This window comes from Phacochoerus africanus, chromosome 7, assembly GCF_016906955.1.
Source record: "Phacochoerus africanus isolate WHEZ1 chromosome 7, ROS_Pafr_v1, whole genome shotgun sequence".
Taxonomy (NCBI): domain Eukaryota; kingdom Metazoa; phylum Chordata; class Mammalia; order Artiodactyla; family Suidae; genus Phacochoerus; species Phacochoerus africanus.
This window is the reverse complement of record NC_062550.1, coordinates 24843116-24980443: the sequence shown is the minus strand read 5'-3', so window position 1 is coordinate 24980443 and position 137328 is coordinate 24843116. Positions and strand designations below refer to the sequence as shown.

General features: G+C 44.9%; 7 protein-coding genes across 12 annotated transcripts; 4 read left to right on the top strand and 3 right to left on the bottom strand.

Annotated features, from left to right (window-relative positions):
* Window positions 1–651: 651 nt before the first annotated feature.
* PYM1 (PYM homolog 1, exon junction complex associated factor) lies at window positions 652–20724 on the top strand. 3 transcript variants are annotated; one of them, XM_047786871.1, is made up of 3 exons: window positions 652–776; window positions 19288–19381; window positions 19771–20724. In XM_047786871.1, the coding sequence occupies exons 1-3, from the start codon at window positions 698–700 to the stop codon at window positions 20252–20254; spliced, it is 657 nt and encodes a 218-aa protein (XP_047642827.1). In that variant the 5' UTR covers window positions 652–697; the 3' UTR covers window positions 20255–20724. The 3 variants fall into 3 exon arrangements, with proteins under 3 accessions (XP_047642827.1, XP_047642825.1, XP_047642826.1); XM_047786869.1 differs by lacking the exon at window positions 652–776 and adding an exon at window positions 865–1016; XM_047786870.1 differs by lacking the exon at window positions 652–776 and adding an exon at window positions 16449–16678.
* A 22699-nt stretch (window positions 20725–43423) lies between these two features.
* Window positions 43424–49903, top strand: MMP19 (matrix metallopeptidase 19). Its single transcript, XM_047786860.1, has 9 exons — window positions 43424–43682; window positions 44007–44092; window positions 45576–45706; window positions 45951–46166; window positions 46619–46864; window positions 47309–47434; window positions 48124–48288; window positions 48639–48766; window positions 48955–49903. Exons 1-9 carry the CDS (start codon window positions 43593–43595, stop codon window positions 49387–49389), a joined length of 1623 nt encoding a protein of 540 aa, XP_047642816.1. The 5' UTR covers window positions 43424–43592; the 3' UTR covers window positions 49390–49903.
* A 690-nt stretch (window positions 49904–50593) lies between these two features.
* On the bottom strand, window positions 50594–54948 carry LOC125130923 (transmembrane protein 198-like). Of its 3 annotated transcripts, XM_047786853.1 has the most exons (5): window positions 54729–54948; window positions 53197–53456; window positions 52035–52616; window positions 51443–51600; window positions 50594–51340 (listed from the first exon to the last, which is right to left on the bottom strand). In XM_047786853.1, the coding sequence occupies exons 2-5, from the start codon at window positions 53369–53371 to the stop codon at window positions 51206–51208; spliced, it is 1050 nt and encodes a 349-aa protein (XP_047642809.1). In that variant the 5' UTR covers window positions 53372–53456; window positions 54729–54948; the 3' UTR covers window positions 50594–51205. The 3 variants fall into 3 exon arrangements, with proteins under 3 accessions (XP_047642809.1, XP_047642811.1, XP_047642812.1); XM_047786855.1 differs by lacking the exon at window positions 53197–53456; XM_047786856.1 differs by lacking the exon at window positions 54729–54948 and having other exon boundaries at window positions 53243–53305.
* Window positions 54949–55488: 540 nt separating this feature from the next.
* DNAJC14 (DnaJ heat shock protein family (Hsp40) member C14) lies at window positions 55489–64484 on the top strand. Its single transcript, XM_047786852.1, has 7 exons — window positions 55489–56323; window positions 56728–58196; window positions 61628–61734; window positions 61948–62067; window positions 62674–62834; window positions 62918–63020; window positions 63532–64484. Exons 2-7 carry the CDS (start codon window positions 56784–56786, stop codon window positions 63740–63742), a joined length of 2115 nt encoding a protein of 704 aa, XP_047642808.1. The 5' UTR covers window positions 55489–56323; window positions 56728–56783; the 3' UTR covers window positions 63743–64484.
* Window positions 64485–64718: 234 nt separating this feature from the next.
* Window positions 64719–67266, bottom strand: ORMDL2 (ORMDL sphingolipid biosynthesis regulator 2). Of its 2 annotated transcripts, none has more exons than XM_047786858.1 (4): window positions 67122–67266; window positions 66055–66308; window positions 65740–65891; window positions 64719–65203 (listed from the first exon to the last, which is right to left on the bottom strand). In XM_047786858.1, the coding sequence occupies exons 2-4, from the start codon at window positions 66226–66228 to the stop codon at window positions 65068–65070; spliced, it is 462 nt and encodes a 153-aa protein (XP_047642814.1). In that variant the 5' UTR covers window positions 66229–66308; window positions 67122–67266; the 3' UTR covers window positions 64719–65067. The 2 variants fall into 2 exon arrangements, with proteins under 2 accessions (XP_047642814.1, XP_047642815.1); XM_047786859.1 differs by having other exon boundaries at window positions 66055–66229; window positions 67122–67193.
* Window positions 67267–67425: 159 nt separating this feature from the next.
* On the top strand, window positions 67426–121614 carry SARNP (SAP domain containing ribonucleoprotein). The gene is made up of 11 exons (XM_047786857.1): window positions 67426–67574; window positions 76201–76300; window positions 78296–78342; window positions 78570–78637; window positions 82540–82591; window positions 83584–83657; window positions 84065–84093; window positions 88005–88030; window positions 89603–89671; window positions 118400–118489; window positions 121325–121614. The coding sequence occupies exons 1-11, from the start codon at window positions 67539–67541 to the stop codon at window positions 121364–121366; spliced, it is 633 nt and encodes a 210-aa protein (XP_047642813.1). The 5' UTR covers window positions 67426–67538; the 3' UTR covers window positions 121367–121614.
* A 4466-nt stretch (window positions 121615–126080) lies between these two features.
* Window positions 126081–136296, bottom strand: GDF11 (growth differentiation factor 11). The gene is made up of 3 exons (XM_047786851.1): window positions 135829–136296; window positions 129982–130379; window positions 126081–129477 (listed from the first exon to the last, which is right to left on the bottom strand). Exons 1-3 carry the CDS (start codon window positions 136262–136264, stop codon window positions 129097–129099), a joined length of 1215 nt encoding a protein of 404 aa, XP_047642807.1. The 5' UTR covers window positions 136265–136296; the 3' UTR covers window positions 126081–129096.
* Between the last annotated feature and the right edge of the window lie 1032 nt (window positions 136297–137328).

Here is a 137328-nt window from a genome sequence, read left to right as displayed (position 1 = left end):
TTGTCTAAAGAATTGGGAGGCACGGGGCAGGGCAGGGCTGCAGAGGGAGTGACCGCATGGCCCAGATTATTGGCGCATTGCCCTGCTTTGGATCCCCAGTCACAGTGCCTCGGACGAGGTTAATTAGAATACTAACTGGGTCCGCCCAGAAGCCTTCACCTTGCCCTCCTGACCCTGGGGCCAAGCCCGAGAAGGGTCCCGAGTCGAAGGCCAGAGCAAACTGGGGCCGTAGTCACTTCGTCGCCCGAGTCTCCGGGACCGCTCCAGGGGCAGAGCCAGGCCAGGGCTGCCCGCCCAGCCTGGCCCGCCGCCTCCAAAGCCGTAGAAGCCGCGGGCAACTCTGAGGCTGCGGGGACAGGTGACTGACCGGCAGCGTCCTCCGCCATGCACGCCCCTCTCGCGGTTCTCGGTTCGAAGGGTCGAGCTGAGCGGCCAAGGGCAATTAGCACGCGCTTTCGACCTCCCCACCTTCTAAGAGAGGGTCAGTTGGGGTCTTCGCCCCCAACATGGAGCGTCCCAGTGCGTTCCCAGAGCTACGCTGCCCCGCCCCAGGTCCCCCAGATGCTCTGGGACCTGGGTTCAGGCTCGGGCCTGAATATTCTTCCTTTTCTCACTTATTAGCCCCTCCTCCCTTCCTGGGTGCAGGTGGGCCTTGCCCCCTTTTCTCTCGCAGGTCCTAGACGGACGAAGAGTGTCTATGAGGAAAGGAGCTGTGCCTCGGAACTTTTCTCGGCATCCAGAGAACTGCTATATACGCAGCAGGCGCTCACTTAACGGTATCAGTGGCAGTAAAAGAGCCCACGGGCTCTTAGATTAAAGTCTTCCGCTTCTACTCGCTTCCTCCTCCTCCACTTCAGTCTATGAAATGGTGTACTCTCCCTTTAAGACTAAAATGGTGGCTTGCTGCGATCCACTCCACTTCCGGTGGGGAGGGGGGCGGGACCCCAGCCCGCTCACGCCGGAAGTGGTTTGCGTTTTCAAGATGGCGACTCCCTATGTAACTGACGAGACCGGCGGTGAGTGCGGGAGACGCGGAGCCGCTTCTCCCCGGGCTCTCGGGGCAGGGGTTCGGACTTGGAAAGGGGTCTGTGCCCCGCCCATCCCGGGGCCCCTCCTTTGCCCCGCCCTCCGGACCGCCTTCCCCATTCATTCTCTCCTACGGGGTGTCACCTGCGCCCCCTTCTGGTCTCGTGTTTGGGGGTCTCCGCTTCCGGTCATCCAAACCCAGGGGTCCTTCAGTGCTGGTCTTTGCTCCGGGACCCTCGTGGACCCTTAGCTTTTCTCCAGCAGTTGGAGTCTCTATATCTGCTTTGGGTTCTTCAGCCTTGGGGGGGCTCCTCCACTCTCAGTTCCCTCCAATTCCTGCTCTTCCCCTCTTCCCCTCCCCCATCTCAGTATGCCTGCTTTTTGCCCTATCCCAGTCCCGTTTTAATTCTTTTTCTGAAAGCTATGTCTATTGGAGCCCTCCTCATTGCTGCATAGTGCTTTTTCCACTCCCTCATCTTCATCGTTGGGTCATTCAAGTTCAGAGGTGTGAAGGGAAGTGGAACATATTAAAACTTTCAGCTAGAGTTTTCTCCTTGATGGCACCACCCTTCTGTACCTTCTCTGGTGATGGTGACTGGAGTTGAGGGATCTAAGGAGGAAGAAGGCAAACAAGAAAGTGTTTAGTGGCCTTTAGCAAGCCCTCGGACAAGTTTATAGAACCCACTATTCCTTATGCATAGAAAAGAATTTCCAGCCTGTCTGATTGAGATGCTTGTGTCTCCTGTGTATGTGAGGTTTACGTGTTGAAAACTGAGAATCAAGATTTTCATTTTGGTTGTGTCCCATCCTAATTTCCTCATCTTTAGAAAAATGTGCATAGTAATATTTACTCAGTGATGATCAGATAAGATAGTGTATGTGAAAGCGATTTATAAACTGCTGTATAAGGCAAGGTGTTAACTGGTTTTTGTCACCCTCATTGTGTATGTGTATTCTGTAGAAGTGATGGTGTGTGTGTGTGCTTTGGTACATGCAGTCTGTTTTAAAATGTACCTTTTATGCTTCTTGCTTTGATGTTTTCCATGTTACATCTCACCCACCTCTCCTATTGTATTTAATGACGACCCAAGTCTCTGCTATTTCTCTGCAACCTCACATTTCATAGTGATACGATCTCTTCTGCTCTCTACATAGTAGGTCCTTCTTCAACTAATTCCTTTCAATGTGTACTTTGAAGACATTACTCATTTTCTATTTTTTTGGCGGCACGCATGATACTAAGAAATTCCCAGGCCAAGGATTGAACCCGTGGGATGGTAGTGCCCCAAGCTGCTGCAGTGATAATGCCATATCCTCAACTTGCTTTGATGTGATAATCCCCCACTGCGTTTTTTTTTTTTTTTTGGTCTTTTTTGGCCACCTCGGGGCATACGTAGTACCCTCCTAGGCTAGGGATCTGATCCGAACCACAGTTGCTACCTGTGCCGAAGCAATGGTAACACTGGATCGTTTAACCCACTGTGCCTGGCCGGGGATTGAACCTGTGTCCTGGCACTGCAGAGACATCACCCATTTTGTTGCACCACATTGGGAACTCCATAACTCCCTTTTCTTTCTGATTTAATGAAAATCCAGATATCACATCTTGCCCTACCCTCCCACCAAGAGGTATCTTCTGTTATCTCTATGTGGAAAAGGAGAAGGAATCACACTGCTTTTTTATTTCCCTAATTCCAGCCCATTGATCTACCACTGTCACTGTAATTCTCATAGGTATTGCAATGCAGCTAGAGCATTTTCTCTAAAACCTCAGGGCCATCATCCACTGCCCACAAGGACCCAAAGGTGTTGTATCATATTTTTTTCTCCATTCTGTTTCTCAGTGTCACCACTTATTCTCAGTAACTGCAACATCTTTGGAATACTCTTATCTTTTTAGTTCCTCCGAATGAGACCATTGACTTTCCTTTGAATTTTCAAACCAGTTACACATCACAGTCACTACAATCTGGACCTACTACATAGGACCTCACCTACGACACTGCCTCCCCCTTCAGGTGCTCCTCCATCACTTATTTTAGCTTCTTTACCCAATCACCTTTATTACTTATACACCCACAGAATCGGCTTTTTTCCCCTCCTTAGGTTCTCTGGTGCTTGACATTTCCCATTTTGGTGAGTCCACCAGTATGTTCATGACGACTTTTTTTTTTTTTAATTTTATGGCCACACTTTTGATCTGTGGAAGTTCTCTGGCCAGGGATTGAAGCCGAATCACAGCTGCGACCTACACTGTGGTTGTTGGATCCTTTAACCCACTGTACCAGGCCAAGGCTCAAACCCACAGTGACCTGAGCCACTGTAGTGGTATTCTTAACCCACTGTGCCATGGCAGGAACTTCATGACTACTTTTGATGCTGCCCTGCTAGACCTATGTGACAAGTCACTATATCATCATTGCTTTCTTCATTCATTTTGATCTTCTGTACTAAGTCAGCACTTCTGTTACCTTGATCATCCTATCACCTGTTTTCTTGGCTTCTGCTTCTAGGCCCTAGTACATGGCTAGAGAAAAGACACAGATAGTACACCTTCAGTATAATATAACTTAATGTTAACTTCAGCCAAGATCACAGCTTCAATTCTTTCTCGATTTGCTTACATTCTGCCATGGCTATTTCCCCTGCTTTTCCCAGAATTCTGTTACCATCCCTTTTAATGCTTCTTGTGGCAAATGGCCTCACTTTCTATTTCATTGAGAAATCAAGGTGGTTTGTTATTTTTCTTTTTCTTTCTTCTTCTTCTTTTTTTTTTTTTTTTTGGCCACACTTGCGACATGTGGAAGTTCCCAGGCCAGTTATTGAATCCAAGAAGCAGCTGTGACCTATGCCATAGCTGTGGCAATGCTGGATCCTTAACCCACCGTGCTGGTCCAGGGATCAAACCCACTCCACTGCAAAGACAATGCTGGATACTTAATCTACTGCACCGTGGGAGCTCTGTTTCTGCTTCTTATCCTGTTCATAGCCTGGTTTCTTGAATGTCAGGTCTACACATAACTACTTCTATTTCCTCACTGTTTTTTTATTCCTTAGCGCTTTACAATGGTTTATTTCTAGCACCAGCCTCTCTCCTGAGTTGCCAATTCCCTTTTCTAATTGTTGGTGAGTAGCTTTCATTCTTGGATATACTGTTACACCTTAAATCCAGTCTGACCATAATCAGTATCAGTTTTTCCTCCCTTATTTCTGTTAAAGGCACCATTGTTCTAGCCAACCCAGGATCAATATATTGCACCATTTTTCTCTCTTTCTTTTTAAAAAATTTTTAATAGATTTTTTTAGAAGGATTTTAGATTTATAGAAAAATTGAGAAAATGATAACAGACAATTCCCATATATCTTACACTCAGTTTCCGCTATTAACATCTTACATTATATGGTGTCTTTATTGCAATTGATGAAACAATATTCATACATTGTTACTAACTAAGGTCCCTACATTATTCAGATTTTCTTAGTTTTACCTGATTTTTTTCTCTGTTCCAAGAGCCCATCCAGGATACCATATTACATTTAGTTCTCATATCTCCTTAAGCTCCTATCAGCTGTGAGTTTCTCAGACTTTATTTTTGATGATCTTGAGGGTTTTGAGAAGTATCGATCAAGCATTTTTACAGGATACCCCTCTATTGGAATTTGATGTATTCCTCATGGGCCTACATGAGTGTTGGCTTCTCATGGGGACAACCATAGAAGTTAAAGTGGGGAGTTCCTGTCGTGGCGCAGTGGTTAAGAATCCGACTAGGAACCATGAGGTTGCGGGTTTGGTCCCTGGCCTTGCTCAGTGGGTTAACGATCCCGCGTTGCCGTGAGCTGTGGTGTAGGTTGCAGACGCGGCTTGGATCCCGAGTTGGTGTGACTCTGACGTAGGCCGGTGGCTACAGCTCCAATTTGACTCCTAGCCTGGGAACCTCCATATGCTGCGGGAGCGGCCCAAGAAATACCAAAAAAAAAAAAAAAGAAGAAGAAGTTAAAGTGACATTTTCATCATATTAAATCAAGGATAATATTACAAAGTTTTTTTTTACTTTTGGTATTTACCATGATCTCCTTGTTGCGTTTGGTAGTGTTTAGAAGATTTCTCCACTGAAAAGTTACTCCCCTACCCCCTCCCAATCCTTTCTATTTTGTACTCTTCAGAAGAAAGTCACTATTCACAGCCCACACTTAAAGAGTGGGGAGTTATGGGAGTTCCCGTTGTGGCACAGTGGAAATGAACCTGATTAGTATCCATGAGGATTTGGGTTCGATCCCTGGCCTTGCTTAGTGTGGTGTAGGTCACAGACACGGCTCGGATCCTGGATCCTGAGTTGCTGTTGCTGCAGCTGTGGCTGCGATTCTACCCCTAGCCTGGGAACTTCCATATGCCGAGGGTGTGGCCCTAAAAAACAGAAAAAAAAAAAATAGTGGGGAGTTATGCTCCCCTCCCTAAGGATGAAGTATTTATATGTATCACTTGGAATTCTTTGCAAGAGATTTGTCTCTTCGACCCCATTTATTTATTCAGTCATTTATATCAGTATGAACTTTGGGTTATTTTATTTATTGTGTTGCTCAAGTGTTCCAGCTTTGGACACTGGGAGCTCTTTTAGTTGGCCCCATGTCCTGTTGACATACTTCCTTCAGTGTTAAGTTTGTTGTTGTTTTAGTTCTTACTTTCTGACATTACAGGATGGTCCAGGCTTACCTTATATATTTCCTGCCCCAGTCCTAGAATCAGCCATTTCTCCAAGGAGCCCTTGTTCCTTTTACTGAAGAATGATATGGGATCATCTAGATCATAGCACTAGGTATTTTGTTGCTATTAACAAAATTAACTAGAGTGTTGTTTTTGCATTGTTTTTTACCCACTCCATTTGTCCAAATATCATTCTTCTCTTCCTACTGCCATTACCTTTATCCCATCTTCAATACTTGTTAGTAATATGGCCTGGGAATTTTTTATTTTTTATGGCTGCACTCATGACACATGGAAGTTCCCAGGCCAGGGATCAAATCCAAGCCACAGCGCAGCCTATGCTGTAGTACAGCAATGCTGGATCCTTAACCCACTGCACCACAGCAGAAACTCCTAGCCTGGGGATTTTAAGCATAGGGAATCCAAACTATAGTTTCTTTATGAATGAAACAGGAATAGTGAATTCTGCAATGTAGTAATAGTGACTCCTACAACAATAATGTGAGAATTAAAATTTAAATGAAATAATGTACATACATGCCTGGGAGTTCCCTAGTGGTTCATTGTGTTAAGGATCTGGCATTGTCACTGCTGTGGCACAGGTTTGATCCCAGGCCCTGCAACTTCTGCATGCCTGCAGCCAAAAAAAAAAAAAAAAGTACCCGTCTGGCACATAAAAAGAAATGGTTCTCTGTATGTGCAAAATATCAAACAGAATACTTGGGTAAATCTTGGTGCCTGACAAAATTCTAGTTTCCTTTATTGTGCAAATATTGCTGTGACCTCCTAAATAGCTGTCCTGCCTCTATCTCTCTGTTCCAGTTCATTTGACACACTGTTACCAGATAACTACTCCTTAAGTACAATTTTAATTATGTAATTTTTGTTAAGTATAATTCATCCACCCAGAGCCCACTGTTAAATTTGGCATTTACCTTTCTGTGCATTTTAGAAATATTTTTGGGAGTTCCCATCGTGGCATATCGGAAACGAATCTGACTAGGAACCGTGAGGTAGTGGCCCTAGAAAAGGCAAAAAGACAAAAAAAAAATTTTAATTTTTTGAATCAGATGGTATATATAGTTTTATATGTTGCTTTTTTTTTTTTTTTTTTTTTTTTTTTTTTTTTTTTTGCTCTTTAGGGCTGCACCCACAGCACATGGAAGTTCCCAGGCTAGGGGTTGAATGGGAACTGTAGCCGCTGGCCTACAGCATAGCCACAGCAGTGCTGGATCCCAGCCGAGTCTCTGACTTATACCACAGCTCACAGCAACGCTGGATCCTTAACCCATTGGAATGAGGCCAGGAATTGAACCCACATCCTCATGGATACTAGTTGGATTCGTTTCCACTGAGCCACAAGGGGAACTCCCTGTGTGTTGCCTTTTCGTTTAACCTCATGACATAAATATTTTTCCTTGCTCTGAAAACTCTTTGTAAACATTTTTTAAAATACTATCAGAGTGTTTTATTGTTTGAGCATAGACCCTCTCTTACCTTTCTTCTGTTATTGGACTTGTAGATTATTTCCAGAATTTTTATTATAAGAACTCTATGAATATTTTTTGCACAAATTTTTGGGAGTTCCTGTTGTGTGGCTCAGCAGGTTAAGGACCTGTCATCTCTGTGAGAATGCTGGTTTGATCCCTGGCCTCACTCAGTGCATTAAGGATCTGGTGCTTGCAAGCTGTGGTGTGGGTTGCAGATGTGGCTTGGAGCTAGTGTTGCCATGGCTGTGGCACAGGCCGCAGCTGTAGCTCCACTTTGACTCCTGACCCAAGAATTTCCGTGTGCTGCAGGTACGACCATAAAAAGAAAAAAATTTTTTTGGTGTGCGTTTAGGGTTATTTTCTTAGGATAGATTTCCCATAAGTACAATTACAAGATTGGGGAGTACAGACTTTTATTTATTTGTAATTAATTATAAAATTAATTCATATTAACTGTAGACAACTTAGAAAATATTTTCCTAACTAGTATAAAAGTCACATGCATATTTGGTAATTCTAGAACTCAAAGGCAGCTACAGTTACATTTCCTTTTAGTTTTTATTTTTATGCACATATATAGCATATCTGTTTAACATAACTTGGGGAGTTCCCGTCATGGCTCAGTAGTAAGGAACCTGATTAGGATCCATGAAGATGGGAGTTCGATCCCTTGCCTTGCTCAGTGGGTTAAGGATCTGGTGTTGCCTTGGGCTGTGGTGTAGTCACAGATGCGGCTTGGATCTGATGTTGTGGAGGCTATCGTGTGGGCTGGCAGCTGTAGCTCTGATTGGACCCCTAGCCTGGGAACCTCCATATGCTGTGGATGCAGCCCTAAAAAAACAAAATAATAAATAAATAAGTAAATAAATAGAATAAGAAAACCCATAACTTGGATCATCCCAAATGGCTGTACTTCCCAAAATTTGTCCTCAGAACATTTAATTGTCCCGTGAAATGTGCTATAACATAAAAAGCTGAAATGAAAACAAGATTCCATGGAGTTCCCTTGTGGTCAAGAGGGTTAAGTATCTGGTGTCACTGCAGTGGCTGTTGTCACTGCTGTGGCGAGAGATCCCCAGCCTGGGAACTTCTGCATGTCGTGGGTGTGGTAAAAAAAAAATTAGGTTCCTGTGGTCAAATAACCACTGTAAACCACATTCTCATCTTAATATTCATGTGAGGAGTTCCCTTCATGGCTCAGTGGTTAATGAACCCAACTAGGAACCATGAGGATGTGGGTTTGATCCCTGGCCTCGCTCAGTGGGTTAGGGATGCAGCATTGCCGTGAGCTGGGATGTAAGTCACAGACACAGCTTGGATCTGGCATTGCTGTGGCTGTGTTGTAGGCCAGCAGCTGCAGCAGCCATTCAACCCCTAGCCTGGAAACTTCCACTTGCTGTGGGTGCGGCCCTAAAGAGAAAAGAAAAAAAAAATCATGTGAATAAGAACATAAGTCATTTTAGTCTTAATGTTTAACCCAGAATTTCCTAAACTTAATTAATAATTTTTTGGGGTAATCCTTTTTAATAGCTTATGGAAGTAATGTTTCATATAACTAAACCTTTGGGAAATGTTGCTAAGTGATAGGACTCCTTATACTTTCTTGCTGAGTTAGCCAGATTGCTTTCTAAATGGTTTTACCACTGACAATATATGAATATACTGGTTTCATCATTTCTTTGACTGCATTGGCATTCCCATCTTTAAAAATTCTGTTGTTTTGATAGGTGAAAATGATATTTTATTGTTTTAATTTGTATTTCCTTTGATTATTAGTGAGGTTGAAGTTTTTGGTATTTTTTTTTTTCGTTATCACGTAGTATACAACAGTGTAAAGAGCACGGCCTTTGAAATCCATAGCTTGCCTTCAAATTCTGTTGCAGTTTACTGACATTGTAACTTTGGGCAAGTTATTAAATTTCTCATTATCTGTGAAATGAATAATCCTTCATGGAATTGTGAAAATGAAGTAAGAAATGTATGTAAGCACTTGGCATGAAGCAAGCACTCAATAGCTGCTGTTATCATTTTGGAATTGACTATCCAATTTACATATGGACCATTTGCTCCTCTCTAATATCAGCACAAACTACTTTTCAGTACAGTATCATTACATACTATGTCTCTGCCCAAACCCTCCAGTGAAACTAGTCTGTATAGTATAAAACTGATGGAACAGCAGTGTGCTGATATGTAAGCTTCAGCATAAAAACTGAGTTAGGAGTTCCCTGGTGGCTCAGTGGGTTAAGGACCTGGTGTTGTCACTGCTGTGGCTCTGGTTACAGCTGTGGTGAGAATTCATCCCTGGCCCAGGAATTTTCACATGCTGTGTGTGGCCAGAAACAAAAATAAACAAAACAACCCCCCCACCAAAAAAGAGAACTCAGCTATATGTTGCCTTTATGATCTTGGGACATATCTTTAACCTCTTGAAGACTCTTGTTTCCTCAGCTGTAGATGATAATAGTGTGCTCTTGTCTTGATCCATTGAGGTAGTGTATGTAAAGTTCCTAGTATAATGTAGTCACTTATTAATAAATGTTCTTTCCTAATTGTTCTTAACATACTGTGTTTCACACTGGCATCACTTTGCTTCTTATTCCTCTTGGAATGCCCTTTTCCTTCCTTTCTCTGCAAAAATATGAGCCATAGATTTATTATTATTACTACTACTACTACTAGCTAGTCTTTAACGTCAAGTCCCTGAGATTTTCCTAATTTCCTGGCACTTCCCCTATCAAATGGGGTCTCATTAGTTACATATTTATTCTCTTGAAATCTCTTATATGTATGTTTCAAGGTCTCTTAGGGATACCCAAGACATATATATGAATATTGCAATGTTTATTTTAGGTTCTCTCTCTCTTTTTTCTTTTTTGCCATACCTGCAGCATGTGGAAGGTCCTGGGCCAGGGATTGAACCTGTGCCACAGCAGCCACCAGAGCCACAGTGGTGAAAACACAGGAGCCTTAACCCACTAAGCCATCAGTGAACTTCCTACATTTATATTTTTGTCTTATTCTGTATTTGCCTAACTTGCCCACCCTCCTCCTTACTTAAACTGTAAATTTTTTTAAAGTAGGGGACATTTTCCTGATCTTGATAATCCCTATAATCCTTGGTATAGTATTTTCTCATAGGAGGCTTTCAATAAATATTTATTGCATTTAATTAATTTGTAGTCTAGTTTCTGACCACTCTTTTCTGAGGCTGTATTCTTGAACATAATTAGGGATTTCCAAATTGCCAAAATCATTAACCTTTTTTCTACTCAGTTCTCCTTTTCCTTAATCTCTCTGTGGTATTTCTTGAAGTTTTATTGAAGTATAGTTAATTTACAAGTCGGTGATAATTTCTGCTATATCTCTGCAGTATTTAATACTGCTAATCACCTGCCCTTTACTTCAAACTTTTGGTTTCCATGGAATTGGACTGTCCAGGTCTGTCTTTTCTAGGATCATTTCCTGCTGTTGCTGACGCTTTTTCCTCCTTGACAAAAATAATCATGACTTTTTTCAGGGTCATTCCTCCAAATTGTATCCTTCCTTCTTATATTTCCTCTGTTTCTATGTTAGAAACCACATCTCAGTCTTAGAGTCATTGGCCCTAAGGTCATCCTCAGGCTCAGATCTGTGACGCAGATCTCCTTTCTTAACTTTGAACAGGTTGACAGTTACTTCCACCTAACCCCTTGGAGTTCTTTCAAGCCTTGCTGTGCTGTCTCTTCACCGTCTTCCTGCCACCCCTGAAAACAAGACCCTTTTCAGTTTAAAGAAACAGATTGAGGATTACACAACAGCAGATGGGAAACAATGAGGCTTAGAAAGTCCTTACAGTACCAGTCTCTAACCTCTGGTTTCTGACTCTCTGGAAGATGCAACGTGGAAATCGTAATATTTTGCCCGTGGTTTTTATTTTAGGGTTAGGAATCGGCAAACCTCTCCCTTCTTTTTGACTTGACTTTTGGGTATCATCAAGGCCAGAGAACACCACCAAGATAACATGCAGTAGATGCTCCACAAACAATGATAATGGGCCATTTGTATCTCTGAGGGCTTCCATTTAGGCTGGTCATTCAAGAAGTTTTTGCCCTATCTTTTCTCAGGTTCCATCTTTACTAGTGTTAAACCTTCAACTATAATCTCTGCAGTTTGCTTCAATGTATGTTTCTAGCATTGTCCTTTTTTCCTTAATTCCATAGAAAACACTGCCTACCTAGAATTGAATTATTTTCACAAAGTTTTCTTCTCCTTTGAACTTTGTTTATATCAGTAGTTTTTATTCTCCTCCAAATTGTCCACATTCAAAAGTGATATTGTAATTTATTTATTTGTATTCTTATTTATTACCTTTCCTCCTCATTAGAATGCATGCTCTAAGAAGGCAAGACCCTTGCTTGCTTTATTTAGTCGTTATTGTACCTCTAGCTCCTGTCACAGTGCCTGCCACAACAATAAGTACCCAATAAACATTTAAAATCCATGTGTGAACCATGTTACTACTATATACCTTACGTACCCACAGGTATGTTGTGAAAAATAAGAGAAAACATGTGAATGAAAAGCACCAGATTAAATCCACTGTAGCACTTTCAGGGATTTCCTCTCATTCAAATCTTGAAAGTCTTCAGATCCTGTTTGCTTATTTTTCATAATGAATTTCATTTTCTTTTCAACACCCATAGAGACCATTTAAATCAAGTCTTCTTACATTGTAGCTATTGCTTTTTTTTTTTTTTTTTTTTTTGCTTTTTAGGGCTGCACCCTCAGCATATGGAGGTTCCCAGCCTAGGGGTCCCATTGGAGCTACAGCTGCCAAGCCACATGCTAGATCTGAGCGTCTGCAACCTACACCACAGCTCACGGCAATGCCAGATCCTTAACCCGCTGAGTGAGGCCAGGGATTGAACCCACAACCTCATAGTTCCTCGTTGGATTCGTTTCTGCTGTGCCACAACGGGAACTCCACAGTTCTTGCTTTCTTATTTTTCCTACCTTTTAGTTTATGTTACACATTTTCAGGTTAATCTTCTTAAAGCAATGCTTTGAGCAGATCATCTGTACTCCCTTAATGGCCTTCACTGTTCACCCACATTCTGAAGTTTGAGTCCAAACTCAAGAGGAGATTGGATATCTTTCATATTCTGGACTAATTTACTAGTCTCTTTTCCCATTACATATGCCTTTTGCCCAAAATATACTGGATTCTTCCTATTCCCTAGTATGGTACTTAAATGTGTTTATTCATTAATTTGAATTAATTACAGTCTTCTATGGGCCAGGCCCTTTGCTTCAAAGATCAAAGTCCCTGCTCTCAGGCAAGCAATTATGTTAAACATTAAATCATGATAAAAGGCCAAAACAGGTGCTATGGATGCACAAAGGGCAACTTCTCAACTGGTTTGGGGTGCGGAGGTCAGAAGAGGCTTCATTGAGTTTATACTTGAACTTGACCTTTAAAGACCAGTAGGAATTAGGTAACAATCAAGAAAAGTTAATTCCACGCCAAAGGAAAGAAAAACAAAAGGCATAGAGAATAAAGACACAGGTGAGATTTGTGAATATTTCAGTGGCTGGAGCATTGAGGGTGTGAGTGACTGGGTGCTAGGGCCAGAGACTAGCAAGAGCTGAGTCTAGAAGGCCTTTGTGTGTGGTTCTATCTTCCTTGCAAATACTCTTGAGGGCAACAGGAATCCAGGAAGAATTTTAAATACCTCTACCCAACTAGTCTGATTTGTCCTTTTGTTTATGGTATCCTTTGAGCCTGAAATATTTCCCTTTTTCCTCTTTCCTCATAAGCACACTCATCCACCTCCACCTGTCTAAATCTTGCTCATCTTCCAAAGATTACAAAGATGTTCTGTCCTCCATAAAAATATTTATAAGTTACCTGGTCAAAAGTAATTTCACGCTCCTTTGTGTACCCATTCTCCAAGCCATTGATTCAAACTTAGGTTTGAACCCAAAATAAGATTTTGATTTGTCTTTTTTTTTTTTTTTTTTTTTTTTAGGGCCGCACCTGCAGCATATGGAGGTTCCCAGGCTAGGGTGGCTGTCAGGGTAGCTACCAGCCTACACCACAGCCACAGCAACGCAGGATCTGAGCTGCATCTGCGACCTACACCACAGCTTTTGGGCAATGCTGGATCCTTAACCCACTGAGCAAGGCCAGGAATTGAACCTGCATCCTCCTGGGTTCTTTAACCACTGAGCCACGACGGGAACTCCCAAAATAAGATTTTTAAAAACCTCCACTATAACAACATTAGTGGGAATTTTGTTTTTCTTTTTATGGCCACACCTGTGGCATATGGAAGTTCCAGGCTAGGAGTCAATTTGGAACTGCAGTTGCTGGCTACACCATAGTCAGAGCAACACCAAATCCGAGCTTCATCTGTGACCTATACCGCAGCTTGCAGCAATGCCGGATCCTTAACCTATTGAGCAAGGCCAGGGATCGAACCCACATCCTCATGGTCACTAGCTGGTTTCTTAACCTGCTGAGCTACAACAGGAACTCCTAATGGAATTTTTTTTTTTTTTTTTGGTCTTTTTAGGCCTGCACCTGTGGCATATGGAGATTCTCAGGCTAGGGGTCGAATCAGAGCTTCAGGTGCTGGCCTACACCACAGACACAGCCACAGCAACTCAGGATCCAAGCCACATCTTTGAGCTACACCACAGCTCACGGCAACACCGGACCCTTAACCCACTGAGCAAGGCCAGGGATTGAACCTGCATCCTCATGGACGCTAGTGAGATTCGTTTCCGTTGAGCCACGACGGGAACTCCCCTAATGGGAATTTTTTAAAGGAAAAATTATTTACAATCTAAATCACCAAACATAACATTTAATAACTGAAGTCTTGATGCATATATGATTTTTTATTATGTTTTACATTCTACTATATCATATTAATGATTCTAATTTATCAAAATAAGATAAATTTTGGCCATCCTGTGGCATATGGAGTTCCTGGGCCAGGGATCAGACCTGAGCTGCAGTTGCAACCAGGCTGCAGCTGTGGCAACACTGGATCTCCAACCTATCTTGCCGGGCTGGGGATCGAACCCACATCCTAGCGCTCCCAAGATGCTGCTAATCCTCTTGCACCACAATGGGAATTCCTGTCATTATTATTTTTAATGGCTATATTATAAACCATTCCTATATAACTGGATGTGAAGTTTGTTTTAATTTTTATCTATAGATAATACCATAATTTTCACACGATTAATCCCCCTTCTTTTTTCTGGTTTTGTTTTTTCCAATTGAACTATTTTCTTATGCTGAATTCTCAAGATTAGGATGACTAAAACATAGTGTTTTGAATTGTCTTTGACTTTAACCTCTTTACCCCTCCCCCAGTCAGTGAATTACCAAGCGTTGAATAATGTATATGGCATCATTCTCTTCCTTTCCATTCCCAGCCAGTACTGTCTCTCATGCCAGGATTATTGCAGTCTTTTTTTCCCTGACTGATTTACCCGGTCTCCACTGTTTTCCCTTAACAATTCATCTTTTCATCATGCCGGATTAATTGCCCTAAAACTCTGCTTTGGATAAAAGATTCTTTCATTTGATATTCATTGAATACTTGCAGTGTGCCAGATAGTAAACTCCTTAACTGGCATTTCAAGGTCTGAACATTCTCCCATTTACTTTATTATTATCATTATTATTGTTGTTTTGCTGGCCTATGCCACAGCCACATGGGATCTGAGCCTCGTCTGTGACCCATACCGCAACTTGCAGCAACACCGGACCCTTAACCCACTGAGCGAGGCCAGGAATCAAACCCGCATCCTCATGGATACTAGTTGGGTTACTGCTGAGCCACCACAGGAACTCCCTCCCATTTACTTTGCATCAGCCCTGATTCAGCCAGATTGGTTTAGTCACCATCTCCTGAACATTCCCTTCCCTGAAATTTTGTTTGACTATGATTCTGTTTAGACCCCAATCTGCTTCCCTTTTCATTTACCTTAGTTTGACTCTTCACAGCCTGGCTCTAGGCTCAGGCCTTCCAGAGCTTCCATGGAGCCTCTGTTTTTAATTCTTGACTTTTTATTCTTTGTCTTTAAACTGTCACAGCTTAGTAAACAGTATCCTCAGTGGCCCTCTTTTATTTATTTATTTATTTTTAATTTTTTGTCTTTTTAGGGCCACACCCATGCCATATGAAGGTTCCCAGATAAGGGGTCCAATCAGAACTGTAGCCACTGGCCTACACCACAACCACAGCAACACGGGATCTGAGCCGCGTCTGTGACCTACACCACAGCTCATGGCAACGGCAGATCCTTAACCCACTGAGTGAGACCAGGGATCAAACCTGCATCCCCTTGGATGCTAGTTGGGTTTTTTAACTGCTGAGCCGTTATGGGAATTCCAGTATCCCTCTTTTATTCACTAGATAAACTCCAAATTCCTTGACCTTGTTTTTAAGGCTTTCTAAGACCTGGGGCCATTTTTAATTTTCATCCTAGCTTCATGTTATTCCCCAACATGAGCTGTCTGATTCTCCTGGACTCCTCTGCTGTCTGTTTTCTACATACTCCAGGCCATCCCCACATCCAAACCTTTCTTGGCTTATGTTTGTTCTTTCCCACATCCCCTCAACCTGTCAAATCATATCCCTTTTTAAGTTTTAATTTATTAATGATTTTGCATTTTGAATAAAAGCCCAATTCATGTAATGATGTATAATCCATGTGGGAGGCTCTAGACTTTACTTTTTTTTGGCCACTCCCATGGTATACAGAAATTTCTGGGCCAGGGATTGAACCCTCACCAAAGCTATGATGACACTGAATCCTTAACTGCTAGGCTACCAGGGAGCTCCCGTTGATTTCTTTCCCTTTTTTTTTTTGGCCGCACCTGCGGCATGTAGAATTCCATGGCCAGGGATTGAACCCTGGCTTCAGTTGTGGCCTGTGCTACAGCTGCAACAATGTTGGATCCTTAATCTGCTGTGCCACAAGAGAACTTCCTAACTTCTTATTTTTAAAATATTTTTTACTTTATTTTTTCTTTCCTTTTTTTTGTTTTTGTTTTTTTTACAAAAGTGATACTTAAAAAAAGGAGAAGAAAAATAAGAATAGCACAAGATATAAATATATGTGTTTAAAAATATATATTGTTACATAGTTAATAAAATTATATATTATTGTTAATAAAAATATATATTATTAATAGTTAATAGGTTAGTAGTTTCTACTACCTCTTCTTCCCTGTTATTCCTCTTAAAGTAACCAGCATTAAAGTCTTTGTATCTTGGTGTGTGTCCTTCCACACTTTTCTTTGTTCCCATGCACGAACTGTATGGACCTCTAAGTGCTGCTTCTTGCCCAACAAGAATGGAAGCATACTGTACACCAGTGCCCCTCAAAATGTTGTCCAGGACCCTTGGGAATTCTCTAAGATCCTTTCCAGACGTCTGCCAGCATAGCTATTTTGGTAATATACTAAGACGTTATTTGCCTGTCTTACTGGGTTGACATTTGCATTGAGGGTACAAAGACAATGGTGGGTCAAACTGCTGGCCCCTTAGCACTACTCAAGGTGACTGGCACCAAACCGTACTAGTCATTGTGTCTTTCACTGCCACTTGCTTGCAGTAAATAATGCCACTTTCACAATATCCTTGATGATGCAATAAAAATGGTTAATAAAATCCTGGCCCTTTAATAACATCTTTTTATTTATCTATTATTTTCCCCAGCTTTATTGAAATGTGATTGACTTATAACTTTCTGTAAATTTAAGACGTACAATGTGATTATTTGATACACATATATTGCAAAAGGTTTACCACATAAAGTTAGTTAACACATCTTTTACCTCACATAATTACCGCTTCGTTGATTTACGGTGAGATCATTAAAACTCTACTCTCAAGAGTTTCCCGGTGGCTCAATGGGTTAAGGATCCAGTGTTGTCACTGCTGTGGCTCAGGTTGGATCCACATGCCGTGGGTGCGGCAGAAAAGAAAACAAACTAGCAAAAAACTCTAGTCTCATAGCAACTTTCAAATACACATTCCATTTTACTGACTATAATCACCACGTTATACCTTAAATCCCCAGAATTTGTTCATCTTATAACTAAAAATTACATTTTAGTGTTCTCTGTGAAATAAATGGGAAGTAAGCATAAAACACTGCTGTGCACTGAAGGGAGACGGTGTCTCAAGGAAAAGCGCTGGTGCAGTTGTCTGAATTGCAAGCTGAACAAGCTTCCTTTACCCCAAGTACCCCATTTTCACTTGAAAGAATCACTGACAAACTCTTCAGACCTGAGTATGTGATCGGCATTTTCCTAAAAACCAAAGACATGAGCCTGTCATTTCAAGGAAAACAACCAACAGTGTTTGTTGCCAATGATAAAATTCAGGCTTCAAGTGAAAATTTAAATTTTGAAAAACTTCTATCTGCTGCTATAAATGTGACAGCTTCACTGTGAAGACTTTTCTGGAATTCCATTGTGACCCAGCAGTAATGAACCCGACTAATATCCATGAGGACGTGGGTTTGATCCCTGGCTTTGCTCAGTGGGTTAAGGATCTGGTGTTGCTGTGAGCTGTGGTGTACGTCACAGACACGGCTCAGATCTCGAATTGCTGTGGCTGTGGCGTAGTCTGGCAGCTGCAGTCCGATTTGACCCTGGGAACTTCCATATACTGCAGGTGTGGCCAGGCTTGTCACTGCAGCAGCTGCGTGTCACTTCCACATGCTACAGGTGTGGCAAACAGCAACAACAACACACTTTTCTGATGAGATTAACAGACATGATTTTTAAAAAATACTGCATATTGAAATGCATAAGATTGCAAAATAAGAGTGTATGGGGGATTCCAAAATTACAAAGTTTGAGGATCTATACACATTATCCTGCAACTTGCTTTTTCACTTAGTATGTCATGAATACCATTCAAGGTCAGTGCATTTATATCTAACTTTTTTTTTTATCTTTTTTTGCCATTTCTTGGGCCACTCCTATGGCATATGGAGGTTCCCAGGCTAGAGGCTGAATCGGAGCTGTAGTCCCTGGCCTATGCCAGAGCCATAGCAATGCTGGATCCGAGCTGTGTGTAACCTACACCACAGCTCACAGTAACACCGGATCCTTAACCCACTGAGCAAGGCCAGGGATCGAACCCACAACCTCATCGTTCCTAGTCGGATTCGTTAACCACTGAGCCACGATGGGAACTCCCTTTTTTTGCCTTTTTTTTTTTTTTTTTTAAAGGGCTGCATCTGCAGCATGTGGAGGTTCCCAGGCTAGGGGTTGAATCAGAGCTACAGCTGCTGGCCTACCTCACAGTCACAGCAACTTGGGATCTGAGTCTGCAGTCTACACCACAGCTCATGGCAATGCTGGATACTTAACCCACTGAGCAAGGTCAGGGATCGATCCCACAGCCTCATGGTTCCTAGTCTGATTCATTTCCACTGCGCCACACAGAGGGACCTTCTGTATCTGACATTCTTTTTCATACCAGCTTGGTGTTCCAGGATGTAGATGACCCACATCTATTGATGGCTGTTCAAGTTGTCAGCTTTTTATTAATTTAAATAATGCAGCAACCTATTATAATTCAAACATCCTTTACACATAGCCTTGTGTGCTGGTACTTTTATATCTACAGTATAGATTCCCGGAACTTTGTTTTTCACCATCCACCTTAATAAAACTTCCCCTTCTCTACAACATCTCAGGTCAGTTTTCCTTCCTGTGATTCTTTTTTTTCATCCTTTTTAGCCTCTTAGTCATGTACTGTCTTTTTATGTCCCCATGCTGTTCTTGTGTTTTTTTAAACTTCCTCTGTGCCTGCCCTGTCTTGCCAACTAGATTATAAAAGTAGAAACTCCCGGAGGGCGGGGATAGTGTATTACACAGTGGATAGGCACTCAGTAAATAATGATGAGAGAGAGATAGAGGGTTGTTATGAGAAAAGAATGCTTTAATGGTTGCATTTAGTGGAAGGATGGTGCTGGGTGCATTCTTTCATCCTGGGATCTCTTTGAAAATTAGAGTAACTCTCCAACTTAATTCTCCCATTTCAGGCAAGTACATCGCCTCAACACAGCGACCTGACGGGACCTGGCGAAAGCAACGGAGGGTGAAAGAAGGCTATGTGCCCCAGGAGGAGGTCCCAGTGTGCGTGGTTAGGCGTGAGGAGGGGGTATTTAATGGGGTCCCAATAGCAAGAAAGAACATGTGTGCCTGCTTATGAGTTCAGGGAAGAATTTCCTAATCCCAGGATCCTAGGAAATGGAAGGAGGGGGCCGGGATTCAGGGATGAGTAAGGGATGAGTAACCAGGTGACTAGTCCTGTTCCTGTGGCCTCTGTTCAGCAGAACCTGTAAATAACATTGAGAAATCCAGAGCTTTTGGACCTAGGGATCCTGCAACCTGCAAAACAGAAGGAAGTTGGGGAGGGAACCGTAGGTAGAGGAAGGAAGCAAGAAGGAGAAAAGGCTAAAGTAATATGTAAAGGTTAAGAAAAAGCCTGGAAAAGTCTGATTCTTTGACACTGTTCTCCGCAGGTATGAGAACAAATATGTGAAATTTTTCAAGAGTAAACCAGAACTGCCCCCCGGGCTGAGCCCTGAGGCCACTGCTCCAGTCACCCCATCCAGGCCTGAAGGTGGTGAGCCAGGCCTCTCCAAGACAGCCAAACGCAACCTGAAGCGGAAGGAGAAGAGGCGGCAGCAGCAAGAGAAAGGGGAGGCGGAGACCTTGAGCCGGACTCTCGAGAAGGTGACCCTGGGAGAGACAGCCCAAGCCCCCAGTGCTCCACAGGCCTCCCGAGCAGTGCCTACAGCTGCCTCAGACCAGCCCGACTCAGCTGCCACCACCGAGAAGGCCAAGAAGATAAAGAACCTGAAGAAGAAGCTTCGGCAAGTGGAAGAGTTGCAGCAGCGGATCCAGGCTGGGGAAATCAGCCAGCCCAGCAAAGAGCAGCTGGAGAAGCTGGCTAGGAGGAGGGCGTTGGAGGAGGAGCTAGAGGACTTGGAGCTGGGCCTGTGAGGCCCTTGGGGAATAGGGGATGGACTGCAGAACAAACCATGGGGCTCTCTGGGGTCCTGGGGAAGGTGGGCAGCAGCAGTCAGGAGGGGGAGCGCCGTACTGGCTCACTTCCACCTCTCATGGCCCAACTCCGTCCTCCAGAGCCTAGCATCTCCCTCATTCCTTCCCTTTTCTTCCCAACTCCTATTTTTTTGGACTTTTCCCTCTCCTATTCCCAGTGTTTAAAATCTCAGTGACTACCCCAGGTACCTTTGCTGCTGATTTGGGTGTCTTGTTTAAAAGAAAATTGGGCGGGTGGGAATCTCTTGGAGAACGGAGGTTGAGGGTAGGGGGAGTACGCCCAAGTCTTGGAGTCTTGGTTCCTGTTCACAGTGTTTATGGGATATTTCCCCCTCCATCCCTCACCTCTTTTTTTCTCTTTTTTCTTTCTTTTTTTTTTAAAGAACAGAATAAACTCAAGTAGACATGTCTTGCTTTGCCTCTTCTTTTCACCTTCTTGTAGGTGTCTTATCCCCTTCAGTTTGGCACAGGAAGATAAGTTTCGGGAGTAACACTCCCTTTTTTTTTTGGCTACATGCACAGCACATGGAAGTTCCTGGGCCAGGGATCGAACCCTTGCCTCAGCAGTAACCAGAGTCACTGCAGAGACAATATAGGATTCTTAACCCACTGCACCACAGCAGGGAACTCCTTCCCCGTGATTTTAATTTTTTTATTTTTTTGTCTTTTTTCTTTTTTGTTGTTGTTGTTGTTGTTGCTATTTCTTGGGCCGCTCCCGCGGCATATGGAGGTTCCCAGGCTAGGGGTTGAATCGGAGCTGTAGCCACCGGCCTACGCCAGAGCCACAGCAACGCGGGATCCGAGCCGCGTCTGCAACCTACACCACAGCTCACGGCAACGCCGGATCGTCAACCCACTGAGCGAGGGCAGGGACCGAACCCGCAACCTCATGGTTCCTAGTCGGATTCGTTAACCACTGCGCCACGACGGGAACTCCCCCCGTGATTTTTAAAAATGATACGTATCACCAAATTAGCAACACTTTGACTTCTGTATGTTTGCTCAGACTTCAGTGAACAGAAATTAGTGTCATAGGAGTTCCCATTGTGGCTCAGTAGTAATGAACCTGACTAGTAGCCATGACTTGGGTTTGATCCTGAGCCTCGATCAGTGGGTTAAAGGAAACAGTGTTGACTTGAATTGCAGTGTAGATTGAAGATGCAGCTTAGATCCGGTGTTGCTGTGGCTATAGCATGGGCTGGCAGCTGCAGCTCTGATTCTACCCCTAGCCTGGAACTTCCATGCTGTAGGCGTGGCCCTGAAAAAAAAAAGAAAGGAATTATCCTGCCGTATAGCACTGGGAACTATATCTAGTCACTTACGATGGAGCATGGTAATGTGAGAAAAAAGAATGTATACATGTATGTGTAACTGAGTCACCATGCTGTCCAGTAGAATATTGACAGAACACTGTAAACCTATAATGGAAAAAATAAAAATCATTATTAAATAAAAATAATAAAATGAAAAAGAACAAATGTAATTTGACATTAATTTATATGTTATCAATTTGCTGCATAGCGATGGGGACTTATTATCCCCCTTACTGTTTTTATTTTATTTTATTTTATTCCATTTTATTTTTTAGGCATGCCTGTGGCATGCAAAAGTTCTTAGGCCAGGGATCAAACCTATGCCACAGGAGTTCCCGTGGTGGCTCAGCAGCTTACGAACCCAACTAGTATCCATGAGGATTTGGGTTTGATCCAGTATTGTTTCTTAAAAAAATGGAGTAGAAAAGAGCAGAGAGTGATGCTTGATAAGTGTAAATATTTCTCAGAGTTCCCTGGTGGCTCAGTGAGTTAAGGATCTGGCATTGTCACTGCTGTAGCTCTGGTTACAGCTGTGGTGCGGGTTCAATCCCTGGCCCAGGAATTTATACACGCCACAGGTGTGGCCAAAAGAAAAAGAGTAAATATGTCTCATTAAAACTAAAAATAGAGGAGTTCCTGTTGTGGTGCAGTGGAAACAAATCCAACTAGGAACCATGAGGTTGAGGGTTTCATCCCTGGCCTCACTCAGTGGGTTAAGGATCTGCCATTGCCGTGACCTGTGGTGTAGGTCACAGACGTGGCTCAGATCTGGTGTTACTGTGGCGGTGGCTGTGGCTGTGGCTTAGGCCGGCAGCTGTATCTCCGATTAGACCCCCTAGCCTGGGAACCTCTATATGCCACAGGTGTGGCCCTAAAAAGCAAAAACAAAAAACAAAAAAACCTAAAAATAGAGAGGGAGTTGCCTATGTGGCACAGCGGAAATGAATCCGACTAGAAACCAAGAGGTTTCAGGTTTGATCCCTGACCTCGCTCAGTGGGTCCAGGATACGGCATTGCCGTGAGCTGTGGTGTAGGTCACAGATGCAGCTTGGATCCTGAGTTGCTGTGGCTGTGGCTCTGATTAGACCCCTAGCCTGGGAACTTCCCTGCGCCATGGGGTGCAGCCCTAAAAAAAAAAAAAAAAGTCATTTGCAGCAACATGGATTCAACTAGAGATTATCATACTAAGTGAAGTAAGTCAGAAAGAGAAAGATAAATATCATGTGATATCACTTCTATGTAGAATCTAAAATATGGCGCAAATGAACCTATCTACAAAACAGAAACAGACTCAGAAATAAAGAACAGACTTGTGGTTGCTAAAGGAGAGGGGGAGGGAGTGGGATGGAGTTTGGGGTTAGTAGATGCAAACTATTACATTTAGAATAGATAAACAAGGAGTTCCTGTCGTGGCTCAGTGGAAATGAATCTGACTAGCATCCATGAGGATGCAGGTTCAACCCCTGGCCTTGATCAATGGGTTAAGGATCTGGTGTTGCCCTGAGCTCTGGTGTAGATCGCAGATGCGGCTTGGATCTGGCGTGGCTGTGGCTGTGGCGTGGGCCAGCAGCTACAACTCTGATTCGACCCCTAGCCTGGGAATTTCCATATGGCATGGGTGCAGCCATAAAAAGAAAAAGAAAAAGATAAACAAAAACAATAGAATAGATAAACAATAAAGTCCTACTGTATAGCACAGGGAACTATATCCAATATCCTGGGATAGACCATGGTGGAAAATAATATAAAAAAAATAGTGTGTAGGGGTTCCTGATGTGGCACAGTGGGTTAAGAATCTGACTGTAGTGGCTTGGGTCGCTGTGGAGGCATGGGTTTGATCTCTGGCCAGGTGAAGTGGGTTAAAGGATCTGGCATTGCCTCACCTGTGGCACAATTGCAGGTGTGGCCTGAATCTGATACCTGGCCTGGGAACACCATGTGCTGTGAGTGGAGCCATTAAAAAAAAAAAAAAAAGAATGTGTATATATACATATGACTGAGTCATTTTGCAGTACAGTAGAAATTGTTACAACATTGTACATCGACTATAATCTAATAAAAAAATCTTATTCCATATGCCTCAGGTACAGCCATTTGAGAATTTTTTTAAAAAAAGTCTCATGATAATTTTGTTCCAAGATATTTAAGAGTATTGGTTTAGAATGTAAGATATTTACCTTACCTTGGTTTGCAGGAAATTTCAAAGGAGCTGGGGCATCACACACTCTCCTTCTGGTCTTTATATTTGTAATGGGTGGGGTAGAAGGATTTTAGTTTAATTATTTCCCCAAGGACCATAGAGGCTTATGGCAAAGTACATTAGTACCTGGCTTTCTTTTTACTTCTGAGACTATATTACTATTTATTTAGCATTTCTTTCCTTCTTGCAGATGAATCCTCTCTCCCAATGTGTAAATACCAAAGATTCTAGGGATCTAGAGGTGAGTTATTTTAGGATTGGCCTTTTACCTTCACAGGCTCAGAACCCATGTCTGTCTGTCTTTTTTTCTTCCTTTCTTTCTTTCTTTCTTTCTTTCTTTCTTTCTTTCTTTCTTTCTTTCTTTCTTTCTTTCATTCATTCTTTCTTTCTTTCTTTCTTTTTCTCTGTTTCTTTCTTTCCCACACTTGCAGCATCAGGATCAAACCTGAGCCATAGGAGCAACCCAAGCCGCTGCAGTGACAACACCTGAACCTTAACCTGCTGAGCACAAGAGAATTCCCTTGTGTTAATTTCTTATTGTCCACTAGGTGGTACTGTGAGAGGCCAGTGTTTGCAGGTTATCTTGTCCCTAAACTCCAGCTTTTTTTGAAATTAGCAGCTAGGTTTACTTAGGTAGAAAGGAAGAGAACAGGAATGCTTTCCATTCTCCCTTGGAGATCAAAGAAGATGCTGAATTGCCATGAAGGAATGAAGGTTATACTCAAAAAAGAATATTTGGCTACATGGGGGTAGTAGAATTGGCTGAGAGCAGGGGAGAGAGATATTTTTCTTTCTTTCTAGGGCCTCGTATGGAGGTTCCCAGGCTAGGGGTCAAACTGGAGCCGCAGCCACAGCAACTCAGGATCTGAGCTGCGTCTGCCACCTACACCACAGGTCACAGTAACGCCGGATCCCTGAGTGAGGCCAGGGATCAAACCCACGGCTTCAGGGATACTAGCCACATTTGTTTCTGCTGAGCCACGATGGACACTCCTGAGAGAAATGTTAAAAGACCTCTTCCTCAGGAAAGCAACAAGATATGGAATTTGATTAAATGCAGCAAACATTTTTCAAGAGGCTTCCATAGGCCAGGAGAACACAAAGTTGGATATATCTTGGTACCTCCCTTCTAGAACCTCAAGAAAAACAAAGGGGCAAACACTAAACAATAATAAAATGTAAAGATACTCTATTAGGAGTTCCCCTAGTGGCTCAGTGGTTGACGAATCCGACTAGGAACCATGAGGTTGCAGGTTCGATCCCCGGCCTTGCTCAGTGGGTTAAGGATCCGGTGTTGCCATGAGCTGTGGTGTAGGTCGTAGACGAGGCTTGGAACCTGCATTGCTGTGGCTCTGGTGTAGGACGGCGGCTACAGCTCTGATTGGACCCCTAGCCTGGGAACCTCCATACGCCACGGGAGTGGCCCTAGAAAAGGCAAAAAAAAAAAAAAGATACTCTGTTAGAGGCATACACAGGGTATGCCTGAGAAGGGACTCCTAAGTCAGCCGAGGAGCAGAGGTGATGAGGGGATCCTCCCCAGAGGAGATGCTATCTAGTCTAAAGCTTAGTCTGGAAGGATGAATAGGAGCCCTTCAACATTCTAGAAATCCACAAGGTTCTGCTGTACTCAGGTCTTCCCTGGTGACGTTGTTTCCATTTGTGATTTCAATCAGGACCTCTTTGTTAATAACTCCCAATCTTTCTCCAGTCCAGTCATGTCTAAAACCTGCCTTTCCAGTATCTCCTATCTGGATGTTGGTGCTTCTGATTCAATTTGTCTAAAACTAAACACTGGAAGAAGCCTGAGGCTATTGGTTTTTAGAGTAATCATATAATTTTTATCCTTATCCATTATCTACGTGGGTGTCTTAATCTCTTTTGAATGACTGCAAAAGGACACCAACTGGTCTCCAACTTAGATCCCTCTCCACTACCCGCTTCCCCAGTAGGTGCCACACACTTTGATCTTAAACAAGATTTACTTCCCTTAAGCCCAGTGTTGATGGTATCATTTCATCAATGTTTAGTGGATTCCCTTTGGCCTACCCAATGGAGACCAAGCCCCTTTATCGAATAATCAGGGCAGATGCCATGGTCTGAATGTTTATGTCTCCCCAAATTCATATACTGAAATCCTAATCCCCAAAAGGTAGGAGGAGGAGTCTTTGAGAGGTGATTAGGTCATGAAGGTGGAGCCCTCAGGAGTGAGACTCATGCTTTTTTAAAAGAGACCTCAGAACTCCTGAATTCCTTCCACTATGTGAGGATACAAGAAGTCTGAGACCTGGAGTTCCCGATGAGGCTCAGTGGTAATGAACCTGACTAGTATCCATGAGGATGAGCGTTTGATTCGCGGCCTCACTCAGTGGGTTAAGGATCCTGGTGTTGCCGTGAGCTGTGGTATAGGTTGCAGATGTTGCTTGGATCCCAAGCTATGGCTATAGAGTAGGTCAGCAGCTGCAGCTCCGATTCGACTCCTAGACTGGGAACTTCCGTATGTCTCAGGTGAGGCCCTAAAAAAAAAAGTCCAAGACCTGGAAAAGGGTATTCACCTTACCATGTTGGCATCCTGATCCCAGACTTACAGCCTAATTGCAAGCAACTTTTTTTTTTCATTTTTCCCCCTCAGCATGTGTAAGTTCCTGGGCCAGTGATTGAACTGTACACCACAGCAGCCACCCTAGCTGCTGCAGTGACAATGCTGGATCCTTAACTCACTGCAACGAGAACTCCAACTTTTTTTTATTGAGGTATAGTTGATTTGCAATATTATATGTTTCAGGAGTACAACATAGTGATTCAGGTCTTTAAAGGTTATATTCCAGGAGTTCCCGTCGTGGCGCAGTGGTTAACGAAACCGACTAGGAACCATGAAGTTGCGGGTTCGGTCCCTGCCCTTGCTCAGTGGGTTGACGATCCGGCGTTGCCGTGAGCTGTAGTGTAGGTTGCAGACGCGGCTCGGATCCCGCGTTGCTGTGGCTCTGGTGTAGGCCGGTGGCTACAGCTCCGATTCAACCCCTAGCCTGGGAACCTCCATATGCCGTGAGAGCGGCCCAAGAAATAGCAACAACAACAAAAAAGACAAAAGACAAAAAAAAGGTTATATTCCATTTACAATTATTATAAAATATTGGCTAGGAGTTCCCTGGTGGCCAAGTGGGTTAAGGACCCAGCATTGTCATTGCTGTGACTTGGGTTTAATCTTTGGCCTGAAAACTTCCACATGCCTCAGGCACTGCCAAAAAAAAAATGCTGGTTGTATTCCTTGTGCTATACAATATATCCTTGTAGTTTATTTATTTCACACATAGTGGTTTGTAGGTCTTAATCACCTACCACTATCTTGTCCCTCCCCATAGTGAGCAGTAAATTTCTGTTGTTTATAAGCTACCTGGTATGGTATTTTTCTTCCATTCTCTCTTCCTTCTTTTTTTTAATATGTAATGATTTTTTTTTCATTACCGTATGGTATTTTATTCTAGCAGCCTGAATAGACCAAGATAGCACTCAATGTTTTGGTCCTGAATTACCTTTGCAACTTATAGCCTGTGATTTCCTTGAGTGCTTTTTATAGCCAAACTCACCAACTCAATATTTATTTCCTAAATATAGCTTATGCTTTTCTATCTCAGTGTTTAAGTTTATATCGTTCTTGGAGTACCCTGGTGGCACAGCAGGTTAGGATCTGGCATTGTCACTGCTGTGGCTCAGGTTGTTGCTGTGGCACAGGTTCATTACCTGGCCTGGGAACTTCCATATGCCATGGGTGCAGCCAAAAAAAGAGTTTCAACTATTGTCATCTTCCTTATCAAAATGCTATCTGTTGGGGGAAGGGAAAGTTTTCCTGACCATAACATCAAAGGCAGAAAGCATCTAGAACAAAGGATTTATATTTTATTATGTAAAGAGCTCTTGCAAAGCAGCAAGAAAAGACAAGCTTTCAAATAGAAAAATAAGCCAAGTCCATAAACAGACAATTCCAATTGACATGGATGACTTTAAGTCACAACCACTAAGCAGTTTGTTTTCTTTCTTTCTTTTTTTTTTTTTTGTCTTTTTGCCATTTCTTGGCTGCTCCTGCAGCATATGGAGGTTCCCAGGCCAGGGGTCTAATCGGAGCTGTAGCTGCCAGCCTACGCCAGAGCCACAGCAACGCGGGATCCGAGCCGCGTCTGCAACCTACACCACAGCTCACGGCAATGCCGGATCGTTAACCTATGGAGCAAGGGCAGGGATCGAACCCGAAACCTCATGGTTCCTAGTCGGATTCGTTAACCACTGCGCCACGAGGGGAACTCCATTTTTTTTTTTTTGGTTTGTTTTCTACTTGTCCTGTCTCCTTTCACTTCTCTTTTCCTGCTGACCTTGGAGTGAGTATTTTTAGTATTTCATTTTCTCTTCTATTAATTGTATTTCTTTATTTTTTTCAGTAGTTGCTCTAGGGTTTACTATATGAACCTTTAACTTATCACAGTCTACCTTCAAATAATATGGCTTCCACCCCCTTTTTTTTTTTTTGCTATTGTTGTCATGCAATTTACTTCTACATATATCCCAGTATATATTATTACTATTTTTGTCTTAATGAGTTCATAATCTTTAAAAATTTTTGTCTTTTTGTCTTTTTTTTTTCTAGGGCTACACCCGTGGCACATGGAGGTTCCCAGGCTAGGGGTCTAATTGGAGCTGTTGCTGCCACCTACGCCAGAGCCACAGCAATGCAGGATCCGAGCCGCGTCTGTGGCCTACACCACAGCTCACGGCAATGCCGGATCCCCAACCCACTGAGCAAGGCCAGGGATCAAACCCAAAACCTCATGGTTCCTAGTCAGATTCGTGTAACCTCAGTGGTTACACTGAGACACGACGGGGACTCCTAAAACAATTTTTAAATGTGTTTTATATTTTCTCATATGTTTACTATTTCCATGACTTTAATTCTTTTGTGTAGATGTTAGTTCTCACTTGGTATCATCTTTCCTCAATCTGAAGAACCTTCTTTAATGTTTCTTGTAAGGCAAGTGATAAATTTTTTCAGCTTTTGTTTGCCTTAAAATGTCTTTTTGTCGGAGTTCCTGTCGTGGCTCAGTGGTTAACGAATCCGACTAGGAACCATGAGGTTTTCGGGTTCGATCCCTGGCCTTGCTCAGGGGGTTAAGGATCCGGCGTTGCCGTGAGTTGTGGTATAGGTCACAGATGCGGCTCGGATCTTGAGTTGCTGTGGCTTTGGTGTAGGCCGGCAGCTACAGCTCCGATGTGACCCCTAGCCTGGGAACCTCCATATGCCATGGGAGCAGCGCCAGAAAAGGCAAAAAGACAAGAAAAAAAAAGTCTTTTTGTCTTCTTCTTCTTCTTTTTTTTTTTTTTGGTCTTTTTAGGGCCACAGCCATGGCATATGGAGATTCCCAGGCTAGGGGTTAAATCAGAGCTGTAGCCACTGGCCTACGCCACAGCCACAGCAACACCACATCCCAGCTGCGTCTGTGACCTAGACCATAGCTCACGGCAATGCCAGATCCTTAACCCACTGAGCGAGGCCAGGGATCGAACCTGAATCCTCATGTATACTAGTCAGGTTCGTAAAGACTGAGCCACAGCGGGAACTCCAACACTTTTTTGATTTAGTACTTTAAAGGTGTCATTCCATTGTTTTTTGTCTTGTCTCATTTTTGATGAGAAGTTAATGGTTATTCCTGTCTTTTCTTCCACATGTAATGATCTTTTTCTCCGGCTTCTTCTTTTTTTTGGCTGCAGTGTGCAGCAGCTCGATGTGGGACCTCAGTTCCCAGACAAGGGATTGAACCTAGGCCGCAGTGGTGAAAGCATTAAATTCCTAATCTCTAGGCCACCAGTGAACTCCCTCTGGCTTCGTTTCAAATGTCCTTTGTATCACTGGTTTTCAACAATTTGATTAATACTATGTCTTGGTATAGTTTCCTTTGTGCTTATCCTGCTTGTGGTTCATCAAACTTTTTGGTTCTGGTGTATTGATATTTTAACAATTAAATCTGGTGATTTTTTTGCTATCATTTCTTCAAATATTCTTTTCTGTTCCTCTTGTTTTCCAGTATTCCAAATTACATGTATGGTAGAGTACTTGATATTGTCTGACAGGTCACTGAGGCTGTGTTCATTCCCCCCCCCCCCAGCTTTCCCTTCTGTGATTAACTTTAGATGGTTTTTATTTCTATGTTCTTAAGTTCACTGATTTTTGAACTGCATTGTCTAATTTGCTGTTAAGGCCATACAATGGTATTTTTTATTTCTTTTTGTAGTCCTGATTTCTTTCTGCATTTTACTTATGATTTTCCTTTCTCTTGAAATTTTAATAGGTGTTTAAAAATTCATGTCTACTAACTCCATGATTTCTTTCATTTCTGGGTGTGGTTTTTCTTGCTTTTGTTTTTTGTTTTTTTTTCATCTTTTTTCTAGGGCTGCAACTGTGGCATATGAAGGTTGCCAGGTTAGGGGTCAGATCGGAGCTACAGCTGCTGCCTATGCCACAGCCACAGCAACACAGAATCTGAGCCGTGTCTGCAACCTACACCACAGCTCATGGCAACACCGGATCCTTAACCCACTGAGCAAGGCCAGGGATCAAACCCACAACCTCATGGTTCTTAGACAGATTCATTAACCAGTGAGCCACGATGGGAACTCCATGTTTTCATTTTTGTTTTTCTTTTTGACTGCACCTGTGGCATATTGGAGATTCCCAGAGCAAGGACTGAACCTGTGCCGCAGCAGTGACCCAAGTCACTGCAGTGACAATGCCAGGTCCTTAACCCACTGCGCCATAAGAGAACTCCTCGGGGTCTGTTTTTTTTTTTGGGGGGGGGGTGCTCATGTGTGGCACATGGAAGTTCCTGGGCTAGGGGTCGTATCAGAGCTGCAACTACCAACCTATGCCACAGCCACAGCAGTGCTGGATCTGAGTCACCTCTGTGATCTATACTGAAGCTTGTGGAAATGTTGGATCTTTAACCCACTGAGCAAAGCCATAGATCAAACCTACATCCTCACGGACACTATATCAGTTTCTCAACATGCTGAGCCGCAGCAAGAACTCCTCTGGGTCTGTTTTTATTGCCTGATAGTTCTACTAGCTATATACATCATATTTCCCTTTTTAGTTTTATTTATTTATTTACTAATTTATTTGGTGGTTGGAAGGAGCATGTCTAGTAATCTTTTATTAGACATTGTAAATGTTACATTGTTGAAATTCTGGACTTTATTGCTTTCCTTTAAAGAATGTTGGGTTTTGTTCTGGCAGCCAGCTAACTACTCATATAACAGCTTGATACTTTTAAGGTGTGTTTTCTTTTTCTTTTTTATGGCCTCACCTGTGGCATGTGGAAATTCCCAGACCAGGGGTCAAATCAGAGCTGCAGCCAAGGCAACACCAGATCTGAGCTGTATCTGTTACCTATGCTGCAGCTTGTGGCAATGCCAGATCCGTAACCTCCCTGAGTGAGGCCAGGGGTAGAACCCACATCCTCACAGAGACAACCTTGGGTTCTTAACCCACTAAGCCACAGTGGGAACTCCCTGAGGTGTGTTTTTAATTCTATTAGAGACCGTATAGAGTAGCTTTACTTTTTTTTTTTTTGCTTTTTTTGGGGCCATGCTTGCAGCATATGGAAGTTCCCTGGCTAGGGATCAAATCAGAGCTACAGCTGCCAGCCTATGCCACAGCCACAGCAACGCAGGATCCAAGCCTCGTATGCAAACTATACCACAGCTCAAAGTAATGCCGGATCCCTTAACCCATTGAGTGACGCCAGGAATGGAACCTGCACCCTCATGGATACTAGTCAGGCTTGTTACAGCTGAGCCACAATGGGAACCTCCAGAGTAGCCTTGGTTTGGAGGAGCCCTACTCCTAAGGCATAACTTTTTTTTTTGCACTCACAGCATATGGAGGTTCCCAGGCTAGGAATCAAACCGTCACCTCCACAGCGACCTGAGCTGATGCAGTTGGAATCTTAACCCACTGCTCACAGCAGAAACTCCCAGGCATAGGTTTTTTTGTTTGTTTGTTCGTTTGTTTGTTTTTTATCTTTTTGCCATTTCTTGGGCTACTCCCTTGGCATATGGAGGTTCCCAGGCTAGGGGTCTAATCAGAGCTGGAGCCGCCAGCCTACGCCAGAGCCACTGCAACCCGGGGTCTGAGCCGAGTCTGCAACCTACACAACAGCTCACAGCAACGCCGGATCCTTAACCCACTGAGCAAGGCCAGGGATCAAACCTGCAACCTCATGGTTCTTAGTTGGATTCGTTAACCACTGCGCCACAACGGGAACTCCCAGGCATAGGTTTTTTAATGTCTCTACTGAATGCTCTAAGTATTCAACAAAGTCTCTGCAGTGTGACTGATTAGAACTCTATAATTTTCCCATCCCTCTGTAAGTGCCAGTAATTATTCACTTCATAATTTTTCAGCAGCTGTTCTTTACCTGGTAGGTGATTTTTGTCTGGCTTCATGGAGTCTCCCCTCTCACTCCCAAGCATAGGCAGCCTATTGTCCAGCCAAAAACTCTCAGGGCCACTATGAAAATTTGTGGAGCTCTTTTTTCACATAGCTCTCTTCTCTCCAGTACTCTTCCGAGATCTGATCTCTGTCCCTTCAGCCCAGCAAAACCACTATAATTCTGCTTGGATTTCCTATCTCCGTACTATTGTCTGGAAAGCGTCTCTGGGCAGAAAGTCATAAAATATGGTCTCCAGGAGTTCCCGTCGTGGCGCAGTGGTTAACGGATCCGACTAGGAACAATGAGGTTGCGGGTTCGGTCCCTGCCCTTGCTCAGTGGGTTACCGATCCGGCATTGCCGTGAGCTGTGGTGTAGGTTGCAGACGCAGCTCGGATCCCGCGTTGCTGTGGCTCTGGTGTAGGCCAGTGGCTACAGCTCCGATTGGACCCCTAGCCTGGGAACCTCCATATGCCGTGGGAGCGGCCCAAGAAATAGCAACAACAACAACAACAACAACAACAACAAAAGACAAAAGACAAAAAAAAATATGGTCTCCAAATTCTCTTTTTGCTGGAGTTCCCATCGTGGCGCAGTGGAAACTAATCTGACTAGGAACCATGGGGTTGGTTCAATCCCTGGCCTTGCTCAGCGGGTCAAGGATCCGGTGTTGCCTCGAGCTGTGGTACAGGCTGCAGACTCGACTTGGATCTGGTGTTGCTGTGGCTGTGGGGTAGGCCAGCAGCTATAGCTCCAATTTGACCCCTAGCCTCGGAACCTCCATGTGCCGTGGATGTGGCCCTAAAAAGACAAAAATAAATAAATAAATAAAATCATTTAAATAAAATCTGAGCTACTGCCCACTACTGCTGAGGCAGGATTTGTAGTTTGATTCTAATCTAGTTAATTGTCTGCTCAGAAACAATAACACTCTTTAGAGGACTGTAACGGAAAAGGGAATCTCAGGAGTTCCCGTCGTGGCGCAGTGGTTAACGAATCCGACTAGGAACCATGAGGTTGTGGGTTCGATCCCTGGCCTTGCTCAGTGGGTTAAGGACCGGTGTTGCAGTGACCTGTGGTGTAGGTTGCAGACGCGGCTCGGATGCCACATTGCTGTGGCTCTGGCGTAGGCTGGTGGCTACAGCTCTGATTGGACCCCTAGCCTGGGAACCTCCATACGCCACGGGAGTGGCCCTAGAAAAGGCAAAAAGACCAAAATAAGAAAAAGGGGAAAAAAAGAAAAGAGAATCTCAATACTGTAATGCTCACAAAGTTGCAGATACACACAAAAATCTTCAACACGCACACAGACACACACACGCACGCACACACACCAGGAAAGTGTGATAAATTCTCAAGGGAAAAGACAACCTACAAAGATCCAAAAATAACTTTTCTGGTTACTGATTTATCGCCTCTCCGCTCCAAAGTCACCCTTTTTGCCTATTCTATGAAAATGGATGGGAGCCCTTTGAATATTTTTTCCTTTGCCAGAGGGCACAAGTTTTGTCAGTAGAAGGTGCTGGAGAGACATGGCAGGAGAAAAGCCTTCTGGCAACTCTGATGTGCTCCCTCTGCAGGCTGCTGCAATGCATGGCTTCTCCAGTGCATGGTAACCAGAAGCCAACAGCTCTCCATGGTAACCACCCTTTCAGGAAATTTTGTAGTGAAAGGTGAGACATCTTCCCATGAGCAGCTTTCCCTGCTGCCTCATAGGGCAGATTTCCAGCAAGTCCTGCGGGTGTGGCACCACCAGCCCCTTGTCTGTTATCAGCATGTTAAACTTCTCTTGTTTAACATACTCTGTGGGTTTTCTTTCCTAGCTGAACTCAGACTGATGCAGTCACCCATATATTAGAACCATCAGGCAAGGACCTTAAGGCAAGTCTTATAACAACACTGAAGGAAATAAAGAGAAACATGCTCATAATAAATGGGAAATTTAAAAATATCAGAAGAGTAGAAACCAGTAAAAAAAAAAAAAAAAAAAGAACCAAATGAAAATTCTAGAACTGAAAAATATAACATTCGAAATTTGAAAATCACTGAATAAACATAACAGCAGTTTGGAGATAGGAAAAAGTCAGTGAACTTGAAGACAGATCAATACAAAAATGAACTAATTTGTAGAATATAGAGTGAAAAGAAGATTGAAAAATGCGAACAGAACTCCAGAACCTTCTCATATCAGAAATCTAATATAAATAAGTATAATTGGAGTCACAGAAAGAGAGGAAAGAGAACATGGGGCAGAAAACTCTGTGAAGAAATAATGGTCAAAGAATTCCTGAACTTGTTGCAAGTTTTCAGATACAAGAGGCTCACTAACTGTTGGTGGAAGTGAAAATTAGTGTAGCCATGGTAAAAAACATTATGGAGTTTCCTTAAAAAAAACTTAAAATAGGGAGTTTCCATCATGGCTCAGCAGAAACAAATTTGACTAGCATCCATGAGGACACAGATTTGATCCCTGGCCTCGCTCAGTGGGTTAAGGATCCAGTGTTGCCGTGAGCTGTAGTGTAGCTGCAGACACAGCTGGGATCTGGCATTGCTGAGGCTGTGGTGTAGGCCGGCAGCTACAACTCCAATTGGACCCCTAGCCTAGGAATCTCCATATGCCATGGGTACGGTCCTAAAAAGAAAAACAAAAAAACAAAGAACAAAAAAACAACTAAAAATAGAACTACCATATGATCCAGCAATTCCACTCCTGGGTATATATCTGAAAAGATATGTGCACCCCAATATTCATAGCAGCACTGTTTACAATAGCTAAGATATGGAAGCAACCTAAGTGTCATAAAAAGATAAACAACTTTCTCTTTGCCATCAATACAGGACCTTAATATAAATTCATGTATGTGGAATATACCCAGGGCATATGGAAGTTCCCAGGCTAGGGGTTGAATTGGAGCTGCAGCTGCTGGCCTATACCGCAGCAACTCGGATCCTACCCATGTCTGCAACTTACACCACAACTAATGGCAATGGGAGATCCTGAACCCATTGAGTGAGGTCAGGGATCAAACCCATATCCTCAGGAATACCAGGTGGGTTTGTTACTGCTGAGCCACTATGGGAACTCCCATGACCTTAATCTAAACTGAGTTTGGGAGTTCCTGTTGTGGCGCAGCAGAAACAAATCTGATTAGGAACCATGAGGTTTCAGGTTCAATCCCTGGCCTCGCTCAGTTGGTTAAGGTTCCGGTGTTGCCGTGAACTGTGGTGTGGGTTGCAGATGCGGCTGGGATCTGATGTTGCATTGGCTGTGGCGTAGGCTGGCAGCTGTAACTCCAATTTGACCCCTAGGATGGGAACCTCCATGTGCCACAGGTGCAGACCTAGAAAAAATAAAAAATAAAAAAATAAAAAAACTGAGTTTGGTTTCACATGCTTGTCAGCTTCCCAACCTCGTTACCCTTGCCCTTTTCTCTTTCTTCTCTCTTGTTCTCTTTTTGCCACTGGCCGCCACCATTGGCTTCATAGCAGAGGGATGACCTTGCCAATAAGTTCTTTCTGATCTTGGAGTTCCCATCATGGCGAAGTGGTTAACGAATCCGACTAGGAACCATGAGGTTGTGGGTTCGATCCCTGGCCTTGCTCAGTGGGTTAAGGATCCAGTGTTGCCGTGAGCTGTGGTATAGGTTGCAGACTCGGCTCGGATCCCTTGTTGCTGTGGCTCTGGCATAGGCTGGCGGCTACAGCTCCAATTAGACCCGTAGCCTGGGAACCTCCATATGCTGTGTGAGTGGCCCTAAAAAAAAAAAGGAAAAAAGACAAAAAAAAAATCTTTCTGATCTTATTGATCACTATGGCTACTCTGGTTAGTGGCCAACCTTGCTTTGTGGATAATTTTCTACCTGTTCCAGCTTTTGGTTTTGAAAGAGCTCTTTAATCTTTCCTCCCAGTGTGCTTTCACCACATCAATATCTGGCTTCTTTTTTGTTTGTTTTGGCCGCACCTGCTGCATATGGAAGTTCCCAAGCTAGGGGTCGAACATGTGCCACGGCCGTGACAGCACTGGATCCTTAACCTGCTGAGCCACCAGGGAACTCCTGGCTTCTTTTTTGAAAATAGGCAGATAGTTATGTACCATCTCAGTTTTTTTACAATATGGAATCGTCACTCTTGTAATTACACACACAAACACACTAAGGGGTCTTACAAAAATGGGCAACAGGCAAGCACACAAACTTAAGAATGGCTTCTGGATAAAAATTCTGAGAATACTGTCTTCCTTAGGATCGGTGGTCTTTCTCTCTCTCTCTTTTTTATTTTTATTTTTTTTGCAAGAAATATATTTATTAGGATAGAACGCTTGTGAGAGATGCAAGCGGGCAGGCAAGGAGACTCTGTCTCCGTGGTCATTCTCAGCTCTTGTTTCCTATTTCCCTTTTCAGAAATTTCTTTCACAGCTAAGGGGCAGTGCTCATTATGCCAAAACTGCCTGCAGCTCCAACTCCAACTGGAATCGTGCCCTTCTGTCACTTTAAAATCCTTTAGCTCTTTCTCCCTCACTCTGTGCAGGATATGCTTGTCCAGTGTCGATGCTTCCTCCATTGTGTAATTAATGAAGTCCCTAAAAAACAAAAACAGAACTACACTGGGGAACACCCACCATCCTTCTTCAGCCAGTGAGAGGCAAAGGAGGGGATGCAGAGAACCCTCTCCCTAGATGCTTCCCCCCATCAAGGGCAGCCTTCTCACCCCAACAACCTTCTCCACAGTAGCTGGCTTGACAGAAAACAGTGAAATTTGGGTCTTTCCCAAGGTTCCCCTCCCCCATCTGGTTTCTACCCTCTTCAAAAGGGGAAGTCAGTGCCAAACTCTGTCCCTTGCCAAGCCCCTAACAAACACTTTTGCCAACACTAAAGCGAGCCAAACATAGATTTTCCAGGCTATGCTAGTCCCCAAACATTAGGGTAGATCTGTTTCCTGGGGTCATAGAATTTAGACAGGAGGCCAAAGTTCTCCCTCACATCCCAATTTGCTTGAGAAAAGCAATAAAGCTCAGTTTGGGTTTTTGGTTGTTTTTTTTTCCCCCCACCAGGCCTGTGGCTCGTGGAAGTTTCCAGTCCAGGGATGGAAACGGCACCCCAGCAGGGACCTGAGCCCCTTCAGTAACAACACCAGATGCTTAACCTGCTGCATCACAAGGGAACTCTGATCAGTTTGGTTTTTGTTAAGTAAAAGGATTTGGGGATGGAAATGTGGGGGTTTGTTTTGTTTTGTGTTTTTCTTTTTTTGGCCACACCTGCAGCATGTGGAAGTTCCTGGGCCAGGGACTGAACTCACGCCACAGCAGCAACACGAGCCGCTGCACTGATCCTTTACCCACTGAGCAACCAGGGAACTCTGGAAATTTAAAACTGGATTGTGATGATGGTTGCACAACTATAAATATAAGAAGAGTCACTGAGTTTTTTTAAAAAAAGGAAAGAAAGGAAAAAAAAAGGCGGGAAATGTTGTTCCCAGAAAGGCGCAAAAATCCTTTGTGTTACCATCATTTCCCTATCATCCCAGATGCTAAAAGAACAGTTAAACTCCTTATTCCTCTACTCCTCTCCTTCATCCAGAGGCTAGATGTTATCTCTCTCTCTTTTTTTTCTTTTTTTCTTTTTTTAATCTTTTCTAGGGCCACACTCACGGCATATGGAGGTTCCCAGGCTAGGGGTCTAATCAGAGCTGTAGGCACCGGCCTACACCAGAGCCAGAGCAATGCGGGATCCGAGCTGCGTCTGCGAACTACACCACAGCTCACAGCAACGCTGGATCCTTAACCCACTGAGCGAGGCCAGGGATCGAACCCTCAACCTCATGGTTCCTAGTCATGTTTGTTAACCACTGCGCCACCGAGGGAACTCCAAGACATTATCTCTTCATGCATCCCTTCAGCACTGTGCCAGGTAATGGCGCCATCGGCAGAAGCCTCCAGCATCTCCAGGGTCGTTCTATGGGATAACACCTTTGTCTGAATTGGAGAAGGGGAGCAGAACTTGGTCTTCCCTTGGAAGTTCCTGTTGTGGCTCAGCGGTTAATGAACCTGACTAGTATACATGAGGATGCGTGTTCCATCCCTGGCCTGGCTCAGGAGGTTCAGGATCCGGCGTGCCTTGAGCTGTGGTGTAGGTTGCAGACGTACATGGCTTGGATTTGGCATTGCTGTGGCTGTGGCATAGGCTGGCAGCTGCAGCTCCTATTGTACCCCTAGCCTGGGAACCTCTATATGCCATGAGTGTGGCCCTAAAAAGCCAAAACAAAAAACTTGGTCTCCCCAGCACTGTGACAGGATCTGAAGAACCTAAGGATTTGAGTCTGATGTCCTCTCAACCAAGCCAGTTCCAGTCCCAGATCGCGTGCGCGTTCAAGGAGCACTGGGTGGGAGGGAATGCCAACAAGTGTTTGTAATAGGGATTGAGGAAATTTGGGACATCCTGGGAACAGATTATGCTGGCCCAGGCCTGAGCCATCCCCAAACCCCTCCCACATCCTGGTTACTAACTCGTTCCAGCTGTGCACAATCCTGGCCACTAGTCCTATCTGGCTTCTAGGAACTCATGACTAATGAAAGGAGTGTGTGTGTGTTGGGGGGTCCTCTTAAAAACAGAGGTTTCCAAGGTAACAGCTTGGCGGCTTGAACTCCATCCCATTCTACCAGGGTGAGTTCCCTCTCTCCTGACTCCCTCTGGGCTCTGAAGGGAAAACAGGCCAGAGGCTAAGACCGCATTTCTCCTGCATTTCTCTAGGTCAGGAGCAGGGTCTAGGCTACTTCTAACTTGGCTACACCTTTCATTTTCTCACCTCTGATTTCCTGCTTCAGGCCCCAGACTTGCCCTTTCTATTTTAGGATGACTAGCCCCCCAGGCCACCCCATTCAGGCCACCCCATTCACTCATTCAGGATGGCTGTCAGAGGAGGGTGGGAGATGGTTTAGAGATCAGCTTCTCCTGAACTTAGAGACCTCCTACCAACCTTTGCCTTCCACCCACAGCCCCACAGACCCAGATCATCAGAAAGTACTCACAGTGGAGCTCCCACTGTGGTGTACCAGGATTGGTGATTGGGAGTGCTGGGATGCAGGTTTGATCCCCGGCCTGGCAAGCGGGTTAAGGATCTGATCGCTGGCCCAGGAGCTCTATATGCTGCAGGGCAGCCAAAAATGAAAAAACAAAAACAAAAATAAACAAACATAACTCTCAGAGTCTTACCTGCTCCCTACTGCTACTGTTAAAATCTTAAATTTTTTTCATTTTTTAAGGCCACTCCCATGGCACATGGACGTTAACAAAGCCAGGGATTGAATCTGAGCTGTGGCTGCGAACTACACCTGATCCCTTAACCCACTGAAATGGGCCAGGGATCAATCCCTTGCCTCCTCAGTGACCCAAGCCACCAGATCAGGAACTCCAGAAATATATATTATTATTATTATTATTATTATTAATATTTTGGCTGCATTCTTGGCATGTGGAAGTTCCCAGGCCAGGGATGGAACCTGACCCACAGCTGTGATATCACTGGATCCTTTTAACCCACTGCGTTGCAAGGGAACTCCTAAAATATTTTAATTAAGAATATTTCTATACAAACCGTTCTGTCACAATGTGTGAGCAGAGAGGGAAACCAGTTTGCAGGGAGTAAGCCAGCCAAAGAACCCAGGAGTTCTTTCTCTCGGACTCATGTTCTCTTTCTGGGGCAGACAGACCACATGTCCTAACCCTTCACACACATTCCCATATCTCCCCCAGTGAGAGATGACAAATTCAGAGGAAAAAAGAGCTGGGTCAGCCCGGCTCAGGGGGGCTGTCGGAAGGGGTGGTCATGATGCCGTTATGGGAACAGTTAGTCATGCAGTCTTGCATACATGCCCGGCCTGCAGCTCCTGGCTCAAGGGGTTTGTTTGGGTTCCTGCGGCAACTCTTCGGAGACGGCAAAGATCAGAGCTTGAGTCTGAGGCTCTGCTGCTTCCTTAGCTCTGTGACCTGAAGCAACCTATTAGAGACTCAGTTTCCTTTTCTGGAGAAGGTGAGAACGCCAGCCCACAGGGATGTTGTTGCAGAGATTTAAACGAAATTAGTTATTTGGCAGATTTTACTGTTTCACTCTGATCTCTCCTTGGCTCCTTAGGATCTAAAAGTGGCTCCGGAGTTCCCACTGTGGGCTATGACGCAGTGGGTTAAGAATCCAACTGTAGCAGCTCTGGTCCCTGCAGAGATGCAGGTTGGATCCTCAGCCCAGTGTTGTGGGTTAAGGATTTGGTGTGGCCACAGCTGCGGCTCAGATTCGATCCCTGGCCTGGGAACTTCCATGTGCCACCGAGAGTGTGGCCAAAAAAAATAAATAAATAAAAGGTGGTTCCATCCCTCCGGGACTTCCAAGGCCAGAAGTGCCCACCCTTTACCTTTCTTTTTGCCTTTTTAGGGATACACCCACGGCATATGGGGGTTCCCAGGCTAGGGGTCCAATCGGAGCTACAGCTGCCAGCCTACGCCAGAGCCACAGCAACGCCAGATCCGAGCTGCACCTGCAACCTACACCACAGCTCAAGGCAACTGGATCCTTAACCCACTGAGCGAGGCCAGAGATTGAAGCTGCAACCTCATGGATACTAGTTAGGTTCGTTACTGCTGAGCCACAACAGGAACTCCGACACCATTTACCTTTTATAATAACCATCATCTCTGTCACGAACACACCAACACACACTCCTTAGCTTTCCTTCCTCTCCCTCCTCCCTTTATTTTTTGCTACGTGAGGTGCCTAAGGGGAGGGAATAACTTGCCATCATTGGTCTTACTCTACTCCTTTCTCTCTCCCCACATCCACCTCCGCTCCTGTCCCTCCCCACCATCCTCTCAGGCCACTTCCCACCATTTTCTCTTCCATCCCACCCGCAGTCTTCAGGGGCTGAGGCTGGGCTGGCAGAGCTGGAGCTCAACTCAGAGCCACAGACAGTTTCAAGGAAATGTATCACAGTGTTACTAGTCATTCTCTCCGGGTAGAATTTACTGGTGGTTTTCATTTTCTTCTTTGCTTATTTTGGTATTTTCCAAATTTACTACAACAAGCACATGGATACCTTTAATTCAGGGGGAAAAAAAGAGACAGAAGACATTAATCAGGAAAAAAACATATAATTTTCAATTGGTCCATGTCCTGTTCACAGAAGAAGAGGGATTGAGGGGTGCAGGGGTGGAAAGAGGAAGAGAAAGGCAGGTCTGAGAAAAGCCCTGCAGGGGGCTGAATGGAGCGGGTTGCTTCATTTCCTGGGGGCATCAGCTACTCATCAGTCACTCAGCAGACAGAGGCTCTGTCCTTCCTTGTCTGTCACTGGCCATTTGGGGACTTAGTCACTTGATTGTTACCCAGTTGAGAGCTGAGTGGGTCGAGGACCAGCATCACTGAGGGCAGTGATATGAGTAAGGAGGATCCCCCACCTTGACCCTGAACCCTGGGGTGTGAAGGGTTCCCCTGTGGCCTGCCAGCCTTTCAGTCTTCGGTGTGGGGAGGGCTCAGAACTGAGGTCCTACTAAGAGCATGAGTTCAGTAACCTTTCCCCGACCTTCCTATCCCTCCTTCCTTGTGCATTTGGATGGTATGTAAATATTGTGTGATGCACAAATGATGATGGTGATGTCTGTGGCTCCTGACCACTCAGAGAACAAAGCTCTAAAAGTCAGTGTGGTGCATGGAAAGAGCACGGGTTACAGAGTCAGCAGAGGGACTCCAAATCCTTAGGCAAGTTTCCCTCTCTGGACTCCTTTCCTCTCATGAAAAAATGGCCAGAATAATTCCTCCCTCATCGGAGTATAGTGAGAATGAAATGATATATAAATTGCCTAACACAGCAGACTACAACAACAACAACAACAAATAAAAGAAATAGATAAAAACGCAAATAAATAAATAGGTAAAAAATAAAGGAAAAAAATAGAAAAAAAATTGCCTAACACAAACAGGGTTTTTTGGATTTTTTTTTTAATTTTTTTTTTATGGCTGCTCCCAAGGCACATGGAAGTTCCTGGGCCAGGGACTGACTCTGAGCCACGGCTGCGATCTGCACCACAGCTGCCTCAGTGCTGTCCCCTTTAACCTACTGTACCAGGTTGGGGACTGAATCCGTATTTCCGCAGCGACCTGAGCCGCTACAGTCAGGTTCTTAACCCACTGTGAACTCAGAGTAGGGTTGGGGGTGGGGGTTAATGTAAAAATTTCTCTTCTTTTTAAAATAGCATCCATGATCCTCCCAGGCACTCTCCCACCTGATCATTCATTTGACAAAGCACCACCTATAGCATTGAGCTAGGCTGGGGTAGGCTCAGAGGTGAACGAAGTGGAGCCTCAGAACCTCTCTCTGAGCACAGCTGGCTTTTCTCAGCTTAGCTATCCCTGTTCCTCGGGACTCAATTACTCCATCCAACTTGCAGCCCAGACCAAAGCCTGCCTACTCTGCGAATCTTCCCACTGCCCTGTGACCCTCAGGGAGGGGCACCTCCTGCCTGGCATCCTCATTTCAGCTACTTGGGTTGGCTTCACCCAGTCTGTAAGCTCCCTTTGGGCAGGCTCTGGCCCTTTACTTCTTCATGCCCTTGTTAACCCCCACCCCCACTCACACATTCCACATTTAATAAATGCTTGAAATAATGACTTTTTATTAAAGCAGACACAAGTAGGCTTCAAGAGCCTTTCAATTCCCAACTTAGTCTTGGATGCAAAGAAATTGAGATCTCATCCTTCTTACTTTTGCCTGACACCCAACTACCTAAGCAGCTTGCTTCCTACCTCTTAGTTTTGGGGGTTTTTGTTGTTGTTGTTGTTTGTTTGTTTTCCTATCCTTGAGCAGAGAGACACAAAGGTTGCAGATGCGGGATTTGCTGCCCCAGGGTACCTGAAGCACAGGAATGTCCGGCTTCAGGGGATGGCCATGGTCCCTATCCCTAGTCTTCTGCAGAGATTCTGCTTCTATTCCTACCAGGCTGCCCACCCCCAGGACAATAGAAAAAGTCTTTCCATCTCCAACAGAGGACCCTGGGGGAGTGGGTTGGTGGCTCTTCTTGACCTCTGCTCTCCGGCAGGGCAGGGGTTAATGGTGAATTGCAACACTTCTCTGGGCTGAGTCACCTCCTACTGCCACGCCCCCCCAATTCCTCTGAAGTTTTATAAAGAGGACCAGAGACTGGAGAGTGAAAAGAACTGGGGGTAAGAACCCCCCCACCTAGCCCTGCTCCCCCAGGCTCCCCGAAATCTCAGGGCAGAGGCACAGACGGCCTCTGGAACTCTTGCCCGGTGGGACCATGAACTGGCAGCAGCTGTGGCTGGGCTTCCTACTCCCCATGACAGTCTCAGGCCAGGCCCCGGGGCCTGGAGAGAAGGAGGCAGCAGTGGTGAGTCCCCTGGGAAAGTCAGACCCAGGCTGGGGGAGGGAATGAAGGAACTGCTCCATAGTCCCATCGAAGCCTCCCTTCTGACCTACAACTGCCTGCCCTTCCCTTCCTTCCTCTATTCCATGCTCTCCACCCTACCCATCTCCCACTCCTTCCCCTTGTTCCTGCCCTAAGGTGCTTTTCCTTTCTGTCCCCTCCTATCTTTATGGGCTGTTAGGTCGCTTAGAAGCTATACCCAGAGACTAACCCCCTTTCTATCCTGCTGACCCCTATACCCAGAGACTAACCCCCTTTCTATCCTGCTGACCCCTACCCTCGTCATAGGAGTATTTGTTGCAATACGGGTATCTGCAGAAACCTCTAGAAGGATCTGATGACTTCAGGCCAGAAGATATCATGGAGGCTCTGAGGTGAGAGGTCATAAGGCTCATGACTCAGGGTCAAGGTTTCAAGGTCTTTGTTCTCTCTTCTCATCCCTTCTACTCCCCAGGCCCCACCTCTGCCTGACCCAGGACCATGTCAGGGATCTAGGGAATGGGTGGCTATTACTGTTAGGGTGGCGGGACCTGGGTGAGATGGGGACTCCAAGATGTGGGGCACAGTCACTGAATCTTCCTAGGCCCCAAGTTCTCCTTTGTACATCCCAGATTGTATCCAAAATACTAATATGTAGTCAAATCCCACATGAAGTATAATTTATATGTAAACTGTGAGTTGAGTTGACTTAAAGTTGAGTTGACATGATATTGCCTTTTGTAGACATTTAATTTAGCATTTCTTTTTTTCTTTTTTCTTTCTTTTCTTTTTTTTTTTTTTGCCTTTTCTAGGGCTGCTCCCATGGAATATGGAGGTTCCCAGGCTAGGGGTCTAATCAGAACTGTGGCCGCCGGCCTATGCCAGAGCCACAGCAACTTGGGATCTGAGCTGAGTCTTCTACCTACACCACAGCTCATGGCAACACCGGATCCTTAACCCACAGAGCAAGGGCAGGGACCGAACCTGCAACCTCATGGTTCCTAGTCGGATTCGTTAACCACTGCGCCACGACGGGAACTCCAGCATTTATTTATTTCTATTTTGAAGTTCTCTTTTTTTTGGATCGAATGAGTCATTACTCCATTATTCTTTCTGCTCTCAGACATGTTCCCAGTCCATCAAAAAGCCACAGTACTTGCAGTGCCTGATGGATGAATTGCCACAGAGCAGACTGAACTGGGAGGGGTGGGTCCAGCCAGGAGGGGAGAAGGCTGTGGGTGGACAGGCCCTCAGGTGGGAGCAGTGGTGGGAGAGTCTCCAGAGCAGGGTGTGGGATACTTCCCCAGAGTGGGAGAAGGTTAGAAATTGCAGGAGAGGAGTTCCCGTCATGGCGCAGTGGTTAACGAATCCGACTAGGAACCATGAGGTTGCAGGTTCGATCCCTGCCCTTGCTCTGTGGGTTGACAATCCGGCATTGCCATGAGCTGTGGTGTAGGTTGCAGACATGGCTCAGATCCTGCGTTGCTGTGGCTCTGGCATAGGCTGGCAGCTACAGTTCCAATTAGACCCCTAGCCTGGGAACCTCCATATGCTGCAGGAGTGGCCCAAGAAATGGCAAAAAGACAAAAAAAAAAAAAAGAAATTGCAGGAGGGGAAAAAGGCTACACCTTCAGGGAATCTTACCCAAATAAGAGACTGGACACGGGGAGGTGCAGTTGGAGTATTGCCTTTTCTGCAGCACGGAAGAGAAAGGCTCAATTATGAGAAGTGGATCCTGCAGTGATCCCTTTACCTTCAGAGCTTTTGTGTCATTCTCAGCCACCACCTTGGGTAGCTGGGGTCCAAAGAGCTATCCCTAGTTCCCAGTCATTCTAGGGTCCCCTGCTCTGCTGGCCCCAACCCTCTCCTTCTTTTCAGAGCTTTTCAGGAAGCATCTGAGCTGCCAGTGTCAGGTCAACTGGATGATGCCACAAGGGTCCGTATGAGGCAGCCCCGTTGTGGCCTCGAGGATCCCTTCAACCAGAAGACCCTTAAATACTTGCTGCTGGGTGAGGACTGAGTCTGGGAAAGGGAGGGAAAGGAAGGGATGGCATGACTCTGGAGCACAGATGGTATTGGGACAGCCTGGACCAGCTCACTGTGGAATGGATGGTCATATGGTAATTAACAGACCATCATTTGCCTGGAGAGGTTGTTAAACAGCTTTGCTGAGTGAGTGCCCAGATCAGAGGCGCTCTCCAGGGCTGGCAGAAGTATTTGTGTTTTTAATCTATTTTCTGGTCCAATAACCAGGCCGCTGGAGAAAGAAGCACCTGACCTTCCGCATCTTGAACCTGCCCTCCACCCTCCCACCCTATGTAGCCCGGGCAGCCCTGCTTCAAGCCTTCCAGTACTGGAGCAATGTGGCTCCCTTGACTTTCCGGGAGGTGAAGGCTGGCTGGGCTGACATCCGCCTCTCCTTCCATGGCCGCCAAAGCCCATACTGCTCCAATAACTTTGATGGGCCTGGTAGGTACCAACTCTTGGCTCCCTCCTCACGGACCTCTGTCCCCTCAAGTCAGTGACTCTGGATCCTTAATGTTCAGGCTACCACCCATGCTCAACGGCACCCTACACTCGAACTATCTTCTAACATTTTGGGGGGAGCAGGATATCACCCCCCTGGGACCTTATCAAGCCTCTTCTTTGAAGCTTAGACCTTCTTCCTTGGTTTAAGCTCCTCTGCTCAAGACATACCTCAGAGAGGATAGAGTGGCTGCGATGTAAAGGGAGAGAGCAATGGGCATCCCTCAGAGAACTGGGTGATGACAGGGGACTCTGAAAGGAGAGAGAGGCATCCAAGACTGACTATTCATGGGGGAATTTTAAGGGAATGGAGTAACTAGAGTTTATAACTGGCAGGGGATGCTGCAGCCTAGGAGACTCTGACCGCCTTCCTCTCTCCCTTTGCCTTTGTCCAGGGAGGGTCCTGGCCCATGCTGACATCCCAGAGCTGGGCAGTGTGCACTTTGATGAAGATGAGCTCTGGACTGAGAGGTCCTACCGAGGGGTGAACCTGCGCATCATTGCAGCCCACGAACTGGGCCACGCCCTGGGTCTTGGGCACTCCCGATACACCCAGGCCCTCATGGCCCCTGTCTACGCCGGCTACCGACCCCACTTCAAGCTGCATCCAGATGATGTGGCCGGGATCCAGGCTCTCTATGGTCAGTCCTCTCTCCTAGTGATCATGAGGGTCAGTCTGACCAGCACCTCTTCGGGCTTGAAAAGACAGGTCTAATCTCCATGGAGGGAAATGAATGGCCTGGCCTCTTTCTCTTCCTTTTGCCCAGTTATGCAGACTTCTTCATTTTCAGAAGCTGTTTTTCTGACACTTCCAGGACTAATCTTCTTTTCTGATCTCTCTTCCCCTCACACCCATTCTTGGGGATGAAGAATGAACATTCCAGCAACCCCCTTCTCCCTTTCCAGTGCTTCTCAAAACTAACATGTGCCTCCTGCTGGTATCAATATGATCTTGCCTCCCATCAAGGGAAGCTCTCAAGGACGGCCTTTTCCTCTCTGTGTGGGGCCTCTGAACTAGACAGTGGAGGAGTGGAGAGACCATTGCTCTGAGTTCTCTCCATGAGCAGCTTTATGTGACCTTGCAGGCAAGAAGATCCCAGAAATGGAGGATGAGGAAGAAGAGACAGAGCTCCCTACTGTACCCCCGGTGCCCACACAACCCCCTCCCATGCCAGACCCCTGCAGCGGTGAATTGGATGCCATTATGCTGGGTAAGACCCTGCCCCTCCAGGTTATAGGCAGGCAGTGGGGGCGGCCTGGACAAATGGGGATGACATGGACCTCAGCATGAGCAGTGGCGCTTAGACACCAGGCAGGGGTTAGTGGCCACAGAAGGAGGCACAGGGCATGGAGAGGGAGGGTTCAAAGACAAATTAAAGGTGGGTCAGGCAGGTATTTATGTCGGTGGCCACCCTATGAGGGCCACTAAAACACATCTGGAAATATAGCAAGATGGAGAAAACTATCTTAACGGTAATGTCAATTAGAGAGGGTATTACACCTGCATGGAAGTACAACTTGAAAGCCATTTAGCATAGAAGATGAGATTCCTGTATGGAAGTTCCCAGGCCAGGGATCAAACCTCAAGCCACAGCAGTGACCCAAGCAGCTGGCCCAAACTAACAACCTTAACCTTAACCCTCTGCACCACAAGAGAACTCCTGCAGGGCTTTTGTTTCATTGAGTGGACCAGAGAAGCTAAATTGCCATGAACTGCAAAGGAGAGGCTGAAGTCTGGGTCCTCCTTCTCTGCCCTCAGTCTTCTCCTTGAATTAAAGTTGAATGAATTTTTGAGGACTCTATCTATTGGAGGAGGGCAAAAGTTCAGCCTGCCTGAGATACCCACGAATCTTCATTTGATCCCTGTCTTTTTGACTTGTCAACATGCCTGTGCTCTCAGGGCCCCGCGGGAAGACCTACGCCTTCAAGGGAAACTACGTGTGGACCGTGACAGATTCAGGGCTGGGTCCCTTGTTCCAAGTGTCTGCCCTTTGGGAGGGGCTCCCAGGAAACCTGGATGCTGCTGTCTACTCTCCTCGGACACAATGGATTCACTTCTTTAAGGGTAACAGAACTAGTTTACAGTGTGTTACCTAAGGAGAGCCTTCCATCAGAGAAGCCATAAAAGGGAGGGAAGAATGAGAAGTTTCTGAGAGGGTGGAAAGGAGGGAACTAAAAGCTATCACTTGAGGAGCTCCCGCTGTGGCACAATGGGATCGATAGTGTCTTGAGAGCACTGGGACGCGGGTTTGACCCCCAGCCAGCACGGTGGGGTAAAGATCCGGAGACCACAGCTCAGATCTGATCTCTGGTCGAGAAGCTCCATTTGCCACGGGGTGGCCAAAAATGAAAAAAGAAAAAAAAAGCTATCACTGGAGGACAGAGGTGACTTGTTCTTTCCTCACACACTCTCAGGAGACAAGGTGTGGCGCTACGTTAATTTCAAGATGTCTCCGGGCTTCCCCAAGAGGCTGAATAGGGTAGAACCCAACCTGGATGCAGCTCTTTACTGGCCTCTCAACCAAAAGGTGTTCCTCTTTAAGGTATAAAGTTCAAGGCAAGGCAAATCCCTTCTCAGGAGGATGGTCTACTTCACACCGAGAAGCAAAGACTTGCTCTTGAAGGGAGTTCTTCTACAGCTGCAGTGGGTTGAGGGTAAACCTCTTGGGGGGGAGGTTCCCTAAGCTCTCTCTCCTCACCATCCTCTTTTCCCTGCCCATCCCATACCTAGGGCTCTGGATACTGGCAATGGGACGAGCTGGCCCAAATGGACTTTAGCAGCTACCCCAAACCAATCAAGAGGTTGTTTACCGGAGTGCCAGACCAGCCCTCAGCTGCTATGAGTTGGCGGGATGGCCGTGTCTACTTCTTCAAAGGGAAACAGTACTGGCGTCTCAATCGGCAGCTTCGAGTAGAGAAAGGTTATCCCAGAGATATCGCCCACAACTGGATGCACTGTCACCCCCAGAACTCAGATCCCACGCCGTTGGATGGGGATACTTCTTCCTCAGCCACAGAAACAACCTTGGATACCACATCCTTGGCCACGGATATCCTGTTGAACACTGACAGCTCACCCAGAGATGCAATCTTGGACATTATCCCCTCAGCCACAGTCTCCACCACCCACTCATTCCCTGGTAATGTCACCCTCACAGAGGCCTAAGACCTCAGTCAAATGTCTCCTGCAGGAGGAGCACTGAACCAGAGATCTCAGGCCTCTAAATGTCCCAGCTTCAGTTCCCTCTCCCCTGTCCTCTTTCCCTCCTGGGCAGTGACTCTAACTCTGGGACAGCCCCCAATTCCTTCCATTTCTTCCCCACACTGGATAACATTTCCAACTGTGTTATCTACTCTCTGGAGGACACTGGTAGAGGAAAGGCATCCATCAGGCCTTTGGCTGACAGGAGGCAACAGCTGGGAATGCCTGGGTCCTGTTCGTCCTAGATAAAGAGCAAGAAAACAGCATGGCCAGTAAAATGGGCAAGGGCTTTGGAATCCTTGAGAATCACATTTACTTGCTTAGCACCCTGGGCAAGTTAATTAACGTCGTTGAGCCTCGGATTTCCCAAAAGCAAAATAAGGTTAATACCAATCCTGCAGGGTTATTGCATTAAATGAAATGCTGTATGTGAAGTGTTTGGCACATTTGTGCTTAATAAAGGTTAAGTTCATGTTCATTAGAGAGTACTGAACAGCTCTTCTTCTGGCTGTGTGTGTGCAGCTCCTACTGTAGTCTGGTAAGGGTACACTCGTCAGATCTTTAAGGGACAGGGGACTTGTCAGTAGGGCCAGCTCTTTGTTTTGCAGTGCAAAGAAAAGAAAGGAGCAGCAACAGTAGAGGCCAAACCCCCTGGTTCGGTGTTCAATGCTATTTTATTCACATGGTCCCACATTCCTCCTCCCTCCCAAAATAACCTTGCTGCCCAGCAGAACCAGAGGACAGACTTTGGGCAGGAGAATGGGGGTGGGGGGAGGCGGAGAATTAAAATGGGTTAGTGGCTAGGACAACAATCTGGTTAAGGAGATTATCATCACCTACAATGAGAGTCAGAGAAGGCACTTGTTTCCCACACAGCCCTGAAGACCAGGCTCCTTTGGGCAAAAGGGCAAGACTGGCACATGGGCCAATGCTCTCTCTCTGGAGCAAGAAGCCAGCTTTAGGGGCAGGTGGGTGCTGAGCCAGGCACTGCCCTGGGGTCTTCCCCACATTAAGAAGGAAGAAAAGGGGGAGTTCCTGTTGTGGCTCAGCGGGTTACAAACCCGACTAGTATCCATGAGGATGTGGGGTCCATCCCTGGCCTCGCTCAGTGGGTTAAGGACCCACCGTGGCCGTGAGCTGTGGTATAGGCCAGCAGCTGCAGCTCTGATTAGACCCCTAGCCTGGAAACTTCAATATGCTGCAGGTGTGGCCCCCCCAAAAAAAGGGAAGCACCATGGAGGACAGTCAGTACCACCAACTGAGGTAGGAGAAGGGGGCTTGAGCCTATGAGGTCCAGAGGGAAAGGCTAACCAGGAAGCCAACCGCCTGGGGATTAAGGGATCCTGGAACTCCTCTGCTGCCCTTCTCCCCAGCAAAAAGCTTAGGAGGCTTCTTGATTTTCTATAGGTCCTACAAAAACAAACACCTTATTTTACTGTTGCGAGGCACACTGATGTGGGTGTACAGAAGGCTATTTGGGTAACAGCCCTCCTTGGTTTGCTTTGGAGGGAATTAGGGAGTCAGTACCTTAGGGACCCGGGCACCTCTATTACTGGACAGAGGTAGGTACTCATACTTCCATTCCTCTCCCTTCCCACAGATTCCTCTCTATCTGTCCCTGAAACATATCCCTAGAGAGCTGGTCTGGGTTGGAGCACAGATTCCATCCCCAAGTCCAAGAGGTGGGGAAATTTGTGTGGGGGTCTTATGCCCTCAGGCCCTGCCCACCTAGTGTTCCCAGGTCCTTGGTGGGGTAAAGGCCATTGGTGGAGGTTTAGGCTCAGGTCCGGGTGGAACCAGGTATGGTGAGGGGTACAGTGGAACCACAGTCAGAATCCAGGTCCAGGACAGTGTGGGGGGCTGTGGCCTGGGTGCCTGGTCCCAGTTGGCGCTCTCGAAGGCTCTGGAGATAACTCTGGAGGGGCACAGGGCAGAGAGAGCGGAAGAAAGGGCCTGGGGCAGAGGCCCTCCCCTCCCACCCTGACCATCCCCATGTGCCCCCTACCAATCCACTCACTGGAGCCAGACTGTCAGCAGGGCTCCGGGCGCTGGCGGGGAGCTGGCGCCGGTAGCTGCCCTCGCAGAGCCCCACACCAGGGGAGGTCCGATGCCACTTGGCTTCTTGCTGACGGATCCGAAGAAGTTGGAGATGCCTTCGCTGTTGGCTCAAGACCACTGCTTGGGAGGGGCAATATGGACTCAGGGAGGCCTCTGTAGACCCAGGAACCCACCCCAAACACTCACACTCTAGAGAAACCCATCTGGTCTCCCTGTTGCGTCTCTGTCAAACCTCCTCTTCTCCCCAGTTATTCTAAAAGAAACTTCTTTGGAATTTTCCTCCTCTTTCCTTCTGGACTTCCCTGAGCTCTTCCTTCCTTCGTCATAGTCCCCAGTAACTTTCTCCTGCTCCCCCTGAAAATTTTTCTCCTCATTTTCACCTAGACCTTTGGTGTCTCCAACTCTTTCTCTCAGTGCCCTTCCCTATTCATTGTAATCACCTCTGCTCTTCACCCTCAAGAGTATTTCCTCCCTTCCCTTCCTCAAGTCTGGGAACCAGGGACAAGAGAAGGCACAGATTGGCTGTGTTCTGTGCCATAGCACTGACTCACCGTTGGCGTGACCTCCATGTTCCTCATTCATGAGCTTCCACTGGGCCAGGGCACCAAGGGCCCCCAGTGCTGGCCAGGTCCCCAGCAAGACCCAGCTATACCAGCAGAGAGGAGGCAAGGCTGGAAGTGCCTGCAAGCGTTGGCCCAGCCGACTGCCCAGTGCCAGCCCCTCCAGGAAGTAGTCAGCACAGGCCACCAGCACCGCAGCACCCAGCAGGGCCGTGCCCAGAACTGTGAATGGACGCGGCCACCGAAGCGTGAACAGGGCTCCCAGCAGTGCCAGCCCCACCAGCCCCCCGGCCGGCACCCAGGCTGAAGGTGGCTGGTAGATGGGCTCAGTGCCCAGCAGAACCCCGGAACCCAGGGTTAGGCCTAGCAGGAGGCCAGTCAGGAAGAGCCCAACACTGCGAACCAGCATGGTGACCAGGCCGCAGAGGAGTCCGATGCCTAGCGCAATGCCAGCGCTCACCTCCAGGCTCAGCTGTGTCTCTAGCACTCGTTCCTTGCGGCACAGCAGGAAGATCACCAGAGCTCCTGACAGCAGGCCGGAGAGAAACATCACTGCCTTGAAGCAGCGGTAGCCTAGGAAGGGAGGCAGGAGGCACTGAGAGGCAGGAAGGTGGACTCTACAGGGATGGCTCTGATGAATGAGAAGGGAGAGGAATGGCTGACCAGAGGGGCAGAAGACAGGAGCAGCACACCCAGGGACCTCAAAGCAAAGGGCAGAAAGGGAGCATCGCAGGGAGGGTGGGGCCTTTTCAGGAACTGTGGGAGGATGGGAGGGCAAATCAAGAAGTAAAATGGATAGGAGGGGAATAAGTATAGAAAAAAGGTTTAGTCTTTCCAGGGATGATAGACAGGAAGAAATCACCAAAGGCTGACTCAGGTTATTGGGGAAGGGTGAAGAAGTCTTAAGCATGCAGGTTAATCTGATAATTGAATTTTAAAGCAGGAGGCAAGTGATAGTTGCCAGGGGTCAGAGCTGGAGGGCATGGGCGTGGCAATGGGAGAAGAGCTGGCAAGAGCAGTGTCAGCCATACTGAAAGTAGGTGTCCCCTGATAGAGGAGTAGAGGTGGCCCTGGAGTAAAGGAGAAAGTTGGCCTCATCCTTGAGGGTGACAGTCTTGGGCAGCTGCCCCCAGAACCCTGGCCCTGCCCTCACCGAAGCAGCAGTAGATGATTCCAAAGCAGCAGCAAAGAGCACACACCAGGGCGGGTGCCAATTCAGGATTGTCCTGGGGTTCCAAGACACATCTTGGGTCTGGAGGCTCTGGAAGTTGTTGATTAAAGGGCCTGGGGTCAGAGGTCATGGCCAGGGGCAGCAAGGCTTCCTCCATGGCCGAAGAGAAGGTGATCACAGATGGGGAGGCCAGTGTCAGCTCCTCTTATCCATCCATGAATGTCTTGAGGGGCCTGGGAAACCTGCAAGGGGGTAGGGGCAGGAACTCAGGTGCTTACAAACCTTGAGGACTCTGTACCTCTCTCTCTTGAAAAAAGGCCAATTTCAGAGAGAGCTTGGCCCTGCTAAACTAAGTGAAGGAATCTATGGGGCTGGGTCGAAGGGAGCCAGATGTCTCTCTATCACCCTCTGAAGCAAGGACTAGAACTAGAACTTAAAATCTTATGCAGGGGGAGTTCCCGTCGTGGCTCAGTGGTTAACGAATCCGACTAGGAACCATGAGGTTTGGGGTTCGCTCCCTGGCCTTGCTCAGTGGGTTAAGGATCCGACGTTGCTGTGAGCTGTGGTGTAGGCTGCAGACGCGGCTCGGATCTGGCGTTGCTGTGGCTGTGGCTGTGGTGTAGGCCGGTGGCTAGAGCTCTGATTTGACCCCTAGCCTGGGAACCTCCATATGCCTCGGGAGCGGCCCAAGAAATGACAAAAAAAAGACAAAAAAAAAATCTTATGCAGGTAATGAGTCTTTGTCCCCTGGTTTTTCAGGGTGGGGTTGGAGTTTCCTAGTCCTTGTGTGTGGAGGGAAAGGCCAGGGGCACTCGGGTGACTAGGGTCTAAAGGCCTAGCAACCAATTCCAGCTGAAGAGAAACTTTGCCCCATTTGCAGCTGGGGCTCAAAATTATCCCATTAGACTGGGAAGGGTGGAGTTAACAAAAGGGGGAGAAGGAGGAGGAAGAGGAGAGAATGAGTCATGGTGAAGGGTCTCCCTCAGCTGCTCTAACCCCAGAGAAGGAAGAGGAGAAAAAAGTAGACACCAAAAAGAGTTTGGGATAAGGAATCAAGTGGAGACAGCAACACGTATTTTGTCAGGGTTTTGAAGCCTCCGCCTCAGGTGGAGATGGAGTTGTTGGGGGAAGGGGCGCCCAGCAACAGTCCAGTTCCTGTGGTCCCTCTTAGACTAGGCAGGCGCCTTGCCCATAGACATCTCGTATTTGCTCCTCCCTTCAGGATACTGGTGGAACTTTCCTACCTTTTCCTTTCCCCTGGTATGTCAGGGCTGCCAGTGGGATTTGAACTCAGTTCCTGAAAGAACACCAAGGAGGGGCTGGCATTGGGGGCACTAAGGGAGGGGGGTAAGGCGGTGCAGGCACTTCCCTTCAGCTGTCTTCTTTTGGTCATGGAAGTTTTAACAGGCAGGAGAGTTGGCTTGGGCAATCCCTAGGGCTCCTCTCCTCAATCCATTTGGAAGTCTGGGGACCCTAAATAAGGAGAGGTTGGGGAGGGGGTGTTAACTACTCACCACCCTGTCAAGGCTGAGGAGAGGAGGGGGTAGATGTGCTTCCCTAGACCCCCAGCTGCATCCCTGCCCGGAGTCTTAGGCGTCGTTTCGGGTGGTTGTTGGGAGTGGGCACCCCCAGGGCCACTCTGTTCGTTGCCCCCTAAACTCTTGCAAGTCGTAGTCCAAGCCCCGTGGGCTAAATGCAGCCAGCTTGGGGGTTGGAGGAAGGGGACAGGGTGTGTGTGTGGGGGGGGGGGGGGCTGACATCACGGGGCGGGCCCCTCCAACTCTTTTCGTTTTGTGTGGGGGGACCCAGTTTGCCTATTGATGTAGGCTGGGACCACAGACCCCGCAACCGTAGGAAGGAAGGGTCTTAGGAGAAACGCAAGAGGTTTGAGAAAAGGTCTCTGAATACTTCAGCGCTGACTCAACAACTCGAAGCTCTCAAACCCTCTACTGGTGTCCCAGCGCCCCCCTACTCCGGCTTGGTTTCTTCCACTTCCCAGAGAATTGGAGTATTGTTTTCTGGAGAACTTGGTCTTCGGGACCCGGGACCCGGGATCCAAGATCGGGGGAAGGGGCTCTTACTGGTCTGGGGTTGCCGGCGAGGGGTTCATGGGTAGAAATACTTGCGGAGCAAGACGGAGTCTGGAAGGGGGACTAACGGAGAGAGGCGTGTGGAGAGGAGGGGACGCACAGAGAAGGGACCCAAGCCGGGTCTGCGTGGGGGCGGGGAAGTGTGTCGACGTCGACAGACAGCTTGGTATGCAAACGAGATGCAAAGCAGCAAGCAGATGAGTCCAGTGTTTTTTGGCATTCCGCTCGGGTCCAGAGCCTAGCGAAGCTGCGCTCCCATTCCTCCGGCCCAACTTCGTGACGGGGCCTGAGTTCTAGCCAGAGGGGCGGATCCGGGCCGTGGGAGCTACAGTTGTACCGGGCAGTTCGCCAGCTGGGTCAGGCGCTGCGGAGACCGTGGGTTGCTGGGAAAGAAGGAGCAGCGTAGGAGGGCCAGGGTGGGGTCAGGCCTGGGGCGTCCTTCCCTCCACTCTACCTCTGCACGATACTAAAGGGCCTCTGACCTCGTTACAGCCAGCAGGGAAGGGATCAGAACGGTGGCTCCCCTACGCTCCCGGGTTTTGTCTGCAAGGGAAACAGACTGGCTCGGTGGCTTTCCTCTAACCCCTGGTTTTGGCAAAGTCCAAAAATACTGCCAGAGGGACCCTGAGACTCTGCAACCACTCCACAGGCACTGCTGCAGCGTCCACTTGCTTCGCTTCCAGGGGTGCAACCTTCGCGAATTCCATTTCAGCACGCGGAGGGAGGCAGGAGAGGGACCTTTAAGGGGCGGGACCAGCGCTTCCTCAAGGCCGCCTCTTCTGATTGGACTCGGCGCTTTACCGAACAGGCTCGCGCCTCCGCCAACCGCTTTTACTTCTCCTTCCCGTGTCTTCCCTGGTGACCCCGGAAGTGGAAGTAAGCGCAGGTCGGCGGCAGCGGCGGGCACGGAAGGCGGAAGCAGAGCGTGAGCGGGAGGCGGAGCCGGGGGAGCTGCTCTCGTAGCTCCCCCTGGCCCTAGGCCCAGCTGCTCGAGGGGGAGGAGTTACCGCCGCTCTTAGGTACTTTACCTTCGTCCACCTAGCCCTGAGGGTTCGAGGGTTGTCTCTCTCTGGGACAAACTCAGACTCTGCCCTAGATTTTCCTTAAGGGCCGCTCCGTCCCCACCCTTTTCTGGCAGCTTGTGGTCCCCTTTCCGGTCCTTACTTTTTAACCAAGAGTGACCCCCAGGATCGCACCCTTTACGGCACCTCCCTTTTCCCTGGATTCATGGTTATAGCTTTCTGGTGAAAGAGAAAAGTAAGGGGGGTGGGGGGAGGGAGCAGGTTGTCGTATTGGCTTTATTGCTGGGGTAATGAATGCGCCAGAAGAACTCGGTGCATTCAGTGTATCCTTAATTTAAGATTATCTAACCTCTTTCTTGGGCCTATCCTTGATCATCTCCACCTTGATACCTCTGTTACAGGTATCAGAATTTACCATGATGGCTGTGACCTAATATCCTCAGGAAGCCCCGGGGTCATGGCCCAGAAGCACCCCGGAGAAAGAGGGTTGTGTGGAGCCCACCACAGTGGTGGTGCCTCCCTCAGGACTCTAGGACCCTCTGTGGACCCTGAAATACTTTCATTCTCAGGACTCAGGGACTCAGCCGGGCCTGCTCCTAATGGTGCCCGCTGCCTCACAGAGCACTCTAGTCCTAAGTACACACAGCCCCCAAATCCAGCTCACTGGTCGGATCCAAGCCATGGCCCCCCAAGGGGTCCAGGACCCCCTAGGAATGGAGAGGACCCTGATCAGAGTGAGGCATCTTCAGAAGAAGAGTCAGGAGTGGACCAGGAACTCTCAAAAGAGAATGAGGCTGGGTACCAGGAGGATGGGAACCCTTCCTTTCTTTCCATTCCATCTGCTTGTGACTGCCAGGGAATCCCTGGAATTCCTGAAGGGCCTTATTCTCAGGGAGGAGATAGCTCTTCTAGCAACTTTTGCCACCATTGTACCACTCCAGCTTTGGGGGAAGATGAAGAGTTGGAAGAGGAATATGATGATGAGGAACCTCTTAAGTTCCCCAGTGATTTTTCACGTGTGCCCAGTGGAAAGAAACCTCCACCGAGGAGACAGCGGCACCGCATTCCAGCCAAGGAGGATACTCGGGAGGGTGGACGCAGAGATCCTAGGTCCCCTGGTCGACATCGGCTCGGTCGGAAACGGAGTCAGGCAGATAAGCGCAGAGGACTGGGATTGTGGGGAGCAGAGGAACTGTGTCAGCTTGGACAGGCAGGCTTCTGGTGGCTGATCGAACTGCTGGTATTAGTGGGGGAGTACGTGGAAACTTGTGGCCATCTCATCTATGCATGCAGGCAGCTGAAAGGCAGTGATCTGGACCTTTTTCGTGTTTGGGTGGGCGTCTGGGCAGGGCGGCTGGGGGGCTGGGCCCAGGTGATGTTCCAGTTTCTGAGCCAGGCGTTTTCCTGTGGGACAGGGCTGTTCATCCGTTTTCTTAGACTATTGGGTGCTTTGCTGCTCTGGGTTCTGGCCCTTTTGTTGGGCTGTCTACAGTTGGGCTGGTGGTTTCTGGTAGGACTGGGTGACCGATTAGGCTGGAGGGGTAAAGCTACATGGCTCTTCTCTTGGCTAGCTTCTCCCACCTGGCAGCGGTGCCTGATTCTGCTGAGAGATAGCAGGCCATGGCAGCAGCTGGTAAGAATGGTTCAGTGGGGTTGGCTGGAGTTGCCTTGGGTCAAGCAGAGGACTGATAGGCAGGGGAATGCACCTGTAGCTAGTGGTCGCTACTGCCAGCCTGAAGAGGAAGTGGCTCGACTCTTGACCATGGCTGGGGTTCCTGAGGATGAGCTAAACCCTTTCCATGTGTTGGGAGTTGAAGCCACAGCATCAGATGTTGAGCTGAAGAAGGCCTATAGGCAGCTGGCAGTGATGGTGAGTACCCTTCCTCTCTACTTCCTGTTTTTTATTTCCTATATTTTACTTTATTTCCTGTTACAATTTTAGGGAGAGTAGAGTAAAGGGAGGGCAGTGTAGAAAGTCATCTTGAAGCTGAACAGTATCTTTGATTCTTAGAAAAGAATCAACAAGACTTTTCTACCTTTACTCTATTATCTGACTTTTCCTTTATTTTACGTTTGTCAAGAGAGCCTTTCTCTCTCCTCTCTCTCAGTCTCTTTTTAAATTTTTTGGCTGCACCCATGGCTTGTGCAAGTTCCTGGGCCAGGGATCAAACCCACGCTGACCTGAGACACTGCAGTGATAATGCCAAATCCTTAAACTGTTGGGCTACAAGAAAATTCCCATGAGATTCTTTTTTTTTTTTTTTGCTTTTTAGGGCCACACCCGAGGCAAATGGAAGTTCCCAAGCCAGGGGTGGAATCAGAGCTACAGCTGCTGGCCCACACCATAGCCACAGCAACGCAGGATCCAAGCCATGTGTCTGTGACCCACACCACAGCTCATGGCAACACTGGATCCCCCGACCCACTGAGCGAGGCCAGGCACTGAACCCGAATCCTCATGGATACTAGTCGGATTCGTTTCTGCTGAGCCACAACTGGAATTCTGAAATACTTTTTCTTTTCTTTTTTTTTTTTTTTGTCTTTTTAGGGCCGCCCTCACCAGCATATGGAGGTTCCCAGGCTAGGGGTCGAATCGGAGCTGTAGCTGCTGGCCTACGCCACAGCCACAGCCACTCGGGATCCAAGCCACGTCTGCTACCTACACCACAGCTCACAGCAATGCCAGATCCTTAACCCACTGAGCGACGTCAGGGATTGAACCTGCAACCTCATGGTTCCTAGTCGGGTTCGTTAACCACTGAGCCACTACAGGAACTCCGGAGATTCTTTTTCTTAAAGAAGATAAATGAACCTGGTTTATTAGAGTGTTGGATTCATCTCCTCTGGAATATCTAGCTGAAATCCCGCTGAATAGGGTGAAGAGACCTAGTCAGAAAGCCTGTCTTTTACTCTCTCCTGAATAAATGAAGGGTCTCGTTTGGTTGGTTGGTTTTCTCTTATTTTGGCTGCCCCAAGGTATATGGAGTTTCCTGGCCAGGGATCAATCTGAGCTGCAGTTGTGACCTGCAGCTGCAGCAGCGCCAGATCCATTAACCCACTGTGCCAGGCTTGGGGTTGAACCTGTGTCCTGGTGCTGTAGAGGTGCCACCAATCCCGTTGTGCCACAGCAGGAACTGCAAGGTGTTTTGTTTTTTGTTTTTTGAACACAGGGAAATCCAATTATCTGTCGCAGTGAGGCAGGTGTGGACTAGTGTGGGAAGGTTTGGGGAGTACATGTGATTATTCTAGGAACAGGTGAAAGAAAACAAGCTATTTCAAGACCAACCCTGAGTGGGAAAGGGAAGGAGAATGGGATGTAAATCGCAGAGAGGCATGTGCATATGTATGTCATACGTGAAACTATGGTTGGTTGTTTGGTTTTTTTTTGGTAAGGCATGGTGTAGGTAGGAGTTTTTCTTATATACTTGAGGAAAATGGCTTACTACAAGCATGCAATAAAATTGCCTTTTTTTTTTTTTGGTCTTTTTGCCATTTCTTGGGCCACTTCCGCGGCATATGGAGATTCCCAGGCTAGGGGTCGAATCAGAGCTGTAGCCACCGGCCTACACCAGAGCCACAGCAACGCGGGATCTGAGCCGCATCTGCAACCTACACCACAGCTCACGGCAACGCTGGATCGTTAACCCACTGAGCAAGGGCAGGGATCGAACCCACAACCTCATGGTTCCTAGTCGGATTCGTTAACCACTGTGCCACGACGGGAACTCCAAAATTGCTTTTAAAGTGGATGTGAGGTTGCTATTTTTAGATATGATTGTTGCTGCTATTTCTGTGCAAGTAAAACTGTATTATATGTGCATAAATTGCATTGGAGGCCTAGTTGAGTGTATGGAGCTAGACTGGTAAAATATATAACAGTGTGCAAATTATCTCAGAGGTTTCATGACACCAAAGAGAAATGGGCAACCAAAGTTTCCATTAACCATTCAGGCCTGTAAATTATCAGGAGAGTTATACTAATTTAGTTTGGGGGGAAATGGATGCCCCTCAGTGGATAGCCTGGGATATTCTGAGAGTAGGGCACAGTGTTCACACTCAAATTGTTACTAATGGTAGAGCTTTTTTTTCACCTTCATGTCTTTTAGCAGACATCTTCTGTTGGGGAATATCATTCAAAAATTCTCCCTTTTTAACTTACTTTCTTGAGTAGAGATGTGGTAAAGCTCCCCACATCACAAAGTTCTTCCCCTTGTTCTGGGCCGCAATGTCTGTGGGCTTCTTTTATCCAACCTCTCACTGCCCTTATTAGGCCCTAAAGTAACCATGACCTACATTCTATAATCTTGGGACTATGGGAGATTTAACAGCAGTTTATTTGGTCTCAGTCAAGAGGCTTGCCTTTTTTTTTTTTGTCTTTTTGTCTTTTTTAGGGCTTCACCGGCGGCACATGGAGGTTCCCAGGCTAGGGGTCTAATCGGAGCTACAGCCGCCAGCCTACGCCAGAGCCACAGCAACGCCAGATCCGAGCCATGTCTTCGACCTACACCACAGCTCATGGCAATGCTGGATCCTTAACCCACTGAGCGAGGCCAGGGATCGAACCTGCAACCTCATGGTTCCTAGTTGGGTTCTTTTCCGCTGCACCATGACGGGACCTTCAAGAGGCCAGCCTTTATCTCTGTTTTTGGTGAATGAGGATGGGAACAATCAGGAAGCTGTAGGAAGTGAGGATATTATTTGTCTTGGAGAAAAGGCTGAAAAGTGGATAAAAAGCCTGTGCGGATCATGGTATGTTAATTTCACTTCTAGGACAGAAAAGCAAACTATTGTAGAAGTTTTGAGTAGATATGAGAATTTCCTTGTTAGAAAATAAAGCGTTTGAGGATTGTTGGAACTCTAAAAGTTATTGTTTTATGATGGACAATAAAGTTAACATGTGAGGGTTTAGTATGTGTGTGCCTGGTAGGGTGACCAACTGTCTCTGTTTGGGATTGTAAGTTTTCCTGAGACATGAAATTTCAGTGCTAAAACTGGAACAATCCCAGGCACACTGGGATGGTGGATCACCACAGTGCCAGATTCTGTGCCATTTGTTTCATATGTTCTTATTGAATACTCGCAACAATCCATGATAGATAAAATATTCTAGGTCATATAGCTGATAGGTGTTAGAGCTGAGACATGAACCCAGATCTGTCTGCAGAGCCAGAGCAATTAGCCATTAAGCTATATTGACTCCTGAAAAGGGTGGTGAAAGAGAAACTTTGGCTATGAGGTTATTTTGACCCAAGATGGGGAGAAGGTTGGAAAGGATTTGTGATGAAATCTTTGTCTTGGTAGGTTCATCCTGACAAAAATCGTCATCCCCGGGCTGAGGAGGCCTTCAAGGTTTTGAGGGCAGCTTGGGACATTGTCAGCAACCCTGAAAGACGGAAGGAATATGAGATGTAAGTTGGAGATAGGAAATTGTCAGGTGGGGTAAATTAATAATCTTCAATAGCAGAGATCCCTGGACTTGTTGATGGGGGCTCACCGAGGCAGAGAGAACTGAGGTGGCTTGTCTTCCTAGCTGGCCCAGGGGCCTTAGGAGACCAATAGATCTGCCTCCTTTTGTCCCTCACTCAATACCCTCTGACTTAACAAAGCTTTTTTTCTTCTAGGAAACGAATGGCAGAGAATGAGCTGAGCCGGTCAGTGAATGAGTTTCTGTCCAAGCTGCAGGATGACCTTAAAGAGGCAATGAATACTATGATGTGCAGCCGATGCCAGGGAAAGCATAGGTATGAAATAAGGCAGGAGTAGGATAGCCACAGCTTAGGGAAGGGTAGCCAAAAACCTTCCTTGTATTAGTGGCAGTTGTGGGATACAGATGGTGAGTAAAAAGACCCCAAGGTTTCTTGCCATATTTTTCAAGAGACTGGGGATTTGAACTAGCAAGAAGAAAAAGGTAATGTTTCTGGCTTTAACACAGTAGAAGGGAAGTTCCCATTGTGGCTCAGTGGAAAAGAATCTGACTAGCATCCATAAGGACGCAGTTTGGTCCCTGGCCTCACTTAGTGGGTTAAAGATCCAGCATTGCCCTGAGCTGTGGTGTAGGTTGCAGACACAGCTAAGATCTGGCGTTGCTGTGGCTGTAGTGTAGGCGGGCAGCTGTAACTCTAATTGGACCCCTAGCCTGGGAATCTCCATATGTCACGGGTGCGGCCTTAAAAAGCAAAAAAAAAAAAAAAGACAGTAGAAGGTTGAGGGCAGGTTGTGTGTAGGCGTATGTAACAAGTGAGTGAATTTTAGATGTTGCAGCTATGTTTGTGAGTAAAGATGAGTCTATGGCAATGCCTCAGGTGTGCTTGACAAATTAAGGAACTGTCCTTTTTGTTGGGTTGCAGGAGGTTTGAAATGGACCGGGAACCTAAGAATGCCAGATACTGTGCTGAGTGTAAGAGGCTGCATCCCGCTGAGGAAGGAGACTTTTGGGCAGAGTCAAGCATGTTTGGCCTCAAGATCACCTACTTTGCACTGATGGATGGAAAGGTGTATGACATCACAGGTATACTTCTGTTCTCTAGAAGTATGGGCTCATATAACTTTAAAACTGTGGCATTTTTGGCTAATTATCTCTCATGCTTGCAGAGTGGGCTGGATGCCAGCGTGTGGGGATATCCCCAGATACTCACAGAGTCCCCTATCACATCTCATTTGGTTCGAGGATGCCAGGCACCAGTGGGCGTCAGAGGTAGGTGGTATATCTTTCAATGATCTATCCACGATTTTCTTTTTTTTGGCCACACCTATGGCACATGGAAGTTCCTGGGCCAGAGTTCAAAGCCATGTCACAGTGGTGACCAGAGCTGATGCAGTGACAATGCCAGATCTTTAACCTTTTACATCACAGGGAACTCTGAGTTCTGAATATGGTTCCAAATGACATGCTGGGAGTTGCTGCTGTGGCACAGTGGGAGCGCTCTGGAGCCCTTGGATATAAGTTCAGTTCCTGGCCTTGGCTTTGCCACAGCTGCAGTGTAGGTTGCAACCGTGGCTCAGATCTGATCCCTGGCCTGGGAACCTCATATGCCACGGGGCAACCGAGACCCCCCCCCCCAAAAAAAAAACTCAAATGACATGCTGTATAGAACATGTATGTCTGTCACCCTTTAAAGAGATTTGCTTGAAAACTGACTTAGTATATCTTTAAATAGGTAAGTTTGACTCCAGTATCCTCATCATGTCTTCTGTTTTCTTCTCAGAGCTACTCCTGATGCCCCTCCTGCTGACCTTCAAGATTTCCTGAGCCGGATCTTTCAAGTACCCCCAGGCCAGATGTCCAATGGGAACTTCTTTGCAGCGCCTCAACCAGGCTCTGGGGCCACTGCAGCCTCCAAGCCCAACAGCACAGTACCCAAGGGAGAAGCTAAACCGAAGCGGCGGAAGAAAGTGAGGAGGCCCTTCCAACGTTGACACCCTTCTCTTTCCTCAAATCAATGTCAGGGAGTCAAAAGGGCTGTGTACAGCACTGGATGGAGTTTGATTTGTTTATTTTTAAATATTTAAAAAAGGGAAAATTTTAAGCTCAAATTGTTCACTCAGTAATGGTAGGAAGCCCTGGAACCACTCTCCCTCCTCCACCAGCACCCAGGAACTGAATCTTGTCTTCTGACAATACCAAAGAAATAGGGGGTGGCTAGAGCAGAGAGCCTAGGGCCCGGACCTGGGCGGGACAGTATCTCCCATAGTAGTGTGGGAACTGGGTATTTCCCTGGGGTCTGTATGCCTTTGTCTTGTCTCTTGCTTCTACAGCAGACGACACTTTCCCCTCTTTTTTTTTAAGCTATGGAGTCTATCTTATTTCTGGATCCATTTCAGGAGGGAGCCCCCTCTTTGCCCCAGTATACTAGTAAAAAGAACAAGAAAGCATGTAATCCTGATTAGAGGAGATAGAGTTGAGAGAGTGGGGATGGTCACCGTGTGGGAAATCACCCAACTTTGTGCTTGTTGTTGCAGGAATGGCCAAAACTAATAATTTTTAAAAAGCAGATTCATGCCCTCTTCCCTTGGGTGAGGGGAAAGGATAAAGGGGCTCCCAGCAGCCCCCATATGATCCAAGGGTTTGTATTTTTTTAAGTTTGTTCATATTTGTATGTACATATCTATTTAAAGCCAGGGGATTATCTTTCTATAAATACATAACTGGCAACCTCTATCTTCCCTCTCTTCTTTGCCCATACAGCTGGAGCCCTTTTTTTCACTTAAGAACCTTTCCCTGCCTGTGTTAGCTGAGAGCAAAGGGCACCTCCTATTGGACCAAGGGAAAGGGGGTAAAAAAAATACCTTGGAGAAATTTTGTAGTTCAAGTTAGGTCATTGTTGCATCTTTCTTCCCTAGCCTTATGAAGACATCTCTCCACCCTTCCTGTGAACCAAACTGTAGCCATATATGAAAAAATTACCTTTATTAGAAGAAATACATAGCAAAACAGAGCTGGAAGGTAGTGGGAGTGGATGATATGGAAAAACAACGAAAAAGCTGCCCAAACATGGTTTCCTGCTGTGCAGGAGAGTGATTTGGCCCTTACCTCACCTGTCTTTCCTGATTCAAAGACATCCTGCTCCTAGCAGGGCTAGGCTCAGAGAACCCCATTTTCCAACAAAAACTTGGGAAAAGTTAGAGTTTCCAGTAGGAGTATGGGAAAGGTTGTATAGTTCTCAGGGTTTCAGGATACCAAAGACAGTTTGGAGAAAGGAGAGAAGTTACAACCCTTTGTTCCAATGTTCCCAGACCATCCCTCAGTATTTGTTGATGCCAAAGAGGCGAACCCCGTGGAATTGGGGCAACTTAGGCAGCAGTACGCTGAGCAATGAGACTGTATTGATGAGGAAGTGAGCAGCATCATACTTGGTGTAGAAGCTGGCCAGGAGGTAGCTGGGGAGAGAAGAAATAAGTTAAGTGAAGTTGGCCTTTCCTATCCATATTCAGGCCTTTCCAGCCACTTTATTTTAAATGATCAATTTTATTGCACATAGTCCTAGGATATCTGAAAATTTTCCAGCTATAACAATATTTACTTTGGGATCGGGGAGATAATCAGCAACTTTTATAAATTAGGTTGAGTTTGGTTTTTTTTTTGTCTTTTTGTCTTTTCTAGGGCCGCACCCGAGGCATATGGAGGTTCCCAGGCTAGGGGTCTAATTGGAGCTGTAGCCACTGGCCTACGCCAGAGCCACAGCAACACGGGATCCGAGCTGCATCTGTGACCTACACCACAGCTCACGGCAATGCTGGATCCTTGACCCACTGAGCAAAGTCAGGGATCGAACCTGCAACCTCATGGTTCCTAGTCGGATTCGTTTCCACCGTGCCACGACAGGAACTCCGTGTAGTCTGCTTCTTTTAAAGCTTCCCTGTGGGCCTTTGTACCAGACTCTTAAACCATCTCCCATATCTCCCCCTGGACTCACAGTACAATAGGAGAGATGCTGAGGAATTTGCGGGAAGAGGTAAATTGGAGCCCGTAGTCCATCTGTTCCCAGTGTGTAAGTAGCCGAGCCTTTCCTTGGTCGGGAGTCTCAAAGGGTGTCCCTTTCACCGTATGTAGGAAAACATACATAGCCTGGTAGGAGGAAGGGGTAAGTGTGAGGAGGGCAGAAAGTAGTCTTCAGCCCAAGAAGTATGCTAAGTTCCCCAAAGGAAGACAGAAATCCCAAATAACTGGTGATTTTGTTTTTGATTGGGAAAGGCGTAGAGTGGGTAAAAGGGCATGGTTTAGTGCTTACCAAGTTATGGATGACGTTGGTCAGGGTCCAGACAACAGGAATGCTGAAGAAGGGGATGCTGAGTAGAACCACATGCAGCAGTCCTACCAAGATGATGTAGGCCAGCCAGATGCCCCGACTATTCATCACTCGAGTGTTGGGGTTTACTTCGCTGTGTGCCACCCCCACATTCATCCTACCACAGTGGGGGATCAGGTAGGAGTCCAACTTAATCTCCTCTTAACGCTTCTGCGTCTGTTCCTCCAAGTTGCCTCCTAAAGAGCCAAAATCCCCTGGATTGTACTGGGGATGAAAGGACTTCCCCATCATGCACAAAGAAAAACTGAAGACTCGGGAGAAAAAATTTACAAGGCAAGAAGAGTCCTTTTTACATCTTAGAGACATAGTATGGTAAACTTTCTTCTGAGCCCTTTAAATGTAACTTGGAGTAAGCCCAGGCTTGGGGACGGGTATTACATTACTTTCCTTAAGCAGTTAATAAGGAACAATGAAGACATTACAGTACACCCAAAATTGTAAAAGAGTATCATGGAAAACAACCAAGGAACCACCATTAAGGAGGGATGGGAGGGTAAAGCTACTTTTTCTAATCTAATCTCTATCTTTTCCTCTGGGGCTCGCCCCGTCCTGTCACTCATGTCTTTGGCATGTAAGCAGGCGGCATCCCAATTCCTTCTTTCAAGTGTGGGGTGCTGCAAGAATGTGCCCAGAGCTTTGGCGCTGAATTAGGAAGAGACCTGAGCTGTTTCGAGAGATGGTCCCAACTCCAGGGGGAGCCCTGACGGTCTGAACTTGGCCCTTTAAAATCGTGCTAGCCGTAAAGTTGATGACGCCTGGTTAGCAAGCAGCTCTCTCCGCCCTCTACCTATAATTCCCTAAACTCCGGTATTGAACCCGCCCCTTGCTCCTCCCAGCTTTCTTCTTCGGCTCTCAGCGTAGTCTTCAGCACTCCACTGTCGGTCTGTAGTTCGCCGCCGCCACCCCACCCCCCACCCCCCGGCCTCCTTCTTCCTCCGCCTCCCACCATTTTTCCTTAGGACCCATTTCTAACTTCTCAGAACCCTTACCTGCCAGATTCAGAAGCCCGTCCGGCTCGGGGCGCTCTGCTTCTCCCTCCTACACCTGCGGTCTCCAGGAAGCAGCCGCCCCGGCCATCTGCGCTCTCCCTATTGGTGGAGCAGAGTCAGCGCCGCTACCACCCATTGGCTGCCGGTCTGCCATACGGACTCACAATCGATCGCCATTTCCGTCTTTCGTAAAGTGCCAAACCCGCCCTACTCCCCGTTCCGCCTTTTGAGAGAGGTGGAGAAAGCCGCTTGTAGGGGTGAGGGCGACGCCAGCTCTTGACTAATGGGAAGAATTGATGGTAGGAGGCGGGAGTAAGAGCCACAGCGATTGGTTGGCCTTGGCTGTCGGCGCCGAGGCGGGAGCGCCCGGAGGCGGAGGCAGCGGGTGGGGGCCTGGCGGAGTGGAGGGGTAACAAGATGGCGACCGAGACGGTGGAGCTCCATAAGCTGAAGGTACCGGGAAGGGGGAAGGGCCGGGTCGGACTTTTCCGGAGGCCGAATTCTGCCGGCTGGCTTGCGCCTTTTCCTGAATATTCTCCTTTCAGGCTCTTTCACTTCTTTTCCTGGCTCCCTCCGTAGTTCTTTTGTGCCTTCCTCCTTTCCCACTACGCCTTCCCTGATTTCCCATTTCACCTCACGATTTTCCTGTATCTTTACTTGTTACTTCAGCTCCCTCCTCCAGCGTTGTGTCGTGCGACACTTCCCCCACCGGGTCGTGTAAGTGCCTTCAACCTGTTCTCTTGTTTCTCTTCAGACGGGATTACGTCAGTGGTCCCCTCTTGGCTCCAAGCCGGGCTCTAGACCCCTTTTTCTTCCCTGGGTTGGCGCTTTTCTGTTGTCCAAAGCTTAGATTCCCGGTAGCAGATGATGGCACTTGGTCTGTTTCTAGCTAGGTCTCAAACTTGACCCAGAAAATGCTTCCACCCCCTTGTTTTAGGTGGTCGGACGCCCCCGGGGCGAACTTTGAAACCTGAGGAGAGGCCTCCGAAGATAGGCCAACCCCTTAGAGCCCTGGACTTTAGGAGACCTAAAGAGGTAGTGAAGGCAGATACTCCAGATTGACAAGTTTTGAGTTCTCTCAGTTCTCCGTCCGCCAGCCTCCCTCCCACCCCCACATCCCACCTGGAAGATGGCTTACTCAGAGCTGTAATATTTTGGGAAAATATTTCCAAGGCTAGGGTTACCTCTGTCCCAATTCATATCGCAGGTGGACCCTGCATCTCTTGGTGTCACCACTGGGTGACACTCAATCACAGAAGCCGTTTTAAGTTGGGTCTTGGGAATCTTGATAGCTTTTTCGTATTTAGATTATTATTTTCCTGGAAGAAAAGAGTAGTTTCTTTTAAGGCGAATTAATAGAGAATATCTTGATTAGTTGTCCATTTGTGGCTTCACAAGTAGTTTCCCCATCACATATTTTGGTCACATCCTGGGGAACCTTTGGCAAACCAGGCTGATTTAGCCCAAGCTGAAAACCGATTCTTTAAAGCTTGATGAGTTTTGTTTTGTTTTGTTTTTAAAGTGTAAGGAAAGTAAGGGTGGAGAGAGGTCCTTTTAGTCACTGATTAGTTGACACCAGTTTGTCTTCCTGTGAAAGTTGATAGATTTCTTACTCTTGGATTCTAAGCTGTACTAGTGAGCTTTTGTGTCATCTTGGAGTTAGTTAACTTAGTACTGAAATGTGCAGATTGTATCAGTGGTCTCCTAATAGGATGACAAGTAAACAGAGTTGAGTGACCATCTCCATTATTTGTGTACTTATATAAATTATGTACTACTATACTGTTATGTTATAAAATAGGAAAAGAATTTTTGAATGAATTGGATAAAAAGGAAATATGAATAGGAGATCTAATATTTTCTTCACATTATTTACATTTTTGAAACCCATAAAGTCACCAGCCTTGTGACTTGACTTTATGGATTTTGTGTTGATTTATGGAGTTCCTCCTTCCATAAAAAACTGTATTCGTCAGTTCCATATTAAATTTGATTTTGATTGGATAATAGCCTCTGACCTGATTTCTGGTAGTATAGTCTAAGGAAACAGGAGGCAGTCCTGACAGCCTAAAAAAGAGTCAGTCTTTTAATCATATATTGCTTGTCTTTGCTTTTTCTCTAGAGCACTTCTTAACCTTTTGGAGGTCACACATATCTTTGAAACTCTGATGAAAGGTATGGACCCTCTCCCCATAAAGAGGCATGTACAGATACTTTGTATGCAATTTGAGGGGCGTCATAGGACTACCTTGTAGCCCTGAGGAGTCCATGGACCTCTGGTTAAGAACCCATGCCTTTAATTCTGACATCTAGGATGGTTAATATTTGGTTCGGTTCCACTGTTGATCTTGATGGAGTGATCCTGACTTTTGGGTTGACCCAAGGAGTATCTCTTAAAAAAAAAACCAAAACTTTCTGTTTTTATAAAGAGAATTTGGGGTTTTAGTGTGGGCTTTCAGAGGAAAGGAACAAGCTTTGAAGTAGGAAGGAAAAATATCTGTGAATTGATATGTAAGTTCACATCAACTACAAATTTCTGAAGACTTCATAGGAATGCAGTCATTTTAGCACAGTTCGAAAGAGAAGCTGAATTGTAAGTGAAAATGCTCTGAACTGTAATAGTACTGAATTTTCAATCAGTAGTGAGAAAAGGAACTGCAGGGGAAAGAACAAGGGTGTACTAGAGTGTTGAGAACAGTGAGACATTTGTAACGTTGAAGAATAAAGTGCATGTGTGTTGATGGTTGGAGATAGTTTGGAAAGGAAAGTTGGTGAACTGTGTGACTAGAGGTATATTGGAGTGATACAGAAAAAGACTGCTAAGTGTGTAACGTATTTGGTTTTTGTCATGTAGGCAGAAAGTGGGGAGCTTTTGGAAATTTGAAAGGAGGAGCTGATGTGATCATTTTGTGTTCTTTCTGCAGTAAGGAAGTTGAGGTCTGGAGAGGCAGAAATTTCACCAGTTAAGTTTTATTATAATAGTCACTCCCCTGCTTAAAACCTTTTAATTGATATCCTGGCCAATCTCGTGAGCTTAGTTTCTCATTCTCACACTCCAAATACAGTGGCTTTATTTCATTTCCCAGAATTTACATAGGATTTACTGTGTAGCAAACATGGTTCAAAGCTGTTTGTATACATTAATTGATTTAATTCTCACAATAATCCTAAGTTAATAAGGTAAATACCTGTATTGTCCCCATTTCAAAATGAGAAAAGTGGAAGCTGAGAGAGATTGGTTAACTTGCCCTAGGTCATGCAGCTAATAAGTGGTGCCTCAAATCCAGGCAGACTGTCTCCAAAACCCATGTTCTTAATCACTGCTCAGGACTCAGAACCTTTACAAATGCTTTTGGCCACAATGCTTTTGCCACCCCTGCCCCCCATACCTTTTGTCTAATTGACTGTTGCCCTTCAGGTATCAGTCAAACATCATTTATCCAGAGTAGTGGGTTAAGGACCTGGCATTGCCGAAGCTGTGGCATAAGTCACAGCTGTGGCTCAGATTCATGCCCTGGCTTGTGAACTTCCATATGCCATGAATGCAGCCACCCCCCCCACCCACCCCCCCGCAAACAAGCAAAAAACCCATTTATCCAAGGAACTCTTAGGTAGGATAGGTTCTGTCCATCCATACACAAGGTCAGACCACTTTTTAAATACTTTCATAGGCCCCTGTACTACTAATTTACTTTTGGCTGCACTATAGCATGTGAAAACTCCCGGGCTAGGAATTGAACCTGCACCACGGCAGTGACCTGAGCTGCTGCAGCGACAACACTGGATCCTTAACCCGCTGTACCCCAAGGGAATTCCCTGTACTTCTTTTTTTTAATCAATTAAACATGTATATGATCATTGATTGCCTTGTTTCCTTACTAAAATGTAAGCTCTATGTGGGCAAGAACTCTTTCTGTTCTGTTTATGATTATTTTTCTGAGATAATGCTTGACACATAATGGGTACTCAGTAACTATCAGGTGAATAAACTTATTAAGACTTGATGTAAGATAGTAGCTTTTAGAGTAGGAATGAATTTGAAATAAATTTGGGATATAGAATTATACTTTTTTTTTTGGTCTTTTTTTGCCATTTCTTGGGCTGCTCCCGTGGCATATGGAGGTTCCCAGGCTGGGGGCGAATAGGAGCTGTAGCCTCTGGACTACACCACAGCCACAGCAACATGGGATCCTTAACCCACTGAGCAAGGCCAGGGATTGAACCCGCAACCTCATGGTTCCTAGTCAGATTTGTTACCCACTGAGCCACGACGGGAACCCCCAGGATATAGAATTATAAATATTTATAGGTCAGTTAGATGTGAGAGGAATGAAAGTTGACTCCCAATAGTGATACCTTTAGTCTAGGTTGGAAGGAGGAGAAGCCAGTTTTACACAGGAAAGTTCAGTTTGGGGCATAAGTGCCTTTGAGACATAGACTAGGAGATACCAGTAGTAGTCATTTGGGAATGTGGGTCTCCTGCTCAAGAGCTGAGAAGTCTGATAATAAAGGTTTGAGACTTATTCAAAAATATATATGAATTGCCTACTGTGTCCCAGCTACCATAGGTAATGAACATACAGCAACGAACAAAGCAGAAAAACTTGTGTCATGGAGCTTATATTTTGCTAGGGGAATAAGTAAGTAAAAATTATAGTATATCAAATAGTGATAAGATTTGTAGAGAAAAATAGAAATAGGGAGTGTAGTGGGAGGAAGGGTATTATAATTTTAAATGACTAGGGGAAGGCCTCATTGAGAAGGTGATGTTTAAGCAAAAGCTTGGAGGAAGTGAAAGAGTGAGCCTTGTGCAAAGTATTATAAGAGGCCCTTAGAGGTGATCATTAAGATTCTGGCTTTGACCCTTAATGAGATAGGAAACCAGTGGAGGATTTTCAAATAGAGGAATGACATGTTCTGACTCAAATTATCAAAAGATCACTCTACTTTGTTGAGAATAAACTATAATGAGGTTCAGGGGCTGAAGAGTTTTTATGATAATCTGTATGTTAAGAAAGACAAGAAGGGATTAGATTCTGGGTATATTTTGAAGGTATATTTTGCCAATAATTGGATTCTGGGAAGTGAAAAAGCCTTTGATGCAAGTGGAAGGATAAGAAGGCCAGAGCCAGAATCTTAGTGAATATCTGTATTTACAGGGTTGGGTGGAAGAAGACCTAGCAAGGAGGCTGAGGAGGAGAGGTGAGAGAGAAATGGTGAGAGAAATAGAGTGTGCACATGAGAGCAGCAGTGCTTTATCCTGGTGGTTATAATTGGGCTTAAATCAAAGAGATCTGAACTGGTGTATTGGCTCCACTATTTTCTAGCTGGGTGATTTTTTTTTTTTTTTTTTTAAGTGGCTGTACCCTCGGTGTGTGGAAGTTCCCAGGCCAGAGATTGAATCTGGGCTGCAACTGTGACCCATGTTGCAGCTGAGGCAATGCCGGATCCTTCAACCCCACTGCGCCAGGCCAGGGATCAAACCCATGCCTCCACAGCAACCTGAGCTGCTGTAGTCAGGTTCTTAAACCACTACACCACAGGAGGAACTCCACTAGGTAATTTTAAGCAAATAAAAATTTAAGCCTCATTTTCTTCCATTTATGAAATGTGATCATAATACCAACCACATAGATGTAAGGATTAAATGAGGAAATGACTTAGCCCTTGGGAGTTCCTGTTTAGGCTCAGCAGGTTAAGAACCTGATTGGTATCCATGATTGGTATCCATGAGGTTGTGGGTTTGATCCCTGGCCTCATTCTTGGTATCCATGATTGGTATCCATGAGGTTGTGGGTTTGATCCCTGGCCTCATTCAGCGTTGCCTCAAGCTGCAGCGTAGGTGACAGATGCAGCTTGGATCTGGCATTGCTATGGCTGTAGCATGGGCCAGTGGCTAAGACTCTGATTCCACCCATAGCCTGGAAACTTCCATATGCTGTGGGTGAGGCCCTAAAAAGACAAAAAACAAAGAAAAAAGCAACAAAAAACCATACGCACAAACAAAGCCCCAAAAAAGTACAAAGTATTTAGCCCTTTGCCTGGTAGGTGTTAGTACTTGAAATTTCAGTTCCACTGGCACGAAGTTATAAGTGATGTAAAAAGTCTCTCATCAAAGGTTTACAAACAGGTCTGGAAATAACAGATGAGAGGAGTTCCCGTCGTGGCTCAGTGGTTAATGAATCCAACTAGGAACCATGAGGTTTCGGGTTTGATCCCTGGCCTTGCTCAGTGGGTTAAGGATCTGGTGTTGCCTTGAGCTGTGGTGTAGGTCTCAGACGCAGTTTGGATCTTGCATTGCTGTGGCTCTGGTGTAGGCCAGCAGCTACAGCTCTGATTAGACCCCTAGCCTGGGAACCTCCATATGCCCCAGGAGCGGCCCTAGAAAAGGCAAAAAGACAAAAAAAAAAAAAAAAGAAGAACAGATAAGAAAGATTTGAATCAAAATTCAAGATTAGGAGTTCCTGCTGTGGTACAACATGATTGGTGGTATCTTGGGAGTGCTGGGACTCAGGTTCAGTCTCTGGCCTGGCACAGAGATCTGGGTTAAGAATGTGGCATTGCTGCAGCTGTGGCTTAGGTCATAACTATGATCTGATCCCTGGCTTGGAAACTCCATACACCGAGGGCCAAAAAAGGAAAACAAAAAAAACAAAATTCAAGATTAATAAATTAGTGGAAATCACAGATCAATGAATGATTAATGTGAAAAGTTGTATAGTCAATTGATCAGTCTTTTTTCTCTGAGGTAGAATGAAAAATGCCTCATTAATACTGAAAAGTAATTTGTTTAGATTGATACTGAAAGTTTAATTTTTAAATAGATAGTTCATGTACAAGTTCACAATTCTAAAGGTAGCAAGACCATATATGATAAAAAGTTTCCCTCCTACCCTTGTCCTTAAAAAACTTCTTCCCACATTCAGCTAGTGTTAATTTATCTATGTCAAGCATCTCGTGTATACATACATTATATGGGGGCTGTGTGTGTTCCTTGTTTGGGGATGAGGGTTGACATATGGAAGTTCCTGGACCAGAGATCAAACCTGCATCACACTAGCAACCCCAGCCACTGCAGTGACAATACCACAACATACTTTTAAGGGATGATTACCTGTGGGCTTATTGAATAGAATAGTTTTCCATATAGCATTCCTCCCTGCCTGCCTTCCCCACTTACTGAACATTCAATCTGCCCAATCAGGAAAAAAAAAAAAAAAAAAAAACTCCCCCTTTCCATTTCCCAATGATGCCTTGGTTGAAAACCTTCTGGAGATAATGAGCATACTCCCTTAGTTGTAAAGGTCTTTCTTCCATAGGAATCTGCTTTCTAACTTCTACTCGTTGGTCTTAGATATGTACTTTAAAACTAGCAAAGTCTTTTTTCAGGACAGATATCTTCTTGTGCACTGATCTGCATCCAGAGTTTATGGAACCTTCCTTTTCTTGGTGGTTGTCCTTAGCTTAGGATGTCATCATACTTCTTAAAATGAGGATGTAGAGCCCAGTAAGGCTATTACATCATCTAATATAGATCCTATTTATTCAGTTACCCTTAACCTAGAATTACTTTGGTAGCAAATCATACTGTTAACCCTCTTTGCACTTGTATCCTTTGAGTTACTGTTGAACCAGATCTTGTTCATCTGGTTTTTGAACAATTTAAATTTCTAATGTAAGTGTAGTACTTTATAAGTATACCTTATTCCTTCTAAATGGAATCTTCATTTTGGCTCATCGTTTTCCCTAAAGAGCCAGCCACTCCTTTAGGTCTCTAGTAATTTATCAATTCTCCTTCCATCTATTGTCTGCAAAGTTGATAAGCATACTTGTTATATCTTTAGTCAAGTTACTGATTTTAAAACCTTTAGCAGAACTCTGTTTCACGCCATTACATAGTTTTTTCCATTTTGGCAAAAATCCTTTAATCCATTCCTTGTTAACATTAAGCTGGGTAATACATCTACCTAATTCTGCTGTGATCAGACTTGTATCCTTGTATATGGTAGATTGCAGTAAAGGACCTGGATAATTGATAGTAAGGAGAATCTGCTTTTTTTTTTTTTTTGTCTTTTTGCCTTTTCTAGGACCACTCCCTCAACATATGGAGGTTCCAGGCTAGGGGTCTAATCGGAGCTGTAGCTGCCGGCTTATGCCACAGCCACAGCAGTGCAGGATCCGAGCCACGTCTGCAACCTACACCACAGCTCATAGCAACGCCAGATCCCCAACCCACTGAGCAAGGCCAGGAATCAAACCTGCAACCTCATGGTTCCTAGTCGGATTCATTAACCACTGAGCCACGACGGGAACTCCCTAAAGATTCATTCTTATATGAACTGGTACAATTATTATTTAGGAAAATAACTAAAGATTTTTTTTTTTGGGGGGGGGGGTCTTTTTGCTATTTCTTTGGGCCGCTCCCGCGGCATATGGAGGTTCCCAGGCTAGGGGTCGAATCGGAGCTGTAGCCACTGGCCTACGCCAGAGCCACAGCAACACGGGATCCGAGCCTCGTCTGCAACCTACACCACAGCTCATGGCAACGCCACTGAGCAAGGGCAGGGACCGAACCCGCAACCTCATGGTTCCTAGTCGGATTCGTTAACACTGCGCCACGACGGGAACTCCGAGGTTTTATAATAATAAATAAATGCATGAATAGATCAGAACTTTATTAAAGTAGGATATTCTTTACCATCTGTTATAAAAGTCTTCTTGGGAGTTCCCTTGTGGCTCAGTGGGTTAAGGAGCTAGCATTGTCATTGCTGTGTCTCTGGTTATAGCCATGGTACACATTTGATCCCTGACCCCAAAACTTCTGCATGCTTCTAATGCAGCTTTTTTTTTAGTTAAAAAAAAAAAGGAAAAGAAAAATCCTCTTGTATATTGGATATTGTTATTGTTAGGGGTGGACTGTCTTTGTGGACCTAGAGGCTTGGTGGGATTAAGAGCAGTAGCTTGGAGTTGAACTTTCTTTTCTTTTTCTTTCTTGTGAGAACTACCTCTTTTTTTTTTTTTTTTAACCCCCACCAGTTCATTCTATAAATTAAGGAAAAGCTTTATTCTTTTTTCTCAGCTTGCTGAACTAAAGCAGGAGTGTCTTGCTCGTGGTTTGGAGACCAAGGGAATAAAACAAGATCTCATCAACAGGCTCCAGGCATATCTTGAAGAGCATGGTGAGTGCTCTGTGGAGACAAAGAGTAATGTGAATGTGGGGATTAATTTTTAAGCTCTGCCATATGGAAGAGTTCTTTTCCTGTAAGTTGTTGATGATGTGAGGTCTTAATTAACTCTGTCCAGAAAACTTGGTCATCGAAAACAGTGGTTATAGTGAAAAGAAAGAAATACCCCCCCCCCCCCCCCACCTTTTAAGAAAAGACATTGTAATTATATTTCAGCAGATTTTTTTTTTCCTTTTTTTTGGCTACCCCATGGCACATGGAGTTCCTGGGCCAGGGATTAGATCTGAGCTATATGTGACTTATGCCACAGCTGCAGCAACACCAGATCCTTAACCCACAGTGCCAGGCTGGGCACTGAACCTGCATCCTGGTGGTGCAGAGATACCACTGATTCCACTGTCACAAAGGGAACTCCTCAGCAGATATTTTGAAGGTAGTATGGTACAGCAAGTATCGTTAGACTCAGAATTGGAAAATTTTGATTTCTGATTCCTCTTGTGCCAGAAATTTACTAGATAATTTAGGATGGCCACTGTTTTCATGGCTAAGTGTCTGTTCTGGTCTGTGAAGTGAGACAAGTGTCTCCACCTTTGAAATCCATGAACCTAGGTAATCTCTGGTCCCTTCAAACTCTGACATTCTCTAATTCCACCTTTTTAAAAAGAAAAACAACTTCATTTAAGGCATACTGTCATCCTTCTCTAATTTTTATTATTTATTCCCTTTTATTCCTGTGCCTTTTGCCCCAGCTATTCTAATGTATATATTTTTTGTCCTCGTCCTTGTAAACCAGGTAGTGTTGTTTGGTGTACAGTATTTTTATGTAATTGGCAATGAGTCCATAGTCTTACTTTATTTTTCTTACCTTTCCCTCAGAGTACCATGTTTTAAGATATATTTGTGGGGTGTGTGGCTATATGGTCATCTAATGTATTGATTCTAATTCCTGCAAGGTTATTCTGATGTATAGAATTCACCACGTTTTATTTAGTTCACTCAGTGACTGATGCTCCTTTGTTGCCTCCGGAACTATTTCTTTCATATTCCCTTAAATTCCTGAGAGTCTTTCTGGGTTATATACCCAGGAATGGGGTTGCTGATAAGTACATAAATGTATACTTAATGTGACTAAACACTGCCAAATTGTTTTTCTAAATTGCTCTATAAATCTCATCATCAGTACATGAGGGTTCTTATATCTCCTCCACAAACCTAAAGTTGACATCGTCTTGTCAAGTGACTTAATTTTTGCTTATCTCTTGGTGGTTTCAATTTACATTCCTCGAATTATTAAAAAGTTTGTGGTTTGTTACCTTTCTCCTTTGCCCATTGTTCTTTTGGGATTTACATCATTTACTTCCTTTGCAGTCATTTCTTCAGTATTCTGGTAACTATCCCCATGTTGGTTTTAGACACAAATATCTTCTTTGTCATTTGTTTCTTTTTCTATGGTGCCTTAAAAAGTCTAAACATTTCTTTTGTTTGTGGTTCTTTGGGTTTCTCCTTTGCCCTTTTCTCTGATGGGATTCACATCATTTACTTAGTTTGCAGACATTTCTTCTATATTCTAGTAACCGTATATATAGACACAAATGTCGTCTTTGTCATTGTTTCTTTTTCTGTAGTGTCCTTCCCTGGTTTGAAAAATCTGCAGTTTTTTGCATATTACTTTTGCTTTGGGGTTTTTTGGTTTGTTTTTTAGAAATTCTTCCCCACCACTAAATTCTCACACATTACTTTTTGTTAATGTTATAGTTTGACCTCATCACATTTAATTCTTCAGTCTAGCTGGTATTCAACTTCGTATTGATGTTAGGTAGAGAATATAGTTTTATCTTCTCCATGTGGAGCAAATTTTATGAACATCATTTCTGCCTTCATTATTGAATTTTATTTTGGGGCAACAAACTGATTATAATTTTAGCCTAAGTGCAGTGATCAAGATGGTTTTGTAGCAGGGCTTGACCTAAATATTTTAATATTCTTTAGCTGAAGAGGAGGCAAATGAAGAAGATGTACTGGGAGATGAAACAGAGGTGAGTTGGAGAGAGTAAGGTTAGTCACTAGCCTGGCAGTGTGCCACTGCCTTGGTCACATTGCTGAGCAGCAGATATTAGAGGGCTTACATGCTAACTTGTTAGGGGAGCATAAAGGGGGAATGCAGCTTCTGAAAGACTGGTTCATTTTGGCAGTCTCATATTCTTCTCTTTGACAGGTATTTACTCTTAATTTACATTAACCGTCCTGTTTCATTTGGTTTTAGGAAGAAGAGCCGAAGCCCATAGAACTGCCTGTCAAAGAGGAAGAACCTCCTGAAAAAACTGTTGATGTGTAACTATCCCTTTTTTATAATGAATACAGAGCAGACAGGTCTGGGTTTTTTAGTGTTTCACTCTGTTCATCTCCTACACGTTTGCATTGGCTTTTTCATTTCTCATTAGATCACGTATTTTCAGAAATGTCTACTTCATTTCAAGTACTTGGTCCCAGTAAGGCAAAGTAGGTTTGTCTCTGGGTTATGTAATACATAATTAGGACCAGGAGACTTCAATCCCAGGTAAAGTTTAGTTCTCCCAGCCTTTGCTGTATCACCTTAATAGATGATTCTCTTTCTGTATAGAGAATCATGAAGGTTTTCTGCATGTAAAGAATTTTGTAATGGAGGAAGATGCTGAACAGAGGTTACATCTCAAGTAATGCTGTATTCTCTCTTCCTGTTTGATTTACAGTGGAGGAGGGGAGGACAAAGTACTAGAGTGAAAAGTGGATCTTGGTTGCTTAAATTATTCCACAAGCTTGATTATAAGCATCTTTTATTTGGTGTTTCCCACAAACATCTGGCTGTCTTAACTCCAGCACACTAAGAACAGTTGAGTCCTTTTTAACACTTTTGTTTCTTATAGCCGTATTAATCCATTTAATTATAAAAGGCAATACATGTATAAGTAGAAAGTCAAATAGTACATAGAGGGATATATAAATTGAAAATTAAGTATCTTGTCTCCACCCCCACCTGACTTCCCAGAGGTTTTCAATACTTTTTTTTTTTTGGTTTTTTTAGGTCCGCACCCATAGCATGTGGAAGTTCCCTGGCTAAGGGTCCAATCAGAGCTATAGCTGCTGGTCTACACCACAGCCACAGCAACGTGGGATCCGAGCCACATCTGCAACCTATGCCACAGCTCATGGCAACGCCAGATGCTTAACCCATTGAGTGAGGCCAGGGATCAAACCCGAGTCCTCATGGATTCTAGTTGGGTTCGTTAACCACTGAGCCACAACGAGAACTCTTTCAGTATTTTTGTGTGTGTGTGTGTTTGCCTTTTCTTGAGCCGCTTCTGAGGCATATGGAGGTTCCCAGGCTGGGGGTCTAATCGGAGCTGTAGCCACTGGCCTGCGCCAGAGCCATAGCAACGTGGGATCCAAGCAGCGTCTGCGACCCACACCACAGCTCACAGCAACGCTGGATCCTTAACCCACTGAGCAAGGCCAGGGAACGAACCCACAACCTCATGGTTCCTAGTCGGAGTTGTTAACCATTGCGCCATGACAGGATCTCCGTTCAGTATGTTATTTTGAAATATTTTAACATGGTGGTGTGTGGGCGTGGTGTGTGTATGGATACATTTGTACACATGACGTGTATTATCAGTTTCTTGATTTTTTCTCCCCACATATGGAGATCTCTCTATATCATGTAATAATATCCTCTTTTAAACATTAGTTATATAATAGGTGAAATTCTAAGTATTTTGCATGTATTCTTATTTAATACTCCTGTCAAACCTATTAAATATGGATAATTTTCCTAGTAAGTGGTAGGTCTCTTTTTTTTTAAGCTTGTTATGGGATATTATAAATACATACAAAAAATTATAAAAAATAGTATATAGATCCACATGAACCCATCACCCAGATTTAGTAGTTATCAACTTATTCTTTCTGGCAACTAATAGCATTCCATTCTATGATTGAACAATAATTTCACCAGTCTCCTGTTGATGGGCATTTAGATTATTCATAATTGCAAATAATGTAGTGCTACATGTCCTTATACAACTAGTTTTTAATGTATGCAAGTATAAATTTCTAGCAATGGATTTGCTGCATCTCAGGGAATGTGCATTTAATGTTTTATTAGATTTTGTCAAATATTATTCCTTTCTAAAGCCATTTAGTTATCTTTCATCACAGGAAGTTTGGGGTTTTTTTTGTTTTTTTCGTTGTTGTTGTTTTTGTTTTTTTGCTTTTTAGGGCCACACCCACAACATATAGAGGTTCCCAGGCTAGGGGTCCAATCAGAACTGTAGCTGCCGGTCCTCACCACAGCCACAGCAACGTGGAATCCGAGCCTCATCTTCGACCTACACCACACTTCACAGCAAGGTCAGATCCTTAACCCACTGAGCGAGGCCAGGGATCGAACCTGCAACCTTATGGTTACTAGTTGGATTCATTTCCACTGTGCCACAACAGGAACTCCATCACAGGAAGTTTATGTTTAGATATAATGCCTTAAGAAAATGACTAATAGGATAGCTTTAGAGTAGAGAGGTTTTGGGGACTTAAGGGGCAAGAAGGAAGACAAGGTAAATATAGAGATAATTGGCCTGTGTGGGTTAAAAGTAAGTTTGAAAATTTGTAGGAGGTCATTATCTTTATAATATGTAAAATGTGTAATTCTCTTGTTTTTTTTTAAACTTTAATTTTATCAATGAATTTCTAAACAAGGAAATTAAAAGTGTGCGTTGGAGGGGTTGTGTTTTTGCTCTTTAAAGGGATAGTATGTACAAAAGGTTCTGGGTCTCTGTAGTTTGGAGATTGTTGTGTATGTGACTGTGGGTATGATAGAAACTCCTTAGTGACGAGAAAAAATTTCCCATGAGTCCCAGAATAAGGTGTGTATTTATTGCTTGAACTTAATTGTGCCTGAGGGAGTTTAAACAGCTAAAGGAAGCTTCCACCCTCCAATTCTTTTCTACCATGAGGTGTACTGCAGTGATTGTGCTTTAAGATGGGGATGTGGAAGAAATCATTAGCTTGGGGTTTGATGGAGAGAACTGCTTTCTTAGTGGCATTGGACTTCAAGTAAAACATTAAACTTCAGTGTCCCTCTCTGCCTCTACAAAATGGAAAGGGTTTGGGAAGGAAAGATGGCCAGGAAATGGAAAAAAATCAGATACTTCTTTAAAAGTCAGAATATACAGAGCTAATACAGATTCTTTGAACATCGAAAAGGAGATTCCCCTTGCTTTGTCTTTGAGATTAAAGACCTCTGTTCCTAGTTTGATTCCCCCACCCCCACAGCCGACAGTTAAATATTGCAGGACTTAGTTATGGTCAGCAGGGGGCTCTCATTGCTTATCTGTCAGTTCAGGGACCTTCAACAAAAGGATGGAGGAGAGAGTAAGTTCCTGTTCCAGAATTGCTTCCTCTGAAAATGCCATTAAACCATTACTACCTTTCAGGGCATCAAATGGGAAAAAGTGTCCAGGATATCAGAACAAAAGCCGCCCATGTCTCTAAATGAGGGACCTTAATGAGACTGGTTATGACCCACAGTTTTATGGGAGTTGTTTGGTGGAGGGTTAATGCCCTTCCATTTATCCTGGGTACTTCCGAACTTTGTCTCCCGCCCCTCTGGTCCCCCTTCTTTTGTTTTCTCTTAAACCTTTTGACTAGTAACTTACATGTTTTCCTAATTCAGACTCCCCTTAGCCTTTTTTCTTCCTACTCCCTTTGGCATTTTTATTTGTCTCACTTTGACTGTTCCAGCTTGGAGCTATGGTCCCCATGGGAGAAATAAGGGATTTGTAAAAGAAGGAAACCAGACCTTGTAGAGCACTCATTAATTGTTGTGATGAAAATTGAGAGCAGATATTTAAATGAGGATCAGACAGTCATTAGTCCAGAAGTACATTTAAAGTTCCTTAAAGTAAATGAAATGGTTTCTAGTGTCCTTTGAGTGTTTCCCTTAAGCCCGATGTATTTAGCCAGACTTCTTTTCTGGTTACTTTCTTACACTGGCAAAGTATGCAGTTTGTTGTTTGAACTCTTTTATCAATAGATGACAGTTCAAGGAATTGAAGATCTAATGAGCTTCATGGTTTTTTTGGTCTAAGGGGTGGCAGAGAGATAATGGGACAAAGGACATGATTCAGGTGAATTTTTATACAATTCTAAGGTTTTGGTTTAGAATAGAAGTTTTCTGATTTTAAAAATCTCTTTTCCAGGGCAGCAGAGAAAAAAGTGGTAAAAATTACATCTGAAATACCACAGACTGAGGTAAGTATTCTTTCAGAAGAGCAGTCTGTATATATCTTCCTGTTTCTTACTCTTTATTCTGTATCATCACTTTAAAAAAATTTTGCTCATAGGCAGACAATCAGTACTGACAGATTGTGGTATTGGTGATTTTTCCACCAGCTATACTTGGGAAAATACATGGACTGGCATAGTCACCTTTAAAGCCCTAGTCTTTTTGTATCGTATTCTGGTCTTAACTCTTGTTAAGATGTTTACAAACTACTATTAGAAGTTCGGGAAAATTATATCTTGGAATAGATGATAAGTAACAAGAGACGATGTTGCTCTTAAGTTACTACTAGCTAGCTGTTGAGATTGAAATGTCTCTGGATTCTGTCTCAAGATATCTGAAACTAGATTCCAGTCAAGATCACTGGGTTTTTTTGTACCTTTAAAATAGAGGTGGCATCGGACAACACTGCCTCATTTCTAACTGAAAGAGTACAACTAGTGTTGGAACCAAGCTGTTCCTTTGATCCATTTTCAAAGGTCAACCAAACACAGCTTTTGTCTTCTTGGCTTGATGCAGAATGTGGGTTTTATTTTATCCTTTCCCTTTTGTTTTTGAGGACTTGAGTATAATAATAGTCTTTTTGTGTTTGCTTTCTGGAAAGAGCTGTTGAGTTAAGCCTTGGGCTGGATACAACCTGATATCCTCTAGGATTGTCAGTTTAGACTTCAAGAAAATACTCCTGATAGTATTTTTCATTGTAATATACAGTAGAGAATTGGTTAAATAAGTGTGCACCATGGTACAGCAGAAGGCCATGCAGATGTTAAAAATTGTATTGAAGAGTATTTGTCAGATAAATGGAAAAAGCAAGTTATAAAATAATATTTGTAGTATTTTCCCATTTTGGTAAAAAAAAATGATGTTCTAAAGATACACACCTCTAAACAACTTTTCTTTTAAAAGAAGGAAACCAGAAATTGAATTTTCTCTTCTACTTCTTTTGTCCATTATCACTTAGAGGATGCAGAAGAGAGCTGAACGATTCAATGTACCTGTGAGCTTGGAAAGTAAGAAAGCTGCCCGGGCAGCTAGGTGAGTGTCCCCAGCCTTTTGGACCTGAGATAGTGACACTAGGAAGCTAAGGGAGTGGGTTCCTAGGTTTTACATGTAATTGTTGATTTTAAGAGAATAGAGGCCTTGATTAAAAGAAAGGTATGATATAGTTTGGATTTTATCATCAAGCAGAATTTTAAATAATAGGTAAAAGTCAGGAACTCACTGCTACTCTCAACTCTGATAAGACTTCCTTTTAGCTATTCTCTGGATTCTTGGTGAGAAAAAGAGTCAACTGAACCTCTTTCATGGGGTTGTTAGAATTAGCTAATGATTGCAAGGATTGAGATCACAAGCAAGGAGTGCCATATGTACACTTGAAACGGAGACAGACAACCAGGAGTGTGAACAGCTTCCTAAAATTTAGCTTGTTTTTCTTTCTACAGATTTGGGATTTCTTCAGTTCCATCAAAAGGTAAGAATACAGAGACATCTGAGAAAGTTTTTTTTTTTTTTTTACTTTTTTGGCACAATAGATTCCATTTCTCTAAACTTTTTAGCATTAGAACCCTTTAAAAGGTTATTATATTCACGTCTTTATTTGCTTTAGGTAAAACCATACTCTAAATTGCCTTACTGGGCAATTTAGAGAAAATAACCGAAGTTAGGGGGGAATAAGGAAAGTGCCAGCATTTGTTTTCCTTTTCTTGGACACGTTCAGAGACGCTTCTAGTACCTTATTTATTCTAGCGTATCGATTCAGCATGTAATTATTGTGTACCTGGCCAGTTTATACTGCCTAGTGTAAGTGGCAAAAGAGAAAAGTATCTTTTACTTTCTAGGAATTTACAAGGAAATAATCTTGGCTACGCTTAAAGATTTAGCCACAAGGATTATCATAGTATTATTTATAGTGATCAATAACTGGGAACATTGTAATATACAGTAGAGAATTGGTTAAATAAGTGTGCACCATGGTACAGCAGAAGACCATACAGATGTTAAAAATTGTATTGAAGAATATTTGTCAGATAAGTGGAAAAAGCAAGTTATAAAATAATATTTGTAGTATTTTCCCATTTTGGTAAAAAAAAATGCATGTATGTAAAGGAAAAAAGATTAGATGTATACTAAATCAACAACACTCATTATCTCTGGTAGAATTTTGGAGTGACTTCTTGCTTTACTGTGTTTAAAGTTTTTGCAATGAATACGTATTTGTAGAGTAAATTAGGAAAAAAGGGGGTTTTTTTTTGTAGGTTATTCTTTTTAAAAAGAACATAGTACTTGTTCACGGGGGCTTTAAATGTAGTCTCCAGGAGTTCCCGTGGTGGCGCAGTGGTTAACGAATCTAACTAGGAACCATGAGGTTGCGGGTTCGGTCCCTGCCCTTGCTCAGTGGGTTAACGATCCGGCGTTGCCGTGAGCTGTGGTGTAGGTTGCAGACGCGGCTTGGATCCCACGTTGCTGTGGCTCTGGCGTAGGCCGGTGGCTGCAGCTCCGATTCGACCCCTAGCCTGGGGACCTCCATATGCCGTGGGAGTGGCCCAAGAAATAGCAAAAAAAAAAAAAAAATGTAGTCTCCAGATCCAATCCAGTCTTCCTAGTGACTTGTCAGTAGTTTTAAGTCTATTAAAATGTCTTCTAAAGATCTTATGGAGTTTCGAGATACTCCTTTTGAAAGACCAGCAGGAGGGAGTTCCCATGATGGCGCAGTGGTTAACGAATCCAACTGGGAACCCTGAGGTTGCAGGTTCGATCCCTGGCCTTGCTCAATGGGTTAAGGATCCGGCGTTGCCCTGAGCTGTGGTGTAGGTTGCAGATGTGGCTTGGATCCCACATTGCTGTGGCTCTAGCGTAGGCCAGTGGCTACAGCTCTGATTAGACCCCTAGCTTGGGAACCTCCGTATGCTGAGGGAGTGTCCCTAGAAAAGACAGGAAAAAAAAAAAAGACCAGCAGAATTCTGGTCACTGTCACTCTGTTTGAGAAAATATTTTGTGGGAGTTCCCAACGTGGCCCAGTGGTTAATGAACCCGACTAGCATCCATGAGGATATGGGTTTGAACCCTGGCCTCGCTCAGGGGGTTAAGGATCCGGCATTGCCGTGAGCAGTGGTGTAGGTTGCAGACTCAGCTTGGTTCTGGCGTTGCTGTGCTCTGATTTGAGCTCTGGCCTGGGAACCTCCATATGCCGCAGATATGGCCCTAAAAAGACAACAACAACAAAAAATTTCTGGCACTTAATTATATCAAGAGAGAGATAATAGGATTGATGATAGTACAATAAAAAAATTAAAGATATTGTTAGATGGTGGTATTTGAAGAAAGATAAAAAATTAATATTTAGCCTAAAAAGGAAAACTGACCAATAAATAATGTATAGATAACATTCACAGTGCTACTCATATAATCTTAGAACTACAGAGTAGCTTTTTTTTTTTTTTTTTCCCCCACTGTACAGCAAGGGGGTCAGGTTATCCTTACATGTATACATTACAATTACATTTTTCCCCCAGCCTTTCCAGAGTAGCTTTTAAAAGAATAGAATTTGGGGGAGTTCCCTTCTGGCCCATCGGGTTAAAGATCTGTTGTTGTCATTGCTATGGCTCTGGTTACAGCTGTGGTGTGGGATCACTGCAGATGTGGCCAAAAAAAAAGAAGAGGATATGGCAACATTAAAAGGAAATATTGTTTTATGAATGAGAACATGAAAATACCTAATAGTCCTTAGCACAGTTGAGTACCATGACCGAATGTTTACAGTGAACAGTTAGGGAACCAATTTTAAGATTGAGATTGCTTAAAATTCTGAAAAGTTTTAAGCAAATAATTATTGACTAGATTAGGATTGGGCCTACAGGCCAATATACTACTTGCTTTCTTAGTGATAATTTCAGGACAGAACATTGACTCTAAGAAGTCATAATTTTTTAAATATATTTATTTTTGCTTTTTAGGGCCGCACCTGCAGCATGTGGAAATCCCCAGGCTAGGGTCGAATCGGAGCTGTAGCTGCTGGCCTATACTACAGCCACAGCAGCATGGGATCTAAGCCATGTCTGTGACCTAAACCGCAGCTCATGGCACCGCCAGATCCTTAACCCACATCCTCATGGATACTAGTCAGGTTCATTACCACTGAGCCTCAACAGGAACTGCCATAATTTTTTTTTTTTTAATTTTCTTTTTAGGGCCGCACCTATGGCATATGGAAGTTTTCCGGCTAGGGGTCAAATCAGACCATAGCAAGCCTAGCTGCGTGTGCAACCTGTGCTGTAGCTTGTGGCAACACTGAATCCTTAATCCCCTGAGTGAGGCCAGGAATCAAAACTTTATGGATATTAGTCGGGTTCTTAACCTGCTGAACTACAGCAGGAACTCTAAGAGGTCATAATTTTAACTCATGATAGTAGTTCCGCTCTTTTGTTTGGGTATGATGTCTTTTTTCCTAGTAAAGTTTTTAACAACTTTATTGAGATATAATTCATACAACTCATCCCTGTAAAGTATATGATTTAGTGTTTTTCATATATTCTTAGGGTTGTGCAGTCATCATCACAGTCTAATTTTAGGACATATTCATCACCACAAAAAGAAGCCCCATACCCTGCAGCAGTTTTACTCATACTTCCTATGCCCCCCACCCCAGGAATCACTAAATTTTTTCTATATATATATATTTGCTTTCATATAAGCTGTATCACAGTTTATGGTCTTTTGTGACTGGCTTCTCTAACTTAACATAAGTATTCTGGCTTCATCTCTGTTTTAGGATGTATCAGTACTTCAATTCTTTTTATTGTTGGATAATACTATATTGCACTCATGTACCACATTCTGTCTGTCCGTTACTTGATGCACATTCAGGTTGTTTTCACTGTTTGCCTACTATGGCTAATGCTGCTGTAAACATTCATATATATTTTTGTATAGATAATATATTTTCATTTCTCAGGTATATACCTAGGAGTAGAATTGCTGGGTCATATTGGTAAACGCCATGTTTAACTTTTGAGGAACCACCAAACTTTTCCAAAGTGGCTATTCTATTTTATGTTCCCGTCAGCAATGATTATAGATGTGATCTCTAGATGTAATCTCTGCATTTCCTTTCACTTCATAGGATAAAGGACAGTTGTTGTCCTAGGTATGATTTCTTTTTTTTTTTTTAACTCATTGAATTTTATTACGTTTATAGTTGTACAGCGATCATCACAACCCAATTTTATAGCATTTCCATCCCAGACCCCAGCCCATTCCCCTACCCCCCAGCCTGTCTCCTTTGGAAACTTATGTATGATTTCTATGCTAACTTAATTTGAAGACTCTCAACTTTTTTATGACTTCTAAAAATATTAAATAAAACTTTTTTATTTACTTCTTTAGGCCTGTCATCTGACACCAAGCCTATGGTAAGAAATCCTTTTTTTTTTTTTTTAACCTTGAGAGTCAGATCTTAACTCTGTACAGTCAGTTTAAAGTTAGAGATTTCCGGGGAGTTCCTGCCGTGGCACATCGGAAACGAATCTGACTAGGAACCATGAGGTGGATTCGATCCCTGGCCTCGCACAGTGGGTTAAGGATCTGAGGTTGCCATGAGCTTGTGGTGTAGGCCAGCGGCTGTAGCTCCGACTAGACCCCTAGCCTAGGAACTGCCATATGCCGCGAGTGCAGCCCTAAAAAAAAAATTTTTTTTAAAGGCATAAATAAATAAAGTTAGATTTCCTTCTTCTCCCCAGATCAGAGGAAACAGATCATATGAGTTTGGTGACTGTTTTCAGTACATTGTTTTATGTCCTGAATAAAAGGAATTGTTTGAAGTACTGAGGTCCGGAAAATTGCCAAATTTTCAGAGTCATTATAAACATCTTCCTTCCTACTACTCCTCTTAGGAAAAATGTATAGATTTTGTTAGGTACAGGACAATCATATAACTCTTTGTTTTATGGTACTGGAGTTTTAGCCCTCATCCAGTGGCTTTGGATAATATCTAACTCTTAATTATTGCAAGAGAATCTATGGAAACAACTTAAAAATTCTTTTTGTAGATACTGGTAATTTTCAGTACTACTGAAATACTAAGATAAATTACCAGTATCTTAAATATAAAACCAGAGAATAGGAGTTCCCTTGTACCACAGCAAGTTAAGGATCCAGTATTGTCACTGCAGTGGCTTGGGTCACTGCTGTGGCACGGGTTTGATCCCTGGCCCCGGGAACTTCCACATGCCATGGGCATGGCCGAAAAAGCCCCCAGAGAATAAAGACTATAGAATAGGTTGCCTTCCAGACCATTATGACTAGTTAGCATGTTTAAAAAATGAAAACAAATGCTGTAAAATACGTTCAGCTTTATGAAATTCTGTTCTTGGGGTTAAGTTTTAGTAGTAGTAGCAGTACTAGTAGTTATAGTTATTAATATCACTAGTAGTAGTAATGAAGTATGCCAAATATCCTTATGATAATTTTTATATATGAAGGTTTCCAAGAAAAAGGAAAGAAGAAAATTGAGTTAGGCACTAGTAGTAGATTTGTCTTCCGAAAAAAGGAGAGCTTCAGTGATACTCTTTTTTGCTAGAGTTAAGAACTACTGACAAAGACTGTCTATAGGAATTAACAATTTTGGACTGTTTGGAGGTGATGAACTTGTTTGGAGGTGATGATTTAGACATTTGTTTGCTTTTTCAAGCAGTGTTTAGCCTACTTTGATCTTCAACTCTCCTTAGGCTCTTGCCACCTTTGATGAATGAAGGAGGCAGAGCTGAATCTGTCACTGCATTCCAGGAGAGGCCTTTAATAATTAGTGGCATGAATGAGTGCTGCTTTGTTTCCTAATTTGGCACATAGGGTGTCTTTGATGTTGTGTAGGCCTATTTGAACTCTTGGCTTTGGACCATAGTTTGTGCCTTCTGTGTTTTCCATTTTTGATTTTTTAAAATATGTGTATATATACATATATGTGTTTTTTTTTTTTTTTTACATAGGTAAACCTGGATAAGCTAAAAGAAAGAGCTCAAAGATTTGGTTTAAATGTCTCTTCAATTTCCAGAAAGGTATGGAACTGTTTTTGCAACGTTAGAGCAGCTTGGGGCTACATAGTCTGGGGATGACTGTCCTAAGAATAGAACTGGCTACTTAGTACTTCATTTAATGCAGTCCTTTGACTCACCTCCTCTCACTGACTAATGATTACATTATGGAAATTGTTTCACAAAGTTAATTGTTTTCTTTCCACAGATTGTTTCATAGCTTCTACATGGGCCATTAGAACAGAGTCTATATTTCTCTTGGTTAACATGTTGAATTCCTTGATGTTGAAACTTGTCACATATGCTTTAACTTCTGATATAAGTGTAATAGAAATTAAATAATTAGGAGAAGATGGTCAAAGTTACCTAGAAATAAAATTTGGAGGTTCAGGAGTTCTCTTGCAGCATGGCAGGTTAAGGATCTGTGTTGTCATTGCAACAGCTCAGATCACTGCTGTGGCATGGGTTCAATCCCTGGCCCAGAACTTTCACATGGCGTAGGCCCAGCCAAAAAAGAAAAGAGCAGATTTGAAGGTTTGTAGAACAAAACTGAGAAAATTACTCCATTCTTTCTAGCCATGTATTGTCTGACACTATTTAGTTTAAGTAAGATAACTTTGTTGAGGCATTCCTGCTATGGCGTAATGGGTTAAGAATCCGACTACAACAGCTCGGGTTGCAGTTTGATCAGATCCAGCATTGCCTCAGCTGCAGGCTTGGATTCAGTCCTTGGTCCAGGAACTTCCATATGCCATGGATGTGACCATAAATATAAAATAAAAGATGACTTTGTTGACTGTAGGGTGATTCAGTCCTTCAGAGCATTGTTGTACGTATGATAGGCATATTGGAGAAAATGCTCCTATTTGCCAAGAGTAAGTAGTCTCTTAATCTTTGTTCTGCGAAAATGAGAACATGTTTTTTGGCTGTTGAAGTGGTGGTAGGGTTAAGTGAAGACTATTTCCAACCAGAAAAATCATCACTGGGGAAAAAAAAAAAAGGCATTCCCATTGTGGCTCATTGGTTAATGAATCTGACTAGCATCCATGAGGATGCAGATTCGATCCCTGGCCTTGCTCAGTGGGTTAAGGATCCGGCATTGCCACAAGCTGTGGTGTAGGTCACAGACGCAGCTCGGATCCTGCGTTGCTTTGGCCGTGGTGTAGGCTGGCGGCTGCAGCTCCAATTTCACCCCTAATTTGGGAAACTCCATATGCTGTGGATGCGGCCCTAAAAAGCAAAAAAAGAAAAAAAATGAAACTGGAGTTCCTATTTTGGCTCAGTGGGTTAAGAACCCAGTATAGGAGTTCCCGTTGTGGCACAGAGGAAACGAATCTGACTAGAAACCATGAGGTTGAGGGTTCAATCCCTGCCCTCGCTCAGTGGGTAAGGGTCCTGCGTTGCTGGGTAGGCCAGCAGCAGCTGCTCCTATTAGACCCCTAGTCTAGGAACCTCCATATGCTGCTGGTGCGGCCCTAAAAGGATAAAAGACAAAACAAAAAAAAACAAAAAAGCAACCAGTATAGTGTCTGTAAGGACTCAGGTTTGATCCGTGGCTTCACTCAGTGGGGTTAAGCATTTGGCATTGCTGCAAGTTGTGGCATAGATTGCGGATACAGCTTGGATCTCACATTGATGTCACTGTGGTGTAGGCTGGCAGCTACAGCTCCAATTTGACCCCTAGTCTGGGAACTTCCATATGCTGCAGGTGTAGCCATAAAAAAAAAAAAAAAAAAAGGAAAGAAAAGACAAAAAATAATTGGAGGTACCTGGTGGCCTAGTGGTTAAGGATCTGGCTTTATCATTGCTGTGGCTCAGATTTGATTCCTGGCCTAGGAACTTCTGCATGCCTAAAAAAAGAAAAGAAAAGAAAAGAAATAGATTTCCCATTTGTGTGAGGAACCATTTAGCTCTCTGGAAATCTATTAGAAAAGAACTGACTTGACAGTAGTTATATTTTTGCTCAGAAAAAAACTGAGCGTATAAAAGTAAACACCAATTGTGTCCCTGTGAGATTCATAACCTTGCACGTAATTGTGCTTCATCTTTCTCCCCTTTGAGTTATTTTTTTTGGCCAGACCTGTGGCATGTGGAAGTTTCCAGCCTAAGGATCAAACTGGTGCCACAGCAGTGACCCAAGCTGCTGCAGTAACACACTGGACCACAAGAGAACTCCTGAGTTACATTTTTTAAAAAATTATTATTATTTAAATTTAATGGCTGTATCTGTGGCAAAGGAAGTTCTTAGGTCAGGGATTGAAGCTGAGCCATAGCTGCAGCAATGTCAGATCCTTTAACCTACTTTGCCAGGCCAGAGATCAAACCAACTCCTCTGCAGTGACCCAGACCTCTGCAGTTGGATTCTTGACCCATTGAGTTACAGCAGCAACTCCTCTGGGTTACATTTTTTATGTTTATCAGAAATACAACAAATCTGTCTGCCCAGCTTGGTGCTGAGACCATAGCCATTCAGTAGGAGTGTTAAGTGATGTAAGCAAATTAGGAGTTGAGAGGAAGACAGATTCTTACATGGTTCTTTTTTTTTTGGTCTTTTTGCCATTTCTTGGGCCGCTCCCTCGGCATATGGAGGTTGCCAGGCTAGGGGTCCAATTGGAGCTTTAGCCACCAGCCTACGCCAGAGCCATAGCAACGTGGGATCCGAGCCGCATCTGCGACCTACACCACAGCTCACAGCAATGCCAGATCGTTAACCCACTGAGCAAGGGCAGGGATTGAACCCGCAACCTCACGGTTCCTAGTCGGATTCGTTAACCACTGCGCCACAACAGGAACTCCAGATTCTTACATGATTCTTAAACCACATGTAGCTTAATTGAGAAGAATTATAAATCAAAACTCGGTTGTTATTTGGAGTTCCCTCGTGGCTTAGTGGGTTAAGGATCTTGTGTTGTCACTGCTGTGGCTTTGGTTATGTTGTGACATGGGTTTGATCCCTGGCTTGGGAACTTCTGCATGCCACGGATGCAGGCCCCCCCCCCAAAAAAAGTTATTTGTGTTTTACTAGATGATCAAGGGGGAAGAGTACCTTAGATTGTGGCCCTGGTTATTATCTAGCTCCTTCTGTATATGAAACATAGTATCTGAGAGTCTCAGCAATAACTTCGCTCCTCTAGGGGATCATATGAGTTTGTGTGTTGGGGGACTGAGAGAACAAAAGCTATACCCACTGAACTGAGAAGGTATCTTTTTTTTTTCTGTCTTTTTGTCTTTTCTAGGGCCGCAACCAAGGCATATGGAGGTTCCCAGGCTAGGGGGTCACATCGGAGCTGTAGCCTCCGGCCTATGCCACAGCCACAGCAACACGGTATCCAAGCTGCATCTGCAACCTACACCACAGCTCACGGCAACGCTGGATCCTTAACCCGCTGAGCGAGGCCAGGGATCCAACCTGCAACCTCATGGTTCCTAGTTGGATTTGTTAACCACTGAGCCACGACGGGAACTCCAGAAAGAGGGAGTTACATATCATCAGTGGGTCTGTTTATTGTAAGGTAACTTACTCATAGGGTAGGATCAATTAGATGACAATCCAGAAACATATGCAGCTGCACTCTGCACTGCTAAGGAGCCATTGGACCAATTTCATAGTTAACCCAGGGTTGGGGGTTTATATGCTTAGAAACAGGAAATGCATTGCCAAGTTAAGATTTATGAATGGGCAACTAGTCTCATGGGTACCAGAATATGTCAACAAAGGTCTTCATTGTTGTTCAGAGACTACCAGAGAATAGAGGCCACCCAGACCTAATGATCATTAAACAGTATCTATTAACAACAAAGCCATTGATGACAGAGAAGAGATTTACTGCACAGTACAGCCTTATGTAGGGTCAGTGGAAGGACAGGAGGAACCGAGTGGACCCAAGGTAGCATCAGTTATGCTAACAGCCATACATTATGTGTTCCATTAAAATTGAACATCCTATATCCTTCTAGTTATGAAGCTTATATGGACACATTCCTGGAGGAATGTGTTCCTCACTCTCTACTGTCCGCTTGAGTTATACAAGGATATCAGTCTTTTTCTTTTCCCTTCCCTGGGATCTTTCTCTATATTTGACCTGTTTAAGCCTCCATAGGAGGGCGAATAAAATATGAAGAGATACATTTATTAATTTTGAGTAAATTTTGGGACTTTAAGCAAATTACTAAATTTCTTTGGTTCTCAAATATAAAACTGGTATTAGGAGTAATACCTAATACCATGTTTGCAAAGAATAAATAGCTCTACATTTGTAATTTTCTAAAATAGTGACACTTTAGAGTTCCCTAATGGCTTGGCATTGTCACTGCTGTAGCTGTGGTTACTACCATGGTGTAGTTCAGTCTCTGACCCGGGAATTTCCAAATGCTGTGGGCTTGGCAAATAAATAAATAACACTTCGACCCTCAATAAATGTTGCTTTTCTTCCTTAGTTCAGTTCTGTAGGCCGACTGGCTTTATAACTTTGTGGCAATTAACTTCTGTGCTTTAGTTGATTGTTGATAAGATCTCGGTTCCCATTTTAAATTCTGAAAAGTTAAAATGTGATAACGGTAATTGGCAGAACTCTGACTCTGTGAGTTCTTTTCTCTAATAACATTCTTTGTTACTCATACATTCTGTAATAGTGCTTCTCAAATTCTGTAGCAAGACTAGCTTTTAAAAATTTCCAATTCAGGAGTTCCCATCATGGCGCAGTGGTTAATGAATCCGACTAGGAACCATGAGGTTGCGGGTTCGGTCCCTGCCCTTGTTCAGTGGGTTAAGGATCCGGCGTTGCCGTGAGCTGTGGTGTAGGTCGCAGACCCGGTTCGGATCCCGAGTTGCTGTGGCTCTGGCGTAGGCTGGTGGCTACAGCTCCGATTCGACCCCTAGCCTGGGAACCTCCATATGCCGAGGGAGCGGCCCAAGAAATAGCAAAAAAGACCCAAAAATAAATAAATAAATAAATAAAAATTTCCAATTCATTGTAGAGTGCTACTTTTGAGAAAATATAATAAAAATGTCAAAGTAGTGTTAAAATTATTTTGGAAGTTTCTAAACACTCAATTTCTGGACTTATTGTAGACTGGTAGCAAACAGTTTGGGGATCAGCACTAGGAGGGAGGGCACTTTTTTTTTTCTTTTTTTTTTTTTTTAGGGCCACACCTGTGGCATATGGAAGAAGTTCCCAGGCTAGAGGTCAAATTGGAACCGTAGCCACTGGCCTACACCACAGCCATAGTAACGCCAAATCTGAGCTGCATCCGTAACCTACATCACAACTCATGGCAAAGCCAGATCCTTAGCTCACTGAGCTAGGCCAGGAATCGAACCAGCGTCCTCGTGAATACTAATAAGGTTCTTTACCACTGAGCCACAATGGGAACTTCCAGACCACATTTTGAGTAGCACTGTGCTAGAATATATATGATGTCTTCCAAGTCCTGTTTTGCTTGGAGGCTTGTGACTTTCTGAGATGTCCTCTTTGAATATAGGTTCCATTTACATTGACCATAAATCTTGATTTTTCAGAATTATGCTAATTTCAATGGTTTCCTCTAACTTGCCTCATAAACAATTTAAAAAATGTCCCTGATGTTTTGCTCTCTAGACCACCATTGTCCAGTATAACTTTCCATGATGATGGAAATATTCTACAGAATATTGTTCTAGTCTGTATTGTCTAATGCATGCATACCTCACAAATATTGTGGATTCCGACCACCACAGTAAAGTGAGTCACAAATAAAAAAAGTGCTAACTATCATCTGAACCTTCAGTGAGTTGTAATCTTTCTGCCAGTGGAGGATCTCGCTTGAGGTTGACAGCTGCTGACTGATCAGGGTGATGATTACTGAAGGTTGGGGGTTGGGGCTATGGCAGTTTCTTTCTCTCTCTCTTTGTTATGGGCACACCCACAGCATTTGAAAGTTCCTGGGCCAGGGATTGAATCCAAGCCACGGCTGAGACTTGTGCCACTGGAGCTGCAGCAATGCCAAATCCTTTAACCCACTGCACTGGGTATCGAACCTGTCTCCTCAGCAACCTGAGCTGCCACAGCTGGGTTCTTAACCCTCTGCACCTCAGAGGGAACTATGGCAATTTCCTAAAATGAGACAACAGTGAGATTTGCCACATCAACTGACTGGCTCTCCCCTTCGCAAATGATTTCTCTGTTAACATGCAACACTGTTTGATACCATCTTACCCACAGCAGAATTGGAGTCAATCTTCTCAACCCTGCTGCTGCTCTGTCAACTAAGTTTATGTAGCATTCTAAATCCTTTGTTGTCATTTCAGCAGTCTTCACAGCATCTTCACCAGGAGCAGATTCTATCTCAAGAAATCACTCTCTTTGCTCATCCATAACAAGCAACTCCTCATCTGTTCAAGTTTTATCATGAATTCAGTCCCATCTTCGGGTTCCACTTCTAATTCTAGTTCTTTTGCTGTTTTCACCACATCTACAGTTACTTCCTCCCCTAAAGTCTTGAGCCCCTCAAAGTCATCCATGAGGGTTGGTAACAACTCTTTCTAAATTCCTGTTAATGTTGATTTTATCTCTTTCCATGAATGTACCTCTTTCCACGGATGTTCTTAAGGGTATCTAGGATGGTGACTCCTTTCCAGAAGATTTTCAGTTTGCTTTGCTCAGATCCATCAAAGGAATCACTGCATGACAGCTATAGCCTAATGAAAAGGTTTTTTTTTTTGTTTTTTGATTTTTGTGGTTTTTTTTTTTTTTTTCTGCTTTTTTAGGGCCTTACCTGTAGCATATGGAAGTTCCCAAGCTAGGGGTCACATTGGAGCTGTTGCTGCCAGCCTACACCACAGTCACAGCAACACGGGCTCTGAGCTGTGTCTATGAGCTACCTACACCATGGCTCACTGCAACACCAGATTCCTGACCTGCTGTGCGAGGCCAAGGATCAAACCTGCATCCTCATGGATACTAGTCAGATTTGTTTCCACTGTGCCACAACAGGAACTCCTGAAAAGCATTTCTTAAATAAAGATAAAAGTCAAAATTACTCCTTGATCCATAGGCTGAAGAAGGGATGTTTTGTTCATAGTAGTGGAAACAACATTAATCTCACTGTACATCTCTGTCAGGGCTCTTGGGTGACCAGGTGCCTTGTCGGTGAGCAGTAATACTTTGAAAGGAATCTTTTTCTGAGCGGTAGGTCTCAACAGTAGGCTTAAAATATTCAGTAAACCATGTTGTAAACTGATATGCTGTCATCTAGGCTTTGTTGTTGCACATGTAGAGCACAGGGAGAGCCCTAAGATTTTCAGAATGGGTAAATGAGCATTAGTTTCAACTTAAAGTGACCAGCTGCTTTAGCTTCTAACAAGAGTCAGTTTGTCCCTTGAAGCCAGGCTTTAACCTCTCCTCTCTAGCTGTGAAAGTCCTAGATAACATCTTTTTCCTAGTATAAGGCTATTACAAATCTACATTGAAAATCTGTTGTTTGGTGTAGCCATCTTCGTTAATAATCTTAGTTGAATCTTCTGGGCAACTTTCTGCAGCTGCTCCATCAGTGCTTGCTGCTTCACCTTGCACTTTTAGGTTATGGAAGTGACTTCTTTACTCAAACCTTATGAACCAGCCTCTGCTAGCTTCAAATTTCTGCAGCTTTCTCGCCTCTCTCAGCAACCTTCATAGCATTGAACAGAGTTAGAACCCTGCTCTGGATTCGGCTTTGGTTTAAGAGAATGTTATGGCTGGTTTGATCTTCTATCGAGACCATTTAAACTTTCTTCACATCAGCAATAAGGCTGTTTTGCTTTCTTATCATTCTAATGTTCATTGGAATAGCACTTTTAATTTCTTTTAAGAATTTTTCCTTTTTTTTCTCTTTTTTACTGTAGCTGCGACATATGGAAGTTCCTGGGCTAGGGGGTCAAATTGGAGCTGCAGCCGCCAGCCTACACCACAGCTGTAGCAACATAGGATCTGAGCTGCATCTGCGACCTAAACAGTAGCTCATGGCAACGCAGATCCTTAACCCACTGAGTGGGGCCAGGGATTGAACCTGGGTCCTCATAGATGCCAGTTGGATTTGTTTCTGCTGCGCCGCAATGGGAACTCCCTGTCTCAGCTTTTGACATGCCTTCCTCACTAAGCGTAATTATTTCTTTTGATTTAAAGTGAGAGATACACAACTCTTCCTTTGACTTGAACACTTAGATACCATTGTAAGGTTATTAATTGGCCTGATTTCCATATCGTTGTGTCTTAAGAAATAGGGAGCCCCGAGAAGAGGGAGAGACGGGAACAGATGTTTGGTGAGGCAATCAGAGTACACACACATTTATCAATTAAGTTCAGTGTCTTATATGAGCAAGATTTGTGACACTCCAAAATAATTATAGCAATAACGTCAAAGAACACTGATCGCAGATCACCATAACAAATACAATAATGATGAAATGGTTTGTAATATTGAAAGAATTACCAACATGTGACAGAGACATGAAGTGAGCAAATGCTATTGGAAAAAAATGGCTCCAGTAGACTTGCTTAACTGCAGGGTTGCCGCAGACTTTACAATGTATAAAAAGTATATTTGGGAGTTCCCGTCGTGGTTCAGTGGTTAGCAAATCTGACTAGGAATCATGAGGTTGCAGGTTCAGTCCCTGGCCTTGCTCAGTGGGTTAAGGATCCAGCGTTGCCATGAGCTGTGGTGTAGGTGCAGACATGGCTCGGATCCCACGTTGCTGTGGCTCTGGACCCCAGCCTGGGAGCCTCCATATGCCGTGGGTGCGGCCCTAGGAAAGACAAAAAGAATATCTGCGATGTGTGATAAATCAAAGAACACTAAGACAAGGTATGCCCATACTATAGTTATTAACCACATGTGGTTATTGATCACTTGAAATGTAGCTGGTATGACTGAGGAACTGAATTTTTAACTCTTTAATTATTTTATTATTTTTAATTTTTATTCTTTTTCTATTTATTTATTGGCACGTGGAAGTTCCTGGGCCAAGTTGTGAAACCCAAGCCACAGCAGTGACAGTGCAGAACCCTTAACCAATAGGCCACCAGGGAACTCCTAATTATTTTAAATTTAAATAGACATGTGTATTGGACAACTCAGGTCTAGCTTATATCTCCCACACAGCTTTCATACTTGAAAGTAGTGTAGAAATCCTTTATCAAACCACATACTTGGACTACTGTTCCATAGCCCAGAATTTTTTAGTACTTGTAGAAAGTTTCAGAGTCAGAGTGAATCTGTAGGAGGAGAGAAGTTGGAAGAAAGGGAATAAGAGGTAAGAAAAGTAAGTCTTGGAGTTCCCTGTGGTGCAGCCCGTTAAGGATCTGGCATTGTCACTGCCGTAGTTCAGGTTGCTACAGTGGCAAAGGATCAGTCCCTGGCCCAGGAAGTTCCACATGCCACAGGCGCTGCCAAAAAAAAAAGAAAGGAAAAGGAAGTGTTCTTTTTTTCAAGTAATTTTTTTTTTTTTTCCTCCCAGAACTTTGTGTTCTAGATGCAAATCCTGAAATTGTAACTGATTGTATTCTCAGTAAGAGTTGCTTGGTTCACAGGCTTGGGTTTAACAGTTCTTTATCACCAAAAATGATTTGCTACCTAGTATTTGGCCAGCCAGAAGTTAGTGGTATTTGTGGAACTACTAGATCAGCACACTTATGTCCTCCTTGTCCTGGGTTCCATTATAGCCTCCTCCTGTGTAATTTGGTCATCTGTCTTTAAGTTTTAGAATTCTCTAAGCACAGATTTTGTTCATTTAGATTGGTGCAAATAGCGGAGGCTACTAGGTGGTGTGGAGATTCCTCTTCATCCTGGTGTCCCAAAAAGAGCAATGAGAGACCCACCTCCTATCATCTCATTGCATGGAGTTTGTGTTTGCTTGATCCAGCTTAAGGCCCTGATTGCTTGTTGGTTTAACTGTCACAATCTGACCATCTCCTCTTCAAATTTTAGATACATGGTTTCAGCATATTGCACATTTGAGGGTATCAAATTTCTGCAATTCTTCCAGGCAGACTTTTGCACAACTGCTCATACATTTCAGTTTTCAGCTCCACTAGTACTATACACATTAGGCAGGACACAGAAACTTAAAGAAATCTGGCTCTCCCCCCACCCCACCCCCAGTCATCTTCCCCCTTTCCCCCTGCCCAAGAAAGGCCTGTCCGTTCATGTTTCCAGCTCAAGTCTTAGTGAATAGAATCCTGTTGGTTTAGGATAATGGGAAGTGACAGGGCAAAGAATGGCACTGGCATTTATAGACATTTTTTACACAAGAGGCTGTAAATTGTCCCCTCCAACTCTTTGGACTATTTGAGGATAGAATGGCGTGTCTTTTCTCATATAAGCCTCATGGTGACTGTGGGCTGAGAAGCCTCCCACCCCCTCAAACAAAACAAAACCCAGATAAATAACCTCTGCCTGCTGGTTGGTTCTGATTGATCACCAGCTAAGTTTTCAGTCTTGTGCTTGACTGGTTGTTGTTTTTTTCTTTGTCAGTTAGTTTTCCATGCCTCTGAAGAGAAGTAGTATTTTGGTCAGTCCTCTAGGTGAAGGACTTGGCCTGACATATAAGAAATTCATCTCTAAAAGTAATGGATTAGGAAAATAGATGGGAAGCCAGCTCAGTTAATATGTGATGGTCATAAGACGTTAGTTTTGGTGATAACTAAGTCTGGGCTTAGGAGATAAATTGTTAACTGATGTATCTAATTTGAGTGGATTGGATTTTTTTGTTATTCAAACATTGACACATTTGGGAAAGTGAAACTTGATACTTCTAGGAAGTTACAAGAAAAACAACTAGGTATTTAAAACAAATAAAAAAACCTGGCCCAGGCACTAAGCAGAAAACTGGAGTATGGTTTATTTATACTCTTCTCCCTCCCTGAGAATGTGAGAGACATGTGTTACTGCTTTTTGATTCTTGATTAGTGGTAGAAAATAGTGACCATAGCATGTCCTCATTATGTCTCTACTAGGACATTAATGAATTTTCCTTACTTGCAGTTCTTTATATAGGTAACTGTTCTAGTGGGTTATCTTAAGGCCTGTAAACCTTAAAAGCTACTTTTTCCATGTTTGTGATTTTGCCAGTTTTCTTCCCTGATGAATATTCTGTGTTACACAGTGTTAGAATGTTAAAAAGTTGAGGGAGTCCTCTTATGGTGCAGTGGGTTAAGGAATCTGGAGGTGTCACTACAGCAGCTCTGGTCATTGCTGTGGCGAAGGTTTGATCCCTGGAACTTCCACATGCTGTAGGTGCAACAACAACAACAAAAAAGAATAAGAAGTTGCCATTGTGGCTCGGAGGTATCAAATCCGACTAGCAACCATGAGGACTTGGGTTCAGTCCTTGGCCTTGTTCTGTGGGCTGTGGATCTGGTGTTGCCTTGAGCTGTGGTGTGGCCCAGCAGCTACAACTCTGATTCAGCCCCTAACCTGGGAATTTTTTAGAACAAGTGCAGCCCTAAAAAGAGCTCCCCCCCATATACATGTATTATGTATATGTGTATATATATAAAACAGTTGAAAACAAATAACACTCTACTGCCTAAATTGTTCTGAGGCTGGTAGCTAGAAGATTCTTGAGTGGCTGCAGTCATTAGTTTCATGAATCTTTTGTATAATTATATATTTTTGCTCACCATTGGTTGGGGGTGAACCACCAATGAGATATTGGACTTGCCTTGTTTTTGAGGTGCTTGTTGCTAAAATGTGTTATCAAAGAGGAAGCTGGGACATAGAGTTAGTTCCAAGCACAGGGGGGCACCATTGTGCCCTCACATGCAAATTTCATTGTGGCTATCCGATGTTGAGTATGTCTCCATTCACTCTCTTCCGGAGGGCCTGTTTGATTCTATTAAGATTCCCTTCCACCATCTGAAATAAACAGAGAATGTTGGCTGTTTCTCCTCTCAGCAGTGAGTTTTGGGTATAGAGGTTAGGTAGTAGGATGTGGAGAGAAGGAATTTCATACTATGGATTCAGAACTTATTTGATCACTAGCCTTCTCAGAGGGTCTATAATTGGGATTTGTTAGAGTTTAGGGATGTGTATAAACCTTTTCAAAAGGAAGAACCGTGGGACCGTGCATAGGACATTGTCAACATGGAACTGAGGAACCACAAGCTATGGTAAGGAGTTTGGTAGAATATTTTTTAAACGGGGTAATAGTAGAAGATTGAGGTCCCAGGATAAGTTGGAAAAGTAGCATGCTGAGTAGGTTTGGGTCTTTCCACCCACATATATACTCAAGCAGCAGTACTTAGTGCAACACTTAATTCTCTGTTTCCTTTTCTCATGGTGCCCCATGAGATCAAGAAAAATGCAGGGGTAAGATTGTAGATGGAAAAAACTTCAGTGTAGATTCTCTTAGTTACTGTATTTCATTGATAAGGGCTTTTGAGGGAATTTCTCTTCCCCTTTCTTCATCCTAGGCTGTCATCTGCCCCCAAAATGACTCTTCCACTTGAAACATTCTTTCTTTTAATGTACATTAACCAACAAGAAAAGAAGGTAAGAACAGGTTGTATAGTAGATAGAGATGGCAGTTGAGAATGGCTACCAGAGAAGGTGAGTTTCAGAATAGCCCAGACTCAACTCCACATAATCCTTAGCATTTCTGGAACATTTTAGGGCTCCGCTAAAATCTAACCAGTCCTTTAAATCTTCTAATTCATAATAATTTGAAAATACATGTTTGGCTTTTTTCTTGTTCTTCTGCCTCTTCTTCTAATAGAAAAACACATATGCTGCTGTTTCTCTGTCCGTCCATTGGAACAAACCTTGAGGGAGTGGTGAAGGAACTGTTTAAAGAGGAGACAATAGGGAAAACTCTCTGACCTCAGTTTATCCCCTCATCTGGTTCTTCATTTGTCCCTGCTGAGGAACAGAACTTGTCTTTTGTCAGTAACACAAATACATCTTTACCTCCCTCCCTTCACACTTTCCCCCCTACGCGCTCTTCTCACTCCCTTCTATTATGGTTCCAATCAATGATGTCATTATGTGTGCCATTCAGCTGCTGTTGAACCTCTTGGCTATAGGAATTCGGAAGAGCAAAGAGGCAGAATGGAATTTTTCTCTTCTGCCCAGGACAGTTGAAAATGTATTCTAATTTTAACTTGAGAAATAGGAGTCAGGTTTTTCTTTGCTCAACTTCTACCCACCCTCTTATGCCCTAAACCTCAGACCCACACTTTTTTACCTGGCTGTTGATGAGAAAAAAAATTAGACAAGAAATGTTAGGAGTATAAATTGAGCAGTTTAGAGGAAAAGATTTAAAAATTTGGGTGAGATTTTTGGTGCTATAGTGGCATTTATTGCAGGTGTTTTGCCCTGTTCACTGTATTTTTATTTATTTATTTATTTATTTATTGTCTTTTTGCCATTTTCTAGGGCTGCTCCCACAGCATACGGAGGCTCCCAGGCTAGGGGTCTAATCAGAGCTGTAGCCACTGGCCTACACCACAGCCATAGCAATGCAGGATCCGAGCCGAGTCTGCGACCTACAACAGCTCATGGCAACACCAGATCCTTTTAACCTACTGAGCAAGTCCAGGGGTTGAACCTGCAACCTCATGGTTCCTAGTTGGATTCGTTAACCACTGCACCACAGTGGGAACTCCTTGCCCTGTTCACTGTAAATTGGATCTTTGAGAAGTTTCTGTTAGAGGGTTGTACTTCCCTAAAGTACCTGGTTGAGACCTCTAGGATCTTGTACCATTTCATTTTATTTTTCTCCTCTGACTTCATTCATTGAGTTTGAACCCAAAGAACTAAATGTTAGAAGGTTTCTAATAAGAAAAAACTCAACTTTTCTATCTCCTCTCGTTGATGCCCCACCTCCGCTAATGTCTTTCCATTCCTTCTTAGAACATGTCAGAACTGATGAATTTGATAAAAAGCAAGTTTTACGCCTCTCTGTGGTTCCCATTTAGTCTCTTCCCCAAGAGTAAACATAGGGGGAAGGGAGGGGACTACTGCATTCTGTTGAGTCTGTTTTATTCTTAAATACCTTCAGCTGGTTTTACAAGCCAAATTCTTGGGGTGGGATCATTTTCTGAGTGCCAGTTTTTAAAAGTGCCACTCTTTTTTAAAACCTACCTGTAAGTCCTATTATATCTGATTGTGTGTCTAGTTGTATGACTAATTTTGGGGTGACCATTAGCTGGCCTGGCTGTTTAAGCAGAGCAGTATCTATTTGATCCCTCCCAGATACTCTCCCTGGCAGTGGTGAAATATGAGCTAACTGTCTGAATCCAAGTCTATCTGTCCTTCAAAATCCATGTGGGAGGAAAAATGTGGGATATTTTCTGTTTTGGTTTGGGGCTTTTGGGTATGTGTTGTGATTTTCTTTGAGGGGGTATAAAATTTTGGTGTTCAAAGGCTCCTCATGATGTAAGAACCGTAGCAGTATAGGAATATGTGAGATGTATTATACTTGGAGCCTAATAATTGAGTAATACTATTTTTTTGGGGTGACATTGATAAGGAGACATACCATTTTATTTTAAAAAAAATGTATGTGTAAAATTCAAGTAAGGTTTAATAATAACATGATAGTTCACTTTTTTTATATACTCACCAAAATAGTAACATTACTTTTTATACCTTAAAGCTGAAGCAGGTCAGATAAAATTCCTTTAGTATTTTGGAGACAGAGATGGGCATGAGACAGGGCATCGGATTGTGAGATGTTTTATAAGAAGGTACTTGGTAGTGATGTCCTTAACATACTGTGCCACATGGGAACTCCATAAAGGCCTTGTTTTTAAGAAAATCTCAGGTCTCTTGTTAAGATCTGGGAAATGTTAACTCCTTTCCTCCCATCCCTTTCCTTTGCTACTCTTTTCTCATATTTGTAAAGATAGTGTTTAACCCATTTGTACCTTCTCATCTCAACAGCAAATTCTTAGGACAGATATAGAAATGTATTTTCAGAGTGTTCTGCATTTGGAGTTTGTATCAAATATTGAATCTTTAAATCCCTAGCAGTGAAGATGTGTTGTTGAGAAAAAGATTATATTTGAAATGCTTGGTGTCTGGATATTAGGAAGTATTTATTGGGGTATAGAGTAGAGGAGGCAGTTAAAGAATTTTTACCACATGGAGTTCCCGTTATGGCTTAGTGATAACAAACCTGACTAGTATCCATGAAGATGCAGTTCAGTCCTTTACCTTGCTCAGTGGGTTAAGGATCCAGCGTTTCCCTGGGCTGTAGTGTAGGTTGCCTTGCAGCTCGGATCCTTTGTTGATGTGACTGTGGCTGCAGCTGAAGCTCCAATTTGACCCCTAGCCTGGGCACGTCCATATGCCACAGGTGCAGCCCTGAAAAGCAAAAAAAAAATTCTACTACCACGCTCATACTGGAAAAGAACATACCTCCAAGATGAGAGAGCTTATGTGATTGACCTCTTCAGTGCCCTAGACGAACAAGCAAAACACATGAGCTTTAAGACATAAGCCATCTGTTCTCCTGTCCTCCACTTTATTCATACTACCCTCTTTCTCTGTATCCTTTCTATAGGGAAAAACAAAAAACAAAAAAACCTTTGTGTTATTGAACTTGGTTGCCTCTCTCTTTTCCCCACATACCTGAGGTGTTCCCTAATCTTGTTTTTTTTGTTTTTTGTTTTTCTTTTTGGGGGCTGAACCCGAGGCATATAAAGGTTGCCAGGTTAGGGGTCAGATCGGAGCTACAGCTGCTGCCTATGCCACAGCCACAGCAACACAGAATCTGAGCCGCGTCTGCGACCTACACTACAACTCATGGCAACACCGGATCCTTAACCGACTGAGCGAGGCCAGGGATTAAACCTGCAACCTCGTGGTTCCTAGTCAGATTTGTTTCCTCTGCGCCATGATGAGAACTCCCCTAATCTTGTTTTGGCATATTCTTCCAGTATTGAACTCCTCTGGTAAGAGTCTCTGTTCCTCTATTTGAATTCTAGGAAGGCAGCAAGACAGGTGTGCGCCTAAGAGCCTGCTGTGATGACTTAATAGCTTTCTTTTTCCCTTCACATTCCTGCAGCTGAGATAACCTGTTTGTAGGAAGCATAAGCTTTTTTGGAAGGCCTCTATTACTTTTGGAGGGAAATTGGAGTGGCAGCCTCATTTGCTCTTGGCAATGGCAAGTTTTGTTGTTGTTGTTGTTGTTTATACTTCTCAAAGCTATTCATAATTATTCCAAACTATTGCTGCACATAAGGTTCAACAGAGGTTCCTTAGGCTCCTCTTCTTCTTCTTTCTTTTTTTGTCTTTTTAGGGCTGCACTAGCGACATATGGAAGTTCCCAGGCTAGGGGTCTAATCTGAGCTACAGCTGCCTTGCCTACGCCACAGCTATAGCAATGTGGGATCCGAGCTGCCTCTGCAACCTACACCATAGCTCATGGTAACACAGGATCCTTAACCCACTGAGCAAGGCCAGGGATTGAATCTGAGTCTTCATGGATACTAGTTGGGTTCATTATTGCTGAGCCACAACGGAACTCCCGTAGGCTCTTTAGATTTATTAGAGCAGAGTGAAGCCAGAAATCTGCATATTAAAATATTTCAAATGAAAAGAATCTGTTTTCCTAGTGCTTACCCTAAATTTCTGAATACTCGGGTTACTCTTGTCCTTCATTCTCTGTATATTTTAGCTAAGACAGAATTCACCTCCCCTCACAAAGTTTTTAGCTTCCCTTTACTGACTTTTTGACATTTCTGCCAAGCTCTGCATCGTTTATCCTTAAAAGCAGCAGCTTCCTGGCTTTTAAGAGAGGGAGGTGGTGACTTTTAATAGAAACTTGGTTTCCAGGGGTCTCAAGTGTGAAGCCTTCATTTCCTCCACCTTCCTTGCTTTGTCCTACAATCAGCTAGAGCAAGACCGAGACGACCTCCTCTGGGGTTGGAGAGGAGTGGGGGTTGGGGAAAAAAACTTGATATGGACAAGAGAGAAAAAGTGATGGGAGCTAGTGACTTAGAAGAGTGTTTGGTTGTGAACTATGTACCAGGGTTTCAAATACTATAAAGATAGGAGGGGATGCTATTCCTGGTAGTCTCTAGTTCTGGTGTAGCTTTATAGTTCCTGACACTCTCTGGCCCTAGAAAATTGATCCTGATCTCAACAATTAAAAGATTGTTAAAGAGTAGGTAAGATTGAAGTTCCTGATGTGGTGCAGTGGATTAAGGATCCAGTGTTACTGCAGCTGTGGCGTAGGTCTCAGCTTTGGCTCAAATTTGATCCTCCATGTGCTGCAAGTTCAGCTGAAAAAGGGGGGGGGGGAGTAGGTAAGATCCTTGTATTGGGAGACACGTGTATGTGTGGGGGTTTTGGAGTATCTCTTTACTTTGGATGTTCTTAGAAGGCGTACCCTATGCTAGTTCAACCCTTCCCTTTAGTCCTGCTTAGGCCATGTGTTGATTTTTTAGGACTATCCCATGTTCTGGTCTGGCGGGCATAAAGGGTCAGGAATAAACATGTTGAAATGAATTTCAGAAACTGGGGCAGGGAGGTGACAGCTGTGTGTTTAAGCATTGAAGTGTTTCTGAGAGAAAAACCATCAGTTGCTGTCATTCACCCTGAGAGTATGAAATTGGAAGCCTACTCACCCTGGAGTGTTTCATAACCTTTACCTCTGGGAAGTCAAGGCCATGTCATTATTAATCTACCAGCGCCTGAAAGCCCCCGGGCTCTGCTTTTCATCCTGCCATCAGTCACGTGGCAGTGAAAGGAAAGTCACCAGAAGGCTCCCTCTCATCCTTTTTGCCCCACTCTTACCTTACATTCCCTTGGAAAATCATATTGGCCTGGGAACTATTAACATCTTAATATGGTAAATCACTTAAAAGGGGGGGGCAATTGTTTGTTCCTTCTTTGGAAACTGTGATCATCCTAGTTCATTGTCAGCCTCTCTTCCATCACTCTGGGGAAAAGACTTCTAAGAAAAATAACTTAAAGTGGGGTAAATAAGTGGCACGGTTTAGGTCCTGATGGGAATATATATGAGGTTCTTACATTGAACTGTGTTGGAAGTGAACAATAGCTCAGTCATTGAAACAGCTGTAGGAGAAGGGCCCACTCCAACTCACAGCAGTACCTGAGTTTTACTGAAATGCCCCTTTCTTTTTATAAGGATATCTCTTACTGAATAGTTTAGATTGAAATTTCTGCTTTTCACACGTAGTATAAGAAGGGATAGTGAGTGAGTGAACTTATTATACTGACCAGGAAAAATACCTGTTTTGGTGAATTCTTTTGGTTTCCTATGAGAATAGTGTGGATATCTCTTATTTGAATTGATTAAACATTCTTACTTTGTGTTTTGGGATTTACTGAGTTCAAATTCTCTAAATAAGCCTTGGTTGGTTACATTTGGGTCACTGTTTTGTTTTTCCTAGTTTCTCTTTATGATCCAGAGGGCACTGGTAATAAGATTGAGGAAGGTAAATGCTTTTAACATATAGCCCATGGGGTGCTAAAAAAGTGGACTCTTTTGGCAGAGCAAGTAACTCTAGCACACTGGCTTGAAGCGGTATTCTTTATTGTATTCAGGATAAAATTAGCAAGTTTTGAAAAATGTTCACTTGAATTTGAATCTTGAAGATATAAGTTGGGTTTGGAAGAAAAAGCTGGAACTCCATTTTGGGTAGAGATTTAACCTGTCATAAGAACAGTCACTTTATTTATTTATTTTATTATTTTTTTTTTATCTTTTTCTAGGGCTTCACCCATGGCATATGGAGGTTCCCAGGCTAGGGGTCTAATCGGAGCTGTAGCCACAGGCCTACACCAGAGCCACAGCAACATGGGATCCGAGCCTCGTCTGCAACCCACACCACAGTTCGTGGCAATGTCAGATCCTTAACCCACTGAGCAAGGCCAGGGATCGAACCCACAACCTCATGGTTCCTAGTTGGATTCGTTAACCACTGAGCCATGACAGGAACTCCCAAGAAGGCAGTTACTTTAGAAAGTAACTGATACTCAAGACTGCCAATTGTTGCATTTGATCTTCCCCTTGGGACTTAATTCTTCACTACAATGTATGTGCTGTGGAAATTCTTGTCAGGGACCTTAAATTAAAAATTTCTAGCGGAGTTCCCGTCGTGGCGCAGTGGTTAACGAATCCGACTAGGAGCCTGCCCTTGCTCAGTGGGTTAACGATCCGGCGTTGCCATGAGCTGTGGTGTAGGTTGCAGATGCGGCTCGGATCCATCGTTGCTGTGGCTCTGGCGTAGGCCGGTGGCTACAGCTCCGATTCAACCCCTAGCCTGGGAACCTCCATATGCCGCGGGAGCGGCCCAAGAAATAGCAACAACAACAACAAAAAAAGACAAAAAAAAAATTTCTAGCTATGCAGAGTTCCCGTCGTGGCGCAGTGGTTAACGAATCCTGACTAGGAACCATGAGGTTGCGGGATTGATCCCTGGCCTTGCTCAGTGGGTTAAGGATCCGGCGTTGCCATGAGCTGTGGTGTAGGTTGCAGACGCGGCTCGGATCCCATGTTGCTGTGGCTCTGGTGTAGGCCGGTGGCTACAGCTCCAATTAGACCTAGCCTGGGAACCTCCATATGCAGCGGGAGCGGCCCTAGAAAAGACAAAAAAAAAATTTTCTAGCTATGGTGAGTTACTGTTGTGGCTCAGCAGGTTGAGGACCCAATGTAGTCTCTCCATAAGGGTGCCTGTTTGATCCCTGGCCTTGCTCAGTGGGATGAGGATGCGATGTTGCCATGGCTATGGCATAGGCCCCAGATGCAGCTCTGAATGGACCCCCAGCCCAGGAACTTCCATATGCTGCAGGTGTGGCTAAAAAATAGGAGTTCCTGTCGTGGCACAGAGAAAAGGAATCCGACTGGAACCATGAGATTGCGGGTTCGATCCCTTGCCTTGATCAGTGGGTTAAGGATCTGGTGTTGCCGTGAGCTGTGGTGTAGGTTGCAGACTTGGCTTGGATCCTGCATTGCTGTGGCTCTGGTGTAAGCCAGCAGCTCTAGCTCCTATTAGACCCCTAGCCTGGGAGCCTCCATATGCTGCAGGTGTGGCCCTAAAAAGCAAAAAAGGGGGGGGATAAATAAATAAAAATAAAACTATATAGCTATAACCTAGTACTTCTCTCTTTTTTCTTCTTTGGGCATTGAAGTTTTTCTTAAAAAATGAATCCCACTATATTTAGAGAAAAATAAGTTCTTAAAGGACCAGCAGAAACTTCGTGACTAACTGTACTTCATCTTGTCTTCTAAGCTTCTACCTCTGGATCAGGGTGTTTGATCTCCATCTCTCTCTCTCTCTTTTTTTCCTTTTTTCTTTTTATGGTTGATTTTTACAGGCTCGGGGTCGAATTGGGGCTGCAGCTCCCGGCCTATGCCACAGCCATCACAGTCCTGGATCCAAGCTTCATCTGCGACCTACACCGCAGCTTCAGGCAACACCGGATCCTTAACCCACTGAGCAAGGCCAGAGATCAAACCCACATCGTCATGGGTATTAGTCAGGTTCTTAACCCGCTAAGCCACAGTGGGAAGTCCTGATCTCCATCTCTTGATCTTACGTTTCTCTCCCACCTCAATACTTCTGGCTTCTCCTTTCTTTTTTTTTTGCTATTTCTTGGGCCGCTCCCACGGGGCATATGGAGATTCCCAGGCTAGGGGTCAAATTGGAGCTGTAGCCTCTGGCCTACACCAGAGCCACAGCAACGTGGGATCCGAGCCACGTCTGCAACCCACACCACAGTTCGTGGTGAATCGTCAACCCACTGAGCAAGGGCAGGGACCGAACCCGCAACCTCATGGTTCCTAGTCGGATTTGTTAACCACTTCGCCACGATGGGAACTCCTGGCTTCTCCTTTATAATAGAAGTATTTTCAAAACCAGTTGCCACAGACAGGCCACACATTTTGCTCCAAACTTTATATTAATCAGTAGAAAGAGGAAAACACAGTTGTACTGTTTGCAGTGATTCAGAATTCAGGAGGTAAAAAACTCTAAAGTTGCTCAGCAGACACATAATTCTTTTGGGTCTGGAAATCAGAAGATTTTCCCCGGGGCCCTCATAATGCAGTATGTAATGAACAGTGGCACACATCTTTATAGGAACTCAATTGTGAATTCATAAACCACATGAGGTTAAGGATCTTTTTTTTTTTGTTAGGGCTGCACTGAGGCGTGTGGAAATTCCCAAGCCAGTGGCTGAATCGGAGCTGCAGCTGCTGGCCTACACCTCAGCCACAACAATAAGGGATCCAGCCATGTCTATGACCTACACCACAGCTCACGGCAATGCCAGATCCCTGACCCACTGAGTGAGGCCAGGGGTTGAACCCACATCCTCATGAATACTAGTTGGATACATTTCTGCTGAACCAAGACAGGAACTCTGAGGTTAAGGATCTTTGTTTTATCTCTATTCCCAATGTTGGAACAGTGCCTGACCCATGGTAGACTCTCGGTGAATATTTGAATGATTAGTGAATGAATGATTTAATTTTATGGTTTCAGTGTTAGTGAGAATGTTGATAGAAACTGTAATTCAGTGAAAAGCGGTCCCTCAGGGGTCTTTAGAGTATCTGGTATTGGTCCTCAGAGTTGGAGGTTGAATCCTTGCTCAATTCTTTCTGACATTTCCTTATAGATACCCTTTTTATAGTCATTAATTATTAGGAATGATGAAATCAGTAAAGCCTGACAGTGTTTTTTTAGGGTCCCAGAAAGAGAAGAAGGGGAGGTGGTTAATAGTACCTGGTAGAGAAAACCGTGGTTTTGTCCAGTTACTGTTCTGCTACACTTTAACCCTAAATGTAATCCTCTGACTGGATATCATTTGCCTTGCAACTAAAGGGAATTTCCTTGTTGCCTTGGTAGTGAGTCTGATTCTTACAACTTTTGATGACTTCACTTCTAATGTAGAAGAAGAATGAATGACATTGTTAGCTTCACAGTTTTGCTGGTGGTCTCAGACTTTGGTTCAAGGACTGGAAGGAAGCAGTAGAAATAATGGCTAAAAAAAAAAAAAAAAGAATGGCTAACATTTATTGAATACCTATATGATAGTTCCTATGTACTAAGCATTTTCACATATGTAATTTCAATCTCAGAGCAGCCTGGAATGTCTCAGACTTTTCCCTCAGCAGGTATTATTTTCTTTATACTGTCTGAGGATTTGCCGATATCATTTTCTTTATATTGTCTGAGGGAAACAAAAAGAAAGGTAAATTTTGAAAAGTTGAAGATGTCTTCTGAAGGGTTCATTTTGGAATTATCTTATTCCATGATGGAAAATACAGTGATAGTGGAGTTCCTGTCATAGCACAGTGGAAATGAATCTGATTAGGAACCGTGAGATTGTAGGTCAATCCCTGGCTTTGCTCAGTGGGTTAAAGATCTGGCGTTGCCATGAGCTGTGGTGTAGGTCGCAAACGAGGCTTAGATCCAGTGTTGCTGTGGCTGTGGTATAGGCTGGCAGCTGCAGCTCTGATTAGACCCCGAGCCTGGGAACCTCCATATGCCACAGGTGTGGTCCTAAAAAGCAAATAAATAAATAAATAAATATTTTAAAAAGTAAAAAACATTGCAATTCTTACTTAAAATTAAAAAAAGGAAGAAAAGAAAATACAGTGATAGTGATTCATGGGGGTATTTGGCTTTATTAAATCTATCATGGGAATTTTCTTGCGGTGCAGTGGGTTAAGGATCTGGCATTGTCACTGCAGCAACTTGGGTCACTAATGTGGTATGAGTTCAGTCCCTGGCCTGGAATTTCCACATGCTAGGAAAGGGGTGGGGGCAAAAAAATATATGTATAATATTATATATTAAATATTTCATGTTTTATATATATCATGCTTTCTGTCTTGTGCTGTTTATATGGACTCTCTCTTCTTTTGCACGATTCTTTTTCTCATTTCTGTCACCAAAACTTTTGAAAAGAAGAACAAGGCACTTATTGGGAGATGTGAGTGAGGATTGTATACACTAAGATTATTGGCGTCAGTCAGTCAGTCAGTTGGCTTGCTCTTTAGGTCTTGAGTGAGAGAATGGGGAAAGTGAAGTATATGGATCAATCTGAATATCCAATGCCTGTGTTTAGTTAAGTGAGGACAGATTACTCATCTGATTCTGGATGCAAGTTGTGTATTTTGAAGCGTTTTTTTTTTTTCACTTGATAGCAAATAAGGGTGCTTCAGATTCCAGCACTGTTCTTCCCACACAGAAGCACGCCTGGGAAGAAAAAAGATTTGTTAGTGGTTGAGGGTTTGCGGGAGGGAAGTAGAGGAGGAATGAAGAAGGGAAGGGTTTGCAAATGCGTATGACACTGAGCTAGAGAGGTCAGTGCTGCCTGCAGATGCACAACCCCATTTGTGCACTTGAGCATGGCCTGGGGGAGCACTGGCCTGATGAATGCAGAGAGAGATGCGTTTTGATCGAGGTAATTTCCCTCAGATGGGTCTCACCATCCCATGAATCAAAACCTGTCAGCAAGGAGCTAAAGATGGAGTGAAGTTTATTGTACATTTGTTTCCATGCGACACCGTCACGCTAGAAGGGTCAAGTGAGAGAGATCATTAGAACTGTGTTGATTTACTGGGCCTGTTGTGCACTTTCCCTGCAGGGCAAGGAGGAAAGAGGCTTTAGGAGGGGAGCTGAGGGGTGCTGGCTACAGAGGGAAGGGCAGACATGCACAAAATAAATAAAACCCTCACTGGTCTCTGCGGGCGAGGAGTGGGCAGGCTGTTCATAGGGGATAGGAGGTGGGGGCATCTGTATTGTTTTTTTTCCCCCCTAGAGCCCCTGGTAGATTTGGAGCAGATGCTCTGCCTGGATCTCCAGGAGAGGTACTGAAGGATTTAAAAAAAGGAAGCTCATGGGGAAATCTCTTGATACTATCCTTCATGGTTAGGGAAGTATATCTCCATCACAACCTCCCTTCTTTTTCTCCCTCATTCTTTCCTCACCTTTGAGCTCAAGAAGAAACTGGATGTTTAACTTAGAAGTCAGACTCCCCGTTTTGGAATGTAGCAAAGTAGAGAACCAGAGAAAAGGCTGCCCCACACATTCCAAATGGGCATAGGCTCTGTGATGAGATTTGTGAAGGGAGTGGCCCCAGGGTTTGTGCCGAGAGAATGGCTAAGTTTCAGAAGTAGCATCTTTTGTGATTTATACTTGCTTAAGTACCTGTAGCACTGAAATTTTTTTTTCTTTTCTTTTTCTTTTTAGGTCTACCCTGTGGCATTTGGAAGTTACTGGGCTAGGGATCAAATCAGAGCTGCAGCTGCCAGCCTATACCACAGCCACAATAACATGGGATCCAAGCCGAATCTGTGACCTCTGCCACAGCTTGTGACAACACCAGATCCTTAAACCACTGAATGAGGCCAGGGATCAAACTTACATCCTCACAGATACTATGTCAGGTTCTTAACCTGCTGAGCCACAATGGTAACTACCCCCAGCACTGAATTGAATGAAAAAAGTGCATAGTGGTAGTTCAAGTTATGGTCTAGTCCTGCCTCTTTCGAAGAAGGGTGTGGTGTGCTCCTCTTATTCCCCCTAAAACCGTTTCCTGCTTGGCCTGGAGTCTTAACGAAATGGAGATCTTTCATCTAGAATGTCCTGCAGAGGTTCTAATTTGGAAATCACCATTTGTGTCCCTTAATCACTTTTATCTTAGTGGTGGTAGACAAAATAAACTTCCTGGTGACTTGGTAAGGAAAAATATGGTGAGGCCTTGTTCTTTGGAAACCCTAATTCTTTCCATACAGTTCAACCGATGAAATAGCCAATTAGCCAAAATTAGAAATAAATTCAGTTGAGAAAATCTTTAGTATGAGACTGCTCATTGGAGTCCTTTCCCTAGATCCCTAGTTAGTTATAAAATGGAGGCATATTTTATGGTAAAAAAGCAGTGGATCCTAGCATTGACTCAAGTCATTTGAATGATATAAAAGTAGTTGAAGTAGTTCACAACTACTTTTAGCTAAGGGTCCTAGTGATTTTCCTTTCCTTGGAAACTTGGGAATTAAGCACTACTTCCATTCTGCTACTTGATACCTGAAGATAGGGTAAAGTTAAAGTGGGTTCTTTTTTGCATTTCAGGCATTTTAAGTTCTCAGGCTAGGGGTTGAATCAGCTATGGGCCTACGCCATAGCCACAGCAACTTGGAATTTGAACCATGTCTGCCAACCTATACCAGCTCACAGCAACAACAGATCCTTAACCCACTTAGGCCGGGGGTCAGACCCGAATCCTCATGGATTCATGTTCATGACCCACTGAGCCAAAACGGGAACTCAAGAAAGCAGGTTCTTGAGTAAAATGTTTGGTTTCCTTTTCTGACTGCCGCTTACTCTTTGTGAGACTTAGGCAGGTTACTTAATATCTCTTAACATCAGTTTTCTTATCTATGGAATGAATTTAGTCATACTACCTACCATGTTTAAGATTGTTAAAAGAACTAAATGTGTGGGAGTTCCCGTTGTGGCACAGTGGTTAATGAATCTGACTAGGAACCATGAGATTGTGGGTTTGATCCCTGGCCTTGCTCAGTGGGTTAAGGATCTGGCGTTGCCGTGAGCTGTGGTGTAGGTCGCAGATGAGGCTCGGATCCCAAATTGTGGCTCTGGCGTAGGCCAGCAGCTACAGCTCCGATTAGCCCTGTAGCCTGAGAACCTCCATATGCCACCAGAGCAGCCCTAGCAAAGGCAAAAAGCCAAAAAAAAAAAAAAAGAACTAAATGTGGAGTTTCCTCATGGTGCAGTGGGTTAAGGATCTGATGTAGGTGCTGTGGCATGAGTTTGATCCCCAGCCTAGGAACTTCTGCATGCCATGGGCACAGCCAAAACAAACAAGAAACAACTAAATGAGGAGTTCCCATCGTGGCTCAGCGAAATCAAATCTCATTAGGATCCATGAGGACATAGGTTCGATCCCTGGGTTAAAGATCCTGCATTGTTATGAGCTGTGGTGTAGGTTGCAGACACAGCTCGAGATCTTGCGTTGCTATGGCTGTGGCATAGGTTGGCGGGCTACAGCTCCAATTTGACCCCTAGCCTGGGAACCTCCATATGCCACGGATGCGGCCCTAAAAAGACAGGAAGGGAGGAGAAAGAGAAAGAAAGAAGATAAAGAACTTTAATATAGTACCTGGCACATAGTAAGCACCCAAATGTTAGTAGTTATAACCATTATTAATTTATGATTGTTAAAAACAAGAATACTTTTTTCCTCTGGAACCTAGCTCAGTGTTTAACAGTGGTTTAGATTACATTAATTATCCACCCACTCTTAATTTGCTGATGGTCATAATGAAAAAGGCAAAAAAACTATGTAGGCAATATATTCTGTTCTAGTAATACACTGTGATTAAGTGATAACTCGTGTAGGATTTTTCAGTCCTTCAATAACCACCAACCTTTCTTTTTTTTTTTTTTTTGGTCTTTTTGCTATTTCTTGGGCCGCTCCCGCGGCATATGGAGGTTTCCAGGCTAGGGGTTGAATCGGAGCTGCAGCCACCGGCCTACACCAGAGCCACAGCAACGCGGGATCCGAGCCGCATCTGCAACCTACACCACAGCTCACGGCAACGCCGGATCCTTAACCCACTGAGCAAGGGCAGGGACCGAACCCGCAACCTCATGGTTCCTAGTCAGATTCGTTAACCACTGCGCCACGACGGGAACTCCATCACCAACCTTTCTAAGCTCATTTCCTACTTGCTAGAAGGCAGTGAGTGCAACCAAAGGAGAAAATGAACTTGTTCCTAAAGCTAAAAGAGCCTGAGAAAATAAGAGTTCCCATTCTGGCTCAGTTGTGGCTCAGCAGGTTTAAGAACCCAGTGTAGTCTCCTTGAGGATGCAGGTTTGATCCCTGGCCTCACTAAGTGGGTTAAGGATCCAGTGTGGCTGTGGCTGTGGCATGCAGCTACAGCTCCTATTCCACCCCCAGCCTGGGAACCTCCATATGCTACAGATTCAGCCATAAAAAGAAAGAAAAAAAAAATAGATAGTATTCCTGCCTACTGTGTTCAGAGAGCTGGGCTAGTGAGACAAATTGAACACATAAAACTCTATAGCTGCCCTGCTTTTAACCAAGAGGTGGTTCCTGTAGTCATAGAAACAAAAGCAATTCCATGGTTGGGGTTGAGAGTGAAGGTATTTTAAAAATTCCTGTTTTGGGGGTTCCCTTGTAATGTAGTGAGTTAAGGATCTGGCCTTGTCATTGCAGTGGCCCAAATCTCTGGTGTGGCACAGGTTTGATACCTGGCTACAGAGAAGCTCCACATGCCACAGGAGCGGCCAAAAATTTAAAAAAAAAAAAAAATAGGAATTTCTATTGTATGGCTCAACAGGTTAAGAAGCCAACTAGTATCCATGAGGATTTGAGTTTGATCCCTGGCCTCTGTTCAGTGGGTTAAGGATCCAGCGTTGTTGAAGGCTACAGTATAGGTCACAGATGTGAATCAAATGTGAGCTGGCAGCTACAGCTCCAGTTCATCCCCTAGCCTGGGAACTTACATATGCCACAGGTTTGGCCCTAAAAAGAAAATAAAAATAAGCCTGGAGTTCCTGCCATGGTGCAGCAGGTTAAGGATCCGGTGTTGTCTGCAGCCGTGCAGATTCTATCCCTTGCCTGGCACAGTGGGTTAGGGATCTGATGTTGCTGAAACTGTGGCATAGGTCTCAGCTGCAGCTCAGATTCAGTCCCTGGCCTGAATGTGTTGTGGGTACAGCCAAAAAAAAAAAAAAAAAATCCAGTGTTGCTGCACCCTTGGCATGTGGAAGTTCCCTGGCCGGGAATCTGACCTGAGCCACAGCAGTGACAATGCCAGATTCTGAACCTGCTTCACCACAAGAGAACTCCTGTTTGATGAGTACTTTTGACTGTGGTGTAGGCTGGCAGCTGCAGCTCCATTTTGACCACTGGCCTGAGAACTTCTAAATGCCACTTGTGTAGCCATAAAAAAGAAAATGAAAAATAAAAAATAAATAAGTAAATAAATAAAATTTAAAATATATACTATAAGAAAGGAGTTCTGTGGTTAAGAATCCAGCTTGGCTCAGGTTTGATCCCTGGCCCAGGAATTTCCACATGCTGTTGGGCACAGCCAGAAAAATAAATAAAATACTGTAGAATGGCCAGCTCCAAATTCATGGTAAACTGGAATATTGTCTCTGATTACAGGGCAGACATCATGAGTCTCTTGGATGCTTGGAAAAGATCCAGGGCATATCTCTGAGAGAGATGACTGTAGCTGTTTCCTTGTTCCAAATCATTTCAAACTATTCAGATCCTTTTGTGACTTTTCTGGGTGTTCATAACGCTTAGCTTTCTAAGGTCTTCAAAAACACCACTCTGGCCCCCTTTCTCTTCCCTTTCTTATTAGCAAGTAAGTGAAACTTGTAAGTAAGCAATGTTCAGTAAATAGTTTGAGTGCCTTCTACCAACCTGCTCCATGCAGGTATTATTTGGTAAAGCCTCTGCTTTCCATATCTCTAAACTACAAAAATGTCTTCAGGACAGGAGTTTGTTTTATGGGCATTTCTTACTGTTTTCTTGACTCTACTTATGGGTATTGAGGCCATACTTAAAATCTTCAGTCATTCCGTAGACAATATGCTATATGCTAGCTTATTGAGCTTTCTGTCTGTTTTTTCTGTTTGTGTGATCCTTAGTTCTTGACACAGGTTGGCTGGTGTATTTTGTCCAAAAAGTTAGAATTTCATTCCTATTTACCTTGTGAATGAAGGCTAGCGTGTTTTAACTGTTTTCTTTGTCCCTGAACAGTCTGAGGATGATGAGAAGCTGAAAAAAAGGAAGGAGCGATTTGGGATTGTCACAAGTTCAGCTGGAACAGGAACCACAGAGGATACAGAGGTAAAATATACCTAGAATACTTCATAGGGCCCTTGAAGGGAAAATGAAGGTGAACAGAGTAGAGAAACATTATTATTTCCCAGCCTCCTTCTTAAGTGCCCAGATAACAAGATCTTTTGTCCTTTGCTTGCTATCTGTTTCCTGAATAAAGTGACCCCACTGAATTCCATCAATATACTTAAGTAATTCACTGTTAGAGCTAGTAGAAAAGAACACAAGATTTGGAATCAGTTAAGTTTGGATTTGAAAAGTGGCTGAGCCACTTAGTAATATAATACTTACAAATTATGATAGTTTTCTGAGCCTCAGTTTCATTATCTGGAAAGTGTAAATAATAAAACTTACCTCTATTTTAAGCATGAAATGATTCTGTGTAAAATGTTTGACACAGTGTCTGTCACATTATTAAAATATTCAGTAAGTAGCAATGTCTCTGATTATCTGCCAAGCATATTTTTTTGATCATTTAATGAAGTTCATGTCCAGCCCAGACACAAGTATGTATAGTTGTCTAATTCCCCTCTGGAATAGGACAGTGGGCTCAAATGAGACTTCTTGTTCTTATCACTTTATTTACAGATAGTTTCTCAGAATGAATGTCTTTTTGTTTGTTTGTTTGTTAAGACTTCTGTTCATCCATATCCCAGCGTTCTCTGGAGTAACATTCATTGAGACTCTGAGCCTTGGCAGACTGCCCAGAGTGTTGACAGACAAATTGATTTGCTGATTCGAGAGTATCTTTAATGGGGACCAACTGTCACTTGGGGCATACAAGAACAGTTAAAATGTATGTTTAGAATTATTGAAACCCCTTAGGTGGCAAAGAACTTGGAATGTTGCTTCTTTCATTTCACCAAATTTACTTCTTTCCATCTGCCTCGACAGGTGGCCTCTGAAAATCCATTACCATACACACTCAAAATCTTATGAATAAATATCAGAGTCAGTCTTGTAATAAACCCTGAGAAATTTTTTTAAATTATTTTTTTATTTTTTGCTTTTTAGGGCTGCATCTGCAGCATATGGAGGTTCCTGGGCCAGGGGTCAAAGTGGAGCTACAGCTGCCAGCCTACACCTCAGCCACAGCAACATAGGATCCGAGCCACGTCTGTGACCTACACCACAGCTCACGGCAACGCCGGATCCTTAACCCACTGAGTGAGGCCAGGGATTGAACCCGCATCCTCATGGATACTAGTCGGGTTCGTTAACTGCTGAGCCACCATAGGAACTCCAGGTTGGTTTTAATTCTAGTTAAAATCACTCCCTTCTTGTCAAGGAAACTGTTGTAAAACAGGCATGTTCACAAGTTGGTACATTTGGCCTCCAAGATAAGGCAGATGATTTTGTTAGGTGAAAAGGAATAGAATAAACAAGATCCTACTCTATAGCACAAGGAACTATATTCAGTATCCTGTAATAAACCATAATGGAGAAGATTATGAAAAAGAATGTGTGTTTGTGTGTGTGTGTCTAATTGAATGACTTTGCTGTACACTGGAAACTAATTTTAAGGGGTGGGGGGGCTTCCTCTGTGGCACAGTGGATTAATGATCCAGCTTGTCTCTGTGGAGTTGCTGGTTTGACCCCTGGCCCAGTGCAGTGGGTTAAGGATCTGGCATTGCTGCAGCTTTGGCATATGCTGCACATGTGACTCGGATTCACTCCCTTGCCCAGGAACTTCCATGTGCCATGGGTGCAACAAAAAGGTGGGAAAAGGAGACCCCCCCTGAAAAAGGAATAGTGGCTTTTGTTAGGAGCGTTAATGTGTATAAGGGAGTAGTAACTTTTGAGGCTGATGTAGTTTACATGAACCAGAGGACCTCCATTTGATTCCAAAGAATTGTGTCAGAAATCCAAATGGAGTGGGCTAGGCTTGTATGCACTTCAGCTTTTCTTTTTAATCTAAATGAAACCTCTTGTATGAACGGAATTTTTTTAAAAAGCCCCTCTTTACTGGGAGACAGTGGTTGGCATGAGGATGAAGGACTCAGTTCTGTTTGTGAGTCACTCCCAGAACAAAAATATCTTTCTCTCCTACTCTCTGCTACCCATTTCCCACCCTTTCACCAATACTGCCTCCCTTAATCAATCCCTGTTGGGGCCTTGCTGACTGAACCTACTGCCCAGAAGGACATCCTCTTTACCTTCTCCATGAAATAGCATTGGTCAACCTTTTTTCCTTTGAAATCTCCCATCTCCCCACTAACTGGAAAACTTTTCTTCATCATATTAAGGCTAACTTGCAGAGCTCCCATGGTGGCGCAGTGGTTAATGAATCTGACTAGGAACCATGAGGTTTCTGGTTCCATCCCTGGCCTCACTCAGTGGGTTAAGGATCCGGCATTGCTGTGAGCTGTGGTGTAGGTCGCAGTCGAGGCTCGGATCCCGCGTTGCTGTGGCTCTGGCATAGGCCAGTGGCTACAGCTCTGATTAGACCCCTAACCTGGGAACCTCCATGTGCCACGGGAGTGGCCCTAGAAAAGGCAAAAAGACAAAAAAAAAAAAAAGGCTAACTTGCTGTAAGGCTGTGTGGTTTTTTCTCCTTGAGGAATCTTTCTACTTTTTATCATTATTCTCTTCTTCCTCCTCTCCTCCCACCCCCTACTCCCCACAATCTTTTCCCCTCCTTACCATTCTTTCCAAACAAACCAGCTCTAACTGGATAACTAGAGAGATTCAGACATTATGTCTCTGGCTGCCAAGCTTAAGCCTGGCCTTCCCTCCTTCTTGGACCTTGTGACAGTCCATGTGAGTTTGGATTAAAGCAGTCAGGAACCCAGGCCACTGTTGTCTTAAAATCTAATTTTTTTTCTTCTTGCTTTTTCCTTATAGGCAAAGAAGAGGAAAAGAGCAGAGCGCTTTGGGATTGCCTGATGAAAAGCTCTTGATGCTTTCCATTCTCCAATGGTTTCCATCTCTCTGACTCTTCCTGGTCACATGTATACCTAAATGCACAGCGATGTGCCTAGGTCCTGCCTTGCAATGAGGGAGCATGTACCTCAGGTACATTCGTGAACTCCAGCAGCAATTTGACTTATTGCTGTTCCAACTTTAAGGTTGTTGTTGTTGTGTTGTTTTTTAATTATTATTTTGCTTGTTAATAAAAAAATAGAAAAAAGAACAGTGTGTTTTATCAGGTTCTCCTTTGAGTTCTTAGAGCCAGATTAGACCAGATAAAGAGAGCTTAAGGGGCAAATATTATAGAGAATTAGCCATAATGCCTTTATCCTTTAGAAACGAGAACAAGGAAAAGGATTGAATCTATCCCTTTAAGCCTATTTATTCCCTTCTCTCATACTCACAGGCATCATTTTACCTCTTTATCCTCCATGAAGAGGCTAAATTTCACCCTGAATCTTTGCTTCAACAAGTTGACATGACCCATTGGGATAAAATAGGGAAAACACTGGGTTTTAGGAGGTGCAAAGGATATAAATACAAGGGCTAGTGATTGGTAGTCTGTTATGGAATGGAGTCTAGAGTCCCTATTCTGGAGTCAGGAAGGGCCTTGTTTTCAAGAGTGACCTGTCTGGTTTCAGCTGAAGCCAATGTGTGGGATCCTGTTGGTTATGCAGTTCAGGAAAGGAGATGGGCTGAGCTCAAAGAAAGTATAGGGATTCAAAGTATAACAGGATATAGGTGTTAAGCTTTATTACCTAGATCACTGAAAATAAAAGCTGTGGACTAGAAGCTTCTATTTTCTAATCAAGCCTTTTGCTAGTTTAGTTTGTCTTCTGTTGAAGGAATATACTTTTACAGTTTTGGTGTCAGTGTTTCTAAGATATTACTAAAATCCATTTTCTTCACTGAATCTCCTACTTAGAAAGGTTAGGCTCTCACTGAATAGGCTACTTGTTTGCGTTTGAAGTTTCACGTAGATCTGAGACCTGCTACTTAATCTTTTGGGATGTGTTAGTATAGGGTTTCTCCTCTTAATCTTTATTTCTATACATTTTTTTTTGTCTTTTTGTCTTTTTGTCTCTTTAAGGCTGAATTCGTGGTATATGGAGGTTCCCAGGCTAGGGGTCTAATCAGAGCTACAGCTGCCGGCCTATGCCACAGCCACAGCAACGCCAGATCCAAGCTGCGTCTGCAACCTACACCACAGTTCACTATAACACCGGATCCTTAATGCACTGAGCACAGCCAGGGATTGAACCCACAACCTCATGGTTTCTAGTTGGATTCATTTCTACTACACCACGGCGGGAACTCCTATTTCTGTACATCTTTATATCTTTGGGTTTGTGTGTTTTTTGGTAGTAAAACTTAAGCGCATGGCACCTTACCTGAAGACTTTGGTGCCGTATTCAGGTCCTGTATAGCTGTGGTGTAATTCCTTGTTCCTATTTTTTTTTTTTCCCTTTGGTCTTTTTAGGGCTCACTCTCGGTGTATGGAGGTTCCCAGGCTAGGAGTCAAATTGGAGCTGTAGCTGCAGGCCTACACCACAGCTCACGGCAACTCTGGATCCTTAACCCACTGAGTGAGGTCAGGGATCGAACCTGCATCCTCAGGGATCCTGGTCAGATTCGTTTCCACTGAGCCATGACAGGAACTCCTCCTTGTTCCCATTTCTACTAATACTTCTCTCTGGTTTTGTAATTTATAGAAAGGTAAAGGTATCTCCCTTTTCTTTTCTTCAGGCCCTGATCTTGAAGCTAGCTTTTCCTTTCTGTTATTCTGTCTCTCTCAAAACAGAACCAGAGAGAAATAATTCAATTTTGTACCTTTAGAGAAATTATAGATATCAGTAAGGTTTTTCTATTCAAAATCAGAAAGAGGTGTAGGAGTAGAACAGATGCAGATAATGGAATGGAGCACTAGGTCCTTGAGAAGTCTTCCTCACTTTGTCTCCTTATCTTCTATAATGTTCCAGAAAAGTATTCAGCCTCCCCATCCCCATCCCCTATCCTCAGGATTCTCTTCCCAGACCCTAATCATTCCTTACTGGACTCACTCTCCCTGTATCTTTGATACAGTGTTTCTCAATTTGTGTGAATTTTTTACTAGCCTTTTTCATCTCATTCCAGCAATTGTTCTTAGGTTGGACAGAAGTGTCTCACCTCCAAGTCTGATCACCAAATCCTCTTTCTGTCTCATTGTAATCATTCCATACATACTTTATGAACCTGAATAGTTCACGATGCCTATGTCTTTTTTACTAATTCAGTCTTAAAATAGTAAGTTACTTAAAAGGCAGAACAGGCTTCCATGCTTGCAGTTCTTTATCTGGGATCCAAGTACCCTTCCTTCCTATTCCCCAGTCACTTTAGTTAGTCCAGGATCCAGATGTAGTTAGCTGACTCCAGTCTTCTTTGCCCTGTCCTCAAGCTGTGACATTCTCTGCATACCTGGAAGCTCTTAATGAGGGAGTCTATAAAAGGTGCAGAAGGAACCAGCTTCCTCAGCTATAAATCTGTACCTTTTTATGGTTCTCTAGGATCATTCTCTTTTTCTCTACTATCACTTTAAACTGCCCTTCCTGCTACCTCGGGTCTTGGGAACTTCTGAATATACAAGGCTGGACGCCTCTGTGGGATGAGGGCTATAACGAAGACGAGGAGTTCCTGTCAAAGCACAGTGGAAACAAATACAACTAGGAACCGTGAGGCTGCAGGTTTGATCCTTGACTTCACTCAGTGGATTAAGGATCTGGTGTTGCTGTGAGCTGTGGTTTAGGTCACAGACAGGCTCAGATCCTGCGTGGCTGTGGCCGTGGTGTGGGCTGGCAGCTGTAGCTCCGATTCGACCCCTAGCCTGGCAACCTCCATGTGCCGTGGGAAGCGGCCCTAGGAAAGGCAAAAAGACCAAAAAAAAAAAAAAAAAAGTAAGATGTGAGAAAGAGCAGGACTTCTTGGTTTTGAGTCCTAATATCTGACATGAGGAATAGATGAAGGGGAAGAGAGGACCTTAAATAAATAAATAAAGATAAAGGACCTGCGACCTACAAGATTATTTTTCCCTGTCCTCTTTTAGGACAACCTCTGATGTGTCACTCACCTCTGGTTATTGGACTCCACCAAAATCTAATGTCTCCCCTTTCTTGCTACATGTCTACTTCTTGTTTTTCCTTCCAAAGGGACTGAAAAATGTCAGGTTTCACACTTTGGGAACACTTTGAGCCCAAAGCTCTCCCAGCTTTCTCTTTCTTTTCCTTTCTCAGTTGTCCCTGCCTTTAGTTTTTCCACCTCTCAGATCACTATTAATAGATGAGAATGAAATATTGTAAAGCAACTTCTTTGGTATAGTTTCTTGTTCTACTGCATTAACTCAACTGGTTCTGAAACAGTGGGGAAATTAATCATTCCTGACTCTTTTCCAAACTCAGTGCCACTTCCAACCCTGTCGTGAAGGTTGCTGTGAGAATAGATACTATCACATTATGCACACAATTTGCTTACCCTTTTTTTGCATAGTAATTGTCCAGTAAATATTAGCTCTCCATTTTACTAGGTGATTTACAGTAGAAATATTCTCTTTTCCCTGAGTAGGTTCCAGCTAGAGGGTAGAGACTAGTTTGAGAGTGTGTATGTGCATACTGCATATGTACGTGCATTTGGAACTTAGAAATGTGAAGAGGTGGGAGAAGTCCCAGTTGCTCCCTTATCCCCAGCTCATTGATAGGAAAATGAAGCTGGAGGCATTAACTTCCCAGCTTCTGCCTCACCACACAACAAGCTGTAAATGCCACTGCCTGCTGGTTCTTAGCCTGGGGCCCCCAAGACAGGCAAAGACAAGGTGTAGGATAGCTACTCATGCATTAAGTTGCAGGATGTTAAGGGATAAAAGACATCTTGCAGTCTTGGGTGTCTGTCCCTCAATGTAGGAAACAACAGGCAATGGGAAATGGGGTGGGAGAGCTATTTTTAGTTCAGGCTAAAAGGTAGGTGTAGGTGTGGATGAAGCAGTTCCTTGAAGGGAGGATACCGTATGTAGCACTTTTGTCCTTCCTTGATTTCAGTCTGATGGGGTCAGTCTGCTGATAGAACTGACAGCGGGGGAAAGCATGGGGGCACATTGTGCCCCATTCTGGATCATACTGATGTCACAGGAACTTTGTTGTTTTCAGATATGAGGCAAGATTCCTTTGCTACCTCCAATTCTTACGCCTCAGCAAGTGTGCTCTAGGTACATGGGGGACATTTTTATGGTAGAATCAAAGAGAATATTTGAGATGCTTAATAAACTCTTGGTATGCTGGAAGTTGAATGTTTGGTTTGGTTTTGGGTTTTGTTGAGGAAACCTAGAGTCAGTGAAGTGTAGAATAGGATAGAAATTAGCTGGAGTCATCTCAAGAGAATTTTTAGATCTGTTCTGTGGAGGCTGGAGGTTTTTATAATTTTGAGGGACTGTTTAGGATCAAGCCTCCAGCAAAAAGTAGTTCTAGGTTCCCTCTCTCCCATCTTCTGCCCAACCTCCCTTGAGCTGCATGTCCCAGCCCTCATCCCAAATGCCCATTGTGTTTTTGCATTACTTCAAAGACCTCCATCTTCTTGAGTCCTTGAGTTTTCATTCTCCCTCAGATCCTTTGCTTCCTGGTCTCCGAGGTGTAAATGTGGCGCTTGAGGGAGAAGAGCTCATCACTGATTTCTAAACTCTTTGACTGCTTTTATTTATTTTTTTTTTCAGGTTCAAGTGCTGGATTGTGTCATGTGACCATCCCAAAATTCAGAGCACCCTATGGCCATCTTTGCCCTCTGTCACATAACTTGAAAACTGCCTGATGGCCTTTTTGCAATGGTTCCCTCCAGGAAGCCTTGATCTCAGTGAAGAAGTCCTTTCCTGGCATTCCAGTGCCCCTGTCAGCCCCACACTCCTCAGACACCCTTAACAAACAAAGGCAATCACACACATGGTGTAACAAATACACAAAGTAAATAATAATTACACTAATTATGATCGGAGGGGCACTGGCCAGGTCCACACACATCATGAGGTGGGGGGGGGGGTACTAGTTCCCACTAGGTTGCTGGGCTGTGCCCCCAAGCCTATTTATCCCATGCCTCTTTGGGTTGAGGAGGACCAGGAGAATGAGACTTAAAACTCAGATTTATGTTCATAAGAGAAAGACCCTCCCCCAAAGGTCTTTATTTGGTGGGATTACAGGGGCATATTCTAAGTGTCCCCCAAGTCTAATGCCCCAGCTCTCTAGAACTTGTAGAAGGAAGTCACCTGATGCCTCTTGTCCAACCCCCACCCTGTGCCAAGATCAAGAGACACGGGCATTTGGCCTTGGAGGAGGCATCTTCTGATCTTCACTTCTCTGTTCCTCTCCTTCCACCAAGGAAATATGAATGGTGTTGATGGTCAGGTGGGTCTTGGTTTTCCAAGATTGGGGCAGAAGGAAAGATGAAGAACAGGGCCAGAGAGGAGAGGCTGGGGGGTTAGCTTAGCTGCTATGTGGGAGGAGGCGAGTTGAAATGTTTAACAGCCCTTGCCCATTCCTGTACCAAAGTAACCTCATCTCACTTCTTCACTATGGGAATGGGAATAAGATGCCAAAACTCACCAACATCACCCTTCCAAGGGTGGCCACATACCTTTTCCCCTTCCACCAGCTGGGCCAGGCAGGAAAGTCATGCTCTTGGGAAGAACCAACCTTGCAGATCAGCTCTCCAACTTGGGCTTTACTTTAGTTCAGCACTGTTTGCATCAGACCCATAACTGCTGGCTCTACTTAGAGTGACAGTTTTGCTGAAGGTTCTTTTCCCCTCCTCTCCTGACATCCTCTAGGCTCTAGTCTGGAACCAAGAGGTCTGGTGGTGAGGTATGGATAGGGTATGGGTCAGGAGATTCTCAACTCCTTGGCTTCAGGCACTGTCCAGCTGGGAGGGAGGCAGAGGGGAACTTGTGCTCTGAAGCCTGTGACTCCTCAGCCTCACATCTCTTCACCACTACTCTGGTGCCCTGGTTATCTGTCCCACAGCGAGAGGTATTTTATGTCCATAAAGTGCCCGTGGTAAGTGCTCAGAATTCATCTCTTGGCTGTGGCGGGTGCTGCTATTTCTCATTCCATAGAGGGGAAGAAACCGAGGCACAGTGCGTCCCGAGGAGGGTGGGTCAGGATTGTGGAGGAATGAATAGGCCCAGCTAGTGACTTGGAGTGGCAACCAGTGCCTGCCTGCTTCCTAGCTTTCCAAACCAGGGAGTCTCCATCCTTCCTGTCCTCTGCTCTAACTGGCCTTGTCAGATGCTTTCCCCCACTTTATTGTCCCCTCCCTGCTGCCAGGTACTGCTAGGTTCCAAAAATAAAAGATAAAAATAATTATAGACACTCTGCTCCCTTGTTCTCTCTCCTTCCACCCTGAGCTTTGGGGTTGGGGGACTAAAATATCCCCCCTCCAGAATCCCTTCCACCTTGGTCTGCTGGCTTTCCTCCCTAGCCCAGAGCAGTGATTTGGATTCAAACGCCCTGTAACCTTCAGCCTCCTTACAACTCCTTTCTTGACCTCTCCTAACCCTTCCCAGACCTGGGGACTCTGGGCTCTCTCTATTCTTCTTTTTATTAACCTGAAGACAGAGGCTGGGAGCAGAGGCATTCCACAGGCTCTTTGGTCTCTCTCTTGGCTGGGGGGATTTTGAGCATAAGCAGGCCACACCTTTGCCTAAATAAGTCAGTACAGTGAGGGTAGACCTGAGGGTTAGTTTAGTGGCTCTCATATAGATCCTGGATGTTGAGCGCCCTCCCCCACACCCCCAAGCTTCTAAACCCTAACCTCTCACTGTCTCTGCGATTGCTGGAATTCAGTTCAACCCGTTTGGCTCAGGAAGGTTAAGTAGGGTGATTTGGGGTTGGAAACTTCCATGTGTCAGCCCTCTTGCCCTCTACTCCCGTTCTCAACCCTGGAGGCTTTTAAACAAGTGCTTAAGTAGGTGGGTATTGAGGGAGGACAGGGTTTGGGGAATAAGGGACAAATGGGGCACAGTGGGCAGGGGCCCTTCTATTTCAGTAAAGCCAAATACCAAAAAATGAAAAGTCATAATAAATAAATAAATAAAGTTCCAAAATCCTCACGTTTGCCCCTGCCCTTACTTCCCTTCCCCTAGCCACTGCTGGAGGGAAAAAGGGAAGAAGCTAAGAATGGGTCTGGATTTCCTCTCCTACTGATAATGGTAGTCAGGGGGGAATCTCCCCAGACCGTACCAAGCCCCTCACCTTGCCACTGGAAGAAAGGAGGCTTGGTGTGGGGCTTTCTCTTAATATTCCATTTCGGTCTCTTCATTGTTTATCTCTGCCTAGTCTCTGTCTCTTCTGCATCTCTATCCCTTTGCCTTCTCGCTGCTGCTCTTTTTGTTCCTCCGTCTCTATCCCTCTGCTCTACTCTGTCTCTACATCTCTCAGTCTTCTTGCCAAAACTTCTCACCTCAGACCTCACACACTCCCCACCTGACCATGCCCCCTCCTCTTCCCTCTTTCCCTCAAACCCCTCACCCCTCAATCCCCCACCTGCCTCCCTCTGTTGTATTGCACACTGCTTGGGCAGGGAACAAGGTGTGATGTTCATCAGAAGAGGTGGAGGGAGCTTTAGGGCCTGGGGGGAGGGGGTCAAAGCTGGGGGTCTAGGGGTAGGGTCTGTGGGGGGGGCATCCTCTGTCCCCGACCTTAGGAGCAGCCACAGCGATCCACCACCATGCCAGGGATCTTGCCGTAGATAATTTGCTGCTTGTCATTGAAGTAGAGCATGTTGATTGGGGACATCTTGGTGGGGGTACAGCAGGGCCCAGCAGAGCCTCTTGGATTAGCCTGTTGCACCAAGTGGGTGTGCGGGTACTTTTGCATGAACATGTACTCGCACTGGCCAGAGCAGTAGTTGGCCTTGTAGCGTTTAGGTGCGATGATCCAGTCCCAGCCAAATGCCTCAAAGTCCACTGTGAGGGGATATCGGCAGCAGCGGGACTCACTTGAGTGCTCATCGCAGTCCAGACCCAGGTTCCGCCGGGACCGTTTTGTGTTCTCTAGGACTCGAAGCTCCATGAAAGGATGCTGGGGTGAGGGAGAGAAGAAAGACATGTGAGAGAGCCCTGAAGAGCTCCCACTCCCTGCTCTTTTGTCACCTGCCCCTCAACAGGGGATGGGAACAGAGATTATTGATTTCTCCGCTTCTCCATTGCTCCCATCCCCAAGCCCTACCTTCTGCCCACTTTTCTTGCCAGCTAGCCATCTCTCCTCAACTCACCTTGCCTAATTCTCCCTCTCCTGGCAACCTGGCCCTCATCCTTAGCTCAAAGTCTTAGCAATAGCCCACCTTTGTCTCATGAATTTGTTCACCTTCACCCAAATCCAGTTTTCAGCCGTTACCTGCCTTGGGTCTCTGAAAAGTGATAGCACCCCATTACCACCACCTAACTCTATAGAGTCAGCTCCAGGCCCTAGACAATGCTGACCCTCAACACAACACCCTTTGCATTCCTGGTCTACCTTTTCCAACATCCCACTTCCTCAGGGCCAGTTATACATATCTGCCAACGTCTCAGGCTTCCTGCTCACCAGTCCCTCAGCTCCCGGCCCCAGGGAGGTGACAGCCAGGTCTGTGCCACTGGGATCAAAGGCGTTGATCTCGATGCCCCAGTTGCTCTGTGGCTGGCGGAACCAGCTGTGTAGCACTTGCTTGAAGTCGATGCTTTGCCAGTGGCCAGAGCGCGAGTGCAGGTCAATTTTGAGAGAGCGGATACGGATGTGACGCCGGCCTCCGCCCCCTCCCCCTGCTGTCCCTTCCCCAGTTAGGGGTTTCAGTCGCAAGATCTGCAGGTAGACTGTGGCTGGGCGGGGCACAGGCCGTAGATACACCCACAGCTGGGCCTTCAGTACTTTTGTGAACATCACCTTGGGGCTGAAGTGGAAATGGCAGCAGAGAGGGCTGCCATCTGTCTGCACTGCAGGGTCCGCTGATAAGAGAGAAGGGGGCACAGCATCAGCAAAAGGTGTTTGTGGAGGGCGTCAGCAGCCCTGGGGGGTGTCGGCAACTTGGACTCCTCAGCCCGTGTTCTCCAGTTCTTTACCTTTCTCCTCTGCTTTCTTGTTAACTACCATGTCACCGGAGCCTAGAATAGCACCCTGCTCCCCCAGTAAGATGATGGCTCTGTTGGGCCTTACAAGATCTGCACCCCTTCCTTAATCTGTTTGCCCTAATGCACAGGTTCCCCTCTACCAGATAGCCTGCAAAGATAGTTATTAGAGAACTCTTCCACCCTGCTGTCTTCCCTTTCTCCAACTTTGCCCAGCAAATAGGGCTCCAACTTGTTCTGAATCTTTGATGCTCTCCATAGGAGGCAAACCTGCTATCACACCTGCTGTCCTCAGGTTACCTTTCCCCATTTCTGCTCTGTTTTGTCTGGTGGCCAGGTGGAGCCTGGCACAGGCCCCCCAAAACAGATGGCCTCAAAGAATGGATAACCCAAGGTCCAGATAGGGAGCATGGACTAAATTCATTCCTTGAAGTAAATCAGCAGTCAGATCTAGGCTTCTCACATCATTCCCACCAGAAATAACACACCGAGAAGAATGGTACTACTCAAGCAAGCCCCATGCATCTTGACTACAACATCCCTTGACCCTGAGAACAAGTTCCCTCAGCTGCTTCCTCATCACCATTTTGTTGTCTCCACTTTTAAGGAAAGGAAAAACTACCTCCATGTATTCTTTCTCCTACTTTCCCAAACCATCAGAAATAATATTCAACACACCAAATCAAATGTAATCAGTCTTCTTTTCTCCCTTGGGCTTCCTTCAGTTTCTCAGTCCAGCGCCAGTAAGCCTTTACAAAGATTTAATATCCCAACTTTACATTTTGGCCCACTGCCCCTTGTTCTGGACCCTACACTGACCCTTCTTGTGTTTAAAGAATGAATTCTCTATCTGCCTCTGCTTCCACTGTAGCTCCTCTCAGTTTCCCTTTCTAATCTCTTATGTCAGTTGAGAATGCCCTAAATCATGTTTCTATTGGACAGGAATATCCATCCCCACTCTAAATATACTCTGAGAGGAAGAATCAGGAACTAGCTTCCAGAGCCATGTAAGGATGATGAGAAAGTCTAGGTCCTTATGTATCATGCCCACATCTGCATGATCATGGAGAAGTTATCATTTGTTGTCTACCATCAGCATCCATCCCACACTCCCACCCTAGGAGAAGGAGGATACTTCAAGTGAGATGAGGAGGAAAGTGCCTAGTGATCTTCATATATTCAGGACACGAGACACAAAATTCTTTTGCAGCTTTCCTTCCCTTGGTTCTTCTCCAAGGTCCCAGGGCACTGGTAGTCCTCCCAGGTAATCTCCTGCTGGAGCTGCAGTGATGGTGCAATAGGACAGGGTTTGGGGAGTGGAGATTCAGGGATTAGGAGAGTCCCTGGGGCTGCTGGTGAGATGGAGAGTGACAAGCAGCAACTGAAATAGCATACTAAGCCTAATTTCAGCATAGGGTCTGTCTGATTTTCCTGCCTGTCTTCACCATTAAGTACAAATTTCCTTTTTTGTGTTTGTTTTGTCTTTTGTCTTTTTTAGGGCCGCACCCTTGGCATATGGAGATTCCCAGGCTAGGGGTCTAATCAGAGCTGTAGCTGCCGGCCTACCCCACAGCCATAGCACTGTGGGATCCGCGCCGCATCTGCAAACTATACCACAGCTCACAGCAATGCCAGATCCTTAACCCACTGAGCAAGGCCAGGGATCAAACCTGCATCCTCATGGATGCTAGTCAGATTCGTTTCCACTGAGCCACGATGGGAACTCCATTAGGTACTAATTTGCATGAGGGTAGACACTGTCCATACTGTTGCCCACAGTACCAGGCAGTGCTCAATAAATCCATGTTGAATGAACTCCCTAAACTCTCAATCTTAAATTATATAGGCAAGTGCCTGAAGTTCTTCTTGGCGTCTAAACACTGTTCTTTGACTAAACTGAAGTGGATTTAATCACTGCCTGACTCATTAACCAGTATCTGACCTTACTTTCCAGACTTCTCGGTGATACAGATGGTAATCCTTGCTTCATAGGAGTGCTGAACATTAAATAAAGAATATGAAAATAGTAGTAGTTTCTCAATTGGTTTATTGTTAGTTCTCTAAACTCCAAACACATGTCCCTACCTAAGCTGACCCAAGGCCTAGAAATGGGGGACTGGTCTCCAGGGCCCCATCCCTCTAAGTCTTTGGTTCCTTCAGGCAGAGTCCCCCATCCTCACCATCAGGAATCACCTTACACTTCTCCCCCAGTGGATATGAAGACAGTTGGTACTACAAAGGGACAGGACGGAGACATGAGGAGAAAGAAAAGGGAAAGGAGAAGAAACGTGGGAGAGACTGGAGATAGGAAAATAAGAATAGAGGAATTCCCATCGTGGCACAGGAGAAATGAATCTGACTAGGAACCATGAGCATGCAGGTCCGATCCCTGGCCTTGCTCAGTGGGTTAAGGATCCAGCGTTGCCATGAGCTGTGGTGTAGGTCACAGACATGGCTCAGATCTGGCATTGCTGTGGCTGTGGTGTAAGCCGGCAGCTGCAGCTCCAATTCAACCCCTAGCCTGGGAACTTCCATATGCTGCAGGTGCAGCTCTAAAAAGAAAAAAGAAAAAAAAAAAAGAATAGAGAAGAGGCTGTTAGAGATGAAGTCAGGTTAGAAGAGAAATGGAGGAGAGAAGGCAGAGAGGGGAAAATATAGTAGGGGCAGAAGAAATAAGTTTGGGAGCTGGAGAACATTAGGAGAGGAGGAGGGGTGCAAAAGGAGTGAGTGGGGGGTCAAGAAACTGAAAGGAGTGAGGTAGCTAAGCCTATTGGGATAAAGAGAAAGGATAGAAGGATACAGATCGAGGAACAAAGGAGAAGCAGGTAGAGCCACAAGGGAAACAAGGGGCTTGAGAGAGTCCCCAACACACACATTGGCCCAGCTCCCAAGGGGAGGGGAAAGAGCCACATCTGTGTTGGATTGATCGGGTTGGTGGCAGGCAGCAGGTCAGGTTTAGTAGGCGGCTCTGGTCTGGAGAGAGGTCATTGCACTATTTTCAGCAAAAGCCCAACCCCCTCCCTGCTTACCACCTCCTCCTCCTCCCACCCCCCCACCCCCAAACACCAAACACACTTTCCTTACCCAGGCTGGAAGGCCTAGGGGCAGGAGGTTGGGCTGAGAGGGCAGGGGCCTCTTGGTGTAGGGAGGAGAGAGAAACTGAGGGGCTGGGCTTGGCTCCCAGAAGGGCAAGGGGGTTGGGTTCCCAGGAAGAAGGCTGGGGTGGGAGAGCCTGAGAGGGTGGAGAGAACTAGGGCAGGCACAGCAGCCTAGGAGAGGTGGGGGCTGGGGTCCAGGGTTGAGGGCTGGGGGAGGGGAGGAAGGGGGAGGGGAGCGGAGGCCATCTCTGCTGACAAACACCTCCCCCGATTAGCAGAGCACAAGTCTCTTATTAAAGCGGGTCCCTGGGGATTAGACTATAAAAGTCTCTTTTTCCTTTTCCCCTCTCTCCCTCCCCTCCCCTGGCTCCCCCTCCCTCTCTTAAGAGCTCAGCTTGGCTCTTAAAGGGGACGTACAATACCTGGCTGGAGACCCAGTTCCCTAGTTATCTAAGTCCTGGGGCAGCAGGAGGGTAGACGCTGGGGTAGAACCCCACCTGCTGATCCTTCCCCCTCCTCCCCATCCCTAGTGTAACTTGCAGTCCCCAAACTGTGCATGCAGCGTCTGTTTACTTCCTGCATCCCCATTACCAGGGCTAATTCCAGGCTCAGGCCAACTGGTTAAGGGATGCTAAGGATAGAGTGGGCAGGGAAAGTCCACAGCTCCATCACTCATTCTGGAAATTCTCACACACTATACCACATAGACCAGAGTATCCTTTCCTTCTGTACCCTTCATCTTCTTCCAGCAAACTCTTCTTCAGAATTCCTCTACCACTCTCTGGTTTCTAAGTTTGTTAGAATCCCCACCTCCGACCCCTGCCCTCAGTCAATCTCAGACTAACCCTAGCTTCTATGAGGCAGAAGCCTCAAGAAGCAAAAGGAGACTGGGGAACTCACCACCAGATCCCAGGCCTTCCCACCCCCTACCCCAGGTTAGTTTCCTAGTCCTTTGGTGTTCTATTCTTTGCAGCCCTGACCAAGTACTGTGGAGTTAGGATCGCAGAAAAATTGGTGGCAGTGTGAGGCACTCAGCCCCCCACATGCACACCTGGGTTCCCGAGCCTCTCCCTTGGGGGTGGGCCACTAGGACTCCCCTCATCCCCGGGTTTTTATGACCCATCTGCCAATAAACCAGTCTCCCCCTCTTCTCTTCAGAGCCATAAAACCAAACAGTTGGGGTGGGGGGGTTTGGCTTTGCCAAACCACTGGGGAATAAGAGAGGGCCTGGTTGGAGGTGGGGGGGGGGGAAGACTTCAGTGGGGGAGGGGAAAAGGGAGTCATCTGATCTTAGGGAGAGCTAGGAGTTGGGGGGGGGCAGTGTTGGCCTGGATTTTCCAGGCCATAAAATTTCAAAGCAGCTCAAGTCTATTAACATGTTCATCTTCCGTTTGGCCAGGAGCTAGCTAGGACTCCTGGGTTCCCCCCTCCCTCCCATCTATTTCTTTCTTTTTCTTGCTAGGTCTTTCTCCCTCTCCTCAAGTCTCATTGAGGGTTGGGGCAAGTGAACATGGAATACAACCAACACAGAGGTCTGAGCTGCCCAACGGGTGCCCTTAGCCCCAGTGCAATGAAGTTGAGTTCTCTGAGCTCGGTCAGTACCGAGAAGGCACAGCTTTCACCGGCCCCTTGAGAGTCCGAAGGGTCCCAGGTGGAATGGGTGCCGGGGCTGCCGGGAGAGATACGGGGCTCTGGTATCTCTTTCCTAGGATTAGGAGAGGAGCTCTCGGTTCTTCGCAGCCCGGGGGGCGCGTTGCAAAGCCCAAGGTGGAAGAGGTGGAGAATTGGTGCCACTGGGAGGCGGAGAGCACCGCAGCCTGGCTGGGACTGCCTGGGTCCCGAAGCCTCCCGATTCTATTTTTCAGCCTCTCTACCACGGCCTTTCGGGATCGAGTTTCTGCTCCTTCCCCTACAGGCGGACCCCGGCTTCCCCAGTATCCCCCCCAAGCCGGATCTTTTTCGCACATCCCGGCTCGGAGGTGGTATCTCGCAACGCTTTCCTTTTGCCCCCTCACCTCCGGGGACCAAAAGTGCACAGAACTCCGCAGCCCATCTCTACAGCTCGAAAAACTTGTGGAACAGCCCCCGGCCCCCAATCCGTCAAGTTTTCTCAGAAAAGGCTTTCCGGCCGGAGCAACCCGGAACGCCCCGCTTCGAGCGGCAGGCGCTCACTTTCCCGGAGCGGGAGCGGGAGCCAGCACCCCACCGCTCTTGCCCCGCTGTCCACTTACTCTCCTGGGCCATGCTAATGACAGTCTCGGTGGTGGCGTGGTACTCGTCCTCTTCCAGGAAGTCCTCGGGCTGCAGCGCGTCGCCCTGGAAGTCGTGCAGGTCCAGGATCTGCTGCAGCGGAGGCGCCTTGGGAAGCAGCTGCTTCACCACCTCGCGGCTGATGTTGGGCGCCTCCTTGAGCCGCAGTTTGCTCAAGATCTGCGACTTGATGCTCTCCAGGCGCAGCTCACGGCTATGCTGCCGCCACAAGCACACGGGGCAGCCGTCGGGCTCGGGCGCCACGGACGCGGCCGGCCGGCTCGAGCGCTCCCCCCCGGCCCCCGCCGCCGCCGCCGCCGCCGCCGCCGCCGCGGGGCCCTCGGCCGCCTCCCCCCGGGGCCGCAGCTCCAGGGCGAGGAGCAGGAAGCCCAGCAGCAGCGGGGCCGCGAGCACCATGCTGGAGGGGAGGGGAGGGAGGACTGGGGGGCGGGGACGCCGGAGTCCCGAGGGGAGGGGGCGGAGGGAGGAGGGAGGGAGGAGGAGGGGGTCCGGGCGGCGCGGGATTGGGGGCTGCCCGGCCGAGGGGGGGCCGGGGGGGCCGGGGGCGGCGGGCGCGCGGGCGGGGCGGGCGGGCGGCCGGGGCGGGCGGCTGGGGGGGCCCGAGCCCGGGCCAGGCCCTTTATAGCCCCGGCCCCCGTGTCGTCAGCGGCCGCGATTGGCTGCGGAGCCAACAAAAGAGGCAGCGCTGTCATCCGAGGCGAGAGAGGGAGCCGGAGAGAGCCGAGGAAAAGAGAGAGAGGGAGGGAGCAAGGGCCCAGAGAGATGGAGAGACAGAGATATAGGGGTGGGAAAGAGGAAGGGAGAGATGGAGAAAGTCAGAATCGGAGACAGGGATAAAGGGAGAAGACACAGAGGAGAGGCGCAGAAATAGAAAGAGGGGGAGGAAGAGGAGAGAGAGAGAAACAAAGGGGAGGATAAGAGTTGGGGGGGAGACACAGACAGAAGAGACTTAAGCAGAGACAGAGATAGAGGAGGAAAGTGATGGCATCACTGGTGAAGGAGAGAGGGGAGTCGGAGAGCAGAGGGAGGAGAGAGTGATGGCTAGACAGCTGGAGAGCTAGAGGTCTGCAGATCCAGACCACAGGAGGTCAGGGGTACATGGAATTGGGAACAGGGGCTGAAGAACTGAGCCCAGAACCCTGGGGATGAGAGAGGAGAGAAATGTTCCAACAGAGCCTGGGAGGTACCAAGGGAGCCCCAGGGGCAGACACAGGATCAGGGTCAGGCCGAGATAGGCAGATGGAGACTCCTGAAGGAAGGAGAGGCAGCTCAATGATGAGAGTCAGCCTTGGTGGGAACAGTGAGAACCCAAGAGGGGGAGGAGGAGGAGAATTTGAGCCCAAAGGAGCCCCAGCTACCAGAAGCAGCCCAAGGAAGATGAAGGGGTCTGGAAGATGGAGGGGCAGCATCAGGCTCAGCAGGGGCATTGGGAAGCATGAGATGGATGGATTGGACACGTG

Bases quoted from the DNA above. Each gene is read 5' to 3' on its own strand.
- DNAJC14 (XM_047786852.1), top strand. From the start codon at position 56,784: ATGGCCCAGAAGCACCCCGGAGAAAGAGGGTTGTGTGGAGCCCACCAC. The intron at 58,197-61,627 runs GTGAGTACCCTT...TTGTCTTGGTAG, and splicing joins ATAGGCAGCTGGCAGTGATG to GTTCATCCTGACAAAAATCG. The intron at 63,021-63,531 runs GTAGGTGGTATA...TTTTCTTCTCAG, and splicing joins GGCACCAGTGGGCGTCAGAG to AGCTACTCCTGATGCCCCTC.
- SARNP (XM_047786857.1), top strand. From the start codon at position 67,539: ATGGCGACCGAGACGGTGGAGCTCCATAAGCTGAAG. The intron at 78,638-82,539 runs GTAACTATCCCT...TCTCTTTTCCAG, and splicing joins CCTGAAAAAACTGTTGATGT to GGCAGCAGAGAAAAAAGTGG. The intron at 83,658-84,064 runs GTGAGTGTCCCC...TTCTTTCTACAG, and splicing joins AAAGCTGCCCGGGCAGCTAG to ATTTGGGATTTCTTCAGTTC.
- PYM1 (XM_047786869.1), top strand. From the start codon at position 866: ATGGTGTACTCTCCCTTTAAGACTAAAATGGTGGCTTGCTGCGATCCA. The intron at 1,017-19,287 runs GTGAGTGCGGGA...CTCCCATTTCAG, and splicing joins TGTAACTGACGAGACCGGCG to GCAAGTACATCGCCTCAACA. The intron at 19,382-19,770 runs GTGCGTGGTTAG...TGTTCTCCGCAG, and splicing joins CCCCAGGAGGAGGTCCCAGT to GTATGAGAACAAATATGTGA.
- MMP19 (XM_047786860.1), top strand. From the start codon at position 43,593: ATGAACTGGCAGCAGCTGTGGCTGGGCTTCCTACTCCCCATGACAGTC. The intron at 46,865-47,308 runs GTCAGTCCTCTC...GTGACCTTGCAG, and splicing joins CGGGATCCAGGCTCTCTATG to GCAAGAAGATCCCAGAAATG. The intron at 48,289-48,638 runs GTAACAGAACTA...ACACACTCTCAG, and splicing joins ATGGATTCACTTCTTTAAGG to GAGACAAGGTGTGGCGCTAC.
- GDF11 (XM_047786851.1), bottom strand. From the start codon at position 136,264: ATGGTGCTCGCGGCCCCGCTGCTGCTGGGCTTCCTGCTCCTCGCCCTG. The intron at 130,380-135,828 runs GTAAGTGGACAG...CTCTCTTATCAG, and splicing joins CATTAGCATGGCCCAGGAGA to CGGACCCTGCAGTGCAGACA. The intron at 129,478-129,981 runs GTGAGCAGGAAG...CCCTCACCCCAG, and splicing joins GGCCGGGAGCTGAGGGACTG to CATCCTTTCATGGAGCTTCG.
- LOC125130923 (XM_047786853.1), bottom strand. From the start codon at position 53,371: ATGGAGGAAGCCTTGCTGCCCCTGGCCATGACCTCTGACCCCAGGCCC. The intron at 52,617-53,196 runs GTGAGGGCAGGG...CTCCCTTCCTAG, and splicing joins AATCATCTACTGCTGCTTCG to GCTACCGCTGCTTCAAGGCA. The intron at 51,601-52,034 runs GTGAGTCAGTGC...CCTCCCAAGCAG, and splicing joins ACATGGAGGTCACGCCAACG to TGGTCTTGAGCCAACAGCGA.
- ORMDL2 (XM_047786858.1), bottom strand. From the start codon at position 66,228: ATGAATGTGGGGGTGGCACACAGCGAAGTAAACCCCAACACTCGAGTG. The intron at 65,892-66,054 runs GTAAGCACTAAA...TCCTCCTACCAG, and splicing joins CCAACGTCATCCATAACTTG to GCTATGTATGTTTTCCTACA. The intron at 65,204-65,739 runs GTGAGTCCAGGG...TTCTCTCCCCAG, and splicing joins AGCATCTCTCCTATTGTACT to CTACCTCCTGGCCAGCTTCT.